This window comes from Sorex fumeus, unplaced genomic scaffold (genome assembly GCF_029834395.1).
Source record: "Sorex fumeus unplaced genomic scaffold, SorFum_2.1 ptg000039l, whole genome shotgun sequence".
NCBI classification, from domain to species: domain Eukaryota; kingdom Metazoa; phylum Chordata; class Mammalia; order Eulipotyphla; family Soricidae; genus Sorex; species Sorex fumeus.
Window position 1 is genome coordinate 22279542 of NW_026606096.1, and position 143156 is coordinate 22422697.

The 143156-nt window shown below is 44.2% G+C and overlaps 2 protein-coding genes across 3 annotated transcripts; both read right to left on the reverse strand.

The window, feature by feature from the left end:
• Positions 1-12745: 12745 nt before the first annotated feature.
• On the reverse strand, positions 12746-42882 carry LOC130028275 (cation channel sperm-associated auxiliary subunit delta-like). Its single transcript, XM_056119023.1, has 17 exons — positions 42719-42882; positions 40144-40216; positions 38162-38296; positions 35490-35573; positions 33825-33975; positions 32958-33053; positions 31242-31324; positions 27954-28157; positions 26877-26990; positions 25436-25525; positions 23702-23760; positions 21416-21494; positions 19248-19300; positions 17710-17784; positions 17435-17551; positions 15192-15363; positions 12746-12958 (listed from the first exon to the last, which is right to left on the reverse strand). The coding sequence occupies exons 1-17, from the start codon at positions 42880-42882 to the stop codon at positions 12746-12748; spliced, it is 1962 nt and encodes a 653-aa protein (XP_055974998.1).
• A 14291-nt stretch (positions 42883-57173) lies between these two features.
• On the reverse strand, positions 57174-107776 carry TMEM144 (transmembrane protein 144). 2 transcript variants are annotated; one of them, XM_056119066.1, is made up of 12 exons: positions 107663-107776; positions 100869-101039; positions 96841-96963; positions 94318-94417; positions 90228-90308; positions 81993-82074; positions 80174-80256; positions 78591-78709; positions 76724-76843; positions 75268-75365; positions 70167-70220; positions 57174-59571 (listed from the first exon to the last, which is right to left on the reverse strand). In XM_056119066.1, exons 2-12 carry the CDS (start codon positions 100975-100977, stop codon positions 59488-59490), a joined length of 1053 nt encoding a protein of 350 aa, XP_055975041.1. In that variant the 5' UTR covers positions 100978-101039; positions 107663-107776; the 3' UTR covers positions 57174-59487. The 2 variants fall into 2 exon arrangements, with proteins under 2 accessions (XP_055975041.1, XP_055975040.1); XM_056119065.1 differs by lacking the exon at positions 107663-107776 and adding an exon at positions 107452-107566.
• Between the last annotated feature and the right edge of the window lie 35380 nt (positions 107777-143156).

Sequence of the window (143156 nt, forward strand, 5' to 3'; positions counted from 1 at the left end):
CTAACACATTGTGACTCAGTTGTTTAATCTCTAGAATGAGAAAAATGATAACTGATGTTTATTGTGAAGACCAATTATTTTTAGGGGTAAAACTACAAGTCTCTTAAGTTAGTAAGCTCCCAATTATTTACAACTGTGTTTTTTTCCTGAGTATCTTCTTTCTTACCATACTCCTACTTCTTCTTCCTACCTACAATCACTAAACACTTCACCTCTGACACCCACATTCAGAATTGTTGATTTGCCAACGTTTTAATTAAAACAGTGTTCAAATTTTAATTTTTTATGTTCAGTCCACATGTTATTGGTTTTTATTTAATCTTATTGATTTACCCCATACAATAAGCAATCCTCTGTGACACCAGCTGAGTAGACTTGGTTTTAACTCAATTCTCACACCGACCTCTGGAGATAGCATCAAGAACCCAGTCCCACAAGGCTACTCCACTTTAGGTGCATACCCAAGTAGTAGGTTCTCCAGGCTACCAGCAACTTTAATACAATTTAACTACAAAGCAAAGATCGTATGGACTTCTGCTCAAGCAGGAAGGATTTGCTCGCATAGCTTACAGGACTTGGGAAATTCTTACATTTGCCAACTTGTTGAAAAAACATAATAAAGAACAAGGACATGCAGCCAGATTAAAAGATAAATAAGGTGATGTCTGGACACGTCCAAGAGCAGAAACGTTGGTCCCCATGAATTGGGGTTTATGAGGTAAGCAGAACTCTGTGATTGTGGACTCTAGGCTCAACGGGACCTGGGAACAGGAATCCTCTGCATGCTCCCACCAATCTCCAGCGATACAGTGTTTAAACCCAGAAGCCCCACTCTACCCTGCCCTGTCTGCTTCCACCAATCTCTGGCGACCCAGGGACATATCATAAAACACTTAATACCCATCTTCCAAGATTACAGCACCATATTTGATGGGGTTCAAATATGGTTTGAACCATGGGAATACCTGTAAGGGCGATTAGAGGCCACTCCTAAAAGCCTCTATCCCTCTCAGAGAGCCTGGCAAGCTACCAAGAGTGTCCTGCCCACATGGCAGAGCCTGGTAAACTATCCATGGTGTATTTCACATGCCAAAACCAGTAAATACAATGGGTCTCATTTCCCTGACCCTGAAAGAACCACTAATATGGCAGCATTAAGAAGGATGAAGAAGGAGAGGCTGATAAAATTTCAGGGCTGAACTAGGCTCCCAAAACGAAGAAGGACAAAAATGACTTGTCTGTACTTTCAATGCACGTACGCTAGCATCAGATGCATCCATCGAGGACCTGATGGTGCAAGTGCGAAAGATCAAGTACGACATCATTGGTCTGATTGAGACGAGAAGGCATCAATCACATCACGCCATTTTTGACACTGGAGAAGAACTGTTCCTCAGAACATGCGACAAGAGGCATTGGTCGGTGTCCTTGTCAACACGAACTTGGCCATGAGCATTGATTCATTTGAATGCCTAACAACCCGAATCAGATGTTACACTTGAATAGATGTGGCTCATTGCCGGCAGTTTTTATCTTCATTGTCTACACATCAACATCCAATTATGATGAAGAAGAAATTGAGAAATTCTACATGGAGCTGGAGAAGTTCTTCTTTATAGAACACCACACCTTCTACAAGATCACTATCAGCGATTTTAATGCCAAGATAGGACCAAAATGATCAGCCGAAGAATTCCACATTGGGACCCATGGCCTAGAATGGAATGAACAGGATTAGAGACTATCTGAGTTCATCATGTTGACCAAGACCATCCATGGTAACTCACAGTTCCAGAAGGCCAAATCTAAATGTTGGAGATGGGAGTCTCCTGATGGAAGGTTTCACAATGAAATTGACCACATCATATTCAATTGACAGTTTTTCCTGACCAATGCCACCATTGTCCCAAAATTCCAAACGGGACCAAACCACTGTCTCCTTCATACAAAATTCTACTTCATGGAGCGGGGAGAAAGGGCTGCACAGTTTAAGAAGAGAACTCCCAGAATGACCACCAACTTGGAGCTCTTTGGTACTATTGCAGCAACATGGGAAGATGCTGTTGTTGACAACACTGAGGAGGAATACAATCAATTGGTTCAGCACCTCCATGATTGTGGGAGGAATTCTGAGAGAGAGAGAGAGAGAGAGAGAGAGAGAGAGATAGTCACTAAAAGAGGCCTGTCTTCGAAAACTCTTGAGCTCATTCACCAACGTGGCTTGACACAAGCCTCAGGCAATTGCAAGCAAATGTTCGAGGTCACAAAGCAGTGCAGAGAAGCTTTAAATGAAGACCTCAAAGAGAGAAGAGCAGCAGTGCTGGCCGATGCGGCAGAAGCCAGAAAAAGCATTCACAATGCCCGCCTGTCCTTCTCCAACTACAGGAACAAGATGACTGCCCTCTGACGTCCTGATGGATCTATCACATCTTCCAGAAGGGCAATGGAGAAGATTATCCATGACTTCTACTCAGATCTCTTCAATAGCCATGTCTACCTGCCCACATACCAAATTCTGCAGGATGGATCAGTCATTCCCAACTTTCTCCCTTCGAAATCCGACACACCATTTTGTCGGTAAAGACGTGAACAGCACCTGGCCCAGACAAGGTCAGACCCAAATACCTGAAGAACCTGCCATCAGTACTCATCAATACACTGGCTCAGTTCTTCACACACTACCTGTCTGAATGCAAGGTTCTGTCCCAATGGAAAACCAGCAGGACTGTACTACTGTACAAGAAGGGAGATATCCACAACATTGGAAACTATCGCCCGTTCTGCCTGTTGTCTGTCGTCTACAAGCTGTTCACTCGAGTCATCCTGAATAGGATTGGCAGACACTAGATAAAGGACAACCATGCGAGCAAGCTGGGTTCCAAAAAGGATTCAGCATGATGGACCATATCCACACGATAACCAAGCTCATTGAGGTTTCTCGGGAGTTCAAGATGCTGCTCTGTCTCACGTTCGTTGATTTAAAGAAGGCCTTTGTTTCTGTTGAGACTGAAGCTGTCATCAAGGCCCTAGCCAAACAGAGCATTCAAACTCAGTACATCGGGATCCTCTATGAGCTGTATTGAGGATTCACTACCAGGATCTCATCATTCTACAGGGAGGTGATCATTGACATCAAGAGAGGGATTTGGCAGGGTGATACCATTTCACTGAAACTCTTCAGTGCCATCCTTGAGAACATCATGTGATGACTGGATTGGGAAGGAATGGGAGTGAAGATAGACAGTCAGCAACTACACCACCTCCGCTTCACTGATGACATTGTTCTAATAACACCAAACATTAGCCAGGCTGCACAAATGCTGACCAACTTCGACTGTGAGTGTGGAAAAGTCAGATTACAGCTGAATCTCACGAAGACAATGTTTATGAGAAATGGTCTTGTTCTTGATGTTCCATTCTCTCTCAACAGAACAAACATCTCCGAATGCAACAGTTATGTGTACCTAGGTCGAGAAGTCAACATGATGAATGACCTGGCACCTGAGTTGAGCAGGAGGAAGAGAGCGGCTTGGAATGCCTTTAAGAGTGTCGAAGATATAACTAAGAGGACAAAGAGCCAAAGATGTGGCTCCAGGCACATCTCTTCAATTCCACTGTTCTTCCTGCATTAACATATGCCTCAGAGACCCGAGTCCTACAAAAACAGGATGAGAACACTATTTGGGTCTCCCAAAGAAGAATCGAGAGAGCTATGCTTGGAGTACCATGCTTCACTCAAGTGAGACAAAGAATCTGGGGTTCCAACCTCCGTCGATGATCAAGAATAAGGGATGCTGTCTCATTTGCCAAGGCGTCAAAAATCAGATGGGCTGGACACGTAATGAGATTTGGAGACAACCACTGGACTAGAGCCATTACTGACTGGATTTCACGGGACATCAAAAGATTGCGTGTCCGTCCACCTATGAGATGGTCATATTTCTTCGTCAAGACCCTGAATGAATGGTTTGAGGCTCTTCATGTTCCTAGAATGAGCAGATGCCATTGGGCTACATTAGAACGCAACAAGAACAAATGGAGATGTTACTGGTGCCCACTCAAGCAAATTGATGAGTAACAGGATGTCAAGTGATCAAGTGACCTATCCCTCCACCAGTGCATACTCTCCACCACCAATATCCCCAGTGTACCCCGCCCTTTCTGACCCTCCCCCTGCCTCCACAGTAGACAATCTCTCCCATATTCTCTCTCCCTACTTTTGGGCATTAAAAGACATCTCATTTTCAAGTTACAGATATTGATCTTAAGCTGGAGCATAATAACTGTACTAAATTTTTTAAAAGAAAGAATATAGATTATATTCATTATATGATAACAGGTGTAAAAATATTTAAGCCTTTAACCACCAGGACCATGTTAAATGACACACATATTTTTGTTTTTTTGTTTTGGTGTATCACCTGACTGCGTTTAGTCCTTGCTTCTGGCTCTGCACAGGATCATGCCTGGTAAGGTTCCATGGAACCATTTGCAATGCTGAGAATCGAACCAGGGTTGGTTATATGCAAGACAAGTACTTTACCCACTGTAGTTTACTTCATCCCTAAATTCACAATATTATCTTGTGTCCTACATAATATTGAAATTGATAACAGAAAATTTAGAAAATGAAATTAAAAACATTAGCTATCAAAACATATGTTATTCTCATAAATGAATGAATAGTCCTAAAAGTTCACATTTACTCAAAGAGAAGGAATTAAATATAGAACAGAACACTTAATTCATGTTAATAATAAAGAGAAGAACCATGGCTGTAGCTAAAGAACTGAGTACATGACTTGCATGTGGAAGACCTAGTTTCATGCCTGGCGTGTAGCCCCCCCATACTTATGATTCCTTCCTCCCTCCCTCCTTCCCTCTCCTTCCTTCCTTCCTTCCTTCCTTCCTTCCTTCCTTCCTTCCTCCCACTCCTTCCTTCCTCCATCCCTCTCTATCCTCCATCCCTCTCCTTCCTTCCTCCCTTTCCTCTCCTTCCTTCCTCTCCTTCCTCCCTTCCTCCCTCCCTCCCTCCTTTCTTCATTCCTTTCTTTCCTCCCCTCCTTCCTCCCTCCCTCCCTTCCTTCCTTCCTTCCTTCCTTCCTTCCTTCCTTCTTCCTTCCTTCCTTCCTTTTTCCCGCTCCTTCCTTCCTCCATCCCTCTCCATCCTCCATCCCTCTCCTTCCTTCTTTCCTTCCTTCCTTCCTTCCTTCCTTCCTTCCTTCCTTCCTTCCTCCCTCCCTCCCTTCTTCCCTCCCTCCCTTCTTCCCTCCCTCCCTTCCTTCCCTCCCTCCCTCCCTCCTTCCTCCCTCCCTCCCTCCCTCCCTCCCTCCCTCCTTCCTCCCTCCCTCCCTCCCTCCCTTCTTCCCTCCCTCCCTTCCTTCCCTCCCTCCCTCCCTCCTTCCTCCCTCCCTCCCTCCCTCCCTTCTTCCCTCCCTCCCTTCCTTCCCTCCCTCCCTCCTTCCTTCCTCCTTCCTTCCTTCCCTCCCTTCCCTCCCTTCTTCCTTCCTCCTTCCCTCCCTCCCTCCCTCCCTCCCTCCCTTCTTCCTTCCTTTCTTCCTTCCTTCCTTCCTTATTTCTTTCCTTCCTTCCTCCCTCCCTCCTCCCTTCCCTCCCTCCCTCCTTCTCTCCCTCCTTCCTTCCTCCCTCCCTCCCTCCCTCCCTCCCTCTTTCCTTCCTTCCTTCCTTCCTTATTTTCTTCCTTCCTTCCTTCCTTCCTTCCTTCCTTCCTTCCTTCCTTCTTTTCATTTCTTTCCTTCCTTACCATATGAGAGACACAGCTTAGCATGCAAGCTTTTCAAGCGTGTGAGACCACACCCCAACACCCTCCCTTCATAACAGCAATAACAGAAGCTGCAGCAAAAACAGTAGTAGGAAGAGCAGTAGAAAAAGAAGTCCCTATCATGTCCTATATCAAACTTTCAGTGGCTGCCGTGACATGTACCCGAACCTAGTTTGATCCACAGTGCCACATGTTTGTATAGGCCTGGTGGTTTCCAGGAACTTCCAAGGTGACCCTAGCACTACAGTTTCTGAAAGACAACGGAACCTCACCATTGAACAGTAGCTTAGAATCGCCTGGAGTGGCCTCCAAGGCTTGCCAAGCACCACTTGCGAGTACCCTCCTCCCAAACCCCAAAAAGAACTTTTAGGTCCAGGCATGTAGCTCACTGGTAGAGAAATTGTCTTGCATATGTGAGGCTCTGGGATGAATTTGATGCCCAACACAGAAAGAAGAAACTAACCTTTGAGTATAGTTTTAAACTGATAGTAACTTATAATGACGCATTTCTCTCTATTGTTTTTCTTAGCTATTAGAGACTTTTCTGAAAATATTAGAAAGTTCGAGACTTTTCTAAAAAGTTTTCCTGAAGGATAGTGAGCCAAGCAGCTAGGATCACAGAAACCAGTAGAATCCACCCAAAAGATGAATAAAATTATGTTTCTTCCTGTGAGTTATAGTTTTGAAACATCTCTTCTGGAGAAGAAATCAACCCCACAAAGCACTGAATTTTAAGCAGTGATTAGGTATTTAGGATTTCGCAATAGCCATAAAAAGGACACCCACATTTACATGAAATAGAGCAGATGTAGAGGGAGCCTGGTATCTGGGAAAATCCTTTCTGTAGGAATGCATCTGATACCAAGTTGTCTCCTATCCACCTCTCTGCTGGCATGGAATTCATTTTGAGATGTGGTTTATTTGATTACTGCTGGTTTAATAAATATGCCACATTAGCATATCAAAGTTGATAATTTTATTACCCAGATGGTACAGATATATGAATGTAGGCAATATCCATAAAGAAAGAGGATTCTAAATGACTTTCTCTGGGCTATTTTGCTTAGCATACAGAAAGAAAGAAAATATCTCTTTTGATTTTTTTTTTGAAGATTTTAGACAGTCCAACTTTCCAATTTCCATGGAATTCTTTTCATGGTAATTTTCCACTAGTTATTTAAGATTTTAAACACCAGGTTTGTTTGCCCTTCATTTGGTGATATATACCTTAGTAAGAGATCATTGTTCTGTATCCTGATAAAAGGAACTGAGATCACATCTTCCTTAATCCAGTCTACTAGTGATGGGAAAATCCAGACAAATCCAGAGTCAGAACCCAAATGATTGACTTAATAGTTCATTAAGAAACATTTCAGTGTCCTGATTGAAAATGTCTTTGAATACAGCAGGGAATCTAGTCCCTGGTCTCTGTGACCTAAAATGTTCATTGAAGCTGAAGAATTATTAGAAGAACTTTAGAGAAACCTAAGGCCATTTATACTAATGATTTAGTATAGATGCCTCTCTCACTGTATTAAAGAATATTATGGGGGCTGGAGTGATAGCACAGCGGGTAGGGTGTTTGCCTTGCACGCGGCCGACCCAGGTTCGGTTCCCAGCATTCCATATGTTCCCCTGAGCACTGCCAGGGGTAATTTATAACTGCAAAGTCAGGAGTAACCCTGTGATCCCCCCCCCCCCCAAAAAAGAATATTATGGCTTCCAGCACTGTTTTTCTTTAGTACCATTCACTCCTGTTAGTAGTGCTGGCTGTGTCAAATGACTTTTCTGTCCTGGATAAACAAAAGCAGTGCTCATCTATTTAAATAACTGACAACAAATTTGTGTTGGATTAAACATTCATTTCCTAAGAAATTAAGTGATAAATCCAAATATAATGTAAACAAGTAATGAAAAATCTAATGGCAGATGCACCTTGAGAACGATACTGGTCACAGTTTTCATTTCTAGTTCAGATCTTGAAAATATGTAGGTGGAAAGTATAGTTATTTCAGAGGAGGCAAGGGGGATATGAGGTGGGGGAGAGAAATAAGCTCAAACTTTAAAAAATATTTTATGCTTTAACATAGACTATCGATAAACCCATACTGGCCTCTGGTGGTCAAATGTGAAAATGCTTTCAAGCACAAGGATTAAAGATTATTTTTTTAAAAAAACATATGAATAGTTAAAGATAAGGCAAGCAGATGCTTCACTTTGTGTGAATACTCCATTATAATAAACTCACAGGACTACATATTTAAACTAACTGACTATAGTTTGAAGAGGTCCCGATTCTATACATTTCAATTTATTCAGGACTGTAAGTAGTTATATTGGATGCTATTTAGATACTTGTAATTTGGGGACTCATGGACGTTGCAAGTTATGCAGAAATAGTTAACATTGCATGTATTTTTTTAATTTTAAAAAATTGTATTGTGAATTTTTTAATGATTTATTTTTAATAGCTAAAACTTTTAGAAACACACATAATTACAGAATATCAGGATTTATGGGCTGAAGCGATTGGACAGCTGGTCAGGTGTTTGCCTTGCACATTGCTGACCAGGCTTTGATTCCTGGTACCACTTATGGTCCCTCGACCCCACCTGAAGTGATTCCTGATCATTGTTGCATGAATATTCGTTCAGTCGGAGGCTCTGAGATAAGGAACGCAAAAGAAATTTATGTCATGGAGGGCCCAGGTTCTCTCAGACTTGTGACAAAGGTAGAGAGCCCCGAAATCTCCTTTTATTACCATCTTACAGTTCAATACAGTGAGGTCATCAACAAAGGAGTTACAGGAAGAACATGCAAAACCGAAAGCTTTTCTGCATGCTGAAAACAAACTAAGTACCTAGGATCTGCATACAGACAACAAAAAGGCTAAGTAACCTCCAGGGATCTGTGAGAAAAGAATGACTGACAATTTCAGTATACCGAAATTTATGAAATTATTTACTAAGGCAGCCAAAAGAAAAAGATGTTCAGCCTCATCCAAACCAGTCAGGACACATGAGAAATCTCCCCCACTTTCATGGGTCCCTATGTTCCTGCCCTTATGCGAAGCAGTTTACATGAGCTCATCCTGGTAACTCAGTCCAGCCCCAACAATCATAGAGTGGAAGTAAATCCTGAGTACCGATGAATGTGGGCCCCCCCAAATAAAAACAACAACAATAAAATACCAGGATTTAGAATTTTGGGGTGATTTGGGTCACAGCCAGCACCTTGTATGTAACTGATCCTGGTTTGATCCCTAGTACCACATACTGTCTCCTGAGCACCATGAGGAGTGATCCCTGAGCACATACTCAGGAGTAAGCCCTGAACACCTCCAGGTGTGACCCAACTGTCCACTTCCCCAAAAGATGTTTATAATTTGGGGGATGGTAAGGATTGAAAGGAAAGGGGTATAAAGTGGAAGGTGAAGATATCAATCACAGATCACAGATCATCCTGTTATTCCTCGATTGCCTCAAGCAGGCCCCAGTAACGTCTCCTTCATCCTAGCCCTGAGATTATATTCAAGGCTCTTTAGGAGAATGAGACCCATCATTGTTACTGGTATTTGGCATATCGGGTACGACACAGGGAGTTTGCCAGACTCTGCCGTGTGGGCGGGTTACATTTGGTAGCCGGCAGGAAGATGGGGGCCGCCCCGACCCCCAGGATGGGCCCGCAGGGCGCTAGGGGCAGGCAGGGGGCTGCGCCCCATTGAAGCATCTGTCCTCCAGCTCTGAGCACTCTCGGTGGCGTCCGGCGTGGCCCCGGGGGGTGGGGGGTGCTGTCCCCCTCTGCCCAAGAGTCCCCTGGGAGTCCAAGAGTCCCCTGGGAACCAGGCGGGGATTGTCCATCCTGGTCCTGGGTAATCAGGTGGGCAGCCGGAGGCAGCGGTTGGTTTCGAGGACCACTGGCAGGTGTCAGCCCCAGCCTGGAGTCCCAGCCTGATAGACTGGGCAGAGCCCCCCAAGTCCCTGTCTTCCCTTCCCTAAAAGCCACCCCCCCAACTAGGGACCCAGGGGCTCTTGCAACTGGGAGATGGAAATGTGAGTGGGACGAAGGACCCCCTCGCCCGAGCCACGTGGGCCTGCTGAGGGGCTTCTGGGGGGTGTCTATAGTCTGGCAGCTGAAACCCGGGGAGGGGTCAGCGATCTGGGGGTGCTGCCGGGTTCACATCCGCGAGGCCCCCAAGGCGCAGTGTCTCGTCTGCGTGTGAAAACGGTCACGCGGGGGGGGGGGGGTGGCAGGAGCGATATTAGAGCAGGGAGGGAGCGTTTGCCTCGCATGTGGCTGACCGGGGCTTGGTCCCCCGGATCCCAGAGGGTCCCCTGAGCAATGCCAGGAGTGATTCCTGAGTGCAGAGGCAGGAAGAATCCCTGAGCATCGCGGGGTGTGACCACACCTGAGAGGCTACTTCTGGGGCCTCCTAGAGGACCATCCCACACGCCAGTCCTTTCAGCCATATTATATGTATTTTTTGATTTGAGACCACACCGAGCAGACTCAGGACTCACTCCTGGCGGGGCCCGGGGGATCCTAGGTGATGCTGGGGATCAAACTTGGGTCAACTGCCTGCAAGGCAAACGCCCTCCCCTCGATAGAATCACCCTGACCCCTACACCTTTTTGTTTTAGTTTTTAGTGGTGGTGGCCAATTGTGGGGCGTGGCCTGCGTGCATGTAGGTCCGTTGCGGTGCTTGTACAGTCCTGACTGTGATGCCCACCACCATCCCTGGCACGGCCAGGAGGGAGGCAGGAGCGTAGCACAGCAGGAAGGGCATTCGCCTGGCACGTGGGCCCACCTGGATTCCATCTCCAGCATCCTTGAGCCCCACCAGGTGAAATCCCTGCGTGCAGAGCCAGGAGTAAGCCCTGAGTATCACCGGGTGTGGCCCTTCGAAAACAAAACAAAACAAAACAAAACAAAACAAAACACTCACCAGAGTTTGATCCCCGGCATCCCAGAGGGTCCCCCTGGAGCACTGCCAGGAGTCATTCCTGGGTGCAGAGCCAGGAGTCAGCCCGAGCATCGTTGGGTGGGACTCAAAGAGCCCAAATACAAACAAACAAAAGAATCCCCAATCCAGGGGCTGGAGCAATAGCACAGCGGGTAGGGTAGGGCGTTTGCCTTGCACGCGGCCGACCTGGGTTCGATTCCCAGCATCCCATAGGGTTCCCCTGAGCACCGCCAGGGGTGATTCCTGAGTGCAGAGCCAGGAGTAACCCCTGTGCATCGCCGGGTGTGACCCAAAATGCAAAAAAAGAAAAGAAAAAAAGAATCCCCAATCCGCCCCCCTCCAAAAAAAAAAAAAAACACGACAAGCAACAAGGCACTCACGACCTGTACCGGGTGGACACCCGGACTGCGCGGGACCCCCGCATGCCACGACGCCGCCACCCAACGGGCGTGACTCCTCTCCCCGTAACCCGCCAAGGACCCGCAACACAGAGGGTCTGGGTGGGCCAGGGAGGAGCTTTATTGAGAGGCGAGAGGTGAGACCCGTGGCCGCGCGTGGCGGTGATACAGCCGCGTTTTGACCTTCCGGAAAATCTTCCGCACCAGCGCCCTGGCTTGGATGCCCGAGATCATGTAGGATAGCCAGACGGAGACCAGCATGCTGCATATCACCACGATGATGGGCACGTCCAGGGAGTCCCCGCTGGGCGGCAAGGCTCCGTACACATGCACGCTGAACAGAGCATTCAGCTGGCAGTAACTGCGGACAAGGGGGCGTTGCTGGGGGGGGGGGGGGCACAGCCTCACTGTGCCCCCCGGGCTGGCTGGCTCGGCAAGCAGGGGTGGTGGGAGCTCGCCGTGGCACTTCCCACGGGGTCCATCCTCCCCGTGGGGGCGCGCGGTGGGCGACCCTGGTGCATGAGTCCCAAGCTTCCCCCAGCTCCCTGCCATCTGTCCCCTGTCCCACTTGAGATCGGGAGAGGTGGACGATTCAGAGACCAAACGTTTACTTAGGAGGGAGAGGGCAGGGGTGGGGTTGCCATGGCCACCCAGGCTCAGGGCTCTGGGGTCCCGCAGTTGCTCAGGACACCCTATGCAAGGCCAGGATTAGTCCCATTCCAGGTGCCTTCACCCTGGAGTCTCTTTATTCTTTGTATTTATTTTTTTCCTTTCGGGTCACAGCCAGCAGTGCTCAGGGGTCCCTCCTGGCTCTGCACTCAGGAATTACTCCTGGTGGTGCTCTGGGGACCCTAGGGAATGCTGGGAATTGAACCTGGGTCGGCCGCGTGCAAGGCAAACACCCCTCTCTTTATTCTTATTTAGTAAATCTTGGGGCCACACCTGGCAATGCTCAGAGAGAACCCCTGGCTCTGTCCTTAGGGGCCACTCCTGGTCGGGCTCAGGGACCCTCTGGGATTCTGGGAATTGAACCAAGTCAGCCATGTGCAAAGCAAGCGCCTTCCACGCTGTGCCTTCTCTCTGGCGCCCTGAATAATTTTTTTTTTCTCAGTGTGAATTCAGTGATGCTCAGGAGTTCCTCCTGGCTCTGTACGCAGAAATGAGTCTTGGTGGTGCTCATCGGACCCTCTGGGATGCTGGGGTCCAAACCCAGGTTGGCCACATGCAACATAAACGCCCTCCCCCTTGTACTATGGTTCTGGTGCCTTGAATACATTTATTTTTTCTTTTTGAGTCACACCCAGCGATGCTTCAGGGGTTACTCCTGGCTCATGTACTCAGGAATAACTCCTGGCAGTGCTCAGGGGACCATATGGGATGCTGGGAATCGAACCCAGGTCAGCCGCATGCAAGGCAAACGCCCTACCCGTTGTGCTATCGCTCCAGCCCTGACCTTAAATACATTTTTTTTTAATGGAATGAGTGACTTCCTGTTATCCCTTTACCCCAAAAGCACTTAACTGAAGCAATCTGAGTGATTTGGAATTCAGGTTGAGGAAAACCTCTCAAGGGATGGGAGAAAAGAGGGTGCACCCCTCCTTGTCAAACATACACCATCTGCCGCAAGAAAATATCAGGGTTGCCCAGCCCTGCCCACCTGTACAAGGGGTCCACCACAGAGAGATAGAAGACGTAAATTCCATTCCTTTGCTCAAAAACCACCTTATTGTCTGTCTGGCCACCGAGAACTTCGTACTGGACATCGGGCCACTTTAAGGGATTCGGGTTGTTGGAGTCATGGCAGCTCTGGTAATTCTGGAGGGGGAGAGAGGTGTGAACACCGGGCCTGGGGGTAACGGACCCTACTCAGGCCATGAGACGTCCAACATTCCCTATGGGTGCAGGTCTTGAAGGGCGGTGGCACTGGGTTAGAGGGAGAGAGAGAGTCCAGCCTTTCTCCCAGTGTGCCGTAAGGGAGGTGGAGCCCTTGCAAACGGTTCCTTCCAGGAGGTCAGATTTTGCCTGGGTTGAAAATCTTGCCCTGCCCCCATTTTTTTTGGCTTTTTGGGTCACACCTGGCAATGCTCAGGGGTTCCTCCTGGCTCTGCACTCAGGAGTTCCCCTGGAAGTGCTCAGGTAACCCTATAGGATGCCGGGGATCGAACCCGGGTTGGCTGTGTGCAAGGCAAACGCCCTCTCCACTGTGCCATCCCTCTGGTCCCTGCTCCAATTTTTTTGTTTGTTTCTGGACCACTCCTGGCAGTGTTCGGGGTTTACTCTTGGCTCTGCACTAGATGGGTCCTGGCGGAGCTCTGGGATCCTATGAAAAAGCTTTTTTGGGAAAAAAAAAGTGAAACTGAGATGAAGAGATCGGGTTCGATCCACAGCACCCTGTGGGGTCCCTCCCCCCACGCCCCCAAGCACCGCCGGGGAGGGTTGCTGAATGCAGGGCCAGGGGTAAGCCCTGCACATCGCTGAGAGGGGCCCAACAACAAACATTTTAAAAGTAAAACCAATGGGGCTGGAGCGATAGCACAGTGGGGAGGGCGTTTGCCTTGCACAAGGCTGACACGGGTTCGATCCCCGGCATCCCATAGGGTCTCCTGAGCACCGCCAGGAGTAATTCCTGAGTGCAGAGCCAGGAGGAACCCCTGTGCATCGCCGGGTATGACCCAAAAAGAAAAAAAAAACTATTCCTGCCTCTGTGCTCAGGGGTTTCAACCTGAGCAAACCATGCATATGCTCCACTCCGGGGGGGACCCGGGTTCAATCCTCGGCATCCCATAGGGCCTCCTGAGCTCTGCCCGGAGTGATCCCTGAGCTCAGAGCCAGGAGTCCGCCCTTTGCTGCGAAATCACACCGGGGCAAAGCAAACACTACATCTCCTGTATTTCTCTCCAGCTTGAACCGTTTCAATTTGCTGAGGGGGGCAGGTTGCTTTGCTTGGGGAACCACCCAGGCTGTGCTCAGGTCTGACTCCTGGCTCTGTGCTCCGGGATCCCTCCTGATGGTGCTCTGGGGACCCTTTGGGATGCCGGCGATGGAACCCAGATCAGCTGCGTGCAAGGCAGCGCCCCTCCCCGCCGCTGTCCTAATGGTCCAGCGCCTGAGACCATCCCAATGTGTGTGTGTGTGTGTGTGTGTGTGTGTGTGTGTGTGTGTATCTGTTTCTGTCCTCAGTGGATTGAGGGACAGAGAGACACCAACGGCCACATCACACACATACACACACACACACAGTCCTCAGTGGATTGAAAGACACCAACGGCCACATCTCACACACACACACACACAGACACACAGTCCTCAGTGGATTGAAAGACACCAACGGCCACATCACACACACACACACACACTGTCCTCAGTGGATTGAAAGACACCAACGGCCACATCTCTCTCTCACACACACACACACACACACATACACACACACTGTCCTCAGTGGATTGAAAGACACCAACGGCCACATCACACACACACACACACATACACACACACTGTCCTCAGTGGATTGAGAGACACCAACGGCCACATCACACACACACACACACACACACACACACACTGTCCTCAGTGGATTGAGAGACACCAACGGCCACATCACACACACACACACTGTCCTCAGTGGATTGAGAGACACCAATAGGCCACATCACACACACACACACACACACACACACACACCTGTCCTCAGTGAATTGAAAGACACCAACGGCCACATCACACACACACACACTGTCCTCAGTGGATTGAGAGACACCAACGGCCACATCACACACACACACACTGTCCTCAGTGGATTGAGAGACACCAATAGGCCACATCACACACACACACACACACACACACACACACACACACACTGTCCTCAGTGAATTGAAAGACACCAATAGGCCACATCACACACACACACACACACACACACACACTGTCCTCAGTGAATTGAAAGACACCAACGGCCACATCTCACACACACACACACACACACACACACACACACGCACACGCACACGCAGGCACGCCCTTCCCCTCTGATTGGCTGGCTTACCTCCCGCCCCCACCACAAGAGGCTCTCCTTGGACTGGGAGCTCCAGTTCTGCGGCTGAGCTGTGCAGCCCGCGGTCTCGGCCGTCAGAGAGTACGAATAAGTCAGCAACCCGTAGACTTCCTTGATCACGTACTCGGCCTCGACGACCTCCTGAAACTCCTGTCCCTGCCACCTGGGACAGAGGCACCACCGGGGCGGGGGGTGGGGTGGGGGGTGGGAGCAAGGGCGTTGTTTTGTTTGGGGGTCACACCCCTGCGGTACTCAGGGATCCCTCCTGGCTGGCCGGGCTCGGAGGACCCAGGTTGTGGGGTGTCGGGGATCAAACCCGGGTTGGCCACATGCCAGGCAAACTCCTAATTTACTGCCTCCAAGTCCAGCCCGAGTTGGATTTCCTTCGTTTTGGGGTGGGGGAAGCACACGTGTCGTGCTCAGGCTGTTTCTGTCTCTGTGTGCGCTCAGAAGGGACCCCAGGGGCTGGAGTGACAGCATAGTGGGGAGGGCGTTTGCCTTGCACGCGGCCGAGCCGGGTTCGATTCCCAGCAGCCCATAGGGTCCCCCGAGCACCGCCAGGAGTAACTCCTGAGTGCAGAACCAGGAGGAACCCCTGTGCATCGCTGGGTGTGACCCAAAAAGAAAAAAAAAAGAAGCGACCCCCAGGGGACCACACGTGGTGGGCGGTGATTTGATCCGATGTGTCAGCGGTGTGCAAGGCAAGCGCCTTAACCGCCGGACAAGCTCCTCACGGGCTCCAAGAGCACCGAGTCTGTGTGCACGATCCTGAGCTGGGGCCACAAAAGCGTCCCTGAGGGGTCCCTGGTGGAGCAGGAGGAGGAATCGTGAATTCTGTAAAACCTGCTCTTAAGAGCTTTGCAAATCGGGGTCTGGAGAGATGGGCCAGCGGGGAGAGTGTCTGCCTTGCACGCTGCTGAACCGGGTTCGATTCCCAGCATCCCATACGCTGCCAGGAGTAATTCCCGAGTGGATGAGCCAGGAGGAACCCCTGTGCATCGCCGGGTGTGACCAAAAAAGCAAAAACAAGCAAGCAAGAAAGCTTTGCAGATCGGGGCTGGCGCCATAGGGCAGCGTGGAGGGCAAGAGCCTTGCACACAGCCGACCCGGGTTTGATCCCCAGAACCCGGCAGTCTGAGTCCTGACAGGAGCGAGCCCAGAACGCAGAGCCAGGAGTCATCCCTGAGCACCAGGGATCACTCTTGGCGGTGCTCAGGAGACCCTCCAGGGCATCGGGGATTGAACCAGGCTTAGCTGCGTGCGGGGCGAGTGCCCTCAACTAACGTCTCGTGCGATTTCTCCCACACGGGCGCAGTGAAGTTTAAATGCAGTCCGGTGGGTGGGGGCGTGTAAGGGCGCATGTGGGAAGGAGGGGAGAAGGCCGCTGTCTCCAAGCTCAGGGGGAGCACTTGGGGAGCACCAAGAGGAGGACCCACGAGATCATTCGGGAGAGCTCTCAAGGGGAGCACTTGGGGAAAGCACTCGGGGAGCACTTGTGGGAGTACTCCACGGAGCACTCAGAGGAGCACCCACGGGATCAAAGGGGAGCACCTGGGGAAAGTACTCGGGGAGCACTTGCTCGTGGAAGTACTCCAGGAGCACTCAGAGGAATACTCACGGGATCAAAGGGGAGCACCTGGGGAAAGCACCCAGGGAGCACTCGTGGATGTACTCCAGGGAGCACTCAGAGGAGCACCCACGGGATCAAAGGGGAGCACCTGGGGAAAGTACTTGGGGAGCTCTCGTGGAAGTACTCCAGGGAGCACTCAGAGGAGCACCCATGGGATCAAAGGGGAGCACTTAAGGGGAGCACTTGGGGAAAGCACTCGGGGAGCACTCGTGGGAGTACTCCAGGGAGCACTCAGAGGAGCACCCACGGGATCAAAGGGGAGCACCTGGGGAAAGTACTTGGGGAGCACTCGCTCATGGAAGTACTCCAGGGAGCACCACAGAGAGCACCAAAGTATCATCAAGGGACTCGGAGGGTGCACTCAGGGGATCATTAAGGGGGAGCACTCAAGGAGAGCACGTAGGGAGAAGTCTTGGGAGCACTCATGGGAGTACTCCAGGGGAAACCCCACTCACCCCGTGCCCACCCTGCCACCATCAACGTCTGTTGTATCAGCTCCGGGCTGATGCAGGAGGAGTTAGTTGGGGGCTGAGGGCCTGGGTCAAGGTACCCCCGGCTGCTGGGGTCGCAGGAGACAGTGCACCCCTCATCCTCATCCACTCACAGTTGCAGAACTGGCTTCCAGGGAGTGTCGTAGTAGACCAGCAGGGGGCAGCCCAGCAGGGCGTAATTGTAGAACACCACCTGGTCCTCCCCGGACAAGTTGGGGCTGTAGATGTCCCTGCGGGGAGGCGCCGAGAGATTCGGGGGACCCCAGGGAGGTGCCGGCACCTTTCCGGCCAGCCCCACCCCAGGTCTCCAGTATGAGTCTTCAAACCGTTCTGGCCCCCCACTGGGGAAGCTGGGGGGGGGTGAGGGTGGGGGGAGGGGGTCCCTCACCGGTCCAGGACGTAGCTGTAGTTGTTCTGGAGTTCCACGGAGTCCAGGATCCCCTTGTTGCAGGATGTGGTGTCCCTGCGGCCGGGGACCGTCAGGCGCCAGCAGCCCCGCCCCAAAATCCCAGATGCTCTGCGGGCTCAGTGGCCACCCTCGGCAGTGCCCAGGGCCCACTCTGTCCTTGCGCCCGCCCAGGGGTCAGGGAGGGGCCCGGGGCTGCTGCTCGCAGGGACTCCAGCCCCACCCCATCCCCGCCCCTCCGGCCCCTCCCACCCCTCTCCCCACCCCTCCCTCCCTCTACCTCTCCCTTCCCTCCTTCCCTCCTTCCTGCCCTCCCTCCCCTCCTTCCTTCCCTCCCTCCCTCTCCTGCTTCCTTCCTCCCTCCCTTTCTCTCTCCCTCCCTCCCATTCTCCCTCCTACCTTTCCTTTCTTCCTCCCTTCTTTCACTCCTTCCTTCTTTTTCTTTCTCTCTCTCTCTTCCTTCCATCCTTCCTTCCTTTTATCCTTCCTTCCTCTCTCTTCCTTTCTCTCTTTCTTTCTCTCTTTCCTTCTTCCTTTCCCTCCCTCCCTCCCTCCCACCCTCCCTCCCTCCCCTTCCTTCCTTCCTTCCTTCCTTCCTTCCTTCCTTCCTTCCTACTTTCTTTCCCCCTTCCTCCCTGTTCCTTCCTTGGGGGGCTCTTGCCAGCTCCCTGGGGTTGCTCGTAGCAGTTCCCCGGAGGGACCATGTGTCACAGAGCCCAAACCCAGAGCCCCACGCGTGCCAGATGCCTCCGGGTCCCCGCCAGCCCTCCTGCCCTGGCTCCTCCCGTCCTCTCTCCCTCCCTCCTCCGCTGGGAGCCTGGTGTGGGGGACTCTCAGGCTGTGGTTTCCTCGGGCCACCGACACTCCCCCAGACTTTCAGCAAGAGATTAAATCCCACAGCGGCCCGAGCCCTAACCCAGGGGGAGGGTGTTTGCCTCGTAAATGGCTGACCCGGGTTCCATCCCACAGGGCGCGGAGCACCGCCAGGAGTGACCCCCAACTGTGGACCCAGGAGGAAGCCCCGAGCATCTCCAGGTGACCCCCTCCAGAAGTTCTGGGGTTGGAGAGGGCTCTCGGGGTGAGGGGTCTGCCCCACTGGTCCAAGCCCCCCTCTCTGCCACCCCAACACAGGGCCACTTCCTGGCTGGCCAGTCACTCAACTGTGACCTCTGACACCTGTCATTCCAACCCCTCCTTTTTTCTTTCTTTTTGTGGGTCACACCTGGCGATGCTCAGGGGTTACTCCTGGCTCATGCACTCAGGAATTACCCCTGGTGGTACTCGGGGACCATACGGGATGCCGGGAATCAAACCCGGGTCGGCCACGTGCAAGAAAAACGCCCTACCCGCTATACTATTATCCAGCCCTCTAACCCCTTTTTAGTTTGTTTTTGGGCCACGCCAGGGTGGAGGGTGTCCTGTTAACCCCCGAACAGTGTTTCAGAAGACAGAAGGGGGCCTGGGGGGGTGTCCCCCCCGTGCCCGTGCCCCCCTGGCCGCTCCGTGGTCTCTCTGCTCACTTTTGAATGACGACCTTTTTCTCAGCATCGCAACCGATGTTGATGAGGGCGGTCTGCGGAGGGGACAGAGTGGGAGGGTGAAATCCACATCGGGGACAGGGGTGGGGCGATAGGACAGCGGGGAGGGAGGGTGTCTACCATGCACGTGCCCACACGGGTTCAATCCCCAGCATTCCCTAGGGTCCCCTGAGTACCACCAGGAGTGATTCCTGAGTGCAGAGCCAGGAGGAACCCCTGAGCATCGCTGGGTGTGTCCCAAACCAAAACAATAACAACAACAATAATAATAATAGTAATCACTGACCTCCCATTTTTGTTCATCGATTTGCTCGAGTGGGCCCAGTAATGCCACCATTGTGAGACTTGTTACTGTGTCTGGCATATCGAATATATCACGGGTAGCTGGCCAGGCTTTGCCACGTGGGCAAGATGTTCTCGGTAGCTTGCCGGGCTCTCCGAGAGGGGTGGAGGAATCGAACCCAGGTCGGCGGCATGCAAGGCAAATGCCCTACCGCTGTGCTATCACTCCAGCCCAATAATAATAATAATAATAATAGGTCACAGTCCTCCTGTTGTTCATCGATTTGCTCGAGCGAGCCCAGTAACGTCTCCATTGGAGACTTTGTTCTTACTGTGTCTGGCATATCGAATACATCATGGGTAGCTTGCCAGGCTTTGCTGTGAGGGCGAGATACTCTCGGTAGCTTGCCGGGCTCTCTGAGAGGGGCAGAGGAATCGAACTTGGGTCGGCCATGTTGGATGCGTGCAAGGCAAACGCCCTACAGCTGTGCTATAATAATAATAATGATAATAATAATAATAATAATGTTTTAGAGGCCAGCCGGGCATTCTAGGGGAAAGGGCAGCTCAGATAGAGAAGGGAGCACCAAGTAAAGGGTGTTGGGAGGATCCTCCCAGGATGGGAGATGCATGTTGAAAGGAGACTATGTACCGAACATGATTGCCACTCAATGCCTCTTTTGCAGACCACAACACCCAATAAGAGAGAGAGAACAAAAGGGAATGCCCTGCCACAGAGGCAGGGTGGGATGGGGGGGTTGGGGGTGGGAGGGATACTGGGACCCATGGTGGCGGAAAATGGGCACTGGTGGAGGGATGGGTGTTTGATCATTGTATAATCGAAACCCAAGCACAAAAATTTGTAAATCTACAACTGTACCTCATGGTGTTTCACTAATAAATAATAATAATAATAATAATAATAATAATGTTATACACCACACAGCGTGGGCTGGAGTGACAGCACAGTGGCTAGGGTGTTTTCCTTGTACATGGCCGACCCAGGTTCGATTCCTCCATCCCTCTCGGAGAGTCTGGCAAGCTACCAAGGATACCTCGCCCGCCCGCACGGCAGAGCCTAGCAAGCTCCCCGTGGTGTATCCAATATGCCAAAAACAGTAACAACAAGTCTCACAATGGAGACATCCCTGGTGCCCGTTCGAGCAAACTGATGAACAACAGGACAGAGCTACAGTGCTACAACACAGGGCGGGAGAATGAATGAATGGCCAGGCTGTGAGGAAGAGCAGGAAACAGAGATTCGGTAGCTTTTGTGGGTTTCTGGGCCACACCCGGCAGTGCTCAGGACTTACTCCTGGTGGGTTGGGAGGACCCCATGGGATGTCGGGGGTCAGATCCAGGTCAGCCTCATGCAAGGCCGGTGCTCCCCGTGGGGTGCTGTGGCGCTGGCCCATCTCCCCTTGCTGAGGTGCTGGGGATTTCCCGCCTCTCGTGTGCCCATCTTGTCGATGGATGTCTGGGCCACCTGCCCTTCGGGGCCACTAGTGGCTACTCGGGAGCCCTGGAGAGAGACTAAGGAAGGAGGATTCAAGTTCCCCGGGCCAGGAGCCCTGAGGGCCACCCCGGGGGCAGTGTCTGTTTCCTGACCCAAATGGAATCTGAGGGGCCGGAGCCATAGCACAGCAGGGAGGGCATTTGCCTTGCACGCGGCGGACCCGGGTTCGATCCCCAGCATCCCATAGGGTCCCCCGAGCACCGTCAGGAGTCATTCCTGAGGGCAGAGCCAGGAGTAAACCCTGTGCATCACTGGATGAGACCCAAAAAAAGCAAAAAAAAAAAAAAGACCAACATCTGTGCCTTCCTGCTGGCACCAGGAGACAACGGGGCAGCGGAAGTTGGGGACCTACCAGAGGCGGAATGTTCACACACGAAAGTTCCTTGTTGGCGATGTCCAGGGTGACGGTGGAGGCGGTCTCCCTCTTTATCCTGCACCACAGTAAGGCAGGGGTGGGCAACAGACCCAGGGCGGGGCTGGAGAGTGCTGCCAGGTACCCTTCCACCCCGTCCGTCCGTCCATCTTCCCATCAGCCACCCACCCACCCAGCCAGCCACCCATTCACCATCCACTCACCCACCCTGCCACTCATCCATCTATCCATCCATCCATTCATCCATCCACCCATCTATCCATCCATCCACCCATCCATCCACCCATTCATCCATCCATCCATCCCCCATCCATCCACCCATCCATCCATCCACCCATCCATCCATCCACCCATCCACCCACCCGTCCATCCATCCACCCACCCATCCATCCATTCATCCACCCATCCATCCACCCATCCACCCATCCACCCACCCATCCATCCATCCACCCATCCATCCATCCATCCATCCATCCACCCATCCGTCCACCCATTCATCCACCCATCCATCCATCCACCCACCCATCCATCCATCCACCCATCCATCCACCCACCCATCCATCCACCCACCCATCCATCCATCCACCCACCCACCCACCCGTCCATCCACCCACCCATCCTTCCATCCACCATCCTATAATCCACCCATCCATCCACCCACCCACCCATACATCCACTCATCCATCCATTCATCCATCCATCCATCCATCCACCCACCCACCCACCCACCCATCCATCCACCCACCCACCCACCCGTCCATCCACCCACCCATCCTTCCATCCACCATCCTATAATCCACCCATCCATCCACCCATCCACCCACCCGTCCATCCATCCACCCACCCATCCATCCATCCATCCATCCATCCATCCACCCACCCATCCATCCATCCACCCATCCACCCACCCGTCCATCCATCCATCCATCCATCCATCCATCCACTCATCCATCCATCCATCCACCCACCCATCCACCCACTCATCCATCCATCCATCATCCATCCACTCATCCATCCATCCATTCATCCATCCATCCATCCACCCACCCACCCACCCATCCATCCACCCACTCATCCATCCACCCACCCATCCGTCCATCCATCATCCTATAATCCATCAATCCATCCATCCACCCATCCACCCATCCATCCATCCACCCACCCACCCACCCACCCACCCATCCACTCATCCATCCACCCACCCACCCATCCGTCCATCCACCATCCTATAATCCATCAATCCATCCATCCAGCCAGCCATCCATCCACCCACTCACCCACCCATCCACCCATCCACCCATCCATCCATCCATCCATCCACCCACCCACCCATCCACCCACTCACCATCCATCCGCCCACCCACCCACCCATCCTATACCATTCAGAGCCTTGACCAGGAACCTAATTCTCACTTGGCCCCTGAGACCTTCCCTGAGACTTCACCCCTTCTCTTATGATGGTTTTGTTAACTTCACCATCTTTTTTTTTCAAAGAGAACCAAAGATAAGATTTATTTTTAGTGTTTAAATTTGGTCAGATCCTTTCCGTCAATTAATTCATTATTTAAAATTTTATTTTTCGTAATGTCGTTCAAAATAACTGATTACATTGAATATGTCCGCACCCACTCCACCCCCATCACACCCTCCCACCACCCCTCAAGCCTGCCCCGCTGGCAAATGCTAGATAATTTATCTTGTATTGCTTGTTATGAATAAGAGCATTTCGTGGCCGCTTGCTCCTGGAATTCTAAAATTTTAAACCATTGGGGTCCAGAGACATCTCTGCAGCGAGCTGCTCCATTCTAAGATTCATTTGTGAGGCTCTGGATCATGGCCCTAAATGAGCTTAAAATGGCACCCGGGGGCAGCTTGTGGGCATGAGAGCCAGGACGCCCGAAGGGGCAGGGAGATGGGATGGGGTGGTCCCTCCCCATCCCCTGAGGCCTGGCGTTTGCAGCCACCGGTCCTGCACACCTGGGCTTCCCGTTGGGTTCTGGAGGTTTGCGGCCGCCGGGCTTGCCATCATGTTTGTTTTGTTCTGTTTTTGGACCACACCTGCCCATGCTCAGGACTGACTCCTGACTCTGTGCTCCGGGGTCACTTTGCAGGGCTCGGGGGACTCTAGGGGGATCGGGGACTGAACCTGAAGCAGCCGCAGTGCACCGTGGGCTCTGGCTCCGTACCCTGCTTCCAACCCCAACTGGAAGGACCACCCGACACCCATCCTGTTAGGGCCCCGGCCCCTGGGTGGCAGCGACTTACCAGGAGGTGAAGTTGGGGTCCGCCCTGCCCGAGTGTTGCTGCTGTTTGAGGGAGATGTGCTGTGGGCCAGAGACAGCGGCATCACGCGGCGCCCCACGGAGACCAGTGCCCACGCGCGCGGCCGCCCAGGCGCTCACTCCACTGGGCCACCGGGGGACGCGGGGGCAGAGTACAGCTTTGCACACCCCGGGACCACTGCAGGGGACCCCAGAAACACCAGAGCAAGCCCTGAGCACCAGAGAGCACTGTGTGTGGCCCAAACACACACAGAGACATACAGACACAGAGACACACAGACATACAGACACACAGACACGCACAGACACAGAGAAACACACAGACACAGAGACACACAGACACACAGACACATACAGAAACACACAGACACACACAGACACATAGACACACACAGACACATACAGACACAGACACAGACACATACAAAGACACATAGACACATACAGACACAGAGACACAGAGACACAAACACACAGACACACACAGACACAGAGAAACACAGAGACACACAGACACACACAGACACATAGAGAATCACACAGACACACAGACACACACAGACACATACAGACACAGAGGGACACAGACACAGAGCCACACAGACACACAGAAACATACAGACACACACAGATACGCAGACACACAGACACACACAGACACACAGAGACACACAGGCACACAAAGACGCACAGGTATACGAAGACACAGTAACACACAGACACACACAGATACACGGAAACAGACAGATACACAGACACACAGATACACGGACACAGAAACACACACACACACACACACACCGACACACACACCCCGACACACAGACACAGATAGATTGAAGGAATCCTGAGTCAAGTTCAGACTCACCCCTTCGGAGAGAGCACTGCAGGAAGGCATTTGCCCTGCATGTGGCCGACTCAAGTTTGAGTCCAGCTGTGCACAGGGTCCCTCATGGCCCACCAGGAGTGACCCCAGAGCAGAGCCAAGAGTCGGTGAACACCCCCGGGGCAAATCCAACCCCCCCAAAAAACCCACGCTAACTCCAACTCAGGACCAACTATTGTCCAGCAGATAACGCGCTGGCTTGGTAGGCGACAGCCCTGGTTCCATTACTGGTGCCACGCAGGGTCCCTCGAGTACCACAGAAGCGAGCCCTGAGCACAGAACCGGGAGTGAGCACTGAGCACAGAGCCGGGAGTCAGCCCTGAGCACAGAGCCAGGAGTGAGCCCCGAGCACAGAGCCGGGAGTCAGCCCTGAGCACAGAGCCAGGAGTGAGCCCCGAGCACAGAGCCAGCAACAAGCCCTCGGCATAGAGCCAGGAACAAGCCCTGAGCACAGAGCCAGGAGTCATCCCAGAGCACAGAGCCAGGAGTGTTCCAAACACCAGCCTCCCAAACTTCAGACCCCACGACGTGGATCCAGACGGACCCTCCAGACTCTTCTTCGGCCAAGCTCTGTCCCCACAGCCCCCACCCCAGTTCACCTCTCGTCTCCTGCCTTGGTTTACCCCGTGAGCACACTCCTGCCCTCCCTGGCCCCAGGTGACCGGAACTTTCCAGTGGGAGAGCTTGGCAGGGGCGGGAACGAGGTCCTCACTCGTCTGTGTGGTTGCTGCCTGCTGGGGTTGGGGGTCAGAGGTCGGGGTGGAGGATCCCCTTCCGGTTTCTTGGCGCCCCAGCCAGGGGCGCGGTGCGGGGGAGGGGGGAGGAACTCACCAGCCTGAACTTGGTGCTCTGGTCCAGGAAGTAACTGTCCTCGTACATCTTGGTCTCCAGCCCCAGGGAGTGGGGGTTGCTCACCAACACCTGGGGGTGGGGTCAGAGGTCAGGAGCAGGCCTGTGGACACGACTCTGCAGAGTCAGGGGACAGCAGGCTGGGGGGGGGGGGCGGCAGCGTCCAGTCTGATGCCCATGGACATCGGCCCCCCAGCTCTGGCCGCAGTGCCCCATCCAAGCACGGCAAGACCCGGAGGGCTGGAGGGGACGGGGGAGGCAGGGTCATCAGAGGGGTGAGGGTCACTGGGGACCCCAGGGCAGACCGGACACCCCCCACCCTTCTGCTAATCGGATCCCCCCACACCCAGCCCCCTTTTTCTTTTCTTCTTTTATCTGAGATGGGGGGGGAGTTGGGCCTTGATCCTTGGAACTCAGGGGCTGTTCCTGGCTCTGTGCGCAAGAGCGTCCCCTGGTGGCGCTTAGGTGCTGCGACTCCTGGCCCCAGTGCTCGGGAGTGCCCCCTGGTGGCGCTCAGGGGCTATTGTTCCTGGCTCTGCTCTCAGGACCGCCCTCTGGTGGCGGTGGCGCGCAGATGCTCCTAGTCCTGGTTCGGTGCTCGGGAGCGCCCCCTCCAGGTGGTACTCGAGAGCGCCCTTGGACGGTTCTGGAGGGACCCTCTGGTGCTGAGGGTTAACCAGGGTTGGCACCTGAGCGGCCGCACTGAGACAAGTGCCATCCCCCCTGCGCTATCTCTCCAAGAGGCCTCCCCACTGCTTTTTTTTTTTGCTTTTTTTTGGGGTCACACCCGGCAATGCACAGGGGTCACTCCTGGCTCGTGCACTCAGGAATCACCCCTGGCGGTGCTCAGGGGATCCTATGGGATGCTGGGAATCGAATCCGGGTCGGCCACGTGCAAGGCAAACGCCCTATCCGCTGTGCTATTGCTCCAGTTCCGAACACCTTCTCTTTAATTTGACAGGCTTTTAGGGCACACCCAGCAGAGCAGGCGGGGGTGGGGTGTTACTCCTGGCTTGCTGTTTTTTTGGGGGGGCGGTCCATGCAACGTTTGCCGGAGCTCCCACGGGCAAAGCACGCGCTTCAGCCTTTTGAACCATCTCCCCCCAACTCCCCTGTCTCCTCTCCCCCACAGTGCTCAAACCAGGAGCTCATGCTTGCCAGGCAAGTGCTCTGGCACGGGGCCCCTAGGTCACCCCACACTCTCTCAGGCCCCTGGGGCTGCAGGGACCAGAGAGCCAGCACAGGACGGGAGGGGCTGACCTTTTGCACAGCCAATCCGGATTTGATCCCAAGCACCAGGAGTGCCACTGGGAGTGATCCCTGCGCACAGAGCCAGGGCGGAGGCCCGGAGCATCGCCAGGGGCGACCCAAAACCCAGAGAGAAAGACAGCAGCGGCCCTGGTCCTGCAGACGGAAGCCTTACCAGTGGCATGGGGGATGCCAGCGGCCGTGGGACAATTGTGGCTGTCAGCTCCAGCTTGCTGTTCATGTCGATGGTGTACATCCGGTTCTCAAACTCGCCTTCCAGGAACTCCACCTGCTCAAAAGGGTGTGCCCCTCACCCCCATTTTTATTTAATTTTTATTTTTTTGGGCTTTTTTGGGTCACACCCGGCGATGCGCAGGGGTTACTCCTGGCTCTGCACTCAGGAGTTACTCCTGGTGGTGCTCAGGGGACCATATGGGATGCTGGGAATAGAACCCGGGTCAGCCGCGTGCAAGGCAAACGCCCTACCCTACCCGCTGTGCTATCGCTCCAGCCCCACATCCCCATTTTTAAAATGACAAAGAAAGGGGCTGGAGCGATAGCACAGCGGGTAGGGCGTTTGCCTTGCACGCGGCCGACCCGGGTTTGATTTCCAGCATCCCACAGGGTCCCCCGAGCACCGCCAGGAGTGATTCCTGAGTGCAGAGCCAGCAGGAACCCCTGTGCATCGCCGGGTTTGACCCAAAAGGAAAAGAGAAAAGAAAAGAAAAAAATGACAAAGAAAATAAAAACCTTTTGGACCAAGAAATAGGACAGCAGGAGGGGCGCTGTCCACCCGGGTTTGATCCCTGGTATCCCATAACCCCCTCCCCCCCCAGCACCGCCAGTAGCTAGCCCTGAGTGCAGAGCCAAGAGCAATTCAATGTCAAGTGTGTACCCTCCAAAACAAGAGTTTGTTGAGGGTTCAAGAGGCACTTAAAGGTCTGAAGCAAGTGCTCGGCTGTGCATGGGAGAACTCCAGCTTTTTTTTTTCTTTCTTTCTTTTGGTTTTGAGGCCACACCTGCCGATGCTCAGGGCTGACTCCTGGCTCTGCACTCAGGGGTCACTCCTGGCGGTGCGCAGAGGACCCTATGGAAGGCTGGGATCGAACCTGGGCCTTCCAGCTGTCCCATTGTTCCGGTTTGAGTCCATTCACCATGGAATTCTGCAAGCTACAGATCTACCCACCCTTCTGCCCCCCCCCCCATATTTGGGGGAGCCTGGGACACTGAGGTGACAGGAGCGACCACATACTTTGCAGGGACCAATTCTGTAGTGGGGGTCCATGAGGAGCGTTTTCATGTTGATGAGCATCTTCTCGTAATTGAAGATGAAGAGGATCCTATTGTAATTGAAGATGAAGATTTTCCTATCTTGAATTGGCGTCAGGATCTCGAGCTTTCCCAAGCCCGAGAATGTCAAGACAGACATAGGGGAAAAAGAGTCTTGGTCTGGCAACTAAAAAGAAAAGAGAAAAATAGGGACTGGAGAGAGAGTGAGGGGAAGTCCGGGGGATGCACACGAAGCCTGGGTTCGATTCCTCTGAGCCCTGCGCCAAAGAACCAAAGTTTGAGTGTGAGATAACTTTTTCCTGGGGACCGGAGAGATAGTCCAGCGGGGAGGGCACTCGCCTTGCATGTGGCTGGCCTGGGGTCACTTTCCCGGAACCCCACAGGGTCTCCGATGCCGCACTAGGAATGATCCCTGAGCACAGAACCAGGAGGAAGCCCTGAGCACCGCGGGGTATGACCCAAAACAAACAAACAAAAACAAAACCCCTCTCACCCCAACCAACCTGGTCACTTAATCACTTAACTTCCCGTTAGTCATCGATTTGCTCGAGCGGGCGCCAGTAACGTCTCCATTTGTCCCTGTCGCGTGCTAGTGTAGCCCAATGGCATCTGTTCGCTCCGGGAACATGAAGAGCCTCAAACCGATCGTTCATGATCTTGACGAAGAAGTCTGACCATCTGGTAGGTGGGCGGCCACGCGGTCTTTTGACATCCCGTGGAATCCAGTCAGTAACAGCTCTAGTCCAGTGGTCATCTTTAAATCTCATTACGTGACCAGCCCATCTGATTTTCGACACCTTGGCAAATGAGACAGCGTCCCTGATCCTTGATCGTCGATGGATGTCAGAACTCCGGATTCGTTCTCTCATTTGAGTGAAACGTGATATTCCAAGCATAGCTCTTTCTATTCTTCTTTGGGAGACCTGAATAGCGTTCTCATCTTGTTTGCGTAGGGCCCAGGTCTCTGAGGCATATGTTAATGCAGGAAGAACAGTGGAATCAAAGAGATGTGCCTGGAGCCGGAGGTTCTTCGTCCTCTTAGCTATTTCTTCGACGTTCTTGAAGGCGTTCCAAGCCACTCTCTTCCTCCTGCGCAGCTCGGGTGCCAGGTCATTTGTCATGTTGACTTCTCGACCTAGGTACACATAGCTGTTGCATTCGGAGATGGTCGTTCCGTTGACAGCGAATGGGGCATCAGGAACGAGGCTGTTCTCATAAACATTGTCTTCGTAAGATTCAGCTGTAGTCCTACCTTTCCACACTCACGGTCAAAGTCAGCCAGCATTTGTGCTGCTTGGCTGATGTTTGGTGTTATTAAAACAAAGTCATCAGCAAAGCGGAGGTGGTGTAATTGCCGACCATCTATCTTCACTCCCATTCCTTCCCATTCCAGTCATCGCATGATGTTCTCGAGGGTGGCAATGAAGAGTTTTGGTGAAATGGTATCACCCTGCTGCACCCCTCTCTTGACATCAACGATCACTTCTTTGTAGAATGGTGAGATCCTGGTAGTGAATCCGCAATACAGCTCACGGAGGATCCTGATATATTGGGCTTGAATGCCCTGATTGGCTAGGGCTTCAATGACCGCTTCCGTCTCAACAGAATCAAAGGCCTTCTTTAAATCAATGAACGTTAAGCAGAGCGGCATCTTGAACTCCCGAGAAACCTCAATGAGCTTGGTTATCGTGTGGATATGGTCGATGGTGCTGAGTCCTTTGAGGAACCCAGCTTGCTCGCATGGTTGTCCTTCATCTAGTGTTCTGCCAATCCTATTTAGGATGACTCGAGTGAACAACTTGTAGATGACAGACAATAGGCAGATCGGGCGATAGTTGCCAATGTCATGAATGTCTCCCTTCTTGAACAGTAGTACGGTCCTGCTGGTTTTCCATTGGGACGGAACCTTGCATTCAGACAGGTAGCAAGTGAAGAATCGAGCCAGTGTATTGATGAGTACTGACGGCAGGTTCTTCAGGTGTTCAGGTCTGACCTTGTCTGGGCCGGGTGCTGTTTGTTTCTTTACCGACGAAATGGCGTGTCGGATTTCGGAAGGGAGAACGTTGGGAACGACATATCCATCTTGTGGAATTTGGTATGTCGGCAAGTGGACATGGCTATTGAAGAGATTTGAGTAGAAGTCATGGATAATCTTCTCCATTGCCATTCTGAAGGATGTGATGGATCCATCAGGACGTCGGAGGGCAGTCATCTTGGTCTTGTAGTTGGCAAAGGACAGGCGGGCGTTACGAATACTTTTCCCGGCTTCTGCCGCATCTACCAGTACTTCTGCTCTTCTCTCTTTGAGGTCTTCCTTGATCGCATCTCTGCACTGCTTTGCAAGCTTGGACGTTAGCTTGTGGTTGCCTGAGGCATGCACCAAACCACGCTGACCAATTAGCTCAAGAGTTTTCGAAGATAGGCGATTTTTTGTGGCTATTTCTCTCTTGGCGTTCCTCGCACATTCATGGAGGTGCTGAACCAGTCGATCGTATTCCTCGTCAATGTTGTCAACAATGGCATCTTCCCATGTTGCCGCAATAGTACCAAAGAGTTCCCAGTTGGTGGTCATTCTGGGAGTTCTCTTTTTCAACTTTGCAGCCCTTTCTCCCCGCTCTGTGAAGTAGAATTTTGCACGAAGGAGACGGTGGTCCGATCCCGTTTGAAATTTTGGGACAACAGCGACATCAGTCAGGCAAAACCGTTGATTGAATATGATGTGGTCTATTTCGTTGTGGAATCGTCCACCGGGAGACTCCCATGTCCATCGTTTAGATTCTGCCTTCTGGAACTGTGATTTACCATGAATGGTCTTGTTCGACATGATGAACTCAGACAGTCTCTCACCCTGTTCGTTCCATTCTAGGCCATGGGTCCCGATGTGAAGTTCTTCAACTGATCTTCTCAGTCCTATCTTGGCATTAAAATCACCCACAATGATCTTGTAGAAGGTGTGGTCTTCTTTATAAAACTTCTCTAGCTCCATGTAGAACTTCTCGATTTCTCTTTCATCATAATGAGATGTTGGTGCGCATCTTCCGGAATTGTCGTACGGTATTTGATAGGGTTCAAATATGGTAACACCTACAAGGGTGATTAGAGGTCGCCCCAAAAGCCTCTATCCCTCTCGGAAAGACTGGCAAGCTACCGAGAGTATTCCGCCCGCACGGAAGAGCCTGGCAAGCTATCCGTTGTGTATTCGATATTCGATAACCAACCTGGTAATGACACAGTTTTGCTTGTGACCTACTTTCATTAGCGTCGTTGACAGGATTCCTTGGAAACCGTAATACAAGTCATTCTGCTTAGTTAAAATCGCCATTTCATTTTGATCTAGGGACAAGAGAACACATAAAACACTTCAATGAGGGTAATTTCACTGGATAGAAATATTTAAAATTGTCCAGGCTGGAACGGTAGGACTAGCAGATCGAGCACTTGCCTTGCAGACTTGAATTCAATCCCCGGTATCCTATCGGGTCCCCTGAATATCGCTAGGACTGATTCCTGAGCACAGATCCAGGAGTAACTTCTAAGCACCACTGGGTGTGACTCCCAAACAAGTACTGTCTGTAGGACTGTCGTTCTGTTGTCCATTCATCAATTTGCTCTAGTGGGCACCAGTAACGTCTCCATTGTGAGACTTGTTACTATGTTTTTTTTTTTCTTTTCAGGTCACACCTGGCGATGCACAGGGGTCACTCCTAGCTCTGCACTCAGGAATTGCTCCTGGTGGTGCTAGGGGGACCATGTGGGATGCTGGGAATTGAACCCGGGTCGGCCGCGTGCCAGGCAGATGCCCTCCCCGCTGTGCTATTGCTCCAGTCCCCACCATTTTGTTTTTATATATTTAAAAGTTTCATAAGGGGGCTGGAGCAATAGCACAGCGGGTAGGGCGTTTGCCTTGCATGCAGCCAACATGGCCGACACAGGTTCGATTCCCAGCATCCCATATGGTCCCCCGAGCACCACCAGGAACAATTCCTGAGTGCATGACCCAGGAGTAACCCCTGAGCATCGCCGGGTGTGACCCAAAAAAAAGCAAAAAAAAAAAAGTAAAAAAGAAATAATAAAAGTTTCACAGGGTGCCCGGGTTCCATCATTGGCTTTCTAAGGTCCCTTGAACTTCACTGAGAATGACCCCTGAACACAGAGTAGAGAGAAACGCCTGAGCACTGCTGGTGTGAGTCCCTCAAGTCAGAGAAATAGGGAACAGAGACAGAAGGAGAGGCGTTTACCTTGCATGTCACCAAGCTGGGCTCAATCTCTAACACCCCATAGAGTCCCTCGATACTGCCAGGAGTGATCCCTGAGCACCGAGCCTGGAATGAGATCTGAGAACCCTGGGTTGTGGCTCAAAAATTTAAATAAGGGGCTGGAGTGATAGCACAGTGGATAGGGCATTTGCCTTGCACGCGACCCGACCCGGGTTCGATCCCCAGCATCCCATATGGTTCCCTGAGCACGGCCAGGAGTAGTTCCTGAGTGCATGAACCAGGAGTAACCCCTGCGCATCACTGGGTGTGACCCAAAAAGCAAAAAAAAAAAAATTAAATTAAAAAAAGAAGAACAATGATAATAACAAAAATCAAATAAAGGTTAAAGTAAAAAATTAAAATTAAAATTCCACCACTGTGTTTGGAGAGTGACTATCAGATTCCCTGGGAACTGTCTTGGAGCCCAACCAAACTTTTTTTATTTATTTATTATTTATTTATTGCTCTTTGAGTCACACCCAGCGATGCTCAGGGGTTACTCCTGGCTCTGCACTCAGGAATGACTCCTGGAGGTGCTTGGAGGACCATATGGGATGCCAGGGATAGAACCCGGGCTGGCCGCGTGCAAGGCAAACGCCGTCCCCGCTGTGCTATCACTCCAGACCCCCCCAACCAAAATTTCAAATATATAAATCCTAAAAAGGAAAACTTCTAGAAAGTTCTCTGCCATGCTGGGGGGAGGGACTTACTAGCGGCCACGCTGTGGATAGTCATATTGAGATCAGATATGGTCTCCTTGTGGCCCTGGTAAGCGTTCTCCAAGTAGACTGGTCTCACGAGCTGACCTATAAAAGAACACAGGCATGGAACAGTATGCAGGGCCATCGGGTCCCTCCGAGGCTAAAAGACTGCAGAGAGGGGCTGGAGTGATAGCACAGCGGGGAGGGCATTTGCCTTGCATGCGTCCGACCCAGGTTTGATTCCCGGCATCCCATAGGGTCCCCCAAGCACCGCCAGGAGTTAACTCCTGAGTGCAGAGCCAGGAGGAACCCCTGAGCATTGCTGGGTGTGACCCAAAAAGAAAAAAAAAAGAATATGATCTGGCATGAGTTCTCCATAGAGATGAGTCACCCCACGAGTCCTTTCCTTGCACCGGTGAAGCATCCCTATTCAGGCTCTGTCCTGGGGTTGGGAGCAGGCTGTGATGGCGGGTGTGCCTGCAGCCTCGCTGTGCACTGCATCCTCAACCTCACTTCTTCCCAGGTGGGCTGCCTCTGGCTCTCTGCCTTACTCTGGCTGGGGGCTGGGGGCGGAGGCATCTTGCACACTGCCAGCACAGCTCTGTCTTTGGCCTCGGGGGGGATGTGGGAGAAGGCAGCCCTCCCCACATCTGAAAGTCGCCACACCAGCTTCCAGACCAGAGATGCGTTTCCTGGGTCAATGATGTGGACCCGCTGCCTTAGTAGGTCAGATGGGGGAAGGGAGGGGGCCTGAAGATAGGGAACGGTTTGCTATCACAAGCATTCAATCAGAGGAAAGAGAAAGTCAGGGCTCGGGCGCACCCCTGACCCCCGCTCTCCACCAGGAGGTGGGCTCTGAGCCTGGGCTGGGCTCACCTGTGTTTCGGGAAATAAAAAGGCTCCTTTTGGCCCAGAAGATCAGGGTGCCCTTCTGGCCCGGAGGGATGAGGATGTTAGGGGTGTCTCTGTAGTCAAAAGACTGCCCAAAGGTGCGGTTCAGGGGGTGCTCGGAGTAGCTGAACTTGGCCTGCAGGAAGGAGATGACCAGTAAGCGAATGGACGGACAGACGGGAAGATGGATCGGAAAGTGAGGAGAAGGATGGGTGGATGGACAGACAGATGGATAGTCAGATGGATGGATGGACGGATGGAGAGGTGGATGGAAGAGTTAGAAGAAGGATGGATAGTTGCTGGGGCCTGGAGCGATAGCACAGTGGGGAGGGCGTTTGCCTTGCACGCGGCTGACCCGGGTTCGATTCCCAGCATCCCATAAGGTCCCCCAAACACCGCCAGGAGTCATTCCTGAGTGCAGAGCCAGGAGAAACCCCTGAGCATCATTGGGTGTAACCCAAAAAGAAAAAAAAAAGAAGAAATAACAGGGTGGTGGGCAGATGGATGTACTAAAGAGTGATGGACGGATGACAGATGAGGAGATAAATGGTGGAATGGATGGATGGATGGATGGATGGAAGGATGGATAGGTGAACAAATGGCCAAATGGTACAGGGAAGGAGAAATGGCTTGAATGAATGGACGGATGGATGATTCAGCAGTGAGTGGCCGGTGGGTGGGTGACAGGATAAGTTACTGGGTGGATAGTAGATGGCTGAGCAAGAATATTGGTTGAGAGGGCTCAGTACTCGCAGCTCAAGGCAGAATCGACGTCGGAGTGGAGTAACAGGCACGAGTATGTGGGTGCATGGATGGATGGATCCACCATCCTCCCGTTGTTCATCGATTTGCTCGAGCGGGCCCAGTAACGTCTCCATCGTGAGACTTCTTGTTACTGTGTTTGGCATATCGAATACATCATGGGGAGCTTGCCAGGCTTTGCCGTGAGGGCGAGATACTCTCGGGAGCTTGCCGGGCTCTCCTAGAGGGGCGGAGGAATCAAACTCGGGTTGACCATGTTGGCTGCATGCAAGGCAAACGCCCTACTTAAGTATAAATGAGTACTGAGTGGGCGAGGATGGTGGAAGGTGTAAGTATGGGTGGGCGGGGGCTGGAGCAATAGGACAGTGGGTACGGTGTCTGCCTTGCAGGTGGCCAACCTAGGTTCCATCCCTGCCATCCTCTGAGCCCCGCCAAGAGCGACCCATCAGCTAGGTGTCGGCGCTGACAACCACCAGAGGTGGTCCCTTCCAAGGGAAAGAAAAAAGCTTCAGAGCGTTTGTGTGTGTGTGTGTGTGTGTGTGTGTGTGTGTGTGTGTGTGTGTGTTTTTCTTGGGATCCGACTTGGGGCCTCTCACATGAGGCACGTGGTTTTCCTTTTTTTTTTTTTTTTGCTTTTTTAGGGTCACACCCCTCAATGCACAGGGTTACCCCTGACTCTGCACTCAGAAATCGCTCCTGGCGGTGCTCGGGGGACCACATGGGATGCTGGGAATCGAACCTGGGTCAGCCGCGTGCAAAGCAAACGCTCTACCCGCTGTGCCATCGCTCCAGCCTGGGCTGGTGGTTTTCTGCCGAGTCACATCCCCACCACGGCTTTGCACAGACCACGGCCACGGGATTTCCACGGTGCGGACCGGAGAGACTTACCCTCTTGTTGTAATAGAAAAGCAACCCCACTTGGGACAGGGTGTAGAAGTTGAAGATCCCTCCCAGATATCCGTGGAACTCCTCCTAGGAGATACATGGACCAGGTCAGGACCCAGCGCCCAGCAGCGGGGTTCGATCCCCAGCCCCACCGCCAGAGGTCAGCCGTGAGCACCAAACCCCAGACCCAACAAACGCCCAACGCAGCCAGAAGGTCTGCAAGTAACGGGCCCCTGGGCGTCTCTCTCACCGGGGCACTGAACCATCCTTGGAGGCGAAAGGGGCTGAAACGAGTGTGGGGTGGGATGCTGGAGGCTGCGTGTGGCGTGCTGCACCCAAAGGTGCTGGGGGCTGACTTTTGGCCTCTTGGCTCTAAGTTCAGGGATCACTATTTTTTTTTCTTTTTTGCTTTTTGGGTCGCACCCAGCGATGCTCAGGGGTTACTCCTGGCTCATGCGCTCAGGAATGACTCCTGGCGGTGCTCGGGGGACCATATGGGATGCTGGGAATCGAACCCGGGTCGGCTGCGTGCAAGGCAAACGCCCTCCCCGCTGTGCTATTGCTCCAGCCCTCAGGGATCGCTTCTGGCAGGAACTTCGTGGGATGCCAGAGATGGAGCTGGGGTCGGCTGGGTGCAGGGAAAGCGCCCCACCCCCGCCAGCCCCGGGCTATTACTCCGGCCCTGAATTTACCTGCCTTCTGTAGCTGTAGGGTCTGAAACTGAACCCCTCGGTGGTGGAAATATAGAGTGTGGCGTCTGATACCTGTGCTCCGCGTAAGTAAGCGAACACGGTTCTACTTACAGCCTGCAAGACACGAAGGTGGTGGTGTGAGTTGGGGCCGGGGGGAGCGGAGGGTGAGCACAGGGGAGGGGCGCGTTGGCAGAGATCAGCTCCAAGGGTGCAGGCGTCCCACTGGCTGGGAAGAAAATTCCGGAAAGCAAGGGATGACTTATCAGGGGCTGGAGAAACCTACCGGCGATGTAGGTTTAAGTGTTATAAAGACGTTCCTTGGGGCTGGAGGCATTTGCCTTGCACGCGGCCGACCCGGGTTCGATTCCCAGCATCCCATATGGTCCCCTGAGCACCGCCAGGAGTAATTCCGGAGTGCAGAGCCCGGAGGAACCCCTGAGCATCTCCGGGTGTGACCCAAAAAGAAGAAAGAAAAGTTCCTTGAAGGGGCCGGAAAGATAGCACAGTGGGTAGGGTACTTGCCTTGCACGCAGCCAACCCGGGTTTGATCCCCCAAGGCACCCAGTGTGTTCCCCCAAGCATTTCTGGGAGTGATCCCTGCTTGCAGAGCCAGGAGAAGCCCCTGAGCACCACCAGGTGCGAACGTCCTCCTCCAAACAAAAACAAGCATTGGGATGAGGGGCTGGAGTGACAGTACAGAGGGGAGGGCGCTGGCCTTGCACGTGGCTGACCAGGGTTCGGTTCCCGGCACCCCACAGGGTGCCCCCGAGCCCCGCCAGGAGTGACCCCTGAGTTGCAGAATCAGGAGTGAGTTCTGAGCACTGCCAGGTGTGGCCCCCAAGCAAATCAAAACGAAATTAAAAACCTACTTTCGGGGCTGGAGCGATAGCACAGCGGGTGGGGTGTTTGCCTTGCATGCAGCCGACCCGGGTTAGATTCCCAGCATCCCATACGGTCCCCCGAGCACCGCCAGGAGCAATTCCTGAGTGCATGAGCCAGAAGTAACCCCTGTGCATCGCAGGGTGGGACCCAAAAAGAAAAAAAAAACAAAACTATTTTCTCAGGCTGGAGAGGACAGCAAGCATTGCCTTGACTGACCCCAGTGCAATCTCTGGCACCACAATCTCTGGCACCACACACAGGCCCCGGGGCACTGCCAGGCCCGTCCCCACGCACAGAGCTGGGCACGGCCCCCAAGCACCATCGGGGATGGCCCCCCTCACCCAGAGAGTCGCACACAGGGTCCTCACCAAGCAGACGGGCTGTGAGCTATAACAGCAATTGTCTCCGGAGACGTGTGACACGGGGTGTGCTATTCCTGGAAGGGCAAGGTCACGGCCACGGAGATCACTAGTCCCCTTCCTCCCTCCTCTCCCTCCCCCATCCTCCTCTCCCTCTCCCTCACGCCTCCCCTTCTCTCCTCCTATCCCCTCTCCATACCTCCCTCTCTCCTTTCTCCCTTTTTTTTTTTTTTTTGCTTTTTTTGCGGAGGGGTCACAGCTGGCAATGCTCAGGGGTTACTCCTGGCTCTGCACTCAGGAACTACTCCTGGCAGTGTTGGCCAGTGCTCAGGGGACCCTACGGGATGCTGGGAATCGAACCCGGGCCGGCTGCATGCAAGGCAAAAGCCCTCCTGACCGTGCTATCACTCCAGCCCTCCTCCTCCTCTTCCTCCTCCTCCTCCTCCTCCTCCTCCTCCTCCTCCTCCTCCTCCTCCTCTCTTTCTCCCTGAATGCGGGAAGTTCTGAGTCTGACTCTCACCACACACACACACACACACACACACACACTCACGTTCACTCACACATGCACACAGGCACAGGCACGCACGCACGCACTCGCTCACCACACATGCACACCCACCCACCCACACGCACATGTGTGCGCGCACACACACACACGCGCACACACATTCACCAACACGCACGTATGCGCGCGCGCGCGCGCGCGAACACACACACACACACACACACACACACATACACATCCCAACCACATGTCACCTTCCGGCGTGAGCCAGAAGTCAACCTTGTAATCATAAATGTAGACGTGAAAATTCACGACCAGCAACAAGATCGACCTGGTGAAGTGGGCCGCGGTGACTTCTGCTTTGTTGACCTGAAAGGAAGAACATCAGGGGACGCTGAGAACTGCCGGGTTGATCCTGGTGGCCCCCAACTCCACAGAGCCTGACAGCTCTGCATCCTTGCGCCGTACCAATGAACTACGTTTCTGGGGTGGGGGGGAGAGGAATTCCCAGGGGGTCCCCCCACTTTCTGGGCTCTCCTTGGGAGACACCCCCCCCCCCAAAGAAGCAGTTTAACATCAGGCCAGAGTGACTGGGCAATGGGGAGGGAACTGGCCTTTTTTTTCCTTAACTTTATTTATTATTTAACTTTATTTATTTACTGGTATTTGGCATATTGGGTACGCCACGGGGATTTTGCCAGACTCTGCTGTGTGGGCAGGTTACATTGGGTCTCATTCTCCTAAAGAGCCTTGAATATAGCACTTTCTTAAAAATCTCAGGGCTAGGATGAAGGAGACGTTATTGGGGCCTGCTCGAGGCAATCGACGAATAACAGGATGGTCGTGATTCGTGTCGTGATTTATTTATTTTCACTTTTGGGGCACACCTGGCGTTGCACAGGGGTTACTCCTGGTTCTGCACCCAGGGATGACCCTGGCGGTGCTCGGGGGAACCATACTGGGATGCTGGGAATTGAACCCGGGTTGGCCATGTCCAAGGCAAACGCCCTCCCCGCTGTCCTGTTGCTCCAGCCCTGAGGGAACTGGCCTTGCATGCAGCCGACCCAGGTTCAATCCCCAGCACCCCAGAGGGTCCCCCGAGCACCGCCAGGAGTAATTCCTGAGTGCAGAGCCAGGAGGAACCCCTGAGCATTGCTAGGTGTGGCCTGAAAACCAAAACCAAACAAAAAAGAAGCAAGATGAAAAACAGCCCCATAAGTGCAGGTTATAAAAGCAATTTTTTGGGGGTGGGTGCCAAGGGAGCACGGTGCAAAGGGGTTATTTCAGCTCCGTCTGCAGGGGCGACCACTGGCGACCCTCGGAAATTCCAGGATTTGAACTGGGGTCAGTGGGAAATAAGGATGTGCTTTTTTTTCTGTGTTTTTGCTTTTTGGGTCACACCTGGCAATACACAGGGCTTACTCCTGGCTCTGCACTCAGGAATTACTCCTGGCGGTGCTCGGGGGACCCTATGGGATGCTGGGAATCGAACCCAGGTTGGCCGCATGTGAGGCAAACACCTTACTCGCTGTGCTATCGCTCCAGCCCCAAGGATGTACCTTAATTCCCATGTTTCCTCTCTGACCTCTTTTCTTCTTGTTTGGTTTCTTGTTTGGGGCGACGCCCAGTGGTGCTCAGGGCTGACTCCTGGCTCTATGCTCAGGGATCACACTTGGTGGGGCTCAGGGGACCTTATGAATGCCAAGGATTGAACCCAAGGATGCCAAGGATGCCAAGGATTGATAAGTCTTAAGCACTGCCAGGTGTGGCCACATGGAAGGCCAGCGTCCTCCCCACTGTTTTATCATTCTAGTGACTTCAACACTCTTGTTGCATTTGTGTGTGTGTGTGGGGGGGGGGGTCACACCCATCAGTGCTCAGAAGTAACGCCTGCCTCTTTTTTTTTTTTTTTTTGCTTTTTGGGTCACACCCGGCAATGCACAGGGGTTATTCCTGGCTCTGCACTCAGGAGTTACTCCTGGCGGTGCTCAGGGGACCCTATGGGATGCTGGGAATCGAACTCAGGTCAGCCGCGTGCAAGGCAAACGCCCTCCCCGCTGTGCTATCGCTCCAGCCCCTGGAGTAACGCCTGCCTCTGCACTCAGCAATGACTCTTGGTGGACTCGGGGACCATTTGCGATGTGGGGTATTGGGCCAGGGTGAGCTGTACTTTCTCTCCAGCCCCAAACACTTGAGATTGTCCAGAAAATAGGTACCTTAAACGAGATAGGGATTCTCAGTGGAAACAGGCTGCTTTCAAAGTTATTTGTCGAGAAAAAGACTCTGTTTCTGGAGGAAGCAACACAGGAGTGAAATTAGGATAATCTTTCAGGGCTAGAGAGAGCTGAGTCCCTGAGGAGCGATCCCTGAGCACAGAGGCAAGAAAAGTCTTGAGCACTGCCAGGTGTGGCCCCCAAACAAACAACAGAAGAGCAGTGATTTTGTGCACCAAAGGCCTAACTGTAAATCCTCTTGTCTTTCTGGTACCATAGCGATGATAAAATAAGGAAAACAAAGAATTCAAGCAGAAAGGAAAAAAAGAGAAACTATTCTTCCTTTGTCTCAACTGAAAACACATGATAAACTTTTAAAAGTTAGCCAAGGGGGGGCTGGAGAGATAGCACAGCGGGTAGGGCGTTTGCCTTGCACGCGGCCGACTCGGGTTCAGTTCCCAGCATCCCAGAGGGTTCTCCGAGCACTGCCAGGAGTCATTCCTGAGTGCAGAGCCAGGAGTGACCCCTGTGTCACCCACATCCAATCACACGCAAAGATTTTTCCTGTGTTCAGGTGCGCCCCCTGGTGGTGTTCAGGGGTTATACTCAGCTCTGGGCTCAGCAGCTCCCCCTGTTGGTACTCAGTGGCTATTGCTGGGTCGGTGCTCAGGAGCGCCCCCTGGTGGCGTGCACAGGAGCTATTCCTGGCTCCGTGATGAGGAGAGGTCTCTGGAATTTTTCACGACTCTGTGCTCCGAAGCCAACCTTAGTGGTAATCAGGATAACCCAATATGGTGCTGGGGGGTTGGACCAGGGTTGGCTGCATGCAGGGCAAGCGTAAGCTCTGTACTCATTCCTAGCCCCATCTTCTCTGGATACCCACCCCTCCCCCAAAGTCTGGAAAACTGTAACAGGGAGACCCTAGTGATCTGTCCCCAAGACCATAAGGGTAGAGAGTCAGGAGTAGCCCTGAGCACGGCTGGGTGTGCCCCTCCATCCCCACACCCAGACACCCAGACAATGGGAAGGCAATCAGAAATGAAATGTACTTACCCTAAATACAAGACAATGTTTTCATCACATGGATGTTTAATCAAGAGTGGGGTTCCAGATGCAGAATAGAGCACGTCCTAGGAAGAGCGTCACACTGAATATGGGAATCTTAGCAAGAATCACAGACACTAAGAGAAAGTCCCTTTGTTCCAACCCTGGTTATGGATCTTAAAAACAAAAAACGACAGGGCTGGAGCGATAGAAGATCACAGAGGGCACTGGCCTTGCCTGCCACCGAGCCTGGTTTGATCCCCGTCATCCCATAGGGTCCACCGAACACTGCTTGGAGTAAATCCTGAGTGCAGAGTCAGGAATGACCCCTGAACATTGCCCTCTGTGGTCCCCAAACCAAACCAAACCAAACCAAACCAAACCGAACCGAACCAAAACAGAGGCCAGCGGAGCAAGAATCCCATAGCTAACATCTTCAAAACCAGACACTTGAAGAAGAATATGTGGAAATACCAATATAGCACACGATGTATTTGGTTTTGGTTTGGGTGCTAAAAACAGTCAGTGGTGCTCAGGGATTTCACGTGGTTTGGTGTTCAGGGATCACACCTGGGGGGTCTCGAGGTACCCTGTGGAGTGCCAAGGAGCCAACCCAGCTGCGTGCAGGGCAAGTGCCCTCCCTATGCCCCCTCGATGCAGTAAGTTGGTGAAGGAAGGATCGCTACGACAGAAATCACGTACCCCTTGGCCCTGATCAAACAGCTTGTCAGTCCTCACCAAACGAAACCTGGAAGGGAGACCAGAGACACCAGCAATCAACATCTGTGGAAGGGGCTGGAGGGATAGCACAGCGGGTAGGGCATTTGCCTTGCACACAGCCAACATGGTGGACCCAGGTTCGATTCCCAGCATCCCATGTGGTCCCCCGAGCACTGCCAGGAGTGATTCCTGAGCGCATGTAACCCTTGAGCATTGCCGGGTGTGACCCAGAAACAATCCGCCCCACCTCCCCCCCCCCAAAAAAGAGAAAGAATAAAATAAAAACAAAAATTTGGGTTTGGAGGGAATACGGTACACTGGGTAGGGCACTTTCCTGGCACAGGGCAGACCCGGGTTTGAGCTCTGACACCCCATACGGTTCCGCAAACACTGCCAAATTCCTGAGTGCAGAGTCAGGAGTGACTCCTGAGCACTGTTTGATTTGTGTCCCGGAAACACCACAAACCCAGACATTAAGAGCGGAAGGGGCACGCACACACAGGCACACAGAGCTGCTCGTTCATTCCCGGGGTGGGCCCTGCACTTGGTCAGCTGTCAATGGCACCCTGCAGCCACAGTGACCTTTAGATCAATTCTTCCCTGAAATCTCACGCACTCCTCTGAGTCAGGAGTGAAAATGATCTCGTCCCCGGCCCCTCCTTCCCCTGAGCCCTGCAGAAACCCCAGCCTGGGAAGGGTGGCCCCACTGGCTCGGCTCTCTAGGTGTGGCCGGAGGACACGGCAACAAGGCCTGCGCCGTCGCCACCAGCAGCGTCAACAGCAGCATCTTCCCTGGGGATCCGCTGCAGGACACTGGCCTTTAACGGCCTCCTCCTCCGGGGACCCCCGGCTCAGTCTGGGCATGCGCAGACGGTGCTCCAGCAGGAGGGTCTGGGCTTGGGGGAAGGGAGTGAAGGCTGCGGGGGAGGTGGGGGCAGGAGGTCGAGCAGGCGCTTGTCGGTCCCGGATCGGCCCCATTCGGGGCACATTTGGTGGACTGTGCACGGCCTCCCGCGAAGGCCAAAATGAGCCAACAGCGAAGCCCCCCCCCCCCCCCCACGCCTAAGCGCAGAAGGCATGGGACTGCCCACATGCGGCCAAGGTCCACTGGAGGCTAACCCTGCTTTGGTCTGAGGGTGTCAACCGTGCACCCTTAGGGGCTGGAGCGATAGCACAGCGGGTGGGGCGTTTGCCTTACACATGGCCGACCCGGGTTCGATTCCCAGCATCCCATAGAGTCCCACTGAGCACCGCCAAGAGTAACTCCTGAGTGCATGAGCCAGGAGGAACCCCTGAGCATCATTGGGTGTGACCCAAAAAGAAAAAAAAAAAAACAAAAAACCCAACCGTGCACCCGTAGAGTTGGTCCTGGTGCACACGTCTGGAAGAGGGCTAGGCCCGGCCGCAGGACTGCGCCCGGACCCCGCCCCCTGAGCTCGGGCCCAGCCCCCTGCGTCCGGGCCCCGCCCTATTTCTCGGTCACGCCCCCACCCACTGATTTGACCCCGCCCCCTGCGCCTGGGCCCCGCCCCCTGCGTCCGGTCCCCGCCCTCACGGGGGCCACGCCCGATTCCTCGCCCGGGCCATGTCCACATCCATTGCTTTGACCCTGCCCCCTGCACTCGGGCCCCGCCCCCTGCGTCCGGACTCCGCCCTCACCCGGGCCACGCCCGATTCCTTGGCCACGCCCCCGACCCCGGTCACGCCCCACCCACTACTTTGACCTCACCCCCTGAATCCGGACCACACCCTCACCTGGGCCAGGCTCGATTCCTCGGACGCGCCTCCGATCCGGGCCACGCCCCCACCCACTGCGTTGACCCCGCCCCCTGCGCTCGGGTCCCGCTCCACCCACCCCCCCGCCCCCCGCGCTCGGGCCCCGCCCGATTCCTCGGCCACGCCCCCGCCCCGTCCCCGCCCACTGCTTTGACCCCGCCTCCTGCGCCCGGACCACGCCCTCACCCGGGCCACGCCCGACTCCTCGACCACGCCCCCAAACCGGGCCACACCTCCTGCTCTCGGGCTCCGCCCCCTGCATCCGGGCCACGCCCGACTCCTCGACCACGCCCCCAAACCGGGCCACACCTCCTGCTCTCGGGCTCCTCCCCCTGCATCCGGGCCCCGCCCGATTCCTCGGCCACGCCCCCGCCCCGTCCCCGCCTATTGCTTTGACCCCGCCCCCTGCGCCCGGACCACGCCCTCACCCGGGCCACGCCCGACTCCTCGACCACGCCCCCGACCCGGGCCACGCCCCACCCACTGCTTTGACCCCCGCCCCCTGCGCTCGGGCTCCGCCCGATTCCTCCGCCACGCCGCCGCCGACCCGGGCCCCGCCCCGCCCACTGCTCTGGCCCCGCCCCCGCCCGAGGGGCCAGGGTCACGGCGGCGGGCTGCTGTGGGTCGCTGCGCTGGGCTGGGCGCTGCGGGGGCCGCTGCTGGCCGGCGCCGGGGGGCGGGTCGCGGCGGCGGGCGGCGCTTGGGGGCGGTGCGGCTGGCGGGCGCGCGACGCCGCGGCCTGCTGGGCGCCCTGGGTCCGCGGGCCCGCGCCGGCCGCTCCGCGCCGGCCGCTCTGGAACGCGGGCGCGCGCGGGGGCGCGTTCGCGGGCGGCGAGGACGGGCCCGAGGGCGGCGGCTCGGAGGACGGGGGCGCGGGCGGGGGCGCTGCGGGCGCGGGGGGCGGCGAGGGCCCCGCCGTGACGGCGCTCACGCCTATGACCATCCCCGACGTCTTCCCGCACGTGCCGCTCGTCGCCGTCACGCGCAACCAGGTGTTGACGCGCTTCATCAAGATCATCTAGGTAACGGGGCGCCCCGGCCCGGTCCGGGTCCGGGTCCGGTCCGGCCGGAGATCCGGGCCCTCGCGACCTCCAGGCTCACCCCCGGTGATGCACGCGCGAATCGCTCCCGGCTTGCACGCGGGGTCCCGGGGCTCGAATCCGGGCCGGCCGCCTGCAAGGCCAAGAAGCCCCCCGCAGCCGGATTTCTCCCCCCCCCCCACTAGAAAGGACCGGAGCCCCCAAGAGCCTCCCTGCTTTGGGGGGGGGCGGGAATCTTGCTTGCACCCCGGGGGGCTTGTCCGAAGCCCCCTCATTCGCCGCCCACGGAGAAACCCCGCGGACAGGGCAACGTCGCGGCTCGCGAGCCCTGGCGGGGGTCGACCCCACTCCGGAGACCCCCGAGCGCGCCGGTGCTCGGGGCACCGCCAGGGACACGCTGTGTGTTTTTTGCCTTTGTGCGTTAGTAGGTTGGGGCAGAGCGGAATGGGTGTGTGTGTGTGTGTGTGTGTGTGTGTGTGTGTGTGTGTGTTACATTGTTGCGCTGGAGTTTCATGCATTGATACAGTTTTCTCCCCTTTCTCCCTTGAACTGTCCTGGGGACCCCGAAACCCCCAGTACCACGGGCCTGGGGATGCATCTCTGTGGCTCATTTCAGTGTCTGTGACCGGCTCCCAAGTGGGCCTTGTGGACGGAGGGGCAGACGGCTGGGAAGGTGACCTCTTCGGGATTGCAGTGCCGGGGAAGAAAGGGAACAGCGACCCCCCCAGACTTGGACGCAGGGAGCCCTGAGTGGGGGAGGGGAGGTGGGGCTGGCTGATGTAAGAGGGTGAAAGAGACTTGGGTGCCCGGAGCTTGAGTTTTCAGAGCAGGGGAAAATCCCGAATGTGATTCCCTCCTCCCCCTCCTCCCGCCCCTCACCACCCTCCCCCTTCACCTCCCCCCTCCATGCCGTGGAATCTGTAGAGCTCCAGGGGGAAAGGTCATCTGAGCGAGGGAGGTCACCCAGTGATTCAACCTCCTGTCCCTGAAGCCCATGTCCCGCTCACTGAGCTGCGCACCGGTGTCTGCCGAGTGAATCGGCTCCCCGGATCTCCCGGGACTGGCCTTGGAGAGGGTGCCGAAGGCCTCCTCCCCCACACACCCACCCAAGTCTCAGTGATCTTGCCCAGAGAAGGAGTCGCGGTTCCTGAACCCCGCCCTCCCCACCAGTCTGCTCCTCCAGGCCTCCTGCATGACAGTGTCTCACCCACCTCCGACCTCTGGGGAAGCCAGGCCACACGTGGGAGAGTTCAGCCATGCCTGGGGGCCCCAGTCGGGCGCTGTCGGGGGCCTGGCTTTGCCCGGGCTTACCTTGCATGGCGCTAAACCGGGTTCCAATTCTGGCCCCACGTGGGGTTACCCGAACCTTGCTAAGAGGGATCCCTGAGTACTGTTGGGGTCGGGGAGACGGCACGTGCTTCCAAGCTTCTGGATCCCAGGCGCCCCACATCTCCCTCGAGCACTGGGTTGGTCGGGAGGAGCGCTCAGACACCTCCAGGCCCCGTAACGGGATGCCGGGAGGGGCTGCAGGCTGCGGCAGAGGCTTTGCACGCAAGAGCCTGGGGTTCAGTCCCCCCACCACATGATCTGCCCGCACTGCTGGGGGTGAACGCCAAGCCGAAAAGAAAAATTTTGGTTTTCGGGCCACGCCCAGTGATATTCGGGGGTGACTCCTGGCGGTGCTTGGGTGACTGATGGTATAGGGTGCCGGGAATTAAACCCGGGTCGGACACAGGCAAATGCCCTCCCCACTGTCCTGTCTCTCCACTCTCACCTCACCCCCAAGCTTATACTTTTAAGCCAAAAACTCTGCTATTTGGGGCTCTGTGACAGTCTAGAAGTGTGCCCTCCCAGACCCATAGTACAGTCGGTAGAGCGTTTGCCTTGCATGTGGCCGACCGGGGTTCAATCCCCGGCATCCCAGACGATCCCCTGAGCACTACCATGAGTGATTCCTGAGTGCAGAGCCAGGAATAACCCTTGAGCTTTGCTGGGTGTGACCCAAAAAAGCCCCCCCCCCCCCAAAAAAAACACAAATTTGCCCTTTAGCAGGGTTCTACCCCTCTCCTTGACCCCCATGCCCAGGAGGCCTTTCTTTCCGCCCAGCCTTTTAGGGTCAGGCCTGTGCCTCAGCTCCGGGCCCCCTCGGCCCTGCGGCAATGGCAAGAACCCCTTGTCCTCCTGTCCAGGCCCTCGGGGAGTTTCTGTCGCCGCACCTGAGCTGGCCCCAGGGTCAAGGAGCTGCTGGCCGTGGGGCTTCCCTGACAGCAGCGCACAGATGTCCCGCACCTGCACTTGGGAGTTGGGGGCAGCTGTGCTGCTGGCCTGTGGGTAGCCCAGGGCCCAAAGCCCCTTGACCCTGCCTGCGGCTGAACTGCTCTACTCCCCCATCTGGGCTGAGAAGCGGCCCCTGATGCGACGCAGCTTTCAGTCAGGGCCCGAGCCCACCGGCTGCGGGTGTGGACAACGTCCTGACCACCCGGTCCCGAGACCCCCTTGCAGACACCAGGGGAGGGTGGGTGGCTGCAGAGCCAGCAGCAGGCTGGGGCTGGGCCCCTCTTGCCCCAAAATGTCTCCGAAGCGTCAGACCCTCCCTGGCCGCTGTCTAGAGCCCTTGCTGGGGTTCGAAGAGGAGGGATGGGGGTGATCCCGACCTTTGGCCCGCTTGGCGGCTGGACAGTGCCCGGCTTGCCTGGGCGCCACGAGGGGGCGCTTCTGAGCACGCAGCCGGGAATTATAGCACCAAAGCGCCGCCAGGGGGCGCTGCTGCGCGCAACCAGGAACTGGCCCTGGGCACCCCCCAGCACGGGTCCCGCCACCAAAGTGCTCCTGGCTCAGATCGCCAACAGAAAACCGCGCTGGACATTGGACTTTTGGCCCGTGTCTCGGTTCTGGCCGTTGGAAGTCAAGGTCAGCTGGCCGGGCCGCCCCCGGCCCCCCGGGCCCCTGGTCCCGGCTGATGTGGCGCAGGCACCCCCCTCACCTGGCCTCCCCTCCGCCCTCGCCAGGCCCTGACGGCCGAGATCGTGAAGACCATCCGGGACATCATCGCCCTGAACCTGCTTTACAGGTGGGGCCTGCGGGCAGGTGGGCTCGGCCGCCGGGGGGAGGCTGGGGGGCACTCCGGTCCCCCCCAGACTGTCGGGTGCCGGGGCCTGGAGTCTGCCCCAGGGGAGGCGGGGGTGCGGTCGCTGCCACTCAGTGAGGATGGGGAGGGGGCACCTCGGAGGGGCCCACGTGCCCGCCGCCTCCTGGCCTGCTGGGCCCCTGGGCCTTGCCCCATGCTCCCTGCCCGCCTCCGCGGCGGGTGCCCCCGGGTCGGCAGTGGCAGCAGCGGCTACTTGACGGCTGCAGGGAGTCGGTGCTGCAGATGATGCAGGCTGGACAGAGGGTGGTGGACAACCACATCTACCTGAGTGACATGGGCGCCGCGCTGACGGGGGCCGAGTCCCACGAGCTGCAGGACGTGCTGGAGGAGACCAACGTGAGGCCCCGCCCCCGACCTGGCCCCAGCCAAAGATCCCCCCTCTGCCCGCCCTCGTCCGTCCCCCGATGTCAGGCTCTGCCCCAGCCAGGCTCGGTTGTCCCCGCTCTGCGGGTATGCCCTGCCCTGCCCCAAGGGCTGGTGCGGGGACTCCCCCAGGCCGTGCTCTGGTCTCCCCAAATTGGGCTGGCACGAGTGTTTCTGGAACCCGGTGGGTGGTCGGGTGGCCGCTCTCGGGGCGCCGTCACCAATATCAATATTGTTTGAGATATTTCACATGACAGGTCACAGGAGGACAAACTTAAATTACATTTGAGCTGGTACCTAAGCTGACATGTAAGAACCTTTTGAAGAGCTTTACAGATAACACACTAAGACTGTGTTTTCCTTTTATGTTTTTAAATTAATTTTTTATAAAATTGTAAATAGGTTATAATAGTGTTCAAAGTACTGATATTTATGTACAATGTACTGATGAGTGAGAGAAGTGGTTTCTACCCATTACCCAAAAGAAAAATTAACATTTTAATGAATCAATGGGTAATGATAAAAAATAAAAGGCAGATTAAATGAATAAAATGCTTTCTTAAAAGCCCACTGTATATTGATTCTAAAAATAGATTTAAACTTTTTGATAGAAAGTTCAAATAAACATAAATGTGCAAATTATACCATAAACAATACTCAAATACTTCTCAGGGCCCTTCCACAGCTGTTTTGTTTTGGTCTCTTCCACCATTTGCTCGGTGGTCGGGGATAGAACACCCCCCACCACACACACACAAGCATTTCTCAGGAGGCCCCTAGGGCCTCACAATACTCAGCTGACCCGACAGCTGGTGCAATGTTAAGGCCCAGGGAGGTGGAAGTGTTGAACCTGTGATTCTGGGGACCACTACTGTCCTCTTGCAGTGTGTGGGGTCTGACCAAACCCACAATACTTAGGGTCTTCCAGGTCGATACTTGAGGATGCTTTTGGAACCATGCAGTGGTGGGTACTGAGCTGGATTGTGTGCAAGCTAGGGCACTGTACTACTTCCTGACCCCATTTAAAAAACAAAATTTTGGTTGGATCCCTTTGGCAATGCTAAGGGGATCCAGGGACACTCCTGGTGATATTGAGCCAACCAGCCAGACAGTTCAGCGCCTGGAGAGCTCAATAGCCCAAGGCCGTGGTGAGCTCTGCAGTTCCTATGGACATGTTTGGGAGCATCCAGGGCTCCTCCCAGTGGTGCATTGAACTGGGGGTCCCGGCACATGAAAGCATGGACTCTTGTCCACTGAGCTCTCTCGGTCCATTTGTGTGTTTTTAACACCACCAGAATAGAAACCCTTCTCGTACATCTTTTGGTTTCCCTACGAGCTAATAGTTTGGTCAAGTCTTAGTTCTTGGATTACCTTTTCATGATATCATCCCTTATAATATTTACTCAGGGGCTGGAGCGATAGCACAGCGGTAGGGCGTTCGCCTTACAAGCGGCCAACATGGCCGACCCGAGTTCGATTCCTCCGCCCCTCTCGGAGAGCCCGGCAAGCTACCGAGAGTATTCGATATGCCAAACACAGTAACAACAACAAAGTCTCCAATGGAGATGTTACTGGGCCCGCTCGAGCAAATCGACGATCAACGGGAGGGCCTTTACTTTTTACTTAATATTTACTCACATCATGATATAATTTCCCTGGGAATTTTCCAAATTTCATACTTTTTTTGCTTTCTGGGGGATATTTTGATTATACCACATAGTTACTTTATTCATGTATTCCAATACCTTGCCTGCTTTGCAGGTGCAAAGAAATCACTCAATGTGTATTTAGTGCATGACTAATTACTGAGAATGTATTTTTCAAAAATCATAACCCATTAAGTTCTAAACTCACATTTAGGATTTTTCTAATTGAAGGCAAAACTGATTTTTTTTTTTTTTGTTTCGTTGGGCCATATCTGGTGGCGCTCAGGGCTTACTCCTGACTCTGCTCGGGGATCACTCTTGGCAGTCAAATTCAGGTTGTCGAAATGCAAGTCAAGTACTCTACCTGCTTTTCTCCAGCACCCAAACTGAATTCAAACATGTGCACTATCTTCTATTTTAGGTTCTTGAGATGTAGAAATTAGTAAAGAAAGAAATTCACAGTAACTGTGACTATCACATTCATAAGCCAGTATAATTCACAAACAGCAGCACTGTAACGCTATAGCACTGTCCTCCCGTTCATCGATTTGCTCGAGCAGGCCCAATAATGTCTCCATTGTGAGACTTGTTACTGTGTTTGGCATATCTAATACATCACAGGGAGCTTGCCAGGTTTTGTTGTGTGGGTGAGATACTCACTAACAGTATTGGAGAAAAAGAAGATGGCAAGGAATTTTCAGAAAAAATCATTTCAGGTGTTTTACATATAAAAACTGTAGATATGCAAAAGGATGAATTTATAATTCCTGTAAGACCTGAAGAAGCTTGTGCCTGCAATTTCTTTATCAATATATAAAAGGAAAAATGGCGTGTCATGGTAGGATGTATGGTTTTTCCAAAAACCATGAGGCAATCTTTACTTAACTCTAGCTTTTTGTAGCCTGTTATCTCTATGGAAGTAACTATTCTCACCTTCATTTCCAAGCACTACCAGGATTTATTTCATTAGTTCTAATTGGAAAACCTCCATTTGGAAACTGGAATTTTCGTTTGTTTGCATGGGATCTTGTCTACATAAATTATTTTGCAAATTTTATGACTGGAGAAAGAAATTATTCTGTAGAATATGAACTAAAACCACTTGACCTTAAGTCTCTTGGAGATGATGATGCATGATTCAGCATGATTTCCATTTGCATAAAAAAAGAGCCAATGGAACTGGAGCTATGGTACAGTGGGTAGGGCATTTCCCTTACACACGCGGTTGACTCAGGTTGGATCCCAAGCACCCCATATGGTCTCCCGAGCACCGCCAGGAGTAATTCCTGTGTGCAGAGCCAGCAGTAACCCCTGTGCATCGCCGGGTGTGACCCAAAAAGCAAAATTAAATTAAATTAAAAAGAGCCAAAATTATGTCTCTTTTTTATTATTTTGCTGGGCTGGAGCGATAGCACAGCGGGTAGGGCGTTCGCCTTACACGCGGCCAACATGGCCGACCTGAGTTCGATTCCTCCGCCCCTCTCGGAGAGCCCGGCAAGCTACCGAGAGTATTCGATATGCCAGACACAGTAACAACAAAGTCTCCAATGGAGACGTTACTGGGCCCGCTCGAGCAAATCGATGATCAACGGGAGGGCCTTTACCTTTACCTTTATTATTTTGCAGAAAAAAATGTCCATTGAATAATCCCCCTTCCTCTCCCTATGTTATTATGGTAACAGGCCATTTGTTTTTGTGGTTGGCACACTTGGGGTGCCTGCAGGTGATACACTGTTGTGGTGCCAGGGATCTGAAGGGCAATGCTGCCTGGATGGTGCTCGTGTTCAGGGGGGTGAAGGTTGGGGGTGAGTTGGGTTGGGGGGCTTGGTGGGGTGTGCTGGAGACTGAACTCGGCATCTGATGCCGGTGAAGCAGTTCTACCACAGAGTGGTCCCCGAACCCCAGTGGATCACATTTTAAGGGTTTTATTTTTTCCTCCTAGAAAATTCTCATAAAATGAAAGTACCTGGCTTAGAAAAAAAAAAGTTCTTTTTCCAAGTAGAACAGGAATACTTTTTAAATAACAGGTTATTTTAAATATAAATGGATGCATTTGCAACTGAACACAAAAGAAGTTCAGTACAGAGGTGTGATTAGCACCACCAGGAGAATCTGTGGAAAATGCAAATAGATACTTTCCAGCTCTAGAAATTATAACCCATTATATGTCACTGTTGGGGGGAAATCTAAGAATATGCATTATCCTCAATGCATAGAAAATGAAATGTGTTTTTTCCCCCTTGGGTAGTTTAATATTTTACATCCCTCAATAGATGATGTAGATAGACTCAAAGAATTCTTACGTAAAATCATTGACTTAAAGCAATGGATTTCTGCATTTTGTGGGGCACTGCTGAAGAGCAAACCTAGGACCTCTCATACGAAGGGCAAGAGCGCTACCACTGAACTATATCCCTGGCTCCTAAAAGCAACTGAATTCTGAAACATGACTCACTTAAATATAACCACCTCAAATGTTAATTGGTTTCTCTTTAGTTGTTATGCTTAATTCTAGGGAAAATAATTGCTTGGCATCAGTCTAAGGAATTATAATAGTTTTAGAATGAAAGAGATCAAACACAAGAGGGTACATACTGTTATATGTTTTGATAACATCTTAAGAGAAGCAAGAGTGATGTAAACTGGCAGACACATAACCAGCAAGCTTGGAGGACAAGATATCTGGAACATATATATTTTTTTATTTCACAATTCATTTACTGAATTGGGGCAGGTGCCTTAACAACAGACAGTGAGTTAAAGCTGGGAGAGCTGCATTCTTGCTTTCCTTCTCAGGAGCCAGTTGGGCCATGGATGCTTGTCAGGTTTCCAGAATAGTCAGTTGTTGCTAGGTGAGCTGGGTCTGAAGCTGCAGGTTAGCGTACATAGTTCTAAGAGTCCAAGGCATTCCCTGGGTTTGTGGTCAATTTCTGAGGGCAGCTGTGTTGCCTGGATGTTCAGAAAAGGTGCTGGTGGGGAACTTGCTTGAAGATTAATGAAGCTGGGAGAAGGCTTAGATGGACAGAGAGGTACAGCATTCCCATTCCCATTGGCTTTTCTGTTCATAGTAGGATGCTCTTCCATCTGAACACCGATAGATGTGGTACCTGGGTGTTAATCAAAAGCCTCAAGCCCAGCACCCACCCTTGTAGCTCACAGGGTGAGTGCCGCGCACTGTGGGCCAACTGCCCGAGCCCGGGCGCCTGCTGGAATATTTTTTAAACCCAAATTCTGCAACAACTTTGTTAGGGAATGTAAGGGATCATTAGGAACCAAGGAATCAGCTTGGAGGGTCAATACTTAGACCCTGCTGCCGCAGAGGCTAAAACTGAGTTTCTGATTCTGCCTTTTGTGGTGGACTCTTCCTTGTAGGTCACACTCAGGGCTTCTGAGGGACCTAAGGATGCTCATCACGAACAATACTAGGCCTGATGGTTTGGTTCTGAGCATGCAATGCGGCGCTTGGGCCTGGTGATGTTCAGGGGCTGCTAGAACTAGCAGAGCGAGAGGGCCAGATGGGAGTCAAGGGGGACTTGGCCTAGTGCACACCACCAGATTACTCTACCAACTTAGTTCACGCCTGGACCAGGAGCTTGATGTGACTTTGTGTGTGTGTGTGTGTGTGTGCGTGTGTGTGACAACTGGGTTTGCTTAGGGGTTAGTCCTGGCTCTGCACTCAGGAATTACTCCTGGTGGTGCTTGGGGGACATGTGAGATGTGGGGGTTCGAACCTGGGTTGGTTGCGTGCAAGGGAAAGGTCCTACCCAATGTACTATTGCTGGCCTCTGGATGTAACTCTTTAGCTGGAAAATTTCCCAACTCTTCCTTTTTCTTTTCAAAATTTATGTACGTATACGTGTTGAAGAGATTTCTTTTCCATCCATTCATATTCTCTTTACTGATTTAATTGCTTTAACATTTAAACACACACACTTCTGAGGTTTTAGTTTCATTATTGATTCTTTGCCACGTTTTATTGCTTGTTCCTTTATCTATTTCTTGATGGCGCTCAGGGATTACTCATGGTCCTGAGCTCAGGGATCACGTCTGGAGCAGCTCAGGAAACTCTATGGAGTGCTGCAGATCAAACCTGGCTTGGTCACATGCAAGGCAAGTGCCTCACCTCTGTACTATCACTCCAGACCTTTCTTTGACACATTTTACAGACATCTGAGTTTATAGTGTTACAAACAATACTCAAGTTCACCTTGACCCAGTGTCATCAATAAGAGGTTGTTACCACTTACTCATTAAAATATTATTATGAGTTAGGCATACATGTATTTTTTTATTATTCTGCATTGATACAAATTCATAGAAAAATAACATTGCTTTGATCTTTTTTAATGTGCCTAACTGGTGTATATGCATGTGGGTTTAGAACATGCCTTTTCCACTGCATGCTTTACAACTCCATCAATTTGACAGCTACAGGTCTAGTTGTTAGCAGTTCCAAGTACAGATAAAAGGGGCAGCAGACCATGTATTCATCTCCCGTTCAGATGCCCTGGGAGCTCATGACTGAATTGGAAACACTCCACTCCTTTGCCAAGTCCTGATCCCATGATGTGCTTGTAACTGCCTCCTTTTATCGGCTTTAGCCTTTCCTTTCATGTCCTTGACCTACCTCTTCCCCATGTGATGACTTTATTTAAACACGGAAGATATTCCATCTGATAGCAGATGAAACTTCTGGGCCTAGGAACTATTTGTGAATATCTGTTCTTTGATTCATTGACAATTTGGCCTATAAGAGTAATGCTGTTATTTTTCACAAATCTAGTTTCCATGGGACTTTGCCAGAACTTCCATTCCAGGTTACCTGCCTCTTTGGATGGTGGACTCCAGTTTTACACAACCACCACCACCACCACAACAGAGAATGAAGCAAGAGTAAATGGAGATTTGGTCACTTTGGAAAATGCTGGGCATTTCATTCTTTAAAATTAAGCAGGACTCCGGAGGGGAAAGGGTGTTGGTCCCTTCCACCCTCCTCCCTCTGGAAAGAAAGATGGCGGCCACATAGGAGCCTTGTGGACAGCAGGTATGAGCCAGGGGTGTGGGGGCAACTAAAACCTCATGGGAAGGGGGGCGTTCCGGTCCGTCCTTCATGCCCTACCGAGGTCACCAGTTGCCCCCCACGAGCGGTTCTCCAGCACGGCCACGGCCCCAGAAGCACAAGGACTTAATGCAGAACCCGGCAGCTTGGAGCAGAAAAGTGAAAGGACTATGCGTTAATCCAGGCCATCATGTCTGCTGGAGGGGAAAGGTTGTTGCCCCAGTCGCCTTCTCCTCTCTGGAAAGAAAGATGGCGGCCGCATGGGAGCCTTGTGGACAGCAGGTATAGCTGGGGGACTGGGGGCGACTAAAACCTCATGGGAAGGGGGGTGTTTCGGTCTGCCCTTCACGCCCTACCGCGGCCACCAGTTGCCCCCCACTAGCGGCTCTCCAGCACGGCCACGACTCCAGAGCACAGAAACCAATTTCTTAACTATCTGACTTTCAGTAGAAATACTTCCAGGGCCAATAAGTAAAATAGCAGAAATCCAAAACCAACATTTAATTCTTGAACCCAGCTGTAGAAAGCAAATCACTTCACAATGCTTTTTCAGCATGTCTGATTTGGGGGGGGGGTAAATTCTAAATAATAGTGGTGAATCTTTTATTGAAACAATGAATCTAATCAAAGCAGATAGAGTGTTAACTAGAATTCATCTGCCCCACAGGGACTAGGAGGGGTGGGGGATGGGGTTTTATTGGGGTTCTTCATGGTAAAAAATAAGTTTTGGTAAAGGGAAATGTGTTTGATATTTGCATGACTGAGACCTAAACCTGAAAACTTTGTAACCTTTCCCACGGTGATTCAATAAATAAATAAATAAATTTAAAAAAAAAAAAGAAACTCAGAAAAAAAAATTAAGCAGGACTTTTTGTTTGCATAAGTCCAAAAATTCTCATAATCTGGATACCAGCTGCCCTGGGCTGACACTTCTCTTCTTCATGTTGGACTGTACCTACACCCTAAGGTGAGACCTTTCTAGTAGAGATAAGACATCAGGATAGAGTGAGAAAGGAAAGCCAAGCCAGGAAAAGTCAAGGTGTGTTGGGGGTCTCAGTAGCCGAGAATTGACCAAATCCCCTGTCCCTGAAAGAAAGAGCTGGCCCTGTTTACAGGGGCCTGGGGACTTGCTTCAGCACACCACACACGTAGACACTCTGGTTGAGGATGAGGGATGTAATAGTTACCATCTGCCTGAGCTAATACATCTGGCCCGGAAAGCGGGAGATGCAAATCATTAACATCTGTATTGAGCCTGACAAGGTAAACGTGATACATGTGGACTGCCCCTGAAATGTATGTATAAATCTATGTATGTAAGAGCTAATAAAGGGATTGCTGATTGACCACGAGCTTTCCCCCTCCTTGTGGTTCTTTCTCGGTGGCGGCGGGAGTCCGCGGTGCACAGAGAGCCAGCACAGAGGCTTCTCCTCTTCTCACTCCCTCTCCCATAGGGAGTAAGTCCGGTGATCAGGGGGATCGTACTCCAGTGTTCTGGGGTAAACTGTCCAGGACCCCGACAAAGGTGAACACAAGAAGTTGGCTATACTAGACAAAGAAAAATAAAATTTCAAATCTCAAGACAGGCTTTAGCTTGCAAAGATGAACAAAGAAAGTAGAGATCTGACTATTGCCCAGAGTTGTTTGCGCTACAAAGTTGTTTGCTTGATAACTATTTTGAAGAAGCTTGTTTTTCCTTTAAAATTCTTACATTATTGTCTAAAAACAGTAACTTCATAATGTAATAATACATTTATCTTTCCTTCTTTTGGGGGGTCACAAGCAGCAGTTCTCTGGGTCTGTGAGTGAGGGGACCGTATGTGGTTTCACGGACAGAACTAGGGTCAGCTGCACTCAAAGTAAACATCTTATAACATGTATTTTATTTCTGGCCCCAGTAAGAGGTTTATTTTTCTCGCTTTTCTTCTGCAGTTGTTTTACCTTTTATTAAAAATTTTGCATATAAATCTCAGTGAATAATCATGCGGGCTGGAGCGATAGCACAGCGGGTAGGGCGTTCGCCTTGCACGCAGCCAACATGGCCGACCCGAGTTCGATTCCTCCGCCCCTCTCGGAGAGCCCGGCAAGCTACCGAGAGTATTCGATATGCCAGACACAGTAACAACAAAGTCTCCAATGGAGACGTTACTGGGCCCGCTCGAGCAAATCGACGATCAACAGGAGGGCCTTTACCTTTACCTTTACCTATCCAATATAAAAATTAAAACATATTTAAATGAAAAAACCACTTATATCATGTAAATTTATTCAAATGATGTTACATAAATAATGCCAAAGTGTATCAGAATAATTAATACAATTTCAGGTTAGAATTTAAGTTAGTTTTGTAAGATATTATAATTAAATACTTATTTACATTGTAATTCAACAATAACAGGGACTCCAGTACCAATTTTAAATTGCAGCCCTATAGAGGAATAATTATACTGGTAAGGAGGTAGTTGCTTCAAGGTATAATGCAATCAACAGAAACCTGTTTTCTTTCTCAAACATCTTCTAATAATAGCTAAAATTTATACAATGCTCGCCAAGTGCTAAACTCATGAACATATTTGACAAATCTGAACTCATGTGAATTTCACAATAAACATATTAGATTAACAATATCATCATACCCAGTTTTCAAGTGAGAAGCCTGATATATGGGGCTCAGGAACTTATTCAAAGTTACACAATAAAGAGGTGAGATTTAAATCTGCTACATAATTAAGTTCCAGAGGATACAACATAAGTAGAATTCTATTCTTTTGTATCTCCTGAATAACAAACTGATATACCCTCAGTTAGGAATAGAGGAAATTTACAGCTGACTAGGTATTTTATTATTTTGAGAGTTTGGGGAATCACTGTAATAAACTTTGTACTAAATGCTCCATTTCATTTCATTTTTCTTAAATAAAACCAGTGTTGAATGTCATTTTTTTTTTTTTTTTGCTTTTTTGGGTCACACCTGGCGATGCACAGGAGTTACACCTGGCTCATGCACTCAGGAATTACTCTTGGCGGTGCTCGGGGGACCATATGGGATGCTGGGAATCGAACCTAGTTCGGCTGCATGCAAGGCAAACGCCCTACCCGTTGTGCTATTGCTCCAGGTCCCTGAAAGTCATTTTTTTTTATGACAGTGGAAAGTACCAGTTAAAACAGAAAAAAATATCTCTCATCTTACTTTAGAACAGCATAATAGTAAATTATATGCCCAAAGGAGTGTTGTTGTTTGTATTCTCACTGTAATAAGCTAGAACCTCAGTTCAGTCTCTGAAAATCCTCCCCCAGCCCCCAATTTAAAACAATGTTTGTAAATGTGAATGTGCATGTATGTATAATAAATCTGGGAAATTTTGTTCTCTGAGGATGAATTTTATCTAGAGCCAATCAAATGCATTTTTTCATTTTGTTTTTGGGCCACACCCAGTGGTGCTCAGGTGTTACTCCTGGCTCTGCACTCAGGAATCACTCCTGACACCTCAGGGACCAAATGGGATGCTGGGGATAGAACTCGGGGTTGGCCATATGCAAGGCAAGCACGTTACCTGCTGTACTATCACTCTGGCTCCTGAAAAGCATTTTGAATGAGGAAGGATGACCTAGGGCCGGGAAATACCTGGAAATACAGACACATGTCATAGGGATGGAGAGAGCACAGCAGGTAAGGTGATAGCTTCGCAAATAGAAGACCCAAGTTCAATCCCTGGCATCACTTGTCGTCAAATCCTCACTAGGAGGGATTCCTAAGCACAGAGCCAGGAAGTCCTGAGCACCATGGATGTGGTCCTACACACACACACACACACACACACACACACACACACACACACACACACAAACTGGGGCAGAGAATAATCAATTGGTTTTTTAGTTACTAAACCTGATGTTTGCGTTTTTTCCCCCTAGCAAAGGATCCAGCATATTTAAGATATAATTTTATTATAATGTAAATGTTCTCTCTCCTTTCCCCTCTCCCCATATTTTTCTACACCTCGTTTAATAAGAGTACCAGTTGGACTATAAACCCTTTTTTTTTTCTGGCTTTTTGGGTCACACCTGGCAATGCTCAGGTGTTACTCAGGAATTATTCCTGGCTCAGGGGACCATATGGGATATGCTGGGAATTGAACTCGGGTTGGCCGCGTACAAGGCAAACGCCCTACCTGCTGTGTTATCATTCCAGCCCCCTGAACTATAAACTTTTTATATATGAACACCACACTGTGTTCTTGATCATGCAGCTTTCAGCGCTTATTGTTGTAAAAGGAGCACCCTCAGATCAAATGATATTAAAAAGCATTTTAGTCCACGAGTGAAGTTGTACCTTCATGAATAGTTCATTAGAAAAATTTTTCATTTTTCATACCATACTGAAACCCAGTTCTTGCTCATTTCCAGATCTTTCAGGTGAAAGTCATTTGCCCAGATTATGGCAGGCTGAAATCTGTTTGCTGGGAGAAAATGAACTGTTCTCAGCATTCTCTCTGGCGTCCGAAGAGGCAATCTCTTAGCTACTGCTGCCATCTGCTGGTGTTATGATTGTTAGAGTTTAGAAAAAGAAGTGCACAATATTCCAGCCAAGATGATGCAAAATGCAAATGACATCAATAGGTAGTTCTGAAGACCCTGAATTGTAAGAAAAAAAGAATCACTAGCAGTTTAGAAAAGTTGAATGAAATATAAAGAAAAGTGAAAAAAAGCACAGACTCCTAAGATTGTTACCAAATATCATTAAGCCACCTTTTTTCAATTTTGGTTTTTGCTAGCCTTCCATATCCTCGTCCAGATTTTCTTGAAAATACACAAGATAATTACAAATAAGTTATTCAGTAAATCCTTATGGGTACCCACTAAACATTAATATGTTTTGGGGTTTAATGGCAAATAGAGTTCTTATAACTAAATGACACAAGATGGTATTTACAACAGTGGCTGGTACCTAAGAAACATAAATATGTGAAGGCAATATTAATAATAACTGTAAGCATATACTTATGCAAGAAAAAGATAAACAAAAGTGTGTCATTTATTCAGTTAACTATCTGATAAGAGAGACAAGAATTACTTAAAAATCCCAGGAAGCAATGTTAGAAAAGTGAGAGGGGTGTTAATAGGAAAATGTATTTTTGCAAATGTGTAAGACAAAGGAATCTTTTTTTTTCTTTTTGGGTCACAACCGGTGATGCACAGAGGTTACTCCTGGCTTTGCACTCAGGAATTATCCCGGGCGGTGCTCAGGGGACCATATGGGATGCTGAGAATCGAACCCGGGTCAGCCGCATGCAAGACAAACACCCTACCCACTGTGCTATCGCTTCAGCCTTAAGAGACAAAGGAATCTTAAAAGTGAGTGTAGAGTTGAATTTCTAACCAGGAAGGTCAATGAACTGGGTCAGAAACAGGGTAAAAGGAATTCTAGTAAAAATGTCTCTCTGTTGTTAGAGAAAGCATGATACTTGTTGGGGACTGGAGGGGGGTCAGCGTAAGTAAGGGTCCTGAGAGTTCAGTGGAGCAAGTGACATTGCAGGGCTATGGGCCAGCACAAATAGGAATCTTACAGAAGATATCAATTTGGGGTTTTATGTATTTCAAGCAAAGGGAAGACATAAAGGGATGGGAGCTGGTAGCAGTGAACAAATCATATTTGCATTTGTAAAGTCCACATTACGTTTTTTCGAAGATGTTGAACAGATAGAAGGGAATTGAAGGGATAACAAGAGACCAAAAAGAAGGCATTTATAATCTTCTGTGTAGACATGATGAAGGGTAAATGGAGAGATAAGGATTGATCTGAGGAAAAATAAAGAACCAGAGACAACCGGATGTTATTTATGTTTGGGTGACTAGTGTAAAAGTGGAAAATGCTCAGAACCACTTCCCAGTGCAGTTAGTCTTCAGAATGATAAAGAAGTTATCTTCCTATGCTATGTAGGAACACTTTGTTTCCTGCAGATTCTGTCTCTAGGGGTACAGGGGGATTGATTCTAACAATTTCCCCACAGATAACTCTCAAATACTGAAAACGATTGTTTATATACATTTTTTTCCAGGTCAATATTTTCATTTCTTTGACCATTTTTTAATGGGATGGTTTCAAATTTCTTCATTACCTTTTTCTACAAATTCCTTCACTATTTTGAAGGATTGATGGGTCGCATCTACCCTTCTTCAAATATGAACGCAGGGCCTCAAAGGAAGATCATGAAGCCAGAGCACTGGGGCCCAAGTCTGATCCCCAGCACTGAACTTACTTTTTTTTTTTTTTTTTTTTTTTTTTTTTTTTGCTTTTTGGGTCACACCCGGTGATGCACAGGGGTTACTCCTGGCTCTGCACTTAGGAATCACTCCTGGCGGTGCTCAGGGGACCATATGGGATGCTGGGAATCGAACCTGGGTTGGCCGCATGCAAGGCAGACGCCCTACCCGCTGTGCTGTTGCTCCAGCCCCCAAGCACTGAACTTTCACCCTGCCTACTATCGGCTGCAACCCCAAGGGGAGCGGTTCTGGAATCAGCAGTTACAGTTGTTATAGGCTTTTGATATTCCAGTACCAATCCAACCACCAATGTGACCTTCCCTCTACCGTTCTCCATTGAACTGAATCAGCAGGTTCAAAATCAAATGGACAAAAATAAACCCCAACCCATAACACACACACACACACACACACACACACACACACACACACACACACACATTAAAACCAAAACCCAAATCCCCAAGTAAAAGAAAACAAAAGCACAACTATAGACCCCAAGAATCTAAGGCAAGGTTAGAACATCATACAGCAAAACAAAACTAGAGGCACTCTAATTAATTATAGTCACATGGTGTAAAATCACATTGAGAACTGTCTCCCCATTATAAGATATAACAATTCTCACAAATTTCCTTTTTGAGAATTATTTTTGGTAATTTTGTTAGCTATTTAGTTGTAACTAGTAGAGCAGAGCCCCGACAGCTGAAGACCTCTGGAACCCAGCCAAAGCCATGCTGAGACCACTCTCCACATGCTCGGAAGAGTCTTGCACATAAAGGGAACGGCAGAGGAGCCCAGGTGTGCGGGACCTGGAGCTGAGATCTCCAGACCTGCTCGGTTCGGGATTGGGCCTCCTCCACCCAGATCCCTCATGTTTCAGCATTTGCGGCCGTGCAACCTCTTATTGTTTCGTTTTCGCTCTCAGAGAACCCAGAGGGCTACTGACGGTATCCTGCTCGCATATATACCTGACTGGGAACACCTGTAAAGGTGATTAGAGGCTGCCCCAAAAGCCTCCATCTCTCTCAGAGAGCCCGGCAAGGTACTGAGAGTATCGCACCAGCACAGCAGAGCCTGGCAAGCTACCCGTGGCGTACTTGATATGCCAAAAACAGTAACAATGATGGTCCTCATTCCCCTGACCCTGAAAGAGCCTCCAATATGCCATCGAGCTACACTAGCACATGACAGGGACAAATGGAGACGTTACTTGGTGCCCACTCGAGCAAATCGATAAACAACAGGATGACAGTGATACAGACAATGATATAGTGATTTAGTTGTAACAAGCAATATAAAACAAAGTGTGCCTGCTAAGGGGTCAGGCTTGGCGGTGGTTGGGAAAACAGGGAGAATGGTGAAGGGAAGGTCACTTCGGTGGTGGAATTGGTGCTGGAACATCAAAAGCCTATAACAACTGTAATATGAAGAATGTTTTAAACCACGGGGTTTAAATAAAATATTTTATTTAAAAAATTGCATTAAGAGTTCCTGGTTGTCAAATCACATAATAATAAAATTAGATCTTAAGACTAATGCCAATTCATTCACATCAAATATCCCAAAGCACATACTCTTCAGCTGAATAAAGAACTACATTAGAGCAGACTGTTATTTCTTGTGTTGATGACCAAAGAAATGTCTTTGTAAATTCCACTAGGGCCTACTGAATTGTCTGATTCACAGAGTACTAGCCTGAAAGTCTGACTTCACTCTAGCACCCTTCTGTAAGTGAAAGACACAAAGCCCAGCCCAGCCCTGCCCTCTTATCTTGATTTTAAACTTCCTTAACTTGCTTTTCTTAGTTTTATTTATATACTTATTTACTGATTTTTGTTTTGGGGGACCAGATTACTCCTGGCTCTGCACTCGGATCAACTCCTGGTGGGGCTTAGAGGACCACAGGGTGCTGGGGAAAGAACCCAGGTCGACTGTCCTGCCTGCTCTAGTATTGCTCTGGACCTGTTTTTCTTGGTTTTAAAGCTAAAGACTGTCCACAGCCTTTCCCTAGAAAGCAATGCAGAGTAGGTGCTCAATAAGTGTTTCTCCAAAAATACACTCAGGCGGATTCCAAATGTACTTCATGAATTGGAAAATTGATGAAATCACTTAAGTAAGAAAATACCTAGAGTTGACTGTGAACACTTTATCACTATCTGAATTATTTTGTTAAGCTCTTTTTTTTTTGTCTATGTAAAAAATAAGAATAGGGGTTGGAGCAATAGCAGAGCGGGTAGGCATTTGCCTGGCACGGGACTAACCCGGGTTCGATTCCCAGCATTCCATATGGTCCCCTGAGCACCGCCAGGAGTAATTCCTGAGTGCATAGCCAGGAGTAACCCCTGTGAACTGGAGGGTGTGACCCAAAAAGCCAAAAATAAATAAATAAATAAATAGAAAAGAAAATAATAATGTTCTCAGGGACTAAATTATTTTCCTCATTGAAGTTTAGAATTTGCTTAAATTGCCTAGTTTCTTACAAAAAAAGATTAGTGAAAAATTTCCTTTGTCAAAGGTGAGTATTAACTTAAAGGAAGATCATACATTGTTCCCAAGCCAAAAAGATTTAATTTGACTTTTGAAGGCAGCTCCAAAGATAACCCCGAGGACCTTGTTCTTTATCTGCAAGCGTGTCTGGTCTACAGTAATGGCTCCCTGTGCTGACATTACAGTGAGCTCCTATCGACTGAAATGTGTAGCTAAAAATATAAAGTGTCCCTAGCTTAAAATAGTTAAGTATAAAGTTCTAAAACAAATTTCCCAAAGAAGAACAGATATCAGCACGGCAAAGCATCCAACTGGTGCGCTTGATGTCATAAAAATGAAATAAAATCATTAAATTCCTTACAAAAAGTCCAGGATCTTAGATTAAAATTCTCACTAATATAGATTATAATCTTTAAGTATGTGCCTCTAGGGAATGCTACAAGACATACCTGAGAATTTCTAACTGTCATACATGCAAACATTCCATTTTAGTTTTCCTTTAGGAGTTGAATCTTATTTTAAAAAAAATCAGAAACTCTCATTACCCAAAACAGCTTTTGGCATGTTGTTGTCCATAAGAACATTTTAAAATTCTGTGCTCAACACTTAAAAGTATTCTTAGAGCAATATTTTCATCCGAGGTAGTATAATGTCTTATTTGAGTGGCAGGAGGGGGTTATGGAAGGGGTTCACTCCTGGCAGTGCTCAAGGCTTACTCAAGGCTAGAGATGACTCCTTGGTAGGGCTGGAAGGACCACATAGTGATCAGGGACTGAAGTTGAGCCAGACGCATGCAAAGCCAGCCCTCTACCTGCTATACTATCTCTCCAGAATTTTTAAAAAAGTTCTTATAGACTCTGTTTTGCATTCCCTTAACCTAGTCTTAACCTAGTCTGGCATACAAAGTATTTAAGATTTTCCCTTAAATCAACTGTTTGGTAGCAAGGGGATACCTACATTGAAGAGTAAGTTTTAGTATACACCCCTTCCACTTTGGTTGAAGACAAATATGTCATTTTTTTAAAATGCATTTTTATTATTTATTTAGATGTTTTTGTTTTTGGTTGGGGTTGGGGTTGAAGCCACACTCAGCAATATTCAGGGGTTATCCTGACTCTGTGCTTGGGCGTAACTCCTAGAAATGTTTAGGGACCTTATGTGATGTTGGGGATCAACATGCCAGCCACATGCAAGTAAAGTGCCATCAGCCCTATTTTTGGGGTTTGTTTGTTGTTTTATGGGGGGGACCCCACCTGTTTAGAGGTGCATAGAGCACCGGGCTTACTCCTGGTTCTATGCCCAGGATCACTCCTGGCGAGGCTCAGGGGACCTATGTGGTGACAGGGGTTCAATCTGGTCAGATTCCTCCTTGCAATGTCACTCTGGACTGCCTTAACCGGGTTCTATCTCTCCAGGCCCTATTAATTCATTTTTAGCTTTAGAAGGTCAATAAAAGTCACTCTTTACTTATGGAGGGCTTCCTTGTTTTCTCTCTTTAACTTTATTAATTTTGGCGTGTCGGATTTCGGAGGGGAGAACGTTGGGAACAACATACCCATCCTGTGGAATTTGGTATGTTGGCAAGTGGACATGGCTATCGAAGAGATTTGAGTAGAAGTCATGGATAATCTTCTCCATTGCCTTTCTGGAGGATGTGATGGATCCATCAGGACGTCGGAGGGCAGTCATCTTGCTCTTATAGTTGGTGAAGGACAGGCGGGCCTTACGAATACTTTTCCCGGCTTCTGCCGCATCTACCAGTACTTCTGCTCTTCTCTCTTTGAGGTCTTCCTTGATCGCATCTCTGCACTGCTTTGCAAGCTCGGACGTTAGCTTGCGGTTGCCTGAGGCATGCGCCAAACCACGCTGGCGAATTAGCTCAAGAGTTTTCGAAGACAGGCGACTTTTTTTGGCTATCTCTCTCTTGGCGTTCCTCGCACATTCATGGAGGTGCTGAACCAGTCGATCGTATTCCTCGTCAATGTTGTCAACAATGGCATCTTCTCATGTTGCCGCAATAGTACCAAAGAGTTCCCAGTTCTCCCCTCCGAAATCCGACACGCCATTTCGTTGGTAAAGAAACAAACAGCACCCGGCCCAGACAAGGTCAGACCTGAACACCTGAAGAACCTGCCCTCAATACTCATCAATACACTGGCTCGGCTCTTCACTCGCTACCTGTCTGAATGCAAGGTTCCGTCCCAATGGAAAACCAGCAGGACCGTACTACTGTTCAAGAAGGGAGACATCCATGACATTGGCAACTATCGCCCGATCTGCCTATTGTCTGTCATCTACAAGTTGTTCACTCGAGTCATCCTGAATAGGATTGGCAGAACATTAGATGAAGGACAACCATGCGAGCAAGCAGGGTTCCGCAAAGGATTCAGCACCATCGACCATATCCACACGATAACCAAGCTCATTGAGGTTTCTCGGGAGTTCAAGATGCCGCTCTGCTTAACGTTCATTGATTTAAAGAAGGCCTTTGATTCTGTTGAGACGGAAGCGGTCATTGAAGCCCTAGCCAATCAGGGCATTCAAGCCCAATACATCAGGATCCTCCGTGAGCTGTATTGCGGATTCACTACCAGGATCTCACCATTCTACAAAGAAGTGATCGTTGATGTCAAGAGAGGGGTGCGGCAGGGTGATACCATTTCACCGAAACTCTTCAGTGCCACCCTCGAGAACATCATGCGACGACTGGAATGGGAAGGAATGGGAGTGAAGATAGATGGTCGGCAACTACACCACCTCCGCTTTGCTGATGACATTGTTTTAATAACACCAAACATCAGCCAAGCGGCACAAATGCTGGCCGACTTTGACCGTGAGTGTGGAAAGGTAGGACTACAGCTGAATCTTACGAAGACAATGTTTATGAGAAACAGCCTTGTTCCTGACGCCCCATTCGCTCTCAATGGAACGACCATCTCCGAATGCAACAGCTATGTCTACCTAGGTCGAGAGGTCAACATGACAAATGACCTGGCACCCGAGCTGCGCAGGAGGAAGAGAGCGGCTTGGAACGCCTTCAAGAACGTCGAAGAAATAGCTAAGAGGACGAAGAACCTCCGGCTCCGGGCACATCTCTTTGATTCCACTGTTCTTCCTGCATTAACATATGCCTCAGAGACCTGGGCCCTACGCAAACAAGATGAGAACGCTATTCAGGTCTCCCAAAGAAGAATAGAAAGAGCTATGCTTGGAATATCACGTTTCACTCAAATGAGAGAACGAATCCGGAGTTCTGACATCCGTCGACGATCAAGGATCAGGGACGCTGTCTCATTTGCCAAGGTGTCGAAAATCAGATGGGCTGGTCACGTAATGAGATTTAAAGACGACCGTTGGACTAGAGCTGTTACTGATTGGATTCCACGGGATGTCAAGAGACCGCGTGGCCGCCCACCTACCAGATGGTCAGACTTCTTCGTCAAGATCATGAACGATCGGTTTGAGGCCCTTCATGTTCCCAGAGCGAACAGATGCCATTGGGCTACACTAGCACGCGACAGGGACAAATGGAGACGTTACTGGCGCCCGCTCGAGCAAATCGACGACTAACGGGAAGTTAAGTGATTAAGTGATTAATTTTGGATTTATTTTTTCTTGTTTTTAAACATATATACACCCTTGGCCAAATTTACTACTCACTCTAAAAATCCAAATTAAATCCAACAGATTTTATGAAAATCACATTGAATGTAACTTTCATAGATCAAGAGTGACTTCATCAGCATATGGAGAATTTCCCCCATGATCCTTTTTATTTTTAAATCTCATAGCTAATTTCTGTTGCAGGGTAAAAGATTTTCTAACTCTAGCATATTTCTTGTTAATTACTTTTAAACTTTTATAATTCTTATTAAAACAGTAACAATAACAGTAATAATAAGAATTATAAAAGTTTAAAAGTAATTAACAAGAAATATGCTAGAGTTAGAAAATCTTTTGAAAACAGTAACAACAACAGTAACAACATTCTAAAACAGTAGCAATAAGGGGTCTCATTCCCCTGACCCTGAAAGAGCCTCCAATATGGCAGGGTTGGGAAAAAGTAAGGAGAGGTTGCTAAAATCTCAGGCTGGGACAAATGGAGATGTTACTGGTGCTTGCTTGAGTAAATCGATGAACAATGTGATGACAGTGACAGTTATAATTCTTATTGTTCTAATTAGATTTATTTTCCTCCTTTTATACTGACAATTTATGCAGACCAGCGAGCAATTAATTTTATTCCTCCTATACTTTATCAACTTATTAAATAAGCATTTTGACTATCTCAATATTTTTAGATAATTCTCTTAAATAGAAAATATTATATGTATATTAAGGTATTAGGGCTAGAGCGATAGCACAGCGGGTAGGGCGTTCGCCTTACAAGCGGCCAACATGGCCGACCCGAGTTCGATTCCTCCGCCCCTCTCGGAGAGCCCGGCAAGCTACCGAGAGTATTCGATATGCCAGACACAGTAACAACAAAGTCTCCAATGGAGACGTTACTGGGCCCGCTCGAGCAAATCGATGATCAACGGGAGGGCCTTTACCTTTACCTTTTATATGTATATTAAAAATATGTATTCCCGGGGGTGGAGTGATCCCGTGGGTAGGGACCTTGCCTTGCATGAGACTGGCGCGGGTTAGATTCATAGCACCCTCGAGCCTCTCCAGGAAGAATCCCTGATTGAGAGTCAGGAATAAATCCTTAGCACTACCTGTTGTGGCCAAAAAACTAAAATAAAAAAAAAATTAAGTCTCATTTTATTTTTATATTTATGCGGGCTGGAGCGATTGCACAGCAGGTAGGGCGTTTGCCTTGCACGTGGCTGACCTAGTCGACCCGAGTTCGATCCTCTGCCCCTCTCGGAGAGCCTGGCAAGCTACCCAGAATATCTTGCCTGATCAGCAAAGCCTGACAAGCTACCCGTGATGTATTCGATATGCCAAATATAGTAACAACAAGTCTCACAATGTTACTGGGCCCGCTTGAGCAAATTGATGAACAACGGAGGACAGTGACAGTGACAGTGATGCTTATTTCTTCGTTTTATTTTACTGTACTTGTTAGAATTACCAGAAAATACAAAAAACAGCAGTGAGGAATAAAACTCTAACATAAAACTTTATTTTTGGCTTTACAGAAGTACAATTGACATGTTTCACCTTACTTATAAATTTTCTATTTTTGTTTTATTGATAGAAATCATGTATTAATAAAAGATTTCTATGGGGGTGGTGGGAGGGATACTGGGATCATTGGTGGTGGAGAATGGGCACTGGTGGAGGGTTCAAACATTGTATGACTGAAACGTAAGCACTAAAGTTTATAAGTCTGTAACTATACCTCGAGGTGATTCATTTAAAAAATTTTTAAAAAGATTTACATCATCTTTAATAAAAATTAGAAAATACATAGCACTGTCCTCACACCGTCCTTGTTCATCGATTTGCTCGAGCAGGCCCAGTAACGTCTCCGTTGTGAGACTTGTTGTTACTGTGTTTGGCATATCGAATACGTCACAGGTAGCTTGCCAGGCTTTGCCTTGCAGGAGAGATACTCTCGGTAGCTGGCCAGGCTCTCCGCCCTAAAAAATACATTATATCTTCCTCGACTGAAGATCTTTTTCTCAGAGAAAAATGGAAAAACTCTGAACAATCTCTTGAGAACACACATATATACGTACATCTTAAACTTTTTGTTGAATGCAAAAAGTTTAATGCAGCACAATTTACATTTGAAAAGAAAACTGCCACCATATAGTTTTCTTAAAGCTGCTAAAGATTTACTATGGAGGCCTTTGGGAGACATTAGAACCAAGGGAAAAAAAGTCTATTTTCAAATTTCATTAGCTTCAGGGATATTTTATCATCTGGAATAAAAGATCTTTGACTATTTTTTATATAGATGAAACAAATTTACCTTAGCATAGTCTACTGAATTAAAAAACATTCTGCTGTTACTTGTTTTTTGGTGAGTCACACCTGGCAAAGCTTAGGACTTAACTCCTGGTGCTGAAGACCAACTCCAGGTCAGCTGCATGCAGGACAAACTGCCCTTACACCTTTGTACTATCCCCTGACCCCAAACAAAAATCTCTTAAGGAAAATTAAAGCTGGGCTGGGGATGTAGCTTAGTGACAGAATCTACATTTTGAATGTCTGAGTCTTGAGGTTCAATATCTGGAACCACACACACACACACACACACACGACGGCAAAATTTAATTAAAGCCAATGAAAACATCTTTCCACTGGGATGAAAAATAAACATGTCTCATAATAATTACCATATCTTGGGCATTACATTTTTTAACTTAAGGATGATAGCAATTTGACTATCACACCAATCAACTAGATCGTGTGTTTTCTGTCACATACAGGATCCAAGAAAATAACACAAACATAAGAGTAAATCCCTTTCTTACCTGAATATACTCCTATTTGCTAAACATTCCATTTAATATACATACCTTTATTTCCTTGAACATGAAGACACCCCACAATGCAGCTATAAATCCTGGGCCCTGAAATAAAAATGAAAAACTTTAATTCATTTGAGTATTTTCCATTACTGTACATTATATAAATAAAGTGTGTTGGAGTGCTGACCTGATACTTAAATCAAATTGTTTATTGTGAAAAAAAAAGTATAATAATATTGTCAGGGAAAGTTATCTATAAATCAGCTGTAAAGTAACATGATATATCATTAGGTAAAACATGAGCCCTTTTGTTTTCTTCGGGCTTTTTTAATCTTTACAGTTTTGAAGATACAATGTTTTATACCATAGAATGTAGCACTGTAGCACTGTCCTCCCATTGTTCATCGATTTGCTCCAGCGGGCCCAGTAACGTCTCCAATGTGAGACTTGTTACTTTCTTTGGCATATCGAATAAGTCACGGGTCTGGGTTCGATACCATAGAATAATTTTCTTTAATCTAATGTATTCATAATTAAATATGCTAATTAGCAAATGATTTAAAGTTTTAGTAAGCTAGTTCTTTTGGATACTAGGCACGATATTAATATGTGCCGGAGGCAGAGTACAGCAGGCAGGGCACTTGCCTTACAATTCGAAAAATTTAATGTTATAGTTTGTTAATATGCTTAAGCTAATAGAAAATAATTTGGGATTTGGATGAACTGTGGTCTTCGTGGAGAAGGTGTATTGTGTCAACGTTTTTATGGCTCCTCCTGGAAACTTGCATCCTGTAAGAGTCAAATAAACAAGCCCTGCATGGTTTTTCCCCCTGGCCTCTCCAGCTCTCTTAATTGACTGGGGCATCAAAGTTTGGCTCCATTCCCAGCATGTTAGCAAAGCAATAAAAATTTGACTATCAGCATGTAGAAAAAGTTAGCACCGGAACAGTCAGAGAAGTAGGTCAAGGGAATCAGCTTTTATCAATAATAAAAGATCCTAATCCTCAAAATCAAAATCAAACAGGAAGCAGCTGGGTTCTTGAAACAACTTTGTGCTGACTCTGGACAGGATGGGAGAAATGATATAATATAGGATTTACTACTAATTTTATACCAAGTACTCAAGAAATTTCATCTTCTTTGATTTGAAAATTCATTTTCCTTCAGAGTACATGATAGAAGACAATACCCAAAGATATCACTGACCTTTTAAGGCTCTTTGGCTGAGGGTTTTATAAATATTAGTTTGGACGGGGCCAAAGGGTTCTTGTGAGGATAATGTGATTACAGGGAGTGAGGCTTTGCTAAAAGTAAAGCAAGCATAGGTCAAAGTGTGTCAAGATTCTGAGTGAAACAGACAAGCGCCAAACAGGAAGGATTTCCTGGATAAGAGATACTTTTGTTTTAGCAAACAGGGTTGTATATTTTCCCATTGTTAATTAAGAAAAATTCACCTTAAGCTGGCCTTTGAAAATAAGGTAAATCTGAACCCTTTTGGGGGGTGGGGGTGGGCGTGGGGCAGGTCCGGCTGCACTCAGGATTCCTGGCTCTGTGCTCAGGGATCACTCCTAATAGTGCTCAGGGACCATATACGGTACTGGGGGGGTTGACCTGAGATTGATCACATGCAAGACAAGTGCCTTAGCCCCTGAGCTATTTCTCCAGCCTATTTTGGCAAGCTGAGCTTCTGGGGAAAGTTCAACTGGCTTTGAGTCTTAATAGGGAGGAAAGATTTGGAGCAGAGATCATGAGTCCTTTTTCCTATTCAGTGGGTATTTCCTTTCTTTCTTCTGTTTTTTTTTTGATTGAATAATATTTTCCAGTGAATAACAGAACTACAGAAAAGAGATGCATTTTGGAAAAACAACACTGCTGGGAGGAAAAAAAATAGTCTCTTTTTGATAAAATAACATTGCCTACATTTGTCGTTATTAAAGCTGGTTGATAGTGATGTTTAAATTTGTTCACTAAAAGCAAAATTCAGATTTACCAAGATAATACAAATGTAAAATCCTTGAGAGTAGGGACTGAATTATTTTGGAATATAAATAAATTTGACTAGAGAAAGAGGATTGAAGCTAGCAATTAATTGTCTCACAGCAGTAGACTGTTCCTTTATCATCCCAGATAGCAATTAGACCCCTGGCATCAGAGAAAGCTACAGAGGAGGGCACGACAACTAACATAACAGTGTTCCCGTATCAATATTCTGATGGGCAAGACTCCAAAACCCATACTCTACCAAACTTCCCTCCACACCCCACCTAGAAACAATTTATTTTCTTAATTAGGCTTTAACGCTTAGTCTTGTAGGGGGTTTGTTTTTTTGTTTGTTTGTTTTGCTTTATTTTTTGGAGCACACCTAGCAATGCTCAGAGATAACTTTTGTCTTTAAGGAATCCCTCCTGGAAGGGACCATATTGGGTGCAAGGGATCAAACCTGGGTTGGCGAACTTCCAGGCAAGTGCCCCACCCACTGTACTATCTCTCTGGCCCTTGTTCTCAATTTTTATCTTAATTCAACACAAAAAATAGATGTGGAAAATTGCCTAATATAATTTTTTTGTCTACTATAATACTTTGTAGGGCTGAAGTGATAATATGGTCGGTAGGGTACATGCCTTGCAAAGGGGCCCATTCGAGTTCAATATCCAGCACCTCACTGGTCCCCTGAGCCGCACCATGAGGGGTCCTGAGCACAGAGTCAGAAGAAAGCTCTGAGAATCAACAGGAGTGGCCCCAAAGCCAAATAAAATAATTTGTTGTAAATATTAGTAACCAATGAATATTCAATGTCCCTTGTAAATAATCTTAAGGGATAATTGAATTAAAATAATTGCCTTTTCTGAGGAAATAAAACACAACCTTTAATCAAAGACCATTTACTTTTAGTGCTACTTGCTTGTTTTATCACTGTCATTTTGATTTCTGTTTGTCTTGTGAGATTTAACTGTGGCTGTGCATTTCACAAGAGGATTAAAACTTTGTTGGAGAATGCACAGTTGCTCAAATGATTAATTTGATTAAAAGAAAAACTGCTACATATAATAACATTTACATCAGATATGAATTAATACCAGTCCATTTTGTTTCCTTTTTGGGTTTTGGGACCACATCTGCTGGGCTCAGGGTTTACCCCTGGCTCTGTGCTCCCGATTTGCTCCTGGCAGTGCTCAAGAATTAGTATCAGGAATCAAACCAAGGTTAGCCACAGGCAAGGTAAGTACCTTCCCTGCTGTACAGTCTATTGGCTACAATATTATTCCTCCATATGGAATGATATATTATTGTCAAGTAATACTCGCATCCCTGATTGTAGAGCAGACCATACTTCATATATTTTTGACAAATGTACTTTTACCTGGTAAACTTTATAAAGCTTACCCACTGAATTTTTCTGTCTTATATGTTTATTCTTATCATTAAATATCCTTGAACTGTGAGAAGAAAACCCTTTTGGAAGAAATTAGGTTCTGCTTTTGTTCTAATTATGACTTAGGCATAAATAATTCCTCAGAAGTTATTCAAATATCAAAGTAAAAATATAGGTTCTTTATATATTTTTTTTAAAAATTCTTCATTTTCATTCATTCATTCATCCTGTTAATCGTCGATTGCCTCGAGCAGGCCCCAGTAACGTCTCTTTCATCCTAGCCCTGAGATTATATTCAAGGCTTTTTAGGAGAATGAGACCCATCATTGTTACTGGTATTTGGCATATTTGGTGTGCCACGGGGAGTTTGCCAGACTCTGCCCTGTGGGCAGGCTATATTCGATAGCCTGCAAGTTTGTCCAGAGTAGGAATGGGATAAATTCTTCATTATTTGAAATTACTCGTATCACACCAAGACCTGAAAGAAATAATGTGTTTGAGATACAGAATTTGTATTAAAATTTAAGTGTTTCAAACTTTTCTGAAGTATGTTTAGACTAGATAATGTCTTTAAAAATCAGTATTCTTAATTTACATAAGTATGCTGCTAACTTCTTGTTGCTTTGGTCACAGGTACTCAGGAGGTTACTTCTGACTTGGTATTGAGAAAAAACTCCTGGCCCAGCTTGGAGGATCAAATGGGGTGCCGGGGACTGAACCAGGGTCAGTTGTGTGCAAGGCAAGAGCCTTACCAGCTGTACTTTCTCTCTGGCCCCATCTTTTTATGTTAATGCTGACATTTTGAGAAGCAGGGGATTTAAAGTGAACTGGTCAGAAATCTAAGATATCTGAAATATGCCTAAATATCAAATGAAAACAGTTAATTCCTGTGTATATATGATAGCAAACTAAGTTGGATTCTGTATTAATGACAGAAAATTGCACCATGCACTGGAACTATACCTTCAGACAATGTGTATAAGAATTGCCTCAATTTTATCATCTTCAAGTGTGGCAAGTCTGACCAATATTTGCTTCAAAGGAAATATGCTTCCTTTGCTTTTTTGTTATCTATGTATCATGTGACTGATACCTTTAAAATTTTAATTTTTCTTTTTTTTTCCTTTTTCTTCAGTACCAGGAATCAAACACATGGTCACATGTGCCTGTCATGTGTTCTCTATCAGTGGCACACTAGGGGCCCCAAGAAAATTGTACCATTTTATGGCATGATAAATGGCAGCATTCCAAGACAAGACTGTGCTTTGGCCCATTTTGAATGCTCTCATCAAAAAGTATTGAAATACCATTTGAAGAAGAGTCTGAAATTACACTTTTAGTCCTACCTGAAAATTATTCTTTTGGGCTGTCACAAGATTCTTGATAACATGAACAAAACCATTACGTGCATTTATAAACTTTTATATATGTAAATTGCTATATGAACACTATGAAAATTGTTACAGATCAAAATTATATCAGATAAAATAATCAAACAAAAAGTTTCAACTAGATTAAAGGATGAATAAAGCTGCCAAAAAATGAGGTCAGATATAGCCTTGTAACAGTGAAGGCTATGAAGACCAGATGGTATCAGTGATCTAGAAATCTACGACATTCTTCATACTCCTAAAAATGCACCTTGATGATGGTTTTCAGTGATTCACTAAAATGCACCTTGATGATGGCTTTTCAGTGATTCACTAAGATTGATACAGAAAAATTAAATTTATCTTTGAAATTCAAAAGCATTTGGAAAAGCAACGAGCTACTTACAGCAGTGATGATGGGAAAACTGACCACAGCACTGAGAGAGTGGTTGGCTATGAAACAACAGCAGGTTGCTATCCCCCAAAGGAGCCCAGAGAGGAATCCTGAAACACAGACACCACACAGTGACAAACCAGCCGCTCCTTTGAAAATGTCCCACTCATGCTGTTGCAGGAAGAGCAAAGCACCAACTGAACATTCCTACTGGCCTGTGGGCCGCAGTGGGTTCTGACTTCTCTGTTTTGGACTGTTGAAAGGTAAAGTCTGGGGAATGCTAACGGGCTAAGGAAAGACAATCTGACTGTGCTCAGCAAACATCACATACTCTAAACCGTTAATGTCAAAATAGGAGATATTTGGAAGGATGCTATAGTAAAAGAGAGGCCTCCCCAAACAAAAACAAAAAACTCAAACCAAAACGAAACAAAACAAAAACAAAACAACCACCACAACAGGACAAATAAAATTATTTGCCTAGAATCTGAATGAAAATAGCATATTCAAATTTCAGGATGCTTGGAGTTACTCTCAGTATTTGCTATGAGTAAATAGCCAATTGTTCGACAAGGTGACTTACACGAATCATGCATTCAAAATGAATGTCTGTCTCATGCTTTATTTTGTTTATATACTCATTTTACTTGTGTACATATTACAAATTAAATTATAGAAAATTATTGAATGAAGTTTATCTTTAAACATAATTGTTTATCAATATATGCTTATGACACAAAATTATCAAGTATATAAGAGATATGACAAATATGATCGTGGGAATTGTAATGCCTAAATGCCTATTGTATTAAGCTCAAAAACATGTTCATTAAATATTTACCTCTTTGAACTCTAGAATTTGTCTTTATATTTTCAAGAAACTGTTTTCCAAAGTACTGCAGATTCCCTTTTGTGGATATTTTTACTTTTAAAGAAATGGAATCACAAGGCTTTTAATATGAAACCTTAGATAATGAAGTTTGTTTTGTTCGTTTTGGGGCCACACCCAGCAGTGCTGAGGGGTTACTCCTGGCTTTGCACTCAGGAATCACTCCTGGTAGGGTTGGGGACCATGTGGGATGTCAGGGATCAAACCTGAGTCTGCCAACAAGGCAAGGTGTCTTTCTGCTATACTATCTTTCTGATCCCTTGATGTTTTGACAAAGAAAAGGAAAGATCTTAGATTCATTATTGCCTAGGTTTTAGGTTCTGCAATAATGCCTGGAGTCTCATATTTAATTTCAGGGTTTTTAAAATAACTCATATGGTGATAAACTGGACCAAAATAATTAAACACAAAACATATACACACAGGATGGTTTGGTTTCTAGAGAAGAGTATACTATAATACTATGAGTATACTATAGTATATATAAGACTAAGAGTATACTATAATACTATAATAATTTTATATAGAAATATATAATAATTTCATATAGAAGGATAATTAATGAAGAAATACCTTTACCTGGCAAGACTGCTTCAGGATATAGTCTAGGCTGATTTTTCATGGCTATACAGTAGACCAGAAAGTAGACTGTACTTGTAAGAAAGATGCCACTGAAGTGTGCAAAAACATAATCTACATCTGAAAAGATAGATTATAAAAATATCAAATATGTTGTTCCAAATATATCTTTTTTCCTAAAGTTAAAACAATAGCTAAATTAATCTTAAAAATAAGAAAAGTATTATTTATATTCAAATCATCCTACTTTCTACATCCTGCTTATGTAAAATTTTAATATATTCAAAATCTAGAAATAACTAAGTAACAAATGATTACTAGTCCCACATCTAAAAGACCAATTTTTATAATTATTCTGGAAAACTAAATAAGCACAATAAACATTTCATAAATATGTAAATCTCTCCCTTTTAATAGCTATAACAATGGTAACAGATCTCCAAGTAGAACTGTAATTAGGGAAGATCAGAATATTTTGGGGGTGCTAATTATATATGGTCTACTGACCACTCTCTAGAGCAGCTACTCTGGCAGAGAACCACTGCCCTGAAGGATATTCGGGAGCTTACTCTGAAGAGAGTTTTATTTTTTTCTTTGCCATAAACTTAAGTGCCTGGGGAAATAAATAACACATGATGATGACCCAATAACTGAAAAATCCCAGAGCCTCTAATGGTTTAAGCAGATAATATTGCTTAAACAGATAAGCAGATAATACAGAATGAGTGTACTTAGAACTGGTTGTTCTATTGAGATTGTTTATTCTGACCAAGAACAACTGTTTTCATTAACAATCAGTTGTTTTCATTTTATGTTCACAAAATGGTAGGACAGATAGTATTTCCCATGCAGTTAGAAGAAATCGTAAAGAAGAAAGCCCAGGGTCAGCCATGTATGCACAGGGACCCCCATTTAGTTCATGGCATTGTGTAGCCCCAAACACTGCAACGCACAGCACTGGAGGATGCTAACCCAGATAGGTGTGGACCTGGTAGCCTCCGGTCTACAGGACCCAAGCAGCACTGCCAACTTCATCCTTCTCTGAACATACGATATCTTTACTTCTCATAAGATCAGATTTAGGACTATACTATCCATCATCTCATTCTCATAATTTCATGAGTCTAAATTTCATTTTAGCATCATTATAAGATCTTTTTCAAGATAATCTTATCTTTTGAGTCTGTACAAGGCTCAAAAGTGGTGAGTTTATACCTAAGATATTAATTCTATCTTTATGAACTGACAACTAAAGGATAGTAATTTGGGTCTTTCCGTGTGCTTGAAAAATAACATCTTCTAACTAAACAGGCTTTACTTTAATCTTTTAAAAGGGAATACTTTGACCTTTATTTGATTTTGAAATATCATGGATGATATTTTATTTTATTTGCTTTATTTTCATTTTTATTCTGGTTTGGGGGCCTCATCCATTGGTTCTTAGAGGTCCATGTCACCAGGAATTGAACCTGGGCATCTGATATGCAAAGCTCATTAGCCCCCTGAAACACTCACAGCCCATAGTTTTGTTTATAAAGAGGAAAAGAATACATATCTCAGAAACAACTACCAAACTAGAAAATGGTCTCTAAATCTTATTGTAAATCCAGAAGTCATGTGCCAAGATAAAAGGAGATAAAATGAATTAAAACTAAAGTTATATGCCTTTGTCACACTAAAAATCACCAGAAGTAACCAGTCTTTTACTATTTTTAGTCTTCAGTAAGTACCTCTTCAATTCACCAGTTACAATGAAAAAAATCAAAGTAAAACTCTGTCAATATTTATCATGAACACATTCTCTTTATATTGCCAAGTAGAAAAATAGCCATGGCTTTTATTTTTATGTAAAATCATTGGTTCTCACCATTCTGGCTTGCCCCTGCATATATACTATCGTTTCTTTTGCTGTGATCCTTGATATAAATGACTGGCACAAACGTACATCCATAGAGAATTCCAGATATTACTGCAAGACTGCAGCCCCTTAAAAAACAAATAAATCACTATTAATATTGGACCAAAGGAGTATTTATGACAAACACACCAATGGGATCATAATAAAGTTTGCTTTAAATCAAAATCACAAGCCACTTTTTCAGGAATCACCCATGTATCTCAGTCCATCGACTGTTAGAATTCAAAGAAAACTCCTGCACCACTCAAGTGGTGTCAGCACTGAGAGCAGCTTTTGTCCTCTAACTGTCTAATTTTGAATTTTGAAAATATCAGATTGTGGATTGTCTTTATAAATAGCCATTACACAAATGAAAATATTTCTATCATAATACAACATACATAGATAAACTTGACTCTAGATATTGAAGTTTTTGTGCAAAGGACATGCTTATGCTTATTATTATTATTATTATTTGTTTTGGGGTGACACCCAATGGTACTGAAGATTTACACCTGGCTCAGTACGTAAATATCATGCCTAGTGGTGCTTGGGGGCCATATACAGGAGAGAACCAGAGTCTGACACAGGCAAGACAAGCACCTCAACTTCTGCACTACCATTTCTCTGACTCCTCTGAACTTACTTTTTTTAAGTACTAAATATCTGCCACAGGGCTAGGATAAACTAAATATTAAACTCATGTTTGTTCAAAGCAATGATTGGGAATCCATGGACTTGCCTCTAACTCAGTTGGCTATTGCAGTGTGGAAGAAGCACTGAAATAAACAATCTGGCTATTTCAGGCAGGATGCTATTTTTTCTTGTTAAGAAATCTATCATTTTGAGAACTAGTTAAATTGATGTCTCAGAACTGCACCATCTCTGCAAGAAGCAAGCATTTCCAATAATTTCAGATAGAGGTAGTTAATATTTTGAAAGTGTCTTTGGCTTAAAACAAAGAATATTATGAGCTAGAAAAAATTATGTGAAAATAATTACTTTTATTTTTTTAAAGCCCATTTTAATAGTACCCTAAGGAATATGGGACTATGTGAACTCTGAGTTGACCTTGCAATAAGCTGCAAGAGGAACTGGAAATTCCTGAACCATGGTAAAATACTAGAGAATCTTTCATCAACCACCTGTCTGGTTGATGAATCAGTATCAATTTGCAGGTGCAGAAAGGTAGAAAAATACTGGTCTACCCCATTGTTTTTAACTACTAGTCCATGGAATTGTATTCAGAACAGGTGTGGGTCGACAGGTATAAAAAGGTTGAAGAATGCTGTTTTAAAGTAGATCCCAAATGCATACCAGGTTTGATTAATCGAGACAACTGGTTTTGTAAAAGTTTTTTTTCCACAAATATTTCCTTAGTGAAGGAGATGTTTTGTGAAAGAAAATTCAGTAGAAGATAAGAAATCTCTCACCACAAAGCTAAGGAAGTTAAAATGTTTGTTGCTTGTTTTTTCTTTTAATGAAGAATATTATTCCACTTGTAATCCCCGATTGAACCAAATATGGAACTGACAAAAGAAATATTTACTTACACAATGCGGTGTTGTGTCTGAGAAAGTTTATCCACCCAGGAGTACGGAGGGAATGTACATGCATCTGGATTTGTATTAATAGCCTATTGAAAATATTTGTCCAAAGCAAAAAAAAAATCACACTGGTGCCAATTTCACCCCTACTTTTTCCTCCCTTAAATATACTGTAAAATAATGAATATTTTAGGCATGCTGATTTTTGTGTAGATATTTCTAGGTCCAAAGATTTCTTATTCCCTTTCAATCAGAGTGAGTTGGCTGAGAAAGATTTGTTTAATTTTTTTTAATAGCTTAGTATATGACTGGCCTATGTATCTATCAAAATTACTAAGTTTTAACTTCTGTGTTATGCTTGCATATTTTAAAAACATGTAAAAAAATTAGAGCCATGGGTGATTTAAGACTCTTCTGCTTTGAAATGACTATCATCATCATTCTTCATCCAGATTTTTTTCAGAATTAAGATATTTTAAGTTGTAAATAAATAAGAAAAAAATTCATAATATGTTTTTACGGGTGAAGCAAGATCACTTTTATGGAACCCTATTTATAAAGATGAGAGGGGAAAGAAAGAGAGGAAGTATGTGTTCAAGGAAGCACATGGGTTTTCAGAGCAAGCTACATAATATTTCTAACTACTGAATTTTTGACTGAATATTTTTTGCTAAATCTTTGCTTTCTGACTGAGATTTCTTCATGTTTTTGCAACAGATAAGGCACTAGATCTGAATTATTTGTCTTGTGCTGTCCATGTCTAACTTCTTTATTATTTACTCTTCTTTCACAATGAGGAACAGATGCTATTTGATTGTATGTTACCAACTATATTGTTTGTAGATTTTTTTCCCCAGCCACTATTTTTTTCTGAGAAATCATTGTTTATAATAGAATTAATATATTCATGCTGCTTACTTTGTTTTATATTCTTCCATACTGTCTAGAAAAATAAGGCCTGCTATCTATACTTTAGTTGTATTTTATTCTATTTTTGCCCTTTGTAATAATGAATGCTGGTAGTATAGGATGTCTCTACATCTATAAAGGAGAAAAGGATTTCTAGAACCTTCACTCAATCCTAACTTTTCCATTTTCCCAGATTAGAGCTGCTTGTGGATCATTAATCCTCTTTTTTCTCTTCTATTTTCATTATTTAGCTTTGGATTTAGTTTAAATTTCACTCACCAAAATAATGGAGGGAGATAAAAGAGAGAAAAATGAGTTTTCAGGGCAGGTAGAAGGAACACTTGAAAGAGGAAAGTTTTGGGACTAAACTTATAGCAATGGTCGCTGCCTTCATGTTACTTTTGTATATGGAGCTACAGGAACCTGTGCGATGTGGGATCTTTTAATATTTGTCCTTATTTACTACAGAGATGCTATCCCACACTCATGATACAAAATCAAAATGGTAAGTTCTCCCATATTTTCATCTTCAGCATAAAATGGAACAGGATATGGCAAAAAAGAGTGAAAAAGGAAAATCAAGTTGAGTTTCTATTTTTGATGACTTGTCCTGGGCTTCCTCTGGTCTAGTTTACTCTGGCCTCCTATTTCACAACTTCCTTCCTTTGCCCTTCTATAGTTCTTCTATAGTATCTAGGATTCCTTTATTGTAGAAATCTGTGTCATTTCAAAACATAAAAATGTATATACATCTATTGGTAGGAATCTATCATTAATAAAAATAGATGTTCATGCTTGTTATAAAGCATGCCTGTGGAAATAATGATTTCTATGTACATTTTCAGCTGCTTCAAATCTAAGCATTTTCCTTTTATCTTAATGGTATGGCTTAAATCATTTATCATACAATACTCACAGGCTCTGTTATTAATGGCGTGGTATCTGTGGAAGATGTGGTATCTGGTATTTCACTTTTGATGAACAAAAATACAAAAGCACTGTGGAGAAAAAAATATTGATATTTACATAACTCTGGTCCACACCAAGCTGGCTACATTTTAAAACAATTTAAATAAAGTCCAAATGGTACAATGGTTTACTTCAAAACTACCTGCCAGTCAGAACCACCATTCTTTTTTACATCTCATATATATATACATTATGTCTTATACAAATATATATTTATTTAGATACAGAAACATATAAATATTTATGCAAGTACCTAATTTATGTAACTAAGATACATAAAGATCTATATAGTTAGTTGGCTTGTTAGGCAATTAGCTTTTAGGCCATACCTAGCAGTTCTCAGAGCTTACTCCTGGTTCTGTGTTCAAGGATCATCTCTGGTGGGCCTCAGGAGACCCTAAGCTATGCCAGAAATTGAGTCAGGATCAGCTGCGTGCAAAGCAAAGACCTTAATCCCTGTAAAATCTTTCTGCTCTTTTGTGTTTAACTGCAACAAGTTTAAAGTTAAATCACCATCTCTCCAAAATCAGATCCTTCATTTGCCATCCAATTTTAATCAATGTCCCTTCTGTTCTTCTTTCTCCAGCATAACCTTAAAATTTCATGCTAAATAAATCACCTGATAATATATCTCTTCGTATAGATGTTTATAATACACACACATATATAAATATATATGTATATATATATATTACACATACATATACTACATTGAAGTAGTATTTCTCATCGATTATACTGACAAAAATTCTCAGTAAAAGTACAGGTACTTTATTTTTGGAGGGGGTGGGTATACCCAGCAGTGACCAGGGACATCGTGCAAGGCAAGTGTCTTCTTACCTTATGTACTATACCTCCAGCCATTCATATACCGATATGTCAGACCTGTCAACCCCATCCCTTCAGCTGACTCTAGGTCCTCTACAGTTGTGTCAACTCCAGAACTCCAGACCCTACCAATCCTGTTCTACGTTCTGTAACACATATACTCCATACCCTGGAGAACTGGAGAGATTGGTTACATAATGGAATGTTATGCAACCTTAACAAAGAATGAGGTGACTTTATAAGCTGATATATACAGAGTTCCACTACAGAGACAAAAGAACACAGAAATATTCTTAATGACACTTCCCCCTTTCAAAATCTCTTACTGCATTGATTGTTCACGTTTTTTTTTTATCAATTATCTTTGTAACAAAGGCCTCACATCTGACATTTTTACCGTGCAAATATGTTTAAATGACAAATTAATCTATGGAAACTAAAGTCTTTGGTATATTTTGTATATTTTAAACGTGCCTTTTATAACAAATTTGCATAGTTTAAACATTAAATAAATAGGGGAAAATTTGAAAGTCCATATGGGACTGAAATAATATAGATAACTAAATATAAAATAATATACTTTCTACGGTATTGTTTGTATAATAATTTTGACATTTCTAGTTCACTTCCTTACTTCAACCTCTTACTTTAGGAACATAAGTGGTTCCATATTCCTTTCAACATGAAACATTATGTATCTTTTCAGTTCTTATTTCTCTCTCCATTATGCTTCATCCATCTGTCTCAATATAATATCTTAAATGGACTTTTATTTTTTAAACAATTCTCTGCACCAAACTCTCCATATTTCCAATATCCCAAAACTACTTGCTTTTGCTTTTCTTTTTTTTATTAATTGGACATATTCATGCTGTTTTGTTTTGTTTTGTTTGGCTTTTGGGTCACACCTGGTAATGCTCAGGGGTTATTCCTGGCAGTGTTTGGGGAACCATATGGGATGCCAGGGATCAAACTTGAGTCAGCCTCATCTAAGGCAAACACCCTCCCCAGTATACAATAGCTCCAGCCCCCTCATGCTCTGTTTCTATCCAAACTGAAGATGAGTTAAAATGAGAAGAGAATATTCCCCAGGCTAGTACTCACTGAATTTTATCTGAATTTCCATAATGAGAACAGTTACTATGGAATTCCACATTATTTTTGATCTCTAAATTTTTCTAATTCTATAAATTTAGGAATACATCTTTTAATTCCATTAAGGTTACCAAAGTGTTTATCGCTCAGTACTTGAATGCATAAAAGCTAATTCTATGGAACCTTTCATTAAATATGTATGTTGCTTATATATCATGAATATATGTGCATATATAATTTCAAAGATAACATCAGACATCTAAATAGCATTTTAACCACTCCTGGGAATATATTTCAGAGAAGCAAAAAAGTATAGTCGAAGTGACATCTGCACTTGTTTGTTCATTGCAGCACTCTTTACAATAGCCAGAATGTGGAAAAAACCTGAGTGCCCGAGAATAGATGACTAGTTAAAGAAACTTTGGTACATTTACACAGTGGAGTACTATGTAGCTGTTAGAAAAGATGAAGTCATGAAATTTACATACAAGTGGTACTACATGGAAAGTATCATGTTAAGTGAAATGACTCAGAATGAAAGAGATAGAGATAGAAAGATTGCATTCATCTGAGGAACATAAAGTAACAAAATAGGAGACCAACACCCAAGAGTGGCCAAGATTAGTACCAGGAATTTTACTCCATGGCTTGGAGGCCAGCCACACATGCTAGGGAAAAAGGGAGCTCAGATAGAGAAGGGAGCACCAAATAAAGGGTGCTGGGAGGATCCTCCTGGGATGGGAGAAGCATGCTGAAAGTAGACTATACACCAAACATGATTGTCACCCATTGCCTCTTTTACAAACCACAACACCTAATAGGAGAGAGAGAACAAAACGGAATGCCCTGCCACAGAGGCAGGGTGGGATGGGGGGAATGGGGAGTGGGAGGGATACTTGGATCCATGGTGGTGGGAAATGGGCACTGTTGGAGGGATAGGTATTTGATCATTGTATAATTGAAACCCAAGCACAAAAATTAGTAAGTCTACATCTGTACCTCATGGTGTCTCACTAATAAAAATTTAAAAAAAAATAACATTTTACTTTCAAAGTTATACAATAAAAACTCCGATTTTATGTAGACACATGTTTTTCTAATAAAACTCAATTCAGGGTGTTTTATAATATATGCTTGAAGGCTAGAGACAAGGGAAGGTCATTTAGTTTTTTTCTAACAACTCTGTGACCCTCAAACAAATGAGTTAACCTCTCTGGGCTTAAACTTTTCCATTTAAAAAAAAATGAGCTGGGCTGGAGAAATGAGCAGGGGTTGAGGTACTTGCCTAGCCATTGTCAACCTGGTCTGTCAGAAATGATGCCTGTGCAAATAAGCCCTGGATACCTCTGGGTGTGCACCAATTTCATTATGTACTTTTGTCATAATAAAATTGCGTAAGATGTAGGTTGACATAAAGCCTTCATAAATTCGATAGAAAAGGAAGGGTCACTGACCAAGAGAAAAAAATCAAGATATCTTAAATTTTTAGGAACAGTCTTTAAATCTGTGACTAATTCTAGTCTGCGGCTAATCTAGATTAATTCTTGTCACAAAATAGGTAGGTCAGAGGAGTTCCATCTTAATTATGTCAAGATAGGAGACATAGGACAAGTTAGGACAAGGAAATGAGATTTATTTTATGTACCTGAAGATGAAATCAAATAGATAACAAGATCTTGGTGACTAAAGAGTTAAAGTTGGCAAACCAAGTTCCAACTTCATTTATTATGTGTCAAGTAATTTGTAGTTAAGTGTTGGAATAGTAGGAGGAAGGAATTGTAAAGAAAAGAATTAATTATATTCATCAGGTTAGTTAGAGGGTAATGAACACTGTATGAATAATACAAAACAGATCTTATTATGTGGAATGAAGTGAGTCAACGGGAGAAGGACAAATTGCCAGTGGGCTCTCTTGTGTATGGGGTATAAAGAAACATAGTAAGGGAGTAATTAGTGGTTCTATGATCAGACTTGAGAGTTGGCCTATAGAAGTGAAATTGTTGCCTTGTGGGGAGGGCAGTGCAGGGTAGAGTAATCAGGCCAAGAGACAGGGATGCTGGCATGGGTGGTGGGTGTGGTGGTATATTATAAGCCCCAACCATTATTAGAACAGTATTTTAAATCACTGTGCTTAAATTTAAAATGCTAAAAAACTAATAAGACCAAAGTGACTGCAAAAAAAAGCAGAGAGACCCCGAGACTTATGATGATAGAAGGAGTACAAAATAGAACGGAAATTTAGGAGTGATTGATTCTAATAAGAAAGAACAAAATCAACATAAAAATTCATAGGATGAAAATTTTCAACTGATATTTAAAGAAGGCTGATTAAAGGATCTTTTGGACTGAGGGAAGAGTTTGGGGTACAGTATTATTGATAATTCAGAGTGAATTGATAATATGGGGAGAAAGCTACAATATAAAGCCACAGTGAGGTACAAGATCATAGTTGTGACTGTTCTTTAACAAGAGGCCAGGGCAATTGTTTGTGAGACTTGTGGTGAGAACGTAAATTTGTCCAACCTTTCTGGGAATCAGTGTGGTGAGTTTTCCCATATATATGTATTATGTATATGATATATATGTATAATATATATAATTTTATATATAAATAAACATATATATTAAAGTAGGACTACCAATCCACTCCCAGATATCTAACAAAGAACACTGTAGCATTGTAGCACTATCCTCCCATTGTTCATCGATTTGCTTGAGTGGGCACCAGTAACATCTCACAACAAATTGTGAGACTTGTTACTGTTTTTGGCATATTAAATACTTCACAGGTAACTTGCTGTGTGGGCAAGATACTCTCAATACCTTGCTGGGCTCTCCGAGAGGGGTGGAGGAATCGAACCCAGGTAGGCTGCAAATACCCTACCTGCTGTGCTGTCACTCCAACCCAACAAGGAACACAGAAACATTAATTCAAAATGATGTGTTCCTTTCAACAATCTATAGCTAAGGTTTGGAAGCTCCCCAAGTTCCCAAGGACAAATAAACAGATGAAGATATTGGAACATATATACATAAAAGAATAGTACTTAACTACTAAAACAAAAGATGCCTTTTTGCTACATTATGGATAGAATGGAGGAAGCCATGCTAAGTGAAATAAAGCAGAATAAAAAAACAAATACTGGACAATTTCATTCATAGGTGATACATTTAAATAAAAAACAATGTGTGTACAGGGCCAGAGAGATACAACAGTGGGTAAGGCACTTGCCTTGCATGTGTCAGACCCAGATGATCCCTGATATCCCATCTGATGCCTCCAAGCACCACCAGGAATAATTCCCATGTGCAAAGCCAGGAGCAATGGGAACATTGCAATGTGTGACCCCAAAACTAGCTGGGAAAAAAGGAGCATATCATGTTCCTAAAGAAACAAAACCAAAAAGCAAAAGATCCCTAATCTCTGGCTATAGAACTAAGGTTATTAAGAGGGTGTGAACATGACTGGATGTTATTGTACTGTGATGTGTGGTATGGTAAACACTTCATCTTTAAAACCTACCTATCAACATTTACATTCTTGTAAACCAATGTTGAATCATACAAAATAAAAGAAAAAAAGAACAGTAAACACACATACAGATGCACACACGCATGCTCACACACACACACACACACACACACACACACCCCTTCATACATACACTCCTAAACCATGTTGTTCTTAAGACTTAAAATTATATTTAACAAACCTTATAGGTTCTGCCATTGGAGGTATATGAATCAGAGAAAAAGGATAGTGGAGCTGGTTTTTTTTTTTGGGGGGGGGGGTGGTTCCAACAGTGACAAGTGAGGGCAGAAGCCAGGCAGTTCCAACAGCAGTGTGAACTCAGGTCTTTGGGTGAAGAAACCTTCACCCTTCTGCTCCACTGGGTTCTTAGAACACATGTGCAAACAATTCCCTGTGATAAATCCCTTGTTTTTTGAAACTACCTAGGTTGGTTTTGGTTTTAGACCCTGACTTGTATCTTTGACTTCATATAAGGAAACTAGACTAGAATTTATTTAGGTAATCCACTGAAATTGGACTACACACAAATAAATACAATCATGTCAATTTAAAGAAAAACAAACAAACATTATCTTCTGTTTTGGACGGAGCACACTGAGTGATGCTCGGGCTTGTGTGTGCTCAGGGATCACTCCTGGTGGTGCTCAGCATGCCATTTGCAGCACCCAGGACCACATTAACCCCTACACTATCTCTCTGGCCCAAAAACAACATCTTAAATGAATATGATTATAATCTAACTATGTCTTCATCCTGATCGGGAAGCTGTACTTATTTGGTGAATCCCCTTCAGAAAGCACTGCTTTCATTGACTTAAAGTGATGAAACGAAAGGTTCTGAAATATCCTCTCTCACCGGAAGAGAGCATTACATTTCCTTGCCACGGGATTTCCTGAGTGCTGCAGCTAAGCTTCACATAGATTGGTCTAGAAATGCATAAAGCGGGGGCTGGAGCAATAGCACAGCAGGTAGGGTGTTTGTCTTGCACACAGCAGACCCAGGTTCGATTCCAGGAACCCCATATGGTCCCCCGAGCACCACCAGGAGAAATTCCTGAGTGCATGAACCAGGAGTAACTCCTGTGCATCGCTGGGTGTGACCCAAAAAAGCAAAAAAAAAAAAAAAATACATAAAGGGAAAACAGCAATTGACCATAAAGTAGCTTTTAATAAAAATTATTAGTGAAAATATTCAACACAAAGAGCATAACTGAACCACATACTTAGCCCTAATCGAAGCATTTAACAAATTTTATTTCATTTGAGTCTCAAAATGTCTTAAGAGGTTGATGCCATTATGCTCACTTTGCAGACAAAGACATGGAATGCTTTGGGAAAATGCAGTGATTTGCTCAGGCCATATAGGTAGAAGGAACAGAGTGTGAATGCTCAAGTTTTACTGACTGAATACTGTCATACAGATTCAGTCATGCTTAGCCTCATTTATATAGCTCATAAAATTAGTTAGACACAAAAGTCCAAAGAGTGTGTTTTCACAGTGGGAGAGAAGCTAACTGTCGAATTAAGAAGACTAAGAGTAGGGCTTGCAGGATAGTTCATTGGCTGGGAATGCTGCCTTGCGAGCACAAGTTCCAGTGCGAATACGAGTTGAATCTGAACCTTCCCCTCTCTGCCTTTTGTGCTGGGCAATTCTGCACAGCATGATTCCCAGTAATGCAACAGATTTCTGGATGCACCGCAGCCAGGTGTGTGTGTGAGAACAACACAGGGGCATGAACCCTGGTGAGCACCAATAAAAGAGTGAGTGAGTTGACAGGCAAGTGAACCTTGGGTGGCAAAGCTAATTGAGCAAGAGAGAATCAAAGACTTTCCTAGTCACATTAGGAAGACGACATAACATGGTGAAATAAAGCTCAGCCAGGATAAGAGGAATTTGTAACTGCATGGAGAAAGAGCCCTGCATTTGGGCCATGATTATGTCCTTCCACTTAAGGCCATGATTAAGGCCTTCTTCCTCCAACTGTGACCTTTTGAATATAGATCGATCCCAATAGCTGTAAAGGTCAAAGGTCCATGAACTGAAAATCTTATGAATTTTTGTCTCTTAATTTTCAAGATAATGAGATAATGACCATGAGTGGAAATTTAGCATTTTCTTGTTCAGTCAGGATGTTAGGAATGACCACATGTCCATCAAAACCAAATGCTTTGTTTCCTTAAGATGATTTTCATGTACACTTTTTTAAATTGAGGAAGGCTCCCCTTACCCACATGCATATAGTTGGAATATGCCATAAAATGTGGGTGGGGAATCAGCCAGTTAGACAGACCTCTGTTTGCTTTTGCCCTTCCTCAAACTTCCTTAAACTCTGACAGAAATAAAGGTTTTGCTTTTATCCCTTCCACCAGGCAGAAGAGATACTTATTTTACTTAACATTTACTAAGAGAACATGTCTTAGTTTGAAAAATACCTTACCGTTCTAATTCATCTGATTTATGAGCTATGTATTATGATTTTCTACCTAATGTAGAGAGTCAAAGTGAGCACCAAAACAGTCCATCAATTTCTCCAAGGTCTCAGAGCTTTTGAGAGCTAGAGATGGAGTTTCTGACCCTAAGAATGGTGAAGCACTAGCAAATAGAAGGAAAAGTCAGCTGAACGTTAGGAAATGAAACTTACAAAAGAGAAGGCAAGCACAGGAGGATCCCTAGAAAGGATTCTAAATACTCAGAAGCATTGGTAAATCTTTAGATATAGCCAGATACCTTATGACTGATAGTGCAGCTCCAATGTAATTAAGCACGGGGTTTGCTACTTCTTCTGCATCCATTCCAAACCAGCCAAACCTAGAAAATAAGAAAATCCCATTGAGGTATATGTTGTAGACTAGAAAAATAGTGCACAGGGGTCTGAGTTGTTCGCTCTGTATCCCCAACACTGTGGTCCCACCAAGCAGCACTTGGCTGACTCCTGAGCACAGAGCCAGGAATAGCCTATGAGCACTACCCAATGTACCCGTCCCCCCAGTCCCCCCAAGCCCTCAAAATTTTTTAAAAAAGTAAAGTAGATTTGTTAAAAACATATTAAGCATGGGGGCTGGAGAGATAGCACAGTGGGTAGGTGTTTGCCTTGCACGCGGCCGACCTGGGTTCGATTCCCAGCATCCCATATGGTCCCCTGAGCACCACCAGGAGTAACTCCTGAGTGCAGAGCCAGGAGCAAACCCTGTGCATCGCCAGGTGTGACCCAAAAAGAAAAAAAAAACATATTCAGCATGGTGATTAAGGAAAGGATGTGTCTTCTGATTCCTAGATTCCAATTCAAAATCTCTTAGCTTCTTACTCATACTTGAATAGGCTACTTATCTTTACTGGCCTTATTGTCCTATCTCTAACATGCTGAAAATAATTGAACTGTCTTGTAAGTTCCTTTATGAAGATTAAATAAATTGATGTATAAGTACTTCTGAATGAGGTGACTGTAAAGGAGAATAAGCTGGCCTATAATTCTGAATAATATGGAAATAAATTTTTAAAAGGAAGCTTGAGGGGGAAAAATGTAGTAATGAAGGGATGCCTAGGTCATTCTTGATCCCATAGTATAGGGAGGAGGACAAAGAAGGAAAGGAAGGGAGAAGTGAAAAAATGAAGGCCAGTATGAGCTTAGTACCAGAAGTTTTGCTCCATGACTTGGAGGCCAGCCGCACATTCTAGGGGAAAAGGGAGCTCAGATAGAGAAAGGAGCACCAAATAAAGGGTATTGGGAGGATCCTCCCAGGATGTGAGAAGCATGCTGAAAGTAGACTACAGACCAAACATGATTGCCACTCAATGCCTCTTTTGCAAACCATAACACCCAAAAGGAGAGAGAACAAAAGGGAATGCCCTGCCACAGAGGCAGGGTGGAATTGGGGGATGGGGGTGGGAGGGATACTGGGACCTGTGGTGGTGGAAAATGGGCACTGGTGGAGGGATGGGTACTTGATCATTGTATAACTGAAACCCAAGCACAAACATTTGTAAATCTACAACTGTACCTCATGGTGTTTCACTAACAAAAAATTTTTTAAAAAAAGGAAATGATGGAGAATGGGCACTGGTGGAGGGATGGGTACTGGATCATTGTACTGAAACCCAAGCACAAAAATTTGTAAGTCTACAACTGTACCTTATAGTGTTTCACTAAGACAAATTTTTTAAAAAATGAAGGCCAGTATGGCAGAGCAGTAGTCAAGGGCCTCATCTGTAATATGGGGGAGTGGGATAGAGATATTCTAAACCACAAAACTAACCATAGTGAGAACATGAGATGCAAACAAAACCACAATTTTGAAGTGTGCTTATCAAGGTGGTAGGTTGGGAGGGTGGGAGGGAACTGGTGGAGAGAAGTTGACCCTGGCAGAGAGACTGTGTTCGACCCTCATGTGTCTAACACTCAATGGTTAATAACTTTGTAAATCCTGGTTCTTTAACAAAATTAATTTTTTTAAAAAAGTACAGCTTGATTAGAAATACTTTTTCATATCCCCTTTGAATTTTTTTTCACATCCTGACTGTTCTTCTCAACAGTCATTGTAAACTACAAGGGCAAGAGAAAGGCATCAGGCAGATGGAAAAAAAGCAGTTCTAAGCTGCAGGACGGAGAATCAAGAGGAAACAGATAATGTTTTGGCAGTGAATTTGGTTTTACTGGAATTGTTATAATACTCTAAGCAGAAAGAGAAGCCCCCAAAGAAGGTAACATTCTCTCTCCTATTCAGTCTCCCAGGTTCAACTTTTTTTTTCTTTTTGGGTCACTCCTGGCGATGCACAGGGGTTACTCCTGGCTCTGCATTCAGGAATTACTCTTGGCGATGCTCAGGGGACCATATGGGATGCTGGGATTCGAACCCAGGTCAGCCGCGTGCAAGGCAAATGCTCTACCCGCTGTGCTATCGCTCCAGCCCTCCCAGGTTCAACTTGAACATTAATCTGAATGCTGACCAGGAGCATTACAGTAAAAAAAGTCATGTTAGTATGGGAATATTCTATATCTATAACGCATAATCCACAAGCTTCTGATCATATTATGGACATTAAGCCTTGCAAAGTAGTATCACTGAGATCCAATATATTCACTCTCATGCACTCCTTTTTATTATTGGTTTAAGGCTACACCACCTGGTGCTCGGGGGTGACTTCTGCACCTGCATTCAGGAATTACATCTGTCGTGCTCCAATGACCATTTGGGGTGCTGGGAATCGGATTCAGATGGGCAGGCCATATGCAAGGCAAGCACCCTGCCCACTCAGGGCTGTACTTTCATTAACTTCTGATTGTGATTTCCCCACTGGTCAACCCAGCTCTTGTTTTGACTTGGCAAACTTTCCCTTAAAGGACAAGGCAGTAATTATTTGCAGCTTCGTGAATCCCAAGGCATTTTGCAACTATTCAAGACTGTCTTGCCATGTAAAAGCAGCCAGACGCAATAAATGAATGGATGAGTCTGGCTATGCTCCAATAAGGTATTGGGTTGTAGTTGCCTGGCTCTGAACTAGCCGTGATAGGAAAGAATTTGTACTTCAGAAGTAGACAACTTGTAGGCAGCAGAAGATTGGATTTAATTTTCCAATCCATCTTGCCACCGTCTCAGGAAAACCGGGACACTGGTGGAGAGAAGTGGACACTAGTGAAGGGATTGGTGTTGGAACATTGCATGCCTGACACTCAATCTTGAATAACATTGCAACATTGTAATTCACAGTGATTCAACAATAACTTTTTAAAAAGTTGACAACTTAGGTTTGAATCCTGGCTTATCAACCGTAATTCAGCTAATTTATTCAATAAAATTGAGCAAGTTGTTCAATCTCTGTGTCATCCAGCACTCATACAATGTGCTTACTTCATGTTTTTAAAAATGGCAATTATGCCTCTAACACGTTCAGCAAATTGTTTCACAAAGAAAGTGGAAATAAACACCAGTCCTTTCTCCTTCCAACTTCTATTTCTTACAGAATTCTTTGCTGTTCTTGCTGTAGCTTTAATTTGGGAGTGGAGGGGAGAGTTCCCAAATGGTGATGGGGAGGAGTTAGGGCTATTCTAGGCAATACACAAGCAGCTCTAGGTTCTAAAGATGCAATGCTTCTCAGGCTCTGGGTGCTAGTGACCAACAAGGCCACCCAGCAGTGCTCACAGGCCTCTGGGACCACACTTTGTAATGCTTGAGGGTTCCCAGGGCTACGCCCTATGATGTTTAAGAAGCCGTATCACCTGGTGCCAAGGATCAAACATATTTGGTGCATGTAAAGCATTTCCCTAGCCCCTACACTACCTCTCTCCTCTATATCTTGATGAAATATCTAGATCAGCGGTGCTTTCTTTGATGAGGTTGGTTTGGGTCACACGTAGAGGTGCTCAGGGACAAAATCCTGGTTCTGTGCTCAAAAGTGACTTCTGGCAGTACAAAGGGGGAACATATGAGGTGCTAATGATGGAAAAAGGGCTGGAGCATGCAACAAATACCTTAACTCTCATACTAGCTCTCTAGCTCCTAGATCACTGGTTTTCATCCTTCTTATATTTGTGGACCAACAATAGTTCGTGGGCCTGTGGTTAAAAAGCACTGATCTAGATCACAGCTTTGAAATGTTAAATAAATGAGATTAAAGGCACACTGTGTTCAATGTATATTTTATCAGTTGGAAACTCTATTAGGTAAGAGCTATATGTTTATCCTCTGAGAGCACCAAATCCTAACCACTAGACCACCAGAGAAATTATATTTATCTTCTGAACTAGCCCAATTTCTAGTACAGGTCTTACACAGAATTTAAGTGCAGAAAAACTTGTTTAAAATAGTTTTCTTTGGGTTACCTTGAACTTGCCCAGCCAGTTAAGGTGTTGAATGATCCCCAGATTAAGATTCCAAGGCCTAAACCAATGGTTTTAATGATTGGGACAACAGCAATGTTTCCTATAGATGTAACATACAGGGAAAATAATGTGTTATTTTCAAAACAAAATACATTTAGAAAATGGAATTTCTATTTTAACTTCAGCTAAAATTAAAAGGGTTTGGAAAAATCAAGTAAAACACAGTCCTCCCTTCAAAAAAAATCATCACACTTTGGATACATAAAAATCATGATTATGGTTGCTAAATGAACTGAGTTTAGGGGAGGAAATCTTACAAAATGTGTTGAATTAGCACCTAGCCTAACTGCACCAATGTTCCTCATAGTCTCTGTTCTATGATTTTGGCCAGAAACTGTCAATTATAAAATCCTCTTAGGCTTGATCCAGAGCCAAGTAGAAGTCTAGACTGCACTTCCATGTTTACTGACTTGCCATTTGAAATCAAGTGTTCATTGCTTTGTGCTCTGAAGGGACTCTCAGCTCCTGAGCAATCTTGGTCTGCACCCTGCAAACTCCTCTTGAAAGGTTTCCTCTCCTGGCCTCCTTTATCTCCATCTGTTTCTTCCCTGTTCTTTGAACTCTGATCTCTGATCGTTCTCACAAAACTTTATGGAGTCAGATTGTTCCCTCAATATTTTCCCTTGCACACATTCCTTTCTTTAATATACTGCTGCTTGGGTACTTGACTTAGTTTTATGATTTCAGCTATACCACTACATACATACTTTAAACCAGCACTGTTTAATCTTTTCCCTGCCATGACCTTTTCCAACCTGTCTTCCTTTTTTTGGCTCTTACCAGCCTCACCGTTTGATTGGCTGGCAGCTTAGTGTTAAGCTATTCCTATTTATGTGATTATTAGCACCCTTATATCTTAGAAATTTCCTGGAGAGCTAGAGGGAACCACACACCTCCAGCTGAGAAATCTGACTTAAACTATCAAAGAGCTCTCTGACCAGGTCTCCTACACTGTGAAAACAAGAAACTCAAATTCAGAAACTTCCAAGTTGCACTCATCGTTTTCTCTCTCAAATTCATCTTTTTATTGTTTTGCACATATATACTAATGATACCACTGTTTTTTAAAAAAAAATCCTACAGTAAATCCTACAATAAAACCCAACCCCACATCATGAATAACTTCCTTTTTGAGTGGGGAGTGGTGGTTGGGCTACACCCAACTGTGCTCAGGGCTTACTCCAGCACTTACTCAGTGCTCAGGGATCACTCTTGGTGAGGCCCAGAGGACTCTATGTGGTGCTGGGGATCAAACCAGATCAAACTAAAGCAAGTACCTTATCTGTTATACTATCTCTCTGGCCTCCGACCTCTAACATTTATCCATTCCACAACATCTAATCAGTTACCAAGACCTACATCAACCATATTTGCAACGTTTCCCAAATTAGACCCTTTCCTCACTGAATTACAGTGGAATGTGGAGGGTGAATTTAAATACTATGGTGGATATAAAAATCAGCAGAATGAGTCAATGCTTTATCTGTTTCCCTTACTCCACTAAACATGATAGTTATAATTAAACTAAAGTACAAGTATATATGATAAAAATTTCTAGAGGGAATTCAAACGTTAACTCTTTTGTCCATCAACTCATAAACGTCACAAAATCATTTACTTCTACAGAGATTCAAATGAAGTGAATAATCAATATATATGCTTAATATTTTAAAATTTGTTTACATCTAATCAAATTTCCTCCAGAGAGCCATGGATTTCTCTTTGTTAAAAAGATGCTTGACATTTAGAATATTCTTTTTAAAGAGGAAAAAATCTTTCCTGAGATATTATCACAATATATCCCCTGGGATATAATATTTTATAAAGAAAAGTTTTCTGACTGGTCAAGCACATATAAATTCTAGTTATTTAATCTTAGGTATTGGCAAAGCAATGGAAGAAAGATTTTTGCTTTCTTTCCTTTTTCTTCCAGTAATTTGTAAATGATAATGAGTCTGTTTGCTTAGTTAGGAGGAGGAAGGACAGAGCTTGCGTGCTCAGAGTACAATGTGTATTAGGAATAGAACACACTCTTCGGCATGCAAAGCATGTGCTCCAATCCACTGAGCTCTTTCTTGGTCCTTGTGATCTCTTACTTTTAAGAACTAGCTCTGGAAATGTTATTATTACAGACTACTCTTTGATAATTATTTGTTGATAAGCATGCTAGAGAAATGACAAGGTACTTAAAATAAACAATGAGTTATGCTTGTCCAAGCAGAGAGCAATTTGCCATACTAATTTTCTTTGAGGAACTTAGAAAAAAAAACAAGAGGAAAGAAAAAGAAAATACACCAACAATATTTATGGAGCATCTGAATGCAAAGCAGGAAATCATTCACTTCTAGCATCTAAGTGTAATTATTCAAATTTATTCAAAATTACTATTCGTAATTTCTTCCACTTCTGAAGTGAAAGTTTAATCCTTCAACCGAGTAATAAGTAAATTATATCATACATCACCTGTTGCCCAAATACAGCCCCCAACCATTGCAAAAGGCCAAAACTTAGGACAACGTAGTATCAGATTGACCACACAGGCAACTAGCCATATGGCGGCACATAGTACCCACTGGAGAAACATTCCTGGAACAAAAGAAACTGTGTCAGTGGTTTCAATAGATTTTTAAGTAAATCAATGCTAGAAATACCAATGAGATTATTACAGAAAAGGTCAGAATATTGAATGTCTGCTTGACATATAATTCTTACAATCACTCTGCATCATAATCAAGCCCAGTTCAATGATAAACTGAGTCTAAGATGAAGTAACCTGTCAGCTAATCATTTGTATGATTATACTTCAAATCTGGGATGCTTAATTTCAAAGTCATATATTCACTGTGTATTTCTACTTTTTAATATTTGTGTGTGTGTGTGTGTTGTTGCATGTGCATGCATGTGCATGCTAAAGAACGAACACAGGATTTCATACATGGAAGAAAGTGCTCTTCTACTGAGCTTTATGCTTGGCACATTCTGTTTAATTTTTTTTTAAATAATTGTTTTTATCTATTATACAAATCAAGAAATTTCTACCCAAAATGTTCACAAGACAAAAATTCGTTATTTTTATTCAGATTCCACATTTTTAGTGTCATTACTTAATAAAAATAAGTCATTAGGATCAGGCTAACAGAACAAGAGTGATTTAAAACATTTAAGGATACTTTGTGCCATATCAGCTGTCAGTCTTTTATGGTTGCATGCCAACTTACATAGTTAAAGCTACATGCTTGTGATATCAGATTTTACAAATCAGAAAATTAACGTAGGTCAGGGATACTTACCTATAAGTACACTGGGCTGTCATTTACAAGTTATCTGAAGATTACATAGTGACATATGGTATATATGTACATTTCTTACACTGTATCCAGCATTTAGAGTTTAAAAGGATAATTTTTAAAAGGCCATCACTGTCACTGTCACTTTCACTGTCCTCCCATTGTTCATCGATTTGCTCAAGTGGGCCCAGTAACATCCCCACTGTGAAACTTGTTACTGTGTTTGGCATATTATTATTAATCCTTCAACTGAGTAATAAGTAAATTATATCATACATCACCTGTTGCCCAAATACAGCCCCGAACCATTGCCCGGCTCTCCGAAAGGGGCAGATGAATCGAACTCCAGTCGGCCAGGTTGGCTGCATGCAAGGTCAACATCCTACCCGCTGTGCTATCGCTCCAGCCCAAAAGGCCATCATTGGAAGGAATTCTAAGGCAAGTTATAACTCAATGCTGCAGTTCTGACATGTAACTTTGGAAGACTTTTATCTGCTTCTAGCACAGCAGGTAGAACATTTGTCTTACATGCTTCTGACCGGATTCGATTTCTCCATCCCTCTTGCAGAGCCCGGCAAGCTACCGAGAGTATCTCGCCTGCACAGCAAAGCCTGGCCAGCTCCCCGTGACGTATTCAATATGCCAAACACAGTAACAAGTGTCACAATGGAGACGTTACTGGGCCCGCTTGAGCAAATCGATGAATAATGGGAGAACAGTGTTTCTATGGTGCTATTCAATTTTATAATGGAGAAAAAAAAGAAGTAATTATTAACTCTAAGACAAAAAAGTAAGATCAGAGAGATGAAAAAGAACTTAATTTTATAAATGAGGTCCTGTAAGATTTACCCAGGATCACAATTATTGTATAATACCTAAATGCCAGGTTCTTTCTCCTTTCTATATCTTTTGCCTTTTTTCCCCTGTCACTGTCACCGTCCTCCCATTGTTCATCGATTTTCTCGAATTGGCTCAGTAACATCTCCATTGTGAGACTTGTTGTTACTGTGTTTGGCATATCAAATATGACACAGGTAGCTTGCCAGGCTTTGCTGTGCGGGCGAGACACTCTCGGTAGCTTGCCGGGCTCTCCGAGAGGGGCAGAGGAATCGAACTCGGGTTGGCCATGTTGGCCGCTTGCAAGGCAAACACCCTACCCGCTGTGCTATTGCTCCAGTCCTTTTTCCCCTCTGTTTCCTATTTTTATCTTCATACCAAAGGAATATAAAAAGGTTCCATAAGATAAATATTTAAAATTCTAATATCTAAGTAATATTAAGAATATAGGATTGGGGAAGTTTTGCAATTGCTCCTAATATATATTCATACTAGCTCCCAATTCTTCTGGTTTTAATGTAAAAGCAAAGAGGTAAAAGAAACGACTGTTTTGTCTCTTCTAAAATTCACATCATGGGGCTGGAGCAATAGCACAGTGGGTAGGGCGTTTGCCTTGCATGCAGTCAACATGGCCGACACAGGTTTGATTCCCAGCATCCCATATGGTCCCCCAAGCACGGCCAGGAGTGATTCCTGAGTGCATGAGCCAGGAGTAACCCCTGAGCATCTCCGGGTATGACCCAAAAAGCAATAAAATAAAATAAAACTCATATCATTGAGAGTTCTTCTATGATGAGAGTAAATTTTAAAATTAATATCTTATTGAATTCATGCTATTAAAATAATAGAGTTTTGGGGGAAATGGGTTAAAATCACAACACTCAAATACCTCAACACTATTATCATTTTTGGGGGCTGGAGCGATAGCACAGCGGTAGGGCGTTCGCCTTACAAGCGGCCAACATGGTCGACCCGAGTTCGATTCCTCTGCCCCTCTCGGAGAGCCCGGCAAGCTGCCGAGAGTATTCGGTATGCCAGACACAGTAACAACAAAGTCTCCAGTGGAGACGTTACTGGGTCCGCTCGAGCGAATCGACGATCAACGGGAGGGCCTTTACCTTTACCTTTATTTTTTAAAGCGGGATTTTTTTTCTTTTTCAAAAACTTTTTTTTTCTTTTTTTTTTTTTTTTGCTTTTTGGGTCTCACCTGGTGATGTTCAGGTGTTGCTCCTGGCTCTGCACTAGGGAATTGTTCCTGGCGGTGCTTGGGGGGGACCATATGGGATAACGGGAATTATACTCAGGTTGGCCACGCACAAGGCAAACACCCTACCCATGTACTATCACCCCGCTCCTTAAAAAAACTTTTTACACCACACCCGGTAGTGGTGTTCAGGTCTTACTCCTGCTTCTGTTCTCACTCTTGGAGGTGGAGGGCTCAGGGGACGGGACCTGATAATGTGCTAACCCTGATCATTTGTGTGCGAGACAAGCACCCTACCTGCTGTACTATCTCTTTATTTCCTCAACGATGAAGTTTTATGTTGGTTAAATTTAAGTTATGGCATTTACAAATTCCGTATTAAATATGATACTTAACTAGAACAGAAGTTTTCTTTATAGCAGGAAGTGTAGAAGGGTGTCAGTTTGTGAGCTTTTGTGAAGTGAGTGGATGGAAGGTTCTAACACTGATGCCAATGGGTGCTGAGCTCTCTGAGTGAACTGAGAGAGCCGAGAGATGCTGAGGTGCTTGGGCAGCATTTTGTTTGGTTACGCTTCTTCATTCATCTCATGGCTTTTGTGCTTGCCTAGTTTTGTTGGAGTCAACAATATCCATTAAGCAAACACAAAATTGCTCCATGCTTCAATTTTTCTTCGTTTTATCAATCATAATGGAAATTTATCCTCTCAAAGAATATTATTAGTAGGACAGAAAAGGTATGTCTAGAAAGATTTTTTTTTTAGTAGTTCTGCCATAAAATACAACCTTTAGGTGCTGGAGAACTGTACCGGGATTAAGGTTATGAGGTCAAGCCCAGTTCAGCCCCCAGTACTGCACATGGTCCCCCCCACACCACCAGGAGTCATATCTGAGCACAGAGCCAGGAACAGACGCTGAGCACTAGCGGGTCAAATGCCATTAAAACATCCAAAACAGTAACAAAACATGCAATTTTAAGGTTAACTAAAACTAATCAACTCCCACGTCAATTGGCATAGGCAATATCAAGTAATCAATTTTAAGCTGTATTCATTTGGTGTTGGTTCAGCAAAACTTATTTTTGTAGCCGTTACTTTAAAATACTTAGAAGACAACATCATATTTAAAAGATAATTTAAGATATAAGTGAAGAAAAAAATAATTACCATCACCAGTATCATATTTTTTTAGTGGTACAAAATTTGAACCAAACAAAATGACAGCTACAGAAGAAGAGATGAAACCAGTGGCGAGGCCCATCCCACTGTTGCTCATGATTCCAGTTCGACCAGGAGGGGACCTTGGTCACTTTAGACTTGATGTACTTTTCAGAGTTTCTGGGAATAAAAGAGAGAAAAGAATCAAAATGTTATGAACCTATGTTAACACTGAGATTATTACCTAATATATACTGTTATTGAGAATGGCTTTTTTTTAGACAATAGAGCCATTGTAACACTATGTATTATGTTTATACTCCACATTCATTAATTTTTCCCTTTATTTTTATCTACTGTAGCATTGCAGCACTGTCCTTCCATTGTTCATCGATTTGCTCGAGCACCAGTAACATCTCCATTGTGAGACCTGTTGTTACTGTGTTTGGCATATCGAATACCTCACGGGTAGTTTGCCAGGCTTTGCCATGTGCGCGAGATACTCTCAGTAGCTTGCTGGACTCTCCGAGGGGGCGGAGTAATAGAACCCGGGTTGGCAGTGTGCAAGGCAATGCCCTACTCACTGTGCTATTGCTCCAGCCCATTTTTACCTACTAATATTTTAATATTATTCTTGATACCAGCCTGTTATTTGAAAATTTCAGAATTTCTCTCCACAATTTGAGAACTAAACTTCCCAAAGTTTCAGACATAATTTTGTTTTGTTTTTCTGGGCCACACTCGCTGCAGATGTGGTTTTCTGTTATTTTTTGTGTTGTTTTGGAAGCTACACTTGGCAGTGCTAAGGAATCAGTCTTAGTAGGGCTGGGGGACAATATGGAGAGTTGGGGACCAAACCCAGGTCAGCCGTGTGCAAGACTACCCATCAGATTCTCTTCTCTCTTGTCCCAAGATATGATTTTTATTATAAGATACTTTCCTGTGTAGCTGGTGAGGTGAAATGAAGAAATTTCTAGACTAGGAGTCTTACTTTCCATTGGTTGCTGTGACAATCAAATGAGAAAGTATGTGCAAAGACTTAGAAGTATTAAAAATAAGAGCTTTTCAATAGTATTTAAGACAGCAAGGTACTGGGCTAGAAACAGACCTGCAGACCATGGAACAGAGTCGAATATTCTGTCACAGATCCCCAAATATTTGACCACTTAATCTTTGACAAAGGAGCAAGAAATGTGAAGTGGAACATGGAAATCCTCTTCAACAAGTGGTGCTGGGAAAACTGGATAGCTACCTGCAAAACAATGAACTCTAACCTCTGTCTAATGCCAGACACAAAAGTCAACTCAAAGTGGATTAAAGACCTCAATATCAGACATGAATTCATAAGGTACATAGAGGAACACGTAGGCAGAACTCTCCACAACATTGAAGCTAAAAACATCTTTAAGGATGAAACAGCACTGACCATGCAAGTGGAAGCAAACATAAACAAATGGGACTATATCAAACTAAGAAGCTTCTGCACTTCAAAAGAAACAGTGACCAAAATACAGAAAGAGCCCTCAGAATGGGAAAGAATGAACAGAACTTTCCTCAAAAAAGAAATACAAATGGCCAAAAGGCACATGAAAAAATGCTCCACATCGTTAGCCATCAGGGAGATGCAAATCAAAACAACAATGAGATATCATCTCACACCACAGAGACTGGCACACATTCAAAAGAACAAAAGCAACCAGTGCTTGCATGGATGTGGGGAAAAAGGGACACTCTTTCACTGTTGGTGGGAATGCCCAATAGTCTGGCCTTTCTGGAAAACAACATGGACAGTTCTTCAAAAACTAGAAATTGAGCTTCCACATGACCCCTTAATACTACTTCTGGGAATATATCCCAAGGATGCAAAAAAGCACAGTAGAAATGACATCTGTATCTACATGTTCACTGCAGCACTGTTCACAATAGCCAAAATCTGGAAACCACCCAAGTGCCCTAGAACTGATGACTGGTTAAAGAAACTTTGGTAGATCTACACAATGGTACGTCTACACAATGCAGCTGTCAGGAGAGATGAAGTCATGAACTTTGCTTATAAATGGATAGACATGGAGAGTGAAATGAGTCAGAAAGAGAGGGGCAGACATAGAAGGGCTGCACTCATTTGTGGAGTATAAAGCAACATAACATAAGGCTGACACCTAAGGATAGTAGATACATGGGACAGATAGATTGCTCCAGAGCTGGAAACCTGCCTCATGAGCAAAGGGGAGAAGGCAGCTAGAAGAGAGAAGGGATCACTAAGAAAAAGATGGCTGGAGGAATTGGTCGGGATGGGAGATGTGTGCAGAAAGTGGATAAAGGATAAAACATGGTAACCTCTCAGGGTCTGTACTGCAAACCATAATGACCAAAAGTAGAGAGAGATTATGGGGAATCATGTCTGCAATGGAGGCAGGGGGAGGGTGGGAAGGGGGGGGTATACTGGGGATATTGGTGGTAGGGAATGTGCACTGCTGGAGGGATGGGTGTTTGATCATTGTGTGATTGTAACCCAAACATGAAAGCTTGTAACTATCTCAAGGCGATTCAATAGTAAAGTAAGTAAGTAAAGGCCCTCCCGTTGATCATCGATTTGCTCGAGCGGGTCCAGTAACGTCTCCATTGGAGACTTTGTTGTTACTGTGTCTGGCATATCGAATACTCTCGGTAGCTTGCTGGGCTCTCCGAGAGGGGCGGAGGAATCGAACTCGGGTCGGCCATGTTGGCTGCGTGCAAGGCAGACGCCCTACCCGCTGTGCTAAAATTTTTAAAAAGTAAAAAAAAAGAGCTTTAATTATATTTCAGGCAAGAAGGGCACACATTAGCATCTATTAGCTACTTCATATTTAGGAGCCCCTAGCAGTAAAGGTACTTTTATTCAACAGCAGTATTCCCAGATCTATAAGAATTTTAATGTTTCATATAATGGTATATCTTTATAACTTAAAAAAAACACAAAAAGTACTAAATAGACATAATAGCTTTGTCAGCAACAAAATGTGGCAACGCCATCCTCCAGAGAACTGAACACCGTGAAGCTCTGAAGAGTCAGAGGCTTTGCAATCTGGTAGCCAACACCTATGAATGATTAACTAAGACAGCTCTTTTGGTGAGGGCCACACCATGTAGTTCTTGAGGGTTGCTTTCGGAGGTTGTTGGGGGACCACATGCTGCTGAGGATTGAACTTGGGCCTCTTGCATGCAAAATGTGTGCTCAGCCCTCAGTTAATCAGTCTTCCCATTGATTAAAATATTTGTTTACATTAAAGGTAAATATCATTCCCTCAACCTAGCTGACAGAATGAGAATGTGTCCTTCAGAAAAGCTAGTTCTTTTTCAAGGCTTTTTTGAAAATGTTTTTTTTTAAAAAAAAAAAAAACATAGGAGGCATTTGGCACAGAGAGGCCCCAAACTCTCTCTTATCTTCAGCAAAAATGCCAAGTCACAGGACTGCTGACAGAAAGTTTCCAAGTTCCCATGACTTCTGTGGAGCTGATAGGCCCAATTCTCTTATCTATAATAAAATTAGTAACCTGTAATGAAAATGATAGTTCCAGTTCCCCTGAACTTCAGGCCAAGGACTCTCTCCTAAGCCACACCACCCTAAAATCCTCTATGATAGTTCTGAGTTGGCCATAAGGAGGTGAAAAAGGATTGAGCTTTCCACAAAAAGAATATCTAATGCACATCCTTCAAATAAAATATTTTGTCCCTTCCTAAAGGACGGAATAGAACTAGCACTCTATGTCCACTGGGGTAGCCAGTCCCTTCCAACTATCCACTCTCTCTCTCCTTTCTTTTTTCCTTTCAATAAACCCACTGAGTATATTGACAAATGGAGCATTTGTAATTTTTTTTTTTTTTGCATTTCTGCCCCAAAGTCTTGCTTTCCTCTCAGTACTGCCAACCATATTGTAAGTGCTTAAGTGCTTCAGATAGTTAGGTGCTACCATATCAGTATCAAGTTAAGTTATCCACAACAAGTCTAACAAATATCTATTATAGGAAACGTGGTTTTCCTATATCACTAATCAATACTACCAAATTATAGAGTATTATCATCATTGCAGAAAGTTCTATTGAACAATGCCACAAAGTTTAAAGTTCCACTTCCCTATAAGAAGAGAAAGGCCAAAAGTGTGGTAGTCAAGAGCCAGAACTCTTTCAAAACTAACACCGAGAAAGAATACTGGAGGGGCTGAGGCATACAAGTATAGCAGGTAAGATGCTAAGTAGGCGAGGTGTTCAATCCCCGGTATCTTTTACAGACCCGGGAGCACTTCCAGGAGTAATTCCTGAGTGCAGAGACAGGAAGAACCCCTGTGCAACATTGGGTTTGACCACCTACCACATACACTCACACACACAAAAAAAAAAAAAGGAAAGAAAGAATATTGAACACAATCACCATTTGAGTTCAACAAACTAGATGAGAAAAATTAATATGAGTTATTTTATCACTCATATTAAAGGAGGAACCAAGGAGGGAACCAAAGTTGTCCGACCATAACTAAACTTGAATTTATAGTTTGCACACTGACCTTCTGGATAACTTCATCAAAGCCAAATGAAATGGAATTGAGTAAACCAAACATCATCCTCCCCACTTATTCTTAATGTTGGGTTGGAGCAATAGCACAGCGGGTAGGGCGTTTGCCTTGCACACGGCCGACCCAGGTTCGATTCCTCCGCCCCTCTCGGAGAGCCCAGCAAGCTACCGAGAGTATACTGCCCACATGGCAAAGCCTGGCAAGCTACCCCTGACATATTCGATATGCCAAAAACAGTAACAGCAAGTCTCACAATGGAGACATTACTAGTGCCTGCTCAAGCAAATCAATGAACAACAGGAGGACAGAGCTAGGACAGTGCTATTCTTAATGTTATAGCAATTCTTGGGATATGTATTGAACCAAGTTAATCTGAAATCACCTTTCCTTGTTATTTTACTCTACAAAGATAACATACACTTTAAAAGTGTCTCCGGCTTTCCCAGGTTTGTAGGTGTTTTTGCAGAGGACAGACTAGAGATCCTGTTTTGCATATAGGAGGTCTGGGTTTAGTTCCCAGCCATCACACAATCCCCAGTCCACTGCCAGGAGGGACTCTTGAGAACAGAGCCAGGAGTAGCCTGTGAATGCTGCTGGCTATGGCTCATAAATCAGAATCAATACACAAGCCCATGTTTCCTATAATAGATGTTTGTTGGACTTGTTGTGGATAACTTAATTTTAAAACAGGGAAGACTTCAAAATTGGTCAATAGATTTAGTAAAAAATAAATTTATTTGAAATTATGTGTGCTGTCTTGCTCACTTGAATATGAAACAAAGAGCAAGATAAGAAAACAACAACAAAACCCCAAAAGTATTGCTAATAAGAGAGGACCAGAGAGATTGCTCAAGGACTGGGCACGTGCTCTGAATGTAGGTGGTCTAGGTTAGATATTGACACAGCACTGTCAGCACCTCACCTTCATGACCTCTACCCCAGGACTAGTCTCTGAGCACTGCTGGTTGTGGCCCAAAAGTCAAAACAAAGCAAACAAAAAGTTGCTTTAAGCAAAACATCCGTAATGGGGATTTAGTTGGAGACAAGACATAAACAGCACTGATACAGTAATCCTATCTTAAACAAAGTAATAGTCCTGCCCTAGTTCTCAAGTGAAAAGCAGCTAAGACAGTTCTGCAGTGATCAGGTGCTGGAACTATCTGCCAAGGTTGTCAGGGTACTAAAATGATATATGATTAGTTGGTTGCTAGAAATCAATACATTTCTGTTTAAGCAAACTGAAGCAAAACTTCTATAAGCACATTAATAAGGTACACTTAGCCTTTAAAAATGTCAGAGATGGCTCTACTAAAGAATATTAATAGCTTCAAATCTCTCAGATTCTACTCTGTTGGAAAAACAATCTGAAATTCTATTTTAAAGCACATGAAATTTATTTTGACTCTGAACATATTGTTAATTTATTTAAAAGTTATTACCCACGGCCAATATTTATTTGTTGCGCACGGCGCAGATACGTATCAGAAAACATATCAAATTTTAATGTGGAATGGCAATACAATTATTATCCATAAGAGCCTATCCCTAAATCAAGGGCATTTTTGGTGGGGGCATAAGGCATTCTTGTCATACTATCTTGCACCCTATTTCCAACATTTTTAGAACACACCTCTTATCAAACTACTTTTAAATAAGGATTTTTTTTACATGTTAACTGCCCAACTTTCATTAAAAAAGACATTCCTTCATTTTTGTTCTAGTCCTGCTACTTTACTGATAATTTGCACATCTGCCCCCCCTCCCCCCAATTTCTCGTAGTTATTCTGACTTCTATGCCATCTGGGGGTCAGCAGTGGAAATATTCCGACCCACGTGGTTCCTTCTTTGTCAACTAAGATTTCAGTTTTAGTTCCGCGTCAGTTTCCTCGAACTCCCGGACGGGTCCTGCGGATTTCTCGGTTGGCCTGGGCACAGAGCTGTAACGTGCTGCCCTGGGAATCTGAACACGTTTTGGAAACGGGTTAAAGGGCCTCCTCCTCCTCCTCCGGCCCGTCGGGTTTCCTGGCAGCTGCTGTACTCACTGCGCTCGGCTGGGGGCTGGACACCCCTGGGCTCGGCGCACCTCCACTCGCCTCGGCAGAGAGCGCCCGCCGACGGCTGGACACCCAGCGCTGCCCAGTGCCCTTGGCCAGTCCCGTCCAGCCGGGGCAGACACCTCTGTGACGGAATCCTCTTTCCCGGTGCCCTCTGCAATGCCCGGGTCAGCCTTTATTTCCTCTGGGGGATAATTACCCGCATGATCCCTCCAGCTGCGACCAGGAAGCACAGTCCTCCAGCTTCGGTGACCGAGTTCAGGGTCACGTGACTCCCCGGGCTCCTAGGAGGAGTCATCACCCGGCCTTTGGGCACCTTGAAAGGCTGCAGTGTGATGGGTGTGTGCAGAGAGTCGCTGGTTCAGACAACTCACGATAGGCCACCTTCTCTGAACGTCACAAGCCTAGGTATTATTTGCAGTTTCTGGCTAAAGACGAAGTTCCAGCAATTGCACAGTGCTCCACAAGAGGAAGTGGAAATTTGTTGATTAAAAAATTCAAAACGGAATCATTGAGGTTCAAGACCACATGATTGCACTTCTGACTTTGGAAACGTGCTCAGACTATTTATCTATTCTATTCATCTATTATGTGCTGAGTGTCATATGCATTTTAAATCTCTGAAGCCAGACTACACACCAGAATTGTCCTAGGAGGTATTTTTATTTTAGTTTATTGATTTTTTTAAACGAGAATAGCAGTGGTTTCTCCGTGGAGGGTATGCTTCACAAAAATGCAGGGGATTGGAGAGGGAGCCCCAGGGCTGAGAACTATGAAAAACACCTAGCAGGGAGCCAGAAATGGCCCCCAGTCCTTCTGGGTGGACCAAGAAACAGAAGCAAACCAAAAGAAACCATGAAGATACCGGACACTTTGGATTGAAGGTACAAGCTATACTGGTTTTTCCACCTTGCATCATTAAAAGTTTATGAGTCAGACACCACAAGAGATTAACGATAATAATGAAATAGAATTTTAACAACATACTCTAATAAAAGTAATATGAATTTGGGCTCTCTCAAAACATCATTGTATAATAGTTTCAGACTATAAGTGACACAGCTGACTGACCCAGGGAAAGTAAAACCTGGAAAAATGCAACTATTGGACCTTAACCCCAGAGCACTTGAAATAAAATTCTTGGAGATGTTGCTCTGGAATAGTTTTATTTTAAAACATTTTTCAGGTGGTTTTTAATGTGAACTCAGACCTAGAATGATTCAATGACCCAAGACTGATCAAGAAGAAGTAGAAAATCTGAGTAAGCAAATTACCACTATTTGGAATAGTGATTTAAAAAAAAAATATCTCCCTGGGTAAAAATGGATTATAAACACAAATGTTTAGACATGAAATATGATATCTTCAAATTTGTTTCAAATTCATGAGTTTATGAACTAGATAAGGTTAGATATGAAGTAAGAATAGTCATGAGTTGATTGCTGAATTTAGATATGGTGAAGATTCATTATTATATTATATCTATTTTTGTGTGTACTTAAGTTTTTCGTAGCAAAATTTAGCAGTAAGCATGTAATATTTGTTTTGCAATCAAATAGAAGTTATCAGTGCTTTTCCTTTAAAGAAATAACATAAGTAAGGAGAAGTGAAAAATATAAGTTCATCATCTTTGAGAAACTAGGAGAAGAACCACAAATAAAACCCCCGAATCAGCAGAACAGAAATAGTAAAAATTAAAGAGCAGAAATCAATAATATAGAAATTAAGACAATAATATCAAATATCTGTCCAAGGCTAGTTTTTCTAAAGAATAAATAATACAGTTGAACCCTTCAGAAATGAAAGTGGAGAATTTTAAGAGATATATCAGGAATAGAAAAACATTCTAAGAAGTTATGATGAACAACTCCATGCCATGAGATTGGAGAACCTGGAAGAGATGGATGAACTTTTTAGAATCATAAATCCAAGACTGAATCAGGAGGAATGAGAACACCTGAATAGACTAATTACTAGTTAGGAAATTGAAATAGTAATAAAGGTTCCCGACAGTAAAAAACCCAAGTCTTGACAGGTTTACTGCTGAATTCTAAGAAACCCTTAAAAAGAACCTATTACCTATACTTCTCAAGATCCTCCAGAGAATCAAAGAAACTGGAATTCTTCTCAACAATTTAAATTTATATATAGGCCAACAAATCCAAAGCAGAAAAAGACATAACTAAAATATAAAACATCACTGACTAAAATTCCTGATAAATAATGATGCAACTAACCTTACCAATATCTTAACAAACTGAATTCAACATTATAACAAAATGATAACACATTATGCTCAAGTTCATTCATTTTAGGGGTGCAGTAAATGTTAACAGAAACATAAAAATCATGTGATTGTGTCAATAGATGCAGAGAAAATTTTTGGCAAGATTCAGCTCTCACAAAATCGAAATAAAAGGAATTAACATTAACAGAGTAACAATCATGTATACGTATAAACCATCCACAGCTAGCCTCATAGTCAGTGGTGATAAACCAAAATTCTTCCCTTTATGATTAGGCAGAAAGATATAGATATAGTACAGGGTTAGTATCACAGAGGCAAGGAAATAGTAGGACCAGATTCTTAACTACAGCATGGTCCTCTGAACATCACCAAACAAAGTCCTTGGAGGCCTCATCACCACTGGAGGACTGAGGTGCATGAGCACCACCACCGCATCATCAGGCCCTTGGGATGAATTGCTGGCTCAATTGATCAATTGTGTGATTGTGACCCACAGAGCATTACTCTTAGCCTCTAACACACATAAACTCAAGACAAAGATGTTCACTTACATCAGTATTAACCAGAATACTATTGGAAGTACTAGTCACAGCAATTAGCCAAGACCCCCCCAAAAAAATTAGTAAGGGCATTTGAATTGGGGACAAAGTAAAATATCACTACTTGTAGATCAAATGATAATATACATAGAAAACCCTAAAGATTCCACCAAGGAAACTTTTAGAAATGAACCAAAGGAACCAGCTGAAAATAAAACCAACATGCACAAACCTATTTCATTACTCTGTGCAACGAACTAGAAAAAAAAATTAAAAAGTCAACCCTTTTGCAATTATGTCCAAAAAATCAAGTATCTAAAAATCAACTTAATAAAGGATATGAAGGATTTATATGTCAAACATTGGAAATCACTTTATTAAAAGAAATAGGATACACTAGGAAATGGAAAACATTTCATGTTCATGGATTCAAATGATCATCTTACTCAAAGCATGCTATACATACATATATATGCACATATATGTAGAGAGAGGAACAATCTGTTAAAAATAAGATTTATTCCCTTGCATAAATTATACAATAAAACAATAGCAATGTGACAAATCTGTGTGGTAGAGGAAGACTCAAAGACCAATATAATTGATTTGTGAGTCCGGAAGGAAACTCTTAAATTTATGGAAAGTAAGTTTATGACAAAGGAGCAAGGTGTATTACATTAAGGAAAGAAAGTTATTTCAAAAATGGTGCTGGCCCCTTTATGATGAAAACCCTAGCCAAAATGGGTATAGAGGGGACCTTCCTCAACATAATTAAAGCCATCTACCACAAGCCTACAGCAAGCATCATCCTCAATGGGGAAAAACTGAGAGCCTTCCCTCTAAGATCAGGGACGAGACAGGGATGCCCACTCTCTCCACTGCTGTTCAATATAGTACTGGAAGTACTTGCAATAGCGATTAGGCAGGAAAAAGATATTAAGGGCATTCAGGTAGGAAAGGAAGAAATCAAGCTCTCACTATTCGCAGATGATATGATACTCTACTTAGAGAACCCAATAACTTCCACCAAAAAACTCTTAGAAACAATAGACTCGTATAGTAAAGTTGCAGGTTATAAAATCAATACCCAAAAGTCCATGGCTTTCCTATACGCAAACAGTGAGAGAGAAGAAAGGAACATGAAAAAAACAATCCCATTCACAATTGTGCCCCAGAAAATCAAGTACCTAGGAATCAGCTTAACTGAGGAAGTAAAGGACCTGTACAAAGAAAACTACAAAACGCTACTTCAGGAAATAAAAGAGGACATGAGGAAATGGAAAGATATCCCCTGCTCATGGGTCGGGAGACTTAACATTGTCAAAATGGCAATACTACCGAAAGCATTGTATAAATTCAATGCAATCCCTATAAGGATACCCATGACATTCTTCAAAGAAATGGAGCAAACACTCTTGAAATTTATATGGAACAATAAGCCCCCACGAATAGCTAAAGCAATTCTTGGGGAAAAGAAAATGGGAGGAATCAACCTCCCGAACTTCAAATTGTACTACAAAGCAGTAATAATTAAAACAGCATGGTACTGGAACAAAGGCAGAACTGCAGACCAATGGAACAGGGTTGAATACACTGACATCTCTCCTCAATCATATGCTCATCTAATCTTTGATAAAGGTGCAAGAAATGTGAAGTGGAGTAAGGAAAGCCTCTTTAATAAATTGTGTTGGCATCACTGGACGGCTACATGCAAAAAAATAGGCTCAGAACTCTGCCTAACACCATGTACAAAAGTAAGATCAAAATGGATTAAAGACCTCAACATCAGACCAGAAACCATAAGGTACATTGAAGATAAAGTTGGCAAAACCCTCCATGACATTGAAGCTAATGGTATCTTCAAAGATGCCACGCCACTGGCCGAGCAAGTGAAAACAGAGATAGATAAATGGGACTATCTTAAACTAAGAAGCTTCTGCACCTCCAAAGAAACAGTGACCAAAATACAAAGACAGTCTACAGAATGGGAAAGGATATTCACCGAATACACATCTGACAAGGGGTTGATATCCAGGATATACAAAATACTGGTTAAACTCCACAAGAAGAAAACATCCAACCCCATCCAAAAATGGGGCAATGAAATGAACAGAAACTTTCTCAAAGAAGAAATCCGAATGGCAAAAAAGCACATGAGAAAATGCTCTACATCATTAATCATCAGGGAGATGCAGATCAAAACCACAATGAGATACCATCTCACACCTCAGAGACTGGCCCAAATTCAAAAGAACAAAAGCAACCGATGCTGGCGTGGATGTGGCGAGAAAGGGACACTCCTTCACTGTTGGTGGGAATGTCCACTGGTTCAGCCCTTCTGGAAAACAGTATGGACGATTCTCAAAAAATTAGAAATTGAGCTCCCATTTGACCCAGCAATACCACTCCTGGGAATATATCCCAGAGAGGCAAAAATGTATAGTCGAAGTGACATCTGCACTTGTTTGTTCATTGCAGCCCTCTTTACAATAGCCAGAAACTGGAAGAAACCTGAATGCCCAAGAACAGATGACTGGTTAAAGAAACTTTGGTACATCTACACAATGGAGTACTATGTAGCTCTTAGAAAAGATGAAGTCATGAAATTTACATACAAGTGGTACAATATGGAAAGTATCATGCTAAGCGAAATGAGTCAGAAAGAGAGGGATAGACATAGAAAGATTGCATTCATCTGGGGGATATAAAGTAACAAAGTATGAGATTAATACCCAAGAATAGCTGAGATCAGCACCAGGAGGATTACTCCATAACTTAGAGGCCAGCCGGGTATCCTAGAGGAAAGGGCTATTCAGATAGAGAAGGGAGCACCAAATAAAGGATGTTTGGAGGATCCTCCCAGGAGGGGAGATGCATGTCGAAAGTAGACTATGGACTGAACATGTTTGCCACTCAATGCCTCTTTTGCAGACCACAACACCCAAAAGGAGAGAGAGAACACAGGGGATTGCCCTGCCACAGAGACGGGGGATGGGGGGATGGGGGTGGGAGGGATATTATCCATGGTGGTGGAAAATGGGCACTGGTGGAGGGATGGGTATCTGATCATTGTATAATTGAAACCAAAGCACAAAAAATTGTAAATCTACAACTTTAAAAAAAATAAAATAAAATAAAGGGGGAAAAAAAAAATAAAAAAAAAATGGTGCTGGATCAAGTACAAAAATTTGTAAATCTACAACTGTACCTCATGGTATTTCACTAATAAAAATCTAAATAAAAAATGGTGCTGGATCATTATAAATAGAAACCCTTGGGCTTTGACTATAGAACTTTACAACCTGTTCCATACCCTGAGCACTTTTTAGGAGTACCCTCCAAAAACCCAGAAGTTATTCTAGAGCAACATTCTTCAACCTTTTTTGTTGTTTTGTTGTACCACATCTGGAAGTGTTCAGGGCATACTTTTGGCCCTTTGCTCAGGAATCAGACATTGCAAGGCCTCAGGGAACCATATGTGATACCAAGGATCAAACTCAGATTAGCCATATGCAAGATAAACATCTTCCTTACTAAACTGTCTCTCCAGCCCCTTCAATGTATTTAACTTTAACACTTATGAACTACTATTGTTCATACTGGTTTATGGACCAGCAATTGTAATCACTGAGGTAGATCACTGATTTCCAGTCTGTGGACTGGCATATATCCGTGGACTGGCAATTAGCTGCAGACCGGTGGTCAAAGACCACTATTTTAGACTAAATAAAACATTAGACAAATAGTCTTGGTTTATTTGGCAGGGCACCATACCTGGTGATGATCAGGAGGTCATACTGGCTTTGCACTCAGAAATTACTCCTGGCAGTACTTGGGGACAATATGGAATGCTGGGAATTGAACTCACGTCAGGCGCATGCAAAGCAAGTTTCTTGCCTGTTGTATTATCTTTCTAGCAAGATAGTCTTTACTTGCAAAATTAAATATGATGAATATTGTTATATCTGAAATAAGGGACTTTGTTAAAGAAATTTAAATTTGATTCCACAAAAAATATAAAATACTAAAAAATAGTTGTAAGTTTATAATATTGTTTATAATATAGTTTATAATACTGTTCATTTAAGAGAATGCACTTGGAGCCTGAGAAAAAGAGATAGGACTTTGTATGCAGCTGACCAAGATTTAACCCCCATATGGTACTCTGAGCACTTCCAGAAATGATCCCTGAGCACAGAACCAGCAGTAAGCCCTGAGCACAAACTCTCACTTATCTCTTAAGCATTTTAAGTTCATTTCTTAAACATTGTAAGTTAAAATAAACAAACAAACAAAAAAGCAACAATTGAATTTGGACCTACAGCTCCAAATCTAAGGAGTTTACTCACATGACTGACAAATAGGCACCAGGAGTGGTGAAAAACCTCAGTTCCTCCTCCCCAGAGCCCCACCAGACAACTGCTTGAGCGTTCTCATGACATGGTGCAACTTTACCTATAAGAAATCCAAGAAGGTAAGTGTCATTGGCTATTGTGACCTAGTTTCTGAAGTCACACAGACCCCTTCCGTAGTGTTCTGGTGGTCACACAACTCAACCCTGACTCTGTGTGAGAAGAGACTGCATTGGAATGGGATTCTGGGATTTGAAGATAATCGGGAGCTGTCTTGGAGGTGGATGACAGAGAAAAGAATGGAGTAAATTACTAGAAGGCCGCCTCCCATGGGTATAGCAGATACAGCTGAACGCTAAACCAGAGGCAGGAGGCACATCAGGTGGAGTGCAGGCTCACTGAGAGTTACGAGTAGGTGCCATTGCAGTGTGGGGAAAGTGGTGATGGAACTTGTGCACTCTGTCTTCGGATTTTTCCCTTGTTTCTCAATGAAATTAAAAAAAGACAAGTTAAAAGGTCAAGAATAAGATCCAAGAAGGGGGGGTTTAAATGGGCAAAAGTATTTTTAAGGTTTTCAGTATCTTCTCACGTGTAAAGTGCTCAAAGTCCTATTACTTGCTGCTCATAGGAAGAAAAGTACCTTTTGGTTATTGCGCTTGAAAAAGAAAGATGGTGATTTATTAAAGTGTTATGATTTCATTGTAAGAGAATGACATTTTCTCTCTTTGATCTCCAGAATATGTGCTTGTAGTGTAGAATTTTTTATACCTAAGCATCCTTTAAGTTATAATTAGATTACCTTATTATTTGGCTCATGGAATGGATGAAAATACAGATAATAAAGTGTTCTCAAAGTTCAAAACAAAACATTAGTTCAATCTCTGGACAACTATAGGACAACTCTGTTAACGAACTAAGGTTAAGCAACCCTCACATGTGGGAAATGTGCATTGCAGTGCTGCTCCAAGAAAAGAAATGGGAGCCCTATCAGGATTTTGCAGAAGAGAGCAATTTGGGAGCAATGTAAATGAAGTAGCAATTTGATGGGCTCAGACTTAATAAGGACTGTGTGAAGGAGTCAATAGCAGTTCTGGATGTAAAATGGAACTGTGGTTCTATTCTCTGGGAAGCCAAGTTGAGAGCATTCCAATGGTTTGCTCAGAGACCCACTGTCTGAAATTCTGGCTTAAAGTCAGCGCAGGGTCAGTAAATCAAGGCTGTTTGTCTGTCACATGGCCTAATTCTTCCACACAAGGATGGGTGTTTTGATTCTTATTGAAACAATCCCAAAACAAAAGTGTCTGAAAATCTATAATTTTAAAGAAGATTTCTCTTTTAAAAAATTTTTTTATTGAGTCGCTGTGAAATACACAATTATAGTTATATATGATTGGATTTCAATTATACATTAATCATTAAGACATCTTTTGGTCCTTGAAATAGTTTTTATGCTGAGTCTTTCAGTAAAGCTCTTTCTATCTTCACTGCATCCTCTTCTGAAAACAAACCTCAAAACTTCTAATAAATGAAAACAGTCACAAGACTGACCATAATAACAATATAATAATAAAACTGGGGGCTGGAGCGATAGCACAGCGGGTAGGGCGTTTGCCTTGCACGCAGCCAACATGGCCGACACAGGTTCGATTCCCAGCACCCCATATGGTCCCCTGAGCACTGCCAGGAGCAATTCCTGAGTGTATGAGCCAGGAGAAACCCCTGAGCATCGCTGGGTGTGACCCAAAAAGCAAAATAATAATAATAATAATAATAATAATAAAACTGAAAGCAGCCAATGTTAGTAAAGATCTATTTCTGATTTTTCTGATTTTACTGAGCATGATGTCGGATAAAACCATGACACTTCAGTTTACAAAGCTCACAATTTTTCCCATAAGTCAAGGATTTGCATTAAATTAACATAGTTAAGGAGCTTATCTGCTGATTTTCTAGCAAGGAAATAGTCTATTCAGGTCATCTAAAGCTTCCATGTTTAGTTAGTGCAACATTTAATGAAAAGATTATTTTACTTGATTTTTTCCATAAGAATGTAGATATCTTGGGGCATCCAAGGTAGGGTGCTTGCCTTGAATGTAGCCAACCTGGTCTTGATCACTGGAACCCCAAATGGTTCCCTGAACCCCTCTGAAAATGATTCTTGAATGTAGAGCCAGGGGTAGGACCTGAGCACAGTTGGTTATGGCCTCCAAACAAAAGCAAAATAAAAATGGTTTAGATTCCAATTTTGATCAGATACCCTTAATTACATAAAAGGCATTGAAATAAAGTGTGAGCCCAATGAACAGAGAGAACCTCTTCTACTTAGTTGGCATGGCTGTGTGAATTTTCCTCATCAGGTTTTTCAATTGATATATGTTAGTCTCCAGGGTTCTTTGGCTGTTGGCTGAAATAGAAATAGACATGAAGCCAAGAAGAATTTCAAGCTGTTTATTGTTTGTAACCATGTGTGCTGGGAGTTAGCACAGACCAGGTGTCTTGGCTGGATCCCTGGACCAAAGGCTGGGAATATTTTCGAGAAGCAGCAGTGGGAGAGAAATGATGTCTAAGATAGCTGAAGGAAGTGGATCACACAGCCACAAGGGACAGAGCACACTTCCACACACACCATATGTCTCGTTTGCAGGTTCAGTTCCCATTCCTGGTTGTGAAGGGATCGGTGTTGAAATGCAGTATGTCTAAAACCCATTCACAAATAACTTTGTAATTTCCAGATGACTAAATTTAAATAAATAAATAATGTCTAGAAACAAAGAAAAATAAATAAAACGAAGGGGCATGCCCGCATTGGGTCAGCTCTGGGGCACATGTTAGAGCTTGTAGGATTAGTTTGATTTCTTTGTTCCAGTCAAACATCCTCCCTCCGCATTCCTCGGTATGTTGCTCAAGGACATGGAGTAAACATTTTCTTTTGAGGTGATAAGCAAAGCCATGGACTTTGTAGTCACAGAGAGGGCAGGGGTGTCCTGAACTCCCAATTCAATGGATTCACATAACACGTGTGTGAGGTAAGCCCCTACAGTTTTAATTTCTTCCCATTGTTTTTTAATATGACTGATTTACACGTTCGTTACTGAGCATTCACTTCAAAGGGATAAAGATAAAGCTACCAGCAGCCTCTGGAGTCTGGTGCCTTCAATTCAGATTTCAACTGACTATTTAGACCATGTTTTTTTTTTATCATGTCACACTTAACAATCGATGTCAATTAATAATGTTTTGAATTTACCAATAAAGAGTAAGCCCATAAAACAATCTGAGCCCCACATTTGACCCCAGTAAAAGGGACCCTGAGGCTTGCTCTCCTCTCTCGTCCCCACCCTGTGAGCTTTCTACGTGACCCTGACTGTTCTGTGCAATTTCTAGGTCCTGTAAGAAAAGGGAGCTCAGATAAAGAAGGGAACATCAAATAAAGGTGTTGGGAGGATCCTCCCAGGATGGGAGAAGCATGCTAAAAGTAGACTATAGACCAAACATGATTGCCACCCATTGCCTCTTTTGCAAACCACAACACCCAGTAGGAGAGAGAGAACAAAAGGGAATGCCCTGACACAGAGGCAGGGTGGGATGGGGGGAATGAGGGGTGGGAGGGATACTGGAATCCGTGGTGGTGGGAAATGGGCACCGGTGGAGGGATGGGTATTTGATCATTGTAAAATTGAAACCCAAGCACAAAAATGTGTAAGTCTGCAACTGTACCTCATGATGTCTCACTATTAACATTTTTTTAATAAAAAAAAGAAATCACGTTTTATTTTTTTTAGCGTCTTGATGCTTACTGCTAAAAGGCAGCTTGTTATCATCATAAAAAACCCAAGTGCTAGTCCAGCCACTGCACTGAATGGGCTTGCACATAAAGTAGCTAGTCACGGAAGGACAGATGAGAAGAGTGTATGGAGGTGGAAACATAAAAGAGGCAAGAAAGGTACCGATGGAGCTTTAAAAGAAAGCATTTCATGGTGTGTTGTAAGAAAGAAAATCACGATGATTAGCTTTTTCTCTAGACAAGGTGGCTTATCTGCATTATCGCGTTCATTTCTTAGAACAGCTTGTGAGTTACCTGCTATTCTTATCGCCATTCTTTAGGTGAGTATACAGAGGTTCAAAGAGTAGCTTGCTCAGTTTCACAGAACTTTGTGCTAGCTTTTAAGACAAAATAGCTCTGATTTCAGTTATTGATATGTGAATTATTAATATATTTTGCAAAAAATATTTTGAGAGATGTGCTTCATCTTTTGACCTCTTTAAATTGAACTGAAGTATATATGAAAGTATCTGAAGCAGGCAAAAACTATAATGTGTCTCTGTCTAGACATGCTTGTTCAAGTATGCTCTAAGCCTGTCTTAACCACTGCCAATCAACTATATCTTGACTGTTTTGCACGTTTGAGTCCTCTGATTTTGACTGTTTCCAGAACTCTTAAACTTTTCAAGTAGGTGTTTCATTTTCAAAATTACTTTTACTCATTTGTCTTTTCAGAATCCCCCCCCGGATATTATTCAATTTTGTATACAAAAATCAGACCATTTTAGAGTTGCCAGATAATCTTCATCATATCTCAAAAAGCTGGAAAAATGTATAAAGAAAATTTGATTTGATAGGGATAAAAAAATTAACAAAAACTACAAGTCTAAAATGAGGATAACATTTTGCTTCTTCAGTTTTGTTTATAGCTGATTGGTCTTTCTCTCCACCTACTGGTAAGAAAGGGAAATTAACTATCACTCACTTTGATTTAAAGCTTAATATGACTCACTAATTTCAACCGAAGCTTTGTCTAATAATCAGTCTCATTGGAAAATAAAAACAACTCAGTGATCAGCCTGTTAAATAGATGTCCTATTCCCCAGTTCTTTCCCTTAGTGGTTCCCAGGTACATGGGGTAAAAAGTGTGACTTACAGGACATTATGAGTGAGTCACAGTTATGCTATTGTTTCCAGAAGAGCAGTTTGTTTATAGCCGTCTTTGTAGGAAGCATTCATTATTAAAGTGAAGCTTTTGTCTTTGGTTCACATCAGCCCATGGACACTGCCAATACCATGAATGGCAGGAACATCGCTAAATCTAATACCTAATTCTCTGCCCTTATTTGACGCTTCAAATCATACGTCACATTTAATTTTTTCCCATCTTTTGTTGATATGGCTTCTCCAGCACCACATTCTTCTGGTTTTCTTCTTATGTTATTAAATCTTCTTCGTTAGTCTACTTAAGTCTAGGTTTGATGTACACTTTTTGAAGGATCTGGGTTGACATGAGACTTGGGCGCTTCCTCCTCTTAAATCTGGCCTCTTAATACTGTACTATTCACATTGCTTTTCTGAAATACAGTCCCATGTTTTTAATAGCTTATCCAGAATCTCCATTCAAATGTCTTTAAAAAAAGCCTTGAGACTTAGCGCCATCCTTTCTCACACATCATCATTTTCTTTTCAATCAACCCCATTAAGGAAAAATGACAACCTTGTTATTCTGTTATTCCAGTTACTTAGACCAAAAATCCTAGACTCCTGAGGCTCTGTTGGTATTGTCTTATCTTTTTCCTGATAGGAAGGAAACAGAATGAAATATTTTTTTCTTAAGAACCTGCCATTGTTGGGGCTGGAGTGATAGTACAGTAAGTTGATTTCTTGCTTTGCATGCAGCCGACCCAGTTTGAACACCCCCATCCCATATGTTTTGTTTCCCCATGCACTGCTGGGACTAATTTCTGAGTGCCAAGTCAGGTGTAACCCCTGAGCATTTCCAGGTGTGTATCCCCAAAATAAACACAAAGCAAAACCAAACCAAGATGAAGTTATCATTATGTCTAATAACCACATCTCTTATTTTATTGTGTACATTTGGATTGTGTGCATTTGGATTCTGGAAACAGAAACCAAATAAAAGTTTGCAAACTTATTTTTAGAAACTAGAGACCTGGGTAATCTTGGAGTTGACCTAAATATGAATTTTGCAGTTCATATTCTGAGATGACCCATTTTTATCAGAATCAATTAAATGCTTAAACTGTCTCTATAAAAGTCTCCATGAAATATTTCAATTGACCTCATTTTAGTGATCTCCTATTTGCCACTATGGAGACTCATATTCTGCCAGTTGAAAAATGTCCCAGAGCTGAAAGAAGGACAGTGGTGGCAAATTATGGGCACGTTGGCAGTGGTGGGCAGCAATATTTTATAATATATAAACTGAGAGAGTGGAGTAATCATATTACCTAAACTATAATAAAAATTAAAAAATAAATAATCACTATCCTTCTGTACTAAAACCCTGTAGTTTTGTTTGCCATTCTTTTTTTATTTGCATGGAAAGGGGCTGAGTTCTCGTGCTCAGGAGCTACAACCCAGCTTTGTGCTTGGGAGTTGCTACTGGAGGTGCTCAAGGGATCATGCAGTATTGGGCTTGAAACGGTTTCCTGAATGCAAAGTTTATTTGTATTTAGTCCGTTGAGTTCTCTCACCACTCTGCATTTTTCTAGAAATAGTAGTTCTCTCCTTCTACCCATATAACTTAGTAAACTTTACCACAATCTTGCATGAATCTACCACACTGACCTAGTTGAAGGATGTCAACTTCTATCTTATCACTGTCCTCCCTCCCGTTGTTCATTGATTTTCTCGAGCGGGCCCAGTAACGTCTCCATTGTTACTTTAAGTTAATTCAATATAGCCAATTTCAAAACTAATTGCAATGAATTCATCTATTATGTGACACAAGGTGGATTGGAATTATTCCTTATGATTTTTCAATTTACAAGCCTAGAGACTAAAACTACCTTGTACTCGTTGTGTTTCCAGGATCAAAAATAAAGATAACAACTAGTTCCAAAATAGAGACAGAACTTGTGAGAACTAAACTAAGGGAGCTGCTGGCAGCCACATTTCCAACTCTGTTAAAGAAAGTGGCTCATTGAGAGAGATCGAAACCAGTAGTCAGAGATGCTGACACAGCTGGAAGGTGCAGAACTAGATTCTAATGATATTTTAGTCCCTAGACCTGGTGCTTATTCTAGCCTAAGGTTAAAAAAAAAAAGAAATTAGTTTTCTTATGCAGTTGGGAAAGGATAGTAAAGGTGGTAATATGATCAAAGAAATAACAGCATTAATCAGATTGTTTTATGTCTTGAGCTGACACTTCAAAACTGCTCCGTCACAGTTAATCCATCTCCCATTTTTGCTTGTCTCAGCAGTTGTTGGTCTCAACTGAATTTCATGCAGTTAGACTTTATCTATGGAACTGTGAGAAGAGTTGCAAACTGCTCCTGCCTTTCATCTTTCTTATATATTCATTCCAAAGAGAAAAATGTGTAGGGGAAATTCTTTCCTAGATTTAATGGAAAAGTCTCATGAAGTCTCCTGATTGGCATAAATCAGGTTCATCATCTGCCCTAAGCTCATTAATCTGGTCAAGAGTATCGTGTACTCAAACTGGCTGGATTCAACTCATACACTTCTGTGTCTGTTGGCAGGTCAAATATAGCTGTACTCAATAAAAAAAAACTTATTATCTGGGATAATAAAATATATTCTGAGAAATCAATATCTTAGCTCACAATCCATAGCACTGTTGTTGGTTGATTTTCTTAAATTCCAAGCAATGAAGTAAATCATTGTTTGGCCTAAGCCACCTGAGTTATTTTCTTTTCTTTGTATTCAAGAATCCTGATGAATGTATACTTTCTCACTTCTCTTTTTCCCTAAATTGAATATATTTCTGAATGACATTGTTTACAGAATTGTCTGGGAAAGACATGAGGGAATACTCTAATTTTTCTGTTTGTCCTTATCCATATTCAGAAATGTGGGAATTATCCTCACTTTCTGCCCATTATTCCTCTTATTTCCAATCAGGCATCCAATGTCAGCATCAATACTAAAATGCATCTAAAAGCAGCTTCGGTATTTCATCCTATGCTTGTAGTTCTCATTGTTCTTACATCATCAGCTCACTGTGCTTTTTTTGACTTCCTTTTCCCTTTTCATTTGCTTCCTACCTCATTTATTTGCAGTCTATGCCCTGCCTGGACGTGACTAAAACATTCTTTGGGAATCCACTGCCAAATAGTTTAAAATCTTTCAGAAATGGTATGGGGCTTTATGTGAAGGATACTTTTTGTGAAGCTTGACTTATGTGTCCCCTTTGAGGTGAGGAGTTAGCCTCTGTTCTGATTATATGCATTCTTTTCATTTGACAGCTGTGTTAACTTTGTTCTATTCCCTTTGGCCACTTCTATACTGTCCTACAGACAAATCTCATCATTAAATGCCCTCCATTTGCTCTTGCGACTACTTGATCTTCTGACTTCTTCTGTCTTTTGATATTTACCAGTTTTCCAAATTATTGCTATTATATGAAAATCACTTAAAGAGCTTGACCCAACTTAGAGACAATGCATCAAAAACAATGCTTCCAGCAGATTAAGAAGTAGATGATTTGTAGAAGAAGTCATTTTGCAAAGAATAATGCTTGAGGATTTGTTTTGTCTGCTGTTACAGGTATTCTCTGATGCTCTTTTCTGCATGAATTTCTTGTCTATTTTTTCCTGAAACTTCTGATTGGTCAAATCTCTTCAGGTTTATATCCTAGTCATATCTGCACTGGAACCTTGTGTTGCTTTACCACATTTTTCTATTTAGACATTTTCACTTATTTATATTTATGTTATTTTATATCCTTGTATTTATTCTTCCATTATCTTGTCCATTTTTTTTTTGGCTTTTTGGGTCACACCTGGTGAAGCACAGGGGTTGTTCCTGGCTCTGAACTCAGGAATTACCCCTGATGGTAGCTCAGGGGACCATATGGGATGCTGGGAAACGAACCCGGGTCTGCCTCGTGCAAGGCAAACGCCCTACCTGCTGTGCTATCACTCCAGTCCCCAATCTTGCTCATTCTTACTTTATCATCTATACTTTAATCTGTACTTTAAGTCCAAATTGTTTTCCTAAATTCATTTGGCTGCATCAATCGTACATTCTCATTTAGTCATCAGACTAGTACTTTTAGGTGCAGTGGTATAAATTTTAATAATATAAATAGGAAGTTTATATGTATTATGTGGACTGGAGCTGAAGTTCAGTGGTAGAATGCATGAAACACATGTCTGAAGTTCTGGGTTCAAAACCCAGCACTACAAACCAATCACTATAATAAGTAAACCATCATTTTGAAAACTATAATAATAAATATGACATACCTATCTTTATTTTTTCATGTTTACCGAGAACAACTTGGATAAGACCTCCATGAACAATTGATTTTTTTTTCTGGTGTCCTAAAGATGATTTTGCTAATTTCATTCTTTCCTCCACTACCATCTGTTCCTAAAATAACAACCACAGAGATTTATTTGTATCATTTAAATCCTGCCTACTTTCCATTGATGACTTTCCAGTGATTTCTCATTTCATAGGATTGAAAACCAAAGTGTGTACAATAGCTATAAAATCTTATCTCTGCCTTGGTCTCTCTTCTTCTGTTATCTTCTTCTCTTAATCCATTCTATTCATCTTAGTAATTCTAGAATGATGTGAAAGAGGGAGGACTCTAGTTGAAATAAGAATATGTGATAAAGCAAGAAAAGACATGGTGAATACAATAAGGACAGGCATGAAAGTTAGGCTTTAAGTTTCAGAACAAAAGAGTCAGAAAGAATAGGAGATGCCTTGGAATGTTGTCTTAAGTAACGAAGCAAGTAAGAACAAGATCTGTATTCAGTTTCTTGGAAAAGAGCCTAGTATGAAAAAGGCAAGAAAACAGTCCCAACTGGTGTCATTCAGAATAACTGACCACCTGGAATGCCCCTGAGTATTCTATAAAATTGAGCCAAGCATGGCCATGCTCTGATGAGGTATTCAACATTAGGAAGCCTGTTTAGATCTTGCCAAAACATATTTCAAGCCTAGTGGTATGCAGAAAAAACTCCATAAATAATATCTCTCATAGAAAATCGGTGAAATGGAATGTTTCTTGAGATGGTTTCATGAAACTAGAATGAAGACAAGGGTTAACACATGAAGGAGAAAAATGGTTGCAATCAGGACACTAGAGAATCGGCCTTCATGTGGCTCATCTATAATTTTTGTTTTACTTCAGAAATAGAAAAGGCATATAAACCAATAGCAGAAACACTTGAGTGTCATATTTGAAACATTGGAACATTAACTTGATAGGGTCAGATTTGTAAACTAAACATGCTGATAATTAAATAAAAAAACAGAACCAGATAAGCCTTTTACTTACCCAGTTTATAGACACTATACTAAGAAAAATCTCACACAAAATAGATTAGAAATTTACAAAAAATTTAGGGTAGGATATTGAACTTTGTCTTATCTTCTAACCTTACTTTCTACCTCTTTTCCTGGTACTAGTCTCAGTTTACTGTCTGTTCTAGTCTCTACACGTGTCTTTTGGCTTTGTTTCTCATCTATGTGCCTATAATTACCTATTTCTAAATTCCATGGCCCTTATGACTGCTTGGCTGTGGTTACTCTGCTTTCTGCTGGCTTTGCTTAGGTTCCCGTGTTTTAGCTACCCATGTATGAGTTGGCTTTAGTATTAACATAGGTTCCCCGTCCCTCTTTGTTTCTTGTATCTATACAATATTCTTCTCTTTTAGATGATGTCCTTAGGTTATACCAGATTACATTTGGAGATCTATCCATAGATATACTCAGTGCGAACAACGTGCAACAGGAAAGAAAAGTTGAGCATAGCACATCCAGCCAACAAATAAAATATTCTCCAATGCTGGCAAGGTCAAAGCTTAGTCTAAATATGAAAATGTATCCAGCTGAGATTTTAGGTTCTGGTGATAAATCATTTCTATTTTTATGTAGTTGACACTCATGATGTTTCACTGTATTTCCCACACTGTGTACTTGCTACCTTCACTATAGATGCTACCAATTATTTTCAAAGAATTGTCATTGGCACAGAAATTTGGAGAACTTACTTCTTCCTCAGTCTGGAATGATAGCACAGCGGGTAGAGCATTTGCCTTGCATGCGGATGACCCGGGTTCGATTCCTTCCTCCTCTTGGAGAGCCCAGAAAGCTACTGAGAGTACCCACCTGCACAGAAAATCCTGGCAAGCTACCAGTGACGTATTCAATATGCCAAAAACAGTAACGACAAGTCTCACAAAGGAGACGTTACTGGTGCCTGCTCGAGCAAATTGATGAACAACCAGAGAACAGTGCTACAATGCTACTTCTCCCTTAACCACAATTAATTAACACAATTAACCACAATTAATTCTCAAACCCTGTTTTTGTGAAGGTGGAGTTTGAGGGAAGGATGCTTCCCCCACACAATCACCATACACAGTTTGTTGAGAAAATGATGGCAACCTTGTGAATTTGAGTGTGTGACTTTGTGGGGAATAATCAGTGGCATCAATTAAAATGATCCACATCCACCTTCAAATAAAATATACCTTATGACTCTGAATTTTTAGTGAATTCAAAACTAAAGCCTTTCTCCAACTTTGATTAGCAGATTATTTCTAGATGAGAGCTTGACTACATCTTTCCTGGACAAGCTGTCAACTCATATTTCAAGTGTGTCTTAGCATAGTAATGGTTTGCGTCTTTTTGAGGTAATAGATCTTCAGAAACATAAAATAAAGGTAGGAGATAGCATGTTAGTCCCTCTCATGAAATTACATTGAGACTCCAGAGAGGTATTGGATTCTGTTTCCATGGCAACTGCTTCACCGCTCAAGGGAAAAACAGGAAAGCAATTGAAGCCTGTGTTAATAGTGACTCTAAAAATAATCAGCAATGTGTTGAAATTAAGGGTAAAGACTCAGAAAATAATGAGCAAAAATTAAAATCCTGCAGAATAGGATTGATCTATATGGTGTTGTGCAAATATTAAAGGTAAAAATGTTTCAGAAATTACAGGAATGGTTGGTGGCGATTACCATTGTGAAGATGATCAAGTCTTTCAGGTGTTCTTTATTCTGATTATCATGCAATGCTGATATAGACAGTCATGAAGTATCGGTCCTGAAGATACAGAGATTTGTCATAGTCTGACTTCTAAAATCTCAAGGCTTTATGGGAGTAGTAAAATCAATTACGATTAATAGGTATTTTGTTTACTTATCCAACACTTTTATAACCATATCGCATTGTGTAGAAATCAGGATATTAGGACATTTGTGTGACTGAACTCACAACCAGTCTCAGGAATAATTCAAAATTATTTTACAATGCAGACCAATTCACAACAGTTATTGGTTCAGCAATAAACGTGTAACCCATCTGGCAACCTATATGTTATTCTTTTATCTAGAAATGGGCTTCTGTACAAGATTGGGCTGTGAAAAGCTCATAATTTTTTTTCAGTTAGATACAATAGGAACAATGTAGTCTTTGGTGCATTAGGAAGTTACCACTGATCAGGAGAAAAGTCAACCTAAGTATAAAACTGGAGACTAAACAAGGCAAAGTCAAGGGAATGATAGAAAAACAATCAATCTGGCAAAGGCATAGACGTATTCTCTGCCTCAGCATGTGTGAATAATATTAGTCAATAAAGTATTAAATTTGTGAAGATTTGAGTTTTCACATTTTCTGTTGGTTGAAGCATCATCAAAAGATCCAATTGGTCACAAGTAGCACTACAAGAATCCATTTGGTTACAAGTAACACTATCACCGAATAGATAAAGTATTGGAAATAAGTCAGGTGAATTATGAATGAGGGAAAAAGTACATCAGAAGAAAGAAAAGAGGTAACAATTCTTGTAGGATAAGAATCCTACAATACATTGGTTTGTCCTTTCTGTCTTGCCACAGAAAGTTTAGGTCTATTGGGTTACTCCCATCACAGTGCTCCCATTCCTCTGTGTTTATTTGTAAACTCTTTCTCTGTGCTCTGCTTCCCCAACCAGTCAATCACTTTTATCTCCTAATCAGACTTTGTTAACTTATACATATTGCTTTTCTCTTCCCCTTAAATCCTCTGCATAGTTAATTCAGAGCACTGTTCTTTTTTTATAGACACAGGAAGACAGTTAATACTATGCTTTTGTAACTTGGGATTTAACTGACTCCAAGGAATATTCACTCTTGGGCATCTGTTCTCTCCACTTAAGCCTGAGTCTCCCTTACTTCCTAGCACCCCCAAAACAGGGTCCCGATGAGGGACTGGATGGACCCAGGGCAAGCTGTGAGCTACCCTGGTATTGAAATGGGCCAGACCAAAGCGTTATAATACTTAACTATAAGAGCATGGTCATGAACAAATTCAGTCATGATCCAAAAAGTAACAACTAAATTAGGACCCTGCTAGGGTTAGGAAAGATTAAACTGGCCTGAGCACTGCAGTCTGAGTTCTATAGCAAGATATCCCCAGGAAAGCCATGCTTAATGTATCTTTTCCTGTATCCATACAAATAACTAATATTAAGAAGTAGAATTAAGATGTTAATTACCATGTCAATTAAGTTATTGGACTAAGAAAAGGAGAAAAACCCCTAAGTGGCATTTTGCCCTTGAGCCTGCTCTGGCTGCAGGTGATCAGGAAGGGCTTTGATATGTTGATTGGACGTGAGTGTGTTTGCTATTGCCAAGGTGGGGAGAATGGAATAAATGGCAACTGATCACCAACCAGCCTGGCCCTCACTTCCTCCTTCATCCGCCCATGGCATTGGCTCTCCCAGGTGGAGAAGGGGCTCAAGACCACTGAACGCAGGCGAAAAGAGACATCCACCTGGATTTCCCACTTGCTTGATGATTACACAGATTCTGTCTTGGAGAACAGAATGCAAGTAAGATTGAGAAGTTTTCTACATTGTTTTCAAGAGATGCAGCTTAGCTCCTGATGGTCTCGTTTTCTAGGAGAGCTTCCCTGGACAAAATGAGCCTCTAGTCATCCACTTACTATGCAGAAGTTAGGCCTAAAGACATTCAATGACTTTGAAACTCTGGAGTAGGAGAGAAAGTAACAGGAAGTGAGCTTCCCCAGTTGGAAGGTCACCGTAAAGCTAGGTGGTATATGTTTCAACTAGAAATAAGTCAAGGGTGGACTGCTAGAAGTGTTCCTACATTTTTCTGGCCTCCAGTTTGTACCTGGTGGAAGTCATTGTGTACTTAATTCTTTAACTTCAGTGATAGGAATGTGGACCTATTCTCATCTCTTCTTTAAGGATTAGGCTTCAGGTCGGTCAGCTTAGATCATGTCCATTCTCAAAGGACAAAACAAGTGAAATATGCATAGGTTAGAGAAGTTTTTCAGAAGCTCTTTGTCCATAGGTATGTGCCTGTGCGTGCATGTGTGTGCACGCATGGACGTGTGAGTAGGGGAAGTTCATGCGCAAACATGTTCAAATCATTTCACAATGTATAGGGGTATGAAGCTATCCCATTGTACCACTTTAAATTTATGCAATTTGGTCCATTGTCCCAATCCAGTAGCACAAAAGGTGCTAGAAATATTGCATTAATTGTTAAATACAATAAGGCAAAAGGTGAAAGCGAAAATAAGTTTATGGCTTCATCTTTAGTGTTCAAGTGCTTTCTGTTAAGAAATATGCAATTTAAAAAAAAAAGAAACACTGGAATAAAGTCCAGCAATCTTAATTTTAGCCCCTGCTGTATATTACTTTTTTCCCTCTTTCTACTGTTAATATTTGTCATATGGACGTCAGCATCCCTGGCACCTCATATGGTCCCACAAGTTCAGCAGTAGTGAACCCTGAACACCAACCCAGAAGAAAGCCCTGAGCACCACTGAGTTTGGTTTCTCTATAAACAAAGAGAAGAAACTTCCTTATGCTAAAATATACCTGACTCATGCTAAAATGTATCTGTTCTGTAAATCTGAAGTAATATTCCAAGAGTAAAGGTTCTGTCTATGTTGTTGTTCTCTATACTTTTCAGGGAAGAAGATGATAAGGGAAGGTGGAACATTCCTCACATTCCCAGTAGCCTCTGGCTTAGAGGAGTTCGCTGGTTAACCCTATTGGGGCCAGTCTTCCCCTCAGGCTGGTTGAAGTGATTCTGGCGAGCTCTGCAAGCTTCCCTTTCTCAAGCGTTCCAGAGACTCAGTGTTACTTGGATCAGCTCTTTCAATGCTTTTCAAGGACCTTTTTTTTTTTTTCCCAGAGCTATTTCTAATAGAAAGTTCATTCAATATTTTACACTGTTGGAGTGATAGCCAGTTCTTTTTTTTAAATTCCTTGGATTTAATTTCAACTACATATTTTTTCTAAAATTTATTGGAAAAAGATTTTGAACTTCTCAAGTAGTGCTCAGGGGTCCAGGCCCACTGCTGGGTGTTCTCAGCTGACCTGCAATTCAACACGAAGGCCTGAGAATGAATTACTGCTGTGGTCCTGCAGGGCCAGGGACCACCAGAATCAACACGTGGTGCTCAGGGACTGCTAGGGTCACTGGAGGTGCTCAGGGACCTTGTAAAGCCAAAATCTAACCAGGACCTGCTATATGCAAGGTATGCAATCTAACCCCCATGTTATGTCTCTGGCTCTTAAATTGTGCATGTGCGTGTGTGTGTGTGTGTATGTGTGTGTGTGTGTGTGTGTGTGTTTTAACATGTATTCAATAATTTGTCATTCTTATTTCATGCTCAAAACATTTTTCTCCCCTTAATCATTTGTATACATACTAAAATTTTATTTGTGTTATTATAAAATTGTAAGGCCCTCCCGTTGATCGTCGAATTGCTTGAGCGGGCCCAGTAACGTCTCCATTGGAGACTTTGTTGTTACTGTGTCTGGCATATCAAATACTCTCGGTAGCTTGCCGGGCTCTCTGAGAGGGGCGGAGGAATCGAACTCGGGTCGGCCATGTTGGCCGCTTGTAAATCCGTTATAAAATTAAATTTATTAATTTTAATTTATTAAATTTATTAAATCAGTTATAAAATTGTGTTTATAATTATTCTTTGTACGTTTAATGATACCTTATATTCATTTCATATAAACTAATATCAATTTCTGCATGTTTTCACTACATGATTCTTTCCATTTTAAGAGAAATTTTAAGCCATGGAGTATACAGGCTTTTCCTTATTTATTCTGGTTCCAGGCTTAAAGTAGGAAGGTCTTAGACAGTGACTTATCTGACTCACACTGCAGCAGAAGTAATAGATCTTACTTTTGACTTGTGCACTCCAGGGAAAGTTTGCAAGCCAATCAGAATGCCTAGCAAACTGTAAAAACTCATTAAGTTTCACAGACATCTAAACTCATTAGTTGCAAAAATATAAAACTCATTAACTTTTTAATCATGTATTTCAAAACTTAACCTATTTTGGATAAAAAAGTTAGCTATTTGTTAGCTGAAATTCAACCAGTGTCCAATGATTTTTTTTTTCTTAAGGAAAAGGCTACTTTTTTCCTCTCCAGGATTCAGAGTGAATAAGTGAAAATAATCTTTTGTTCAAGTTTGAAATTTATGATGGATTGGTATGTGAATTATTCATCAAACTAAAGTGAGTCATCTAGAAAACTAATCAAACCAGTCAAGTACTACCACTTGGCAGATGGCAATTTAACATGATTAGAATTATCATATTTGAGGTTTTGTAGAGACATGATCTATTAAACTATATTGAGACAAGATGGAATGAGAATTGAGATCTGAATCTTGACATATCTATTAGGTTTGGGCAGGTTCTGAGGGTGGTAGATAAAGAAGAAAGTGGATAATGACAGATACAAAATTTCTAGAAGGGAGTTTAGTTACTCCAGGGTAGAATCCCTAATAATATTTGACCCCTGTATTGTTGAATATCATTTTTGACACCATGTGCAAATATCTGAACAGTGCCTGTCACACAAAATGGAATCCCAAAATATCTAAAATGCAAATAGTAAAGAAGTATAATGGAATCTAAAGATATGCAACAGTCTCTCACAGCCCAAAGTCTCTTTAAAATAGAGAGAGACCAGGAGAACTGGCTATCTACATTGATCCAATTATTAGGCAATCTCTACTGATTAATAATATAAATGCATGTAAAATAATAAAAATAATATAAATTTGTGGTGGCAAATGTACACTGGTGAAGGGACAGGTGTTGGAATCTTAAATAAATAAAACCCAATCATGAACAAGTTTGTAACTGTGTACATCACTGTGATTTAATTAATAAATAATAAAAAATTCAAAAAGTCTTAGTTAACTAAAATATAAATGAATATTTATAATAGTCAAAATATTCATTATATTATGATGAATAAGGTATATTTTTCTATTTAACAGAGTCCTGATAATGATAGGTAAGGATTTAAAGTACACAGACACACATGCATACATATACACATTTATTTATCTCTCACAGGATAGGAACTATTCAGTATATTAAAACAAACAAAATATTATATTATTAATTATCAGTCATTATTGACATATTACATTCGAAATGAAGTTAGTTTAACTAGTTTAAAGATAACTAAATACCTTATAAAAAAAAGCAACAATTCTTCAATATGTGATATATACTTATGCCCCATAGTTTCAGTGAGTTTATAAAGAACTTGCTTTATGATTTTCTCACAGTGATCAACAAAGACTAGTCATAATTATCAGGGAAAAAATGGCCAACAGTTTTAATCTAAAGTGAAATCTAAAATTGGCAGAACAGTCTTCCTGATTATCTTCAAAGTGCTTTCGATAAGCATATAGATATTACAGGAAGTTCTAATTTACTACACTAGTAACAGGATCAGAAACATTTCTTGAATTAGAAAACATTTCCTAATGAATGAATTTTATCCATCAATATTTTCTTCAGATGTCTTTTGAAAGTGCTTAGTCATTAGCATCATTCTCAAAAGAAAGAGAGCAAACAAATGAGTCAAAACTTTGCATTGTGCATCAAGCCCTGTGTGACACTTGGAGACCATGTGGTGCCAGGAATCTCACAGGGGTCAGCCACATGCAAAGCAATACCTTAACCCCTGCACTCTCTCTTTCTGCCCTTAAGGTGCATTCTTAGTCATGGCATTGGTTACCCCCTGTGGGCAAGTATTTGGGGCATATTATAGATGAATGACATGTTTCTTTTTACTGAAATGCTTAATTTTCTTCTATGTGTGATATTGTTTTATATATGGTCCATTTATTTTCATTTCTGAACTTTCCCAGATTTTCACCAAAGTTCTCTGGTTTGTATTTTAACTATGCTGTTCATGGGAATTTGATGATATCCTTGTGGAAAATAGTGGAATTTTACTATAAATGATGTCTTTGTGAGTGCAGAACTGGTTATAGCCTGTGGAGGTCTTGAATTATTTCTGCAATTTTCTGTACACAATTTCTTCACATTTGGCCATAAGAGCTCCTTATTTTCATCCTGCAGATTATGAATTCTAGTCTCTGAAATATTTGCTTTGCCCAGGATCTTGCATCCTATGATCTTGCTTTGTGAAGGGGCTTAGAACCCACAGTGCTTCAAATGTGAGACAGAGTGTGTTCTCTTAACCAAAACGTGTTTTCGATTCACAGGATGCAATGAAAAGGAGGAACTAGAACTCTTAGAAGGGAAAGATACAAAAAACTTTCCTACATGCTGTTCTGTGTCTTCTGTCAACTTGTTTCTACTTATTAATTTCATCTTTTCTTTTTTATCTTTGATTTTTCTGCCATCTTTCTGCCTGTCCTAAGGGTGGTCTCTCAACAAGGGAATTGTTTTCAAACCAGACAACGTCAGGTATCAAGCACCTGGAGGCCTTTTTACAATGCAGACCACATAGTTTCTTGTCCAGAGTTCTAACTCATTCTGTCCAGGGTGAACTCAAGGATTTTTGTTTCTAAGGAACTCCCAGGTGAGACTGAGGCTGTGGTCCCTGGCTGCACTGATCAAAGGACTGTGCTTTCTCATTTGAATATATTCATTTATCATTCACTCAGTATTTATCAGGACATTAATGAGCCAGAAAGTGTCTTAAACACTGCATCACCCTACCCTCAGCAGAGCCAACTTTAATGACTGGTACTTAGCGAGCCATTAATAAATTGCCTAAATGACTTATATTTCCCCCAGTCAAGTCTCACTAGCCTGCAAGTGCCAAGCTTTTGTTAATAAGACTGAACCAGACTGTCCTGACTCTTACTCCTTCTTGTGTAAAACAAGACCTCTAGTACTTCTCCAAAGGGGTACTTACTTTTTTTTTTTTTTTAATGTAGGAGTACTGCTATTTATTCAGCCACTGATTAGGTGATTGAATTGGGCATGAACTCCACCTTACTTTTATTTTTCTTCATAATTTTATTTATTTTTTTCTTCTTATATTTATTTATTGAATCACTGTGGGAAAAGTTACAAAGCTTTCAGGTTTAAGTTTCAGTCATACAATGATCAAACACCTTTCCCTTCACCAGTACTTATTTTTCACCACCAAGAACCCCAATATACACCCCCTCCCACCCCTCTCAATGCCTGTTAGGCTGATGCTTTCTACTTAACTCTTCTCTACATTGATTATATTCATTATTTCGACAAAAGATGCACCATTATTGTTTAGAATCTCCCCCTCAACAATCAGAATTGCTGAAAAGGCATTGTGAAATACTCTGTTTTCTATAGCTGGTTATGAGAATCATATAATGTAATGCGGTCGCAATAGCGACCGCGTGAAGGGTACTTATTTTTTGTCCAAGGAATGTCAGGTCTTATAATTCATGTACTCCTAATATGGTAGCTTTGGGTACCACAAACTAGCTTCTCATGGGTCTGTTTTTATCAAATTTATTCTTATTTAAATGCTGTGATCTACAAAGTAGTTCATAATACAGTTGCTTCAGGCATACAATGTTCCCAAACCAACCCCACCACCAATGTGTCCTTTCCCTCCACCAATGCCCTTAGTTTCCCTTCTACTCCCAGCCTGCCAAATAAATTTGGAATAACAAATTTATTCCACGTTCCTTGCTCCAACAAAACTTAAAAGGAATGGTAAAAGGGATTATCAGAAAATAAGTCGATAGAAGTCAATTTTTGATGATTGATTGCTATTGGATTTAACCTATGTGAATCAATAAATTCAAACAATTTAATACAATAAAATGTAATGTAATTCTTATTTTCATGTACATAAATAAGTTTTCAACTCTGGCATCTAAAATATATTGCATTAAATTTTATTTTGTACTTGGATCTTGTTGTAGATATAATCAGAATTCCCTGTCAGAATTGCTTTATAATTCTGTGTTAATATATTTTAGATTTTACATGACATATGTCAAGCCTAAAAATGTAAAATTTCATAAGAGTGAAGTTACTAAATTAAGAAAATTTACATAGGAAGTCTGAATAGGACTATAAAAGTACAGAGCGCTTTATCCTAAGAGAGGGAATATTGATTTTATTTTTAAATTTATTATTTATTTATTCTTGCTTTTTTCAGTCACTCTCAGTGATGCACAGGGGTTACTCCTGGCTTTGCACTCAGGAATTATACCCGGTGCTCAGGGGACCACAAGGGAAGCTGGGAATCGAATCCGGGTTAGCCACGTGCAAGCACCCTACCTGCTGTACTATCACTCCAGACCTGGGAATATTGGTTTTATATTAGAAAATAGTATGTCAAAGATATTGGTTAAGCATCTGCATTATTAAGTAAAATATTTCAAAAACCCTCTCTGGATAGAAAAATGAACTGATCAGACATAGAATAATTGATATAAATGGGAAGTTAATTCATTATTAAAAATCTTTGTGTAGCTTATTTTGGGGCACTCACTGCTGACACAATTACTGCTGCTGTAACCTAATACAGGAACTCTACATTCCAAACTAGGGGTGCTGTCCATCGTGCTCCCCACTGGGAAGCAGATGATGGAATGCTCCCTGACCGTGGATCATGTTTCCTTGCTTGGAAAACAAAGTGTGCAGCTGGTGCCTTCAGATCTCCCACAACATCAGGATGGTTTGCTGCTGTTCTTCCTTGGGATGAGTCAGTGGGCAGGGTAGGCGGAACTAACACATTCTGTCTTTTCTAACCAAGCTTCTCTATCAGGTCAATAGCGAGTGTGCAGATAATGTCTGCACCCCAACAGCTTGTCGGATAGGCTGCCGTTCTCTGAATCACAGAGGAGTACAAAAACAGAGTCTCAAAACTGTTAGATATAAATTTTTAAAAAAAAATTCTAAATTTCCCTGCCTCGATTTCTTGCATTCATGTTTTCATTTATAATTGGAAAACATTTTCAAGACCTTTGACTTAATCTAATGTAGTCAGAATCAGTTCTTTCCTTTGTGTACACTTTTTGGGGGGTGGTGTTTATTTTCATTTTGTTTTGACCACATTAGGTGGTGCTCAGGGATTACTTCTGGCTTTGCACCCTTGAATTAATCCTGGTGGTGCTTTGGGAACTATATGCAATACCCTGGATTGAACCCAGGTTGGTCAGGAACAAGGCAAGTGACCTACCTGCTATACTATCTCTCCAGTTTCTTCCTTTATGTAATTCAAAATGGACTTGAGAGAAAGTACAGTGGGACATGCTTGCATGCTGTAGACCTGGCTTATATCCCGAGTACTGTATGTGGTCCCCTGAGGACTGCCAAGAATTATCTCCGAGAACAAAATCAGGAGTAATCCCTGACACCACAAGGATGCTGTTCCCCCAAACAAAAATATATTCTAGACTTATTCTTTCTGCATAGACCATATATTAGGTAAGAAGAGGTTGTTTGTAGATCTGGTCTTCTGCAAGAAGTCTAAGGATTGAGACATTTTATACTCATCTTTACTATTCAACACAGGCTGAAAAACAGTGTTCATGGGGGTACTCTCCTAAGCCAACAATGACAGAAGCCCAGTGTATTTGTCCCAGCTTCTCCCAAATGTGTGGCCTGGAAGAGGAATAGGACAGATTGTACTGGGATCTTCAGTATTCAGAGCCTACATTACAAAACTTAAAGATCTAGACTGTCCAGGAGTTTAGGGAAGAAACTCACCAGGAACCCTCTGAATTACCTAATTCTTCTTTAATCCCTTGGTGACTCCATGAATTCTTGGATTGTAGAATATAAAATTTATATTGTCACAAAAGGCATATGTTAATCTAACTATTCAGGAATGGAATAACAATCACGTAAATGTGTCATTTCAAGTAAATGTGAAATTTACCATTATACTTTTTTTTTGACCTGCTGATAGTGATATTCTCTGTCATGCAAGCATTGCTCAATTTCTGGTCACATAACAAATCATTGTAATGCAAACACTATGTGAAATAAGTAGAATAAAAGTTTTTAGGGATTTTGTGTAATATTTATGTAAGTAATCAAATGTTGCGTTAAAGAACACATACTTGGGACTGGAGAGATAGTACAGTAAGGTAGGATGCTGGCCTTGCCTTGTAGGTAACCAACCCTGGTTTGATCCCTGGTACCCCATATGGTCCCCTGAGCCCCTAAGCATTCTTTTGCAGCCTGGAGTAATTTACATGCACTGTTGGGGTGGCCCCAAACAAAAAAAATCCCAACAAATTTATTTTCCTTTATTTGTAATTATAGTTTAGGTAACATGGTTATATTAACATTTATAGCACTGCTGTATGGTCACTACCGAAGAAACACACCTATTTCCATAAAAAATAACAAAACAGCTATAACTTCTTTTCTATAATGTTGCATAGACAGATAAAATGCAGAGCATGACTTAAGAAAATCCATAGTGCTAGTTAAACACCTTTATGACAACATTTCCAAGACAATAAGATGAGTTGAACCCTGCTCAGTGGCAGATGGGCTTTTCTGGTGCTTCTTTAATATAGAATGGAGAACAAAAGCATTAGCAAGTTTTATATGACAAGCAGGTAAAAGGTCATATGCAGAAACTGTGTTAGAGTCAGGAATATAGTTCTAGAAGGATTGATCCTCAAGGTGAGCAGTGGAGTGAGATAGGGACCCGGCGGATAGATCTGGTTCTGCACAGAAGAAAGTGGAAAGTGCATCTGGAGAGCTGTAATCTGTAACAATTCTGGGTCACCAACAGCAGGAGGATCTGAATACTTAGATTTTCAGTTACTTCTAGAATCTTTCTGTTTTTCTTCTTATTTTCTGAATGGCTCTCTGGAAGTGAGTGAGCTTGAGTTACAACTAACAGTAAACCTGATGAAAAGGGGAATGAGGAAGTCATGGGGTGGGAAATTTGGGGTCCTACTGACTGTCTGAGATGATTCCAGAATTTTTCTAACTGGAGGAGAAATAGCCTTTGCCACACTTGGATCTTATCATCAGAAGCTTTCAAGGACCTTATCTTCATTGCCAAATGAACCGAAATAAGACTTAGTGCTCAACTGCATTAAGGAACACATTTGCTTCTAAAATGAGCCATTTATCTTTTAGGAGGTGAATTATAACTTTTCATATTAGTTTTCTTCTTAAGCTGAATTCCTGGGCCCCACCTCAGATTAAAGTCTCCAAGGGAGGTAGCTAGAATTTAAGGATCTCTATGCTTGCATTTGTTTCATAATTTAATTTATTTTTATTGTTATGGGGGGGGTCACACCTCAAAGTGTTAAATTATAAAGGCCAAACCAGTGGTGTCTGTACTATCTTTGTTCTTAAACTTTTTGTTTTCTCCAGTTTTAATTTAGGCACTACGATTTGCAATACTATTAATGATAGGGTCTTATGCAGTGTTCTAACACCACACCCACCACCAGGGTTCGCTTTCAGCTATCAATGCCTAAAGTGCCCTCCCACCTCCATCTCCACACCTTGGGATCCTCAGTTTTGGAGGCTGATTCCCAGGGTCTGTTGTCAATGGCCATTTGTTATTCCTTTGCTATATTTCTTTCACATGCACATATGGCATTTGACCCTTTCCCTCTTCACTCAATATTATACCCTGCGGTTCCTTCAAGTAGCAGTGAATTATGTAATTTCATCTTTTATCTATCTATCTATCTATCTATCTATCTATCTATCTATTATATCTACTCATCTGTTCTTAGACACTTTGTTATTTCCAAATCTTGACTACCATGACTAGTATTGCTACCAATGTAGGAGTGCAAATATCTTAGAAATAGTACTTTTGGGGTCTTTGGGAATAGATGCCAAGAAGTGGAATTGCTGGGTCATGTAAAGTTCAATTGTTAATTTTTCATTGAAAACGCTACAGTATTTCTGTAGAGATTGAAATAGATGACATTCCACCTAGCAGTGGATGTGGGCTCCTTTATTCCCCTGCCGACATCAGCTGTTTCTATTCTTCCTGATGAATACCATTCCCATTGGTGTGAGGTGATATGTCACAGACATTTTGATTTACATTTCTCTGATAAGTAATGAAGAGCCCCTTTTTATACTTACTTTCCATTTGTAGGACTTATTCGAGGAAATGTCCATTTAGTGCTTCTCCTTGTTTTTGGTATTTTTGCTGTTAAGTTTTGAGAGTGATTCATAGAATTTTGGATATTAGTCTCTTTATTGGATGAGTGAATATTTTCTCCCAGACTATAAGGGTAAGCTTTAACTTCAACATTTTATATTTAAATGACAGAAACATCATAAATACTTCCTAAAGCACTGGTGGTATGGTCATGTTGATCCCCAGAATCACCAGACTAAGTAACATCACGTCACCCAGCCCATAGATTGAAATATTGGGTTTATCCCACCAGTACAAGTGTCACTGGCTCTGAAACTTGAGCATTACTGAGGAGGACCCCCAAAATGTACTACCCTACTTCCTTTCTATATCAAGGCATAATTGTATATGTAATATCAAAATAATATAAAGTCAATACTTTGTTTATCTAAGTCTTTCAGTTTTTATTAAAAAGATAACTGATAAAGTACAAAAATCATTCATGTAAAAGCTAGCTAGTTACATCCCAAGATAAATATATTTTTAAAATAAATACCATATGGTTCAACAAATAAAACGCTATCCTAAGCCTACTCTCTTCTCTTATTATTTTCCATCATTTTCCCTCTCTTCATAAAGATATGAAATGATTCTCCTGGTTTCCATTTGAAGAACATTAAAGCATGAATTCAAAGAGGTGAATGTACCTCTGCAAACATTGCAGCATTATTTACAATAACCAGGAGTTGGGAGCAACGTTTATACCTTTGCATGGATAAATGAATAGACATGTGGTATGTATGTAGCACTGTAGCGCTGTTCTCCCTCTGTTCACCGATTTGTTTGAGCAGGCACCAGTAACATCTCCACTGTGAGATGTGGTTACTGTTTTTGGCATATTGAATATGCCACAGGGAGCTTGCCAGACTCTGCCGAGTGGGCAGGATACTCTCGGTAGCTTGCTGGGCTCTCCGAGAGGGATGGAGGAATCAAACCTGGGTCGGCCACATGCAAGGCAAACGCCCTATCTGCCTTGCTGTTGCTCCAGCCCATGGTATACTACTAAGCTATAAAATGATGAAATAATGCTATTTACAACAATAAAAATGAATTTGATGAAATTAAGTGAAATTAATCAGAGGAAAAAAGACAAAACATGCCATAATCTTGTGCAGAAGCTAAAGAAACAAAAACCAACCAAATCAACCAAAGTCTTAGAGTTTGGTGGTTATATGAGTAATTGCATGTTACATTTAGAAGTTATATGATGGCAGTAAATTTCCATTACTCATTTAAAAAAAACTTAAGCTTTTAGAAGGAAATTAAACATCTCTTTGGAGTCTCAAGGTACCTGATAGTAGAAAACACTTCTCTCTTCAGGAGCAATAGATGGCAACTATTTCCATATTCTAAAATGTGGGGTCACCTTGCTGAGGGTAGTAGTTCTCTGCTTTGAGTCCCGCTGCTTTCTGCACAAATCTAGTGCCAATGTCTCTTGGATCACATGTGAACTCAACATACAGACCCAAATGAAAAAGGCAGCCTGGAGGTTGTTTTCCACCAGACCTAAGAGAACAGCCGGAGGAACCAAGGCAACCCCAACAGAACTGTGGACAGTGGAAAGTCATTGAAGGCCCAGAAGAGACCCTGACACTGATTCCTGTTGGGGCCAGCTGAAGGAAGTGAGTGGAGCAAAATCAGCCACGTTCTCTGTCTCAACAGTCCATTCTTTTTAGAAATTTTTTTAAATTGAATCTCTGTGAGGTAGGGCATTACAAAATTGTTCATGATTGCATTTCAGTCATACAATGTTCCAACACTCATCCCTCCACCAGTGTTAATTTCCCATCTCCAGTGTCCCCAGTTTCCTTTCCACCTTTTCAAGCTACCCCATCCCAGCCTGCCTCTAGGGCAAGCACCTCTCCTCCCTGCATCCTTCTTCCCTCCCTCACCACCTCCTCATTTTAGGCATTGTGGTTTGTGATACAGATGCTGAAACACTATCATGTATGTACTGCTTTCAAGACTTAGTTCTTATCCAGTGTGATCATTTCCAACTAGTATTGTCATAATGGATCCTCTAATAACCCTCCATCTCCTACACCATTGACCATGCATTCCTTCTGGCCCTAATCAGTGCATTCTTTAGTCTGCACTAATCCTTCCCACTGGAAGTAAGAAAAGACCAAGTGTGGACTTTTTGCTAATAAGAGACATATTGAGGGTGGGCAAGAAGGACAGTCAATCAAACTACTAACTCACAACTTTTATTAAATTCTTAAACATGTTCCACTGAAACAAGTTTTTTTTTTTGTTTTGTTTCGTGATCGCTATCAGAGACTTCTCATTATAACACAGCCTCAGACCAAAATTTGCTTTAAATTTTTTTAAAAATCAAAAGACTTTAAAGGAGTCAATCCAATTAATCCTTGAAACACACTAAGTTATAAAAGCCTCAATAAGAACCCAACTGCACCAAGATTTTTTTTCAAGAAGTTATCTTCTATTATTAAAAAAAAATAATTATGTGCTCATGTGCTTAAGAGGAATGAAACAGGGATATTGGCTTTGGTGCTTGAATTCTGAAGTTTAGCTCAACGTTTTTTGGTATTTCTAGGTCACACTCAACATTAGAATTGTTCTTTTTCCCTCCTTCATGGGAGCAGCCATGCCAAAGAGTTCTGTGGTAATTTTTCACATTTTATTCCTTGGAAGTTTATTCCCTATATATAGATATGTTTGTCATTGCAAAATGTAGCAATTTTTCAGATTTGCACACTATAATCGCTTACCTGCCCGTCACATTACAAACTTCTTATTGGTTAAAACAAATCCTGTCCCTAATTGCCTTTCTGCCCGCTGAGTTCATTTCCCAGAGCCTCAGAGAGACTCAGCCGGAGTGAGACCCAGAGGTCCTCAACCCCTGCCTTTGTGCCAGGACCTGCAAACTTCCTGAGCCAATCAGTAAGCGCCTTTAAAACCCCCCTCCAATCAGGGACGGCTCACGACTTCTTTTTTGTGAGCTGTCCCATCTGAGCAACTCTACACACACACACACACACACACACACACACACACACACACACACACACACACCACACTATAAATGTCTTTCCCTATCTCGCTGCACTCCTATCTCCCTGCTCTGCTCTTGCCCTCTTTCTTGTTAACCCTTTCTTCCCCTCTTATGAACTTTGTGGGCCTTCTCAGAAGTGGAGGGAGAAAAAAGCTCCTTTGTAGATGGTCAAGAAGGAGAGGTGAGTTGGAGCCCCCAGAAGTCCGATGCTCTGATCCCGACTTGTGGGTAGAGGGGCGACGACATTCCTCTCATCAGGTATTTATTCAGCCACTCTTAAGCAAACACTCAGTCCATGAAGTCCCGGAGACCGATGGATATTTCTGCGTCTATTTCTAAACAGGACACTAGAGGGCTCCCAGGGGTTAAAAATAAGCAGGAAAATGATTTGAATGAAAACTGCTGCCTTACCGGCATTGTTTCTTCAGCATTTTCAAAATAAAGTTTATTTTTTTAACTATTAAAAAAATAGAACCTTGCCTATCCTAAAACTGGCTTAGCAGTCAGTCGTTTACAAGTAACTATTGTGCGTTGCAATCAGGAGGTTTCAAGGGAGCTTTTACAAACTCAGTTGAAATATTTGAAATGTGGAACACCCTTGAGCATGAAATATGTTCTACTTACATGCCTCAGCCTTTAAAAGTTCTTTGCATTAGAGTCAGGGATTACATTCTTCCTGGAGCCGAGCATGGGGCCAGCTGAGTGAGTAAGCTTGCTTTCGAACTCTTCTGTTTTTCTTCTTAATCATATGGAATTTTTTTTTTAAAAATCAAGTTACAGATCCTTTTGTTTCTTTCAGCTGACTTTGGTGGAAAGAAAAGGAATGAAAAGCAATTGCATCTGTAATTTGTGTGTGTGTTTGTGTGTATGTGTGTGTGTGTTCCTATAACTGCTTCTAGGATATATGCACATTATGGTTTCATAGTCTGGCAATTCTTAGTACAAACTAATGGAACATATTATGAAGCAAAAATTGTACCATCTGATTAAGAGAATATGCTTCTAAATTTGAATATCATTACTCTGAATTAACTTGAATGTTAAAACTTCTGCTCAATTAGTTCATACAGGAAATTAAAAAATATACAATAGCTGTACTTTAAAAAATTGTTATATATCTTCAACCATTTCTGCATTTCATATAGATAA

Excerpts from the sequence above, each read along its gene's own strand:
- LOC130028275 (XM_056119023.1), bottom strand. The coding sequence starts at position 42,882 with ATGGGGCCGATCCGGGACCGACAAGCGCCTGCTCGACCTCCTGCCCCC. Across the intron at positions 35,574-38,161 it reads GTGACATGTGGTTGGGATGT|GAGGAGTTCCACGGATATCT; the intron begins GTATGTGTGTGT and ends TGTATCTCCTAG. Across the intron at positions 26,991-27,953 it reads ACAGAATTGGTCCCTGCAAA|GTGGAGTTCCTGGAAGGCGA; the intron begins GTATGTGGTCGC and ends CCTTTTGAGCAG.
- TMEM144 (XM_056119066.1), bottom strand. The coding sequence starts at position 100,977 with ATGAGCAACAGTGGGATGGGCCTCGCCACTGGTTTCATCTCTTCTTCT. Across the intron at positions 75,366-76,723 it reads TCCTGAAGCAGTCTTGCCAG|GATTCCTCTCTGGGCTCCTT; the intron begins GTAAAGGTATTT and ends TCTGTGTTTCAG. Across the intron at positions 59,572-70,166 it reads TCATGTTCAAGGAAATAAAG|GGTCTTCAGAACTACCTATT; the intron begins GTATGTATATTA and ends CTTACAATTCAG.